Source organism: Pseudopipra pipra, chromosome 8 (assembly GCF_036250125.1).
Source record: "Pseudopipra pipra isolate bDixPip1 chromosome 8, bDixPip1.hap1, whole genome shotgun sequence".
NCBI classification, from domain to species: Eukaryota; Metazoa; Chordata; class Aves; order Passeriformes; family Pipridae; genus Pseudopipra; species Pseudopipra pipra.
This window is the reverse complement of record NC_087556.1, coordinates 18088034-18222840: the sequence shown is the minus strand read 5'-3', so window position 1 is coordinate 18222840 and position 134807 is coordinate 18088034. Positions and strand designations below refer to the sequence as shown.

Below are 134807 nucleotides of genomic sequence, written 5' to 3'. Positions count from 1 at the left end.
AAAGCCATAGTGTTTGTTCTGAGTGTCTTAACTGGGCCTAAAACCTAACAGCTAGTCAGGGTAGGTCTTGCATAATTTTAAAACCTAAATGGAAAGTAAAGTGTTTAATGTAATTAGCACTTCCTAATAGGATAAGCTTGTTTTCTCTAGACTGTGATCATCCGAGGGAAGCTCTGCTTCTGGAGACCGGCCTGCAGGAGCAGAGGCGAGCGCTGACCTTCAGGGAAGGTGCCCGAGAGCTGTTTCTGGCCCCTGCCGCGGCCGGGAACGCTCCTGTCCCGGCTGGGGACACCGGCGCAGCTGCGCGCACTGCGAGTCCTCCCGCCCGTGCCGGCCGGGCCGCGCGCTGCGCTGGGACACACCGGCACTCCCCGGGAGCCTCTCGGGCCGAGCGTAAGGTGTCCGTGCTGGCGTTGCCCCTCCAGCGCTCCGGCCGGGGCGAGCCGCCGGTGCCACCGCTCCTCGGCCTTACCCGGCCCCGCTGGACTCCTTGTTCCAGGAGACCCCGCGGCCGCCGCCGCTGTCACGGGCCCGCCGGTCGCGCTGCGGGCGTTGCACAGACTCACATGATGCTTTGGGTGGGAAGGGACCCGAAAGCCCGTCCCGTTCCACCCCCCGCCGTGGGCGGGGTTTCCCTGGAGCAGGGTGCCCGGAGCCCGGTCCAGCCCGGCCCGGAACACGCCGCCGCCGGGGAAGTGCATCCGGGTCCTTCCCCGCGCACGCGCGGCCGCCCCGCGTCTTAACGACCATAACAAGCGGCCCGGCGGCGCCCGCCCCTGAGGCGCCGTGAGCCCCGCCCCTCTGGGGCGCTGATTGGTCGAGCTGCGTGAGAGCGGGCGTCCCATTGGCCCGCGGGAGGGGCCGTCACGGGGGCGGGGCAGCGCGGGGGCTGCCGGGCGGTGGCGCCTCCCGGTCCTGCCCCCCCGGCGGCGGCGGCTCCGGCTGCGCTCCCGGTGCGCGCGTCCCGCCGGGCACGGCCGGTCCGGCGACCTGCAGCGGGCGGGGGGCAGGAGCCGTGTCTCCCCCGAGGTGGCCCGGCGGCGGCAGGTGAGGGGAGACCCCGCCCTCACCCGGCGGGCTCCGGGTCCTGGGGAGCGCGGCTCCCGCGGAGACCCTGCGGCGGGAGCGCCGAGCGCGACGGGGCAGAGGGGCTGTGCTCGACCCGCCCGGGTCCAGTCCCGCAGGCGCGGCGGTGTCCGTGCAGGGCAGGGAGGCCGGGGTCGTAGGCGGCGGGGCCCCGCGCCCTGCCCGGGGTGCGAGGCCGCCCCGAGGCGCGGGGGCGGCGGGAGGGGGCGGCTGCTCGCCCGCCTTTGTTCGCGGCCGCTCCGCTCGGCTGCCCGGGCTCGGCCCGCCGCCCCGGTGCGACGCTGGGCCGGACTGCCGCCTCCAACTCTGCCTTCCCTGAGCCCGGGCCAATCCCTGGTTTTGTGCCTTTTTGGAGTTTTTCCTCGATCTCTGACATCTCTGACACTGCCGAGGGCTCAGCCCCTCTCGGGAGGTGTTGGGTGTCCAGTTGTCATGTTGTTTGTGGAAACAGAAATAGCAAGGTTGCACCTGGAATGGTGACTGAAACCAGAGTCCTAAAACTACAACATCACTAATATATTTTGTGATTATCTTGCACTACCGATGTAGTAACTTACTGTTTCAGAATAAGAATTTTATTGTTCATCAAGAATAAATTGATATTCTCTTTAACAGTTATGTTCAGATGTTAGAACTGTATTTGTTTGCTTTATAGGTGAAAACTCCTAAAGATGAACAGCAATGCACCACACGTGTCTTCAAAGCTGACTTGGCTAGAAGTGGAATGTAGTTTCCTGACAGATCTTCTTACAAGGAAGTTGTAAATCCTTTCTAATGGCCAACAAGAAAGAGCCTCCTTTTTTCAATAAGGATAGTATGGGACCGTTTCACTACAAGCTTCCTTTCTATGAAACTATGGAGCTCTTCATTGAAACGCTCACAGGAACGTGCTTTGAACTGCGAGTTTCCCCCTTTGAAACAGTTATTTCTGTGAAAGCTAAAATTCAAAGACTGGAAGGTACTATTCTCTCTTATTTCAGTGTAAACTTTATCATTTTAGAGGAAGAGAGGAAGTCTTGTTTTAAAAATTATAATTGCTAAAATCAAACCAGGAAACTTTAATGTCATGTTTAGTAGTATATATATAAGCTAGGTGCTCAGTTTTTGTTTTAGATTTAATTGGAGTTGAGCTGTTTTTCTGTTCTTTCCTTTTCCTATAAGTTCATGGCTTAGGATTCACTGGAATTGCTGTGTTTGCTCTTCTGGTGGGTTGGTTGAGTTGTCGAGGTTATTTTATACACAATTATTAAGGTTAATCTTAAAAAGGTTATGGATTCTCTGACCTAAGTTGGTTGTTAACCAGCAGGGATATAATCTTGAGCCATGCAATATGTCTGTTGTAACTGAGCATACTTTAAACTTGCTGCTATGCTTGTTGCTTATTAGGTTAGTCAGTTTATGGTTTTTTTATGACACTGCAGTCACAAGAGCAACTGCAGTGCAGGCAAATCCCAAAGGCAGCTTTAAGTTACAGATTTGAATTTTCTTTAGGTGAGTGATCTTTTGCTGTTAGAGGTCTGGCTAGGCAATGCTTTGTCTTAAAGTGATGAAGTTGACACATCTTGCAAAGTGAAAAGCTCCTTTAAGTTATGGGGCCAATCCTGATGCTTATGCAAGAAGAAAAGGTGTAGGTTAGTCCTCTCTTACTCCTTTCCCTCTATGCTGAGAATGATCCTGCATGAAAGAATATGATTTGAAATATTTAGATATACATATTTCAACTACTTTCAAGCATTGCATTCTCTTTTTCACTTTGGAGGGGTTAAAGATCTATAGCTGCAGAAGCTGAGAGTGTCAGAGTTGCTAACTTTAAGAAAAGGAATCCTGTCTTTCCCTAGTATACCTGTGTTTTTCGTCCTTCTGTCTGTGTGAAACCCATTCTCTGAGAGATGTAATATGATGCTTTAGACTTGAATCTAAGATAACTGTTTTCCTCTTATGGAAGTCTGCTCTAAGGGATGGGGGAAAAAAAGGTAGCTGGCACAAGTCTTAAAACACAGAAGCATCACAACAATAGGGGTGAGTTTTTATTACTGAGATCCACATGGCAGAAGCTCCACCATGCAGGTAACTGTAGTTTACATCCATCTAGCTATAGTGGTGCAGCTGTGTGGATATGCTTTTGTTTCCTGTGGACAGGGCCATAATTAACCACAAGTCAGAGAATGTGTTAAGATGCTCCTGGAGGCTAGAGGTGAAACAAGAAAAGGAAAGGGTTTCTCTTCTCTCTGATTGAACGTAGGTGTAGGAGAGATGCACAGAATGCTAACTAAGGGTGAATTAAAAGGTAGCAGAGGCAGTAGAGCACAGGAGACGGCAGGTTATCTGGGCAGTATCTCTGAAGGAGTGAGCTTTAAAGGATACATGAAGAGATCAGTGGGAGATGTGAAGAAGAGGAATTTGTATTTCTTGTAGTCCAAAACATGAGACTGTGAATACATGTACTGAATTATACCTGTAACTTATTATTGTAGGCTGGATGTGCCTAGCTTATAAAAGTATCATCATTTTCTTACTAGAACAGCTCAGTAATGAAGTTACAATATTGCTTATTCAGAATTTTGTTCACATGTTGTAGTTCATAGGATGATAAGGTAATTATGACTTAGGTGCCTGCTGTATAGAATTAATTATTAGTGAGTAAATTTCATTAAACATGGAAGATGAGTTCACTGGTGATTATCATTGAATTGCTAAAAGTCAGCTGAAATACCTTGATACTCCATAACAGAGTTAAAATATCTGTAATGTGCTTATTAATACAATTTATGGGAGACAGAATGGAAACAAATTGATCCGCTGTGTGTGAAGGGAACAGATACACAATAACAAATTAATTTTATGTTGCATTTGTGGTTGCTATTGCATGTAAAATAATAAACAACTTTTCAGTGATGGAGTTCCTATTATAGTGCACAAATTCGAACAATAAATCACTCAGGTGGAGCAAAAATTTTAAATTTGTTGTGATTTAGCATGGGAAGGAGAAAGTTTACATCTGTTCCTGTTTCCGCTGCTGGTTTTCACTTTTTGTTATTGTATTGTATCAACTTTCATGGGGTGTGAATCTCTCTCATTTAAGCTGCAGTTGTGGCTGGAGAATGTTTCCTACGCTGCTGGAAGACTGTCTAGGGTCCCTAGTATGTGTATTGTCTCTGTAGACTCATTTGGGTGCTGAGGATGATAGTGCATAAGCATACAAAAAGACACGTTTGAAAAGACACTAATTTTGAAAAAATGAGCTGAGACTGGAAACCTCCAAGAAAAAAATCTAGAATTTTATCTGAAGTTAACAAATTTGGTCAAATATTGCCAGTACCTCTAATTGTAGGAGGCTAATAATGAAATTAAAACAACACAAATTGATCTTTGTCAACAACTGGAATCTCAATAGCTGTAGATTGTCTGCACTGTAATAAAAAAACATAATATGTATGGCATGTTAGGAATTTTGTATACTTCAGATACTGTTTGTCATTCTTGGTGCCTATTAGCAATCTGATATGGAAGGGCTTTGTTTACACAGCTGTAGTAGACATTGATACCTTACTAAGAAAGAACTCCATGTCTCCAGCTATCTGTTTTCAGTGGGTTATAGTCAGTGAAGAATATAGGTAAAAACTTACTAATGGGTTCTAATTCATCTGAAATTTCAGTGCAAGTCTGCTCATAAGTTGAAGATAAAGCATACTGGATGTGTGTTTGGGTCAGATCCAGGAATTTGTCCTCAAATATGTTCCATGCTAAGTAAGCACAAGATTTGTTATAGATGTTGACTTTGAAGCCCCTAGAGTAAATCACTTGTAGTCTCAGATTCACTGACTGAGCCTTTTAAAATGGTTCACTGTGGAAGAAATAGCCCCTTTGTATCTTCTGGTGGCATAAAAGCTGGAATACACACAGCCACGCACAGTGCTGCTGGCAGTGCTACCTACTCCATTGGTTTTACTTGGTTATTTGGTTTTGAAGGCAGGAGCATGTGTTGATGGACATGGATAGGATGGTATCCGAGTTTCAAGGTGGCGTGAAAGACTGAGCTTTAACATATGAACAGTACTTAAAAAAGCTGGATTTCACTGAAAGTGGAAGTAGTGGGGTTTTTTAAACTGAGATCTCTTTTTGCTTCCTCCATTGCAAAAGTTCTTGTAGCTGCTGGGCTGGACAAAGTTTAGTGTTCTTCATTCAAAAACACCAATTATTACACTGGATTTTATAGACAGAACATTCAGGTAGCATATTCCTAGTACTGGTTAATAATTTCATCTGTTAAAGAACCATAGATGATAACTGTAAACATGTTTGCTTGGTAGGGTAGGATTGAGTCTCAAGGGAGCGGGTGGGCTTTGGGATTTGGTGATGGTATTATTGTTACTGGCTTGTGGGAATTAATTTGCATTCTTCAGTATGGAGTGTTAAGGCATTCATTTACATAGCTAGCTTTAAAATAAGAAAAAAACAACTTGGTCATGATTTGTTCAGTGAGTACTTGCAACTAAATTTTATGGTCTGTGTATGTGGAAACATCTGCCATTTTAGATGAAAATTTAGGTGTTCTCTTGTTCTTGTATTATTGCAAAGGGGAAAAACACAACCTGCTTTCAGAATACATCTTAATTTTGAATGCTTGTGTTCAGCAGGGAGTGACAGATGCAACAACAATTTCGTTGTTGTGTGTGTGTGTACTTTCAATTCATCACCTGAGTTGTTATTTTTCTTTGGTCTTTTTGCTGTCGCTATTTTGCTGCCTATGTACAGCAGCTTCATCTTAAACAAAAGGAACTGGAAGAATGTCAAGCAAACTTCATGTGAATGTTGTAATTTCTTTCAGTATTCTGTGAATTCACAGTATGTCATAATGATATTTATTACTATTTGCATTAGAGAAAATAGCTGTGCTTCTGCCAGGACTGGAGAAGTGGATTACAAGAGTGTAATGAGTTTGTAGCAGAGTCAGTCTTGCTTTTCTTCTGTTTACTTCTTTTCCCCTATGTCTTCCATTTGATTTGTCATTTGCCTGTTTACTGTGCTGATAGATACTATGAGTTCATGAAGCATTTTTTAAGCTTGTGCCTTTTCTGAGCTGGGAAAAGACTCCTGTGAATGCAAGACTGCCCAGATCAGATGGCTGCCCAGGGCAGAATCTGGAAGGTGTAAAGTAAGGTCACCTTTGTCAGGAAATTTTGTGGATTTGTATTCAGTTACTGGAGATTTACTCTTGTTAGTTTCTTCGTTGTCAGTCCTTTGGATGAAGAGCAAGTCAGTGCTGACTGTCATTTACACTGCCATGGTTACTGTCACGTCGGTCAGAGATGGGGAGTTTGACAGTAGGAAAGCAGTCCTGCTGCTGTAAGTTATGAACCTTTGCACCTCTTACTAGTGTAGCTAGTTTCTTAGGGAGAGCAAGACTGTCAGCCCAGCCTCTCCTTAAGCAGAGGCTCCAGCAATTTCAACATTGAATGAAAGATAAGTACACTCTTTGAATTTTGACTGTGAAATGTTTGGGGTGTTTTTAAATATAGTAACCTTGTACCCACAACATAAAATAAAGTTTGTTCTGAAATCTACAGGGATTTTTTTTTTCTGGGTCAGACTTGACCACATCACCTGTGGTGAGCCTACTTAACATGCCAGAAAGAAGAGTACAGGAAGGAAGCTATGCTGATTCAGAGACAGCATAGAGTACCTGCTTCTCTCTTCTTCTTCCCTCATTTCGGTAGGTCAGATTGTCAGTGCATCTGCAGCTGTTTCAATAGATAGTCTGCAAACTCTTCTGTCTTCCTGTAGCATCACCTGCCTAGCTCACTTCCATTTGAGCACTGAGATGCAGCTTATTGCTGTACTTACCTCTCAGTACTGATTCAGAGCAGGCCAGTAATACTGTCATGTGCTGCTTAGGGGGAAGGGTAGTGGATGGGTATATCACAGTTCTCGTTATTGCTGGCAGTTTTACATGCTGATCCCATGTATAAATGTCTCCTCATGAAATCCTTACTATAATCCAGAAAAGAGACAGCTGATGCATGTTCTGCTGCCTGTGAAACTATAAAGCACATACCACTTCCTCCATGTATAAATACAGAATTCTAAGAAAGCAGCATGAAAGGGAATAAGTAATAAAGACGTGTCTGTTTCCAATTACAGCAGAGTATCATCTTTTCATCTGTTCATTTCATCAAAAATACATTGTCATTGTTGAATGAGCAAAAACATGTTTCACTCCAGTATTGCCAGCTGCAAGCCAGCCTTTTTAACAAATACTGTCTCAGTTTATCAAAGTAATTGGAAATTGCTCCTTGGAGGCTGCTGAAACCATAACAAGGGAAGACAGTAATGATTGTTTGTAATCAGAAGAGTGCAAAACAACACAGAAAACTTCACTGTAGACTCACTGGCTCTTGCCAGCTTTTTTTTTTTCTTACAAGGCAGACTTAAAACATAACCTATAACCAGCTATTAAATAGCTGGGAATGTAGTAGCAATTATGTTAGTCTACTGTATGAACATATTCTCCTTATAAATGTCTTGTGGACTTCAGAGGATATAAGATTCTTGTTAAATGCCCTCCAAGTGGAGTAAAGTTGTATTAATCATTCAAAAAAGGGAAGGTCTAGGTATGAGCTGTAGTGAGAAAAGGAAATTCCAATTTCTAAAGCTTAAAGAATAACAATTCCTCCAAAGTACACTCCTCCTTCTGTCCAGGAACATCTCCTTAGCGTGTTTATTCTTCTTGAACTCCTACATGCCTGTTTATTCTTCCTGAACTTTCACCAGAATCTGGTCTCCTTTTCTTCCTTGCTGCTGATGGGTGTTCATAGCTTTGTGCCTTTACCTAGGAAGGGGCTACTTAACTGACCTCTTGCCACAGCTTGCTGAGCATCCTTGCCAGCCTTCGGAAGCTGAGATGTTTCTGGAAACTCGCTGAAGGGCTCTCATCCTTGTGTTTACCTCTTGCTAGATGTATTTTGGGAAGTTCTACTGTGTGGCATTGCCACTTGCATTTCCCTTTAAGTATCTGAACATGCAATGAATAAAAATATAAGGTTATTTTAATGTAACCTTCAGGAAAATACATTTATAGCTTTTGTTTCTTAGTCTGAGGAGTAGTGTTTAGACCTTTTTGAAAAAGTAGGTCTTGACCTCTATAGATTTTCATTTTAATTAAAATTTGTCAGGAATGCGCAGTGAAATCTTAATTACTTGGGTTTCACTAGACAAATTGAACAACTTTTTTGATGCTGGAGGGATGATTTTTTTTTCCCCAAAGACAAAAAAAGACAGCTATTCATCTTCCATTAGCCTTAATTGTATTTTTTTTGATGGTCTGAGATGTCTCACCCTTTCATAATTGTCCTCATTTGTATTCTATCCAAAATTTGGAAAGTGGTAGCATCCTAGTAAAAATGTGTGAAGATCTCAGGTTGTACCAGCTTATGCTTGTTATCTTTAATGTGTATTATATTTGTATCTAGGTGAGTTGACTATGCAGGCAAAAACCAACAAAAGTTATTTGTGTAGAATATGGATTTTTAGTAAGGAACAAGTATTCAGTATGTGTACTTTCTTTTAACAAAAAATGGCCAAATTTTCCCAGAGCTTGAGTTGAAAATGAATATTACTGGATATTAATAAAATGTTCTTATGGCCTAAAGAGCACCCAGAACAAAAGTGTTTGTATGAAGAAGTTTAACTAACCTCTGTGGTACTAAATTATATGTGTGAATTATCAGGTTCCAAACCAAGCCAGGATAAAAACACATTTGCAGTTGTCACCACTGTAATAGAGCTGCCACCAATTACCTTAATATGACTGTCTGTACTGTGGATAATACAAAATATCAGTCTGTGGTTAAATTATTCAGCAGTTCTGTAGGTACAAGTTTTATCCTGTTTTTCCTGTCAGTTGACATAAAGTTCTGAGGTACAGAAAACAGGAAAAAACCTCCCTCATCTGATGACTGGAAAAAGAGGAAATATTCAATAAGCCTGAGCAGTTGAACACTTCTGCAGACCCCTTGTTGATGCAAAACATTTAACTTTGTGTGTGAGCTAAAACCTTCTGAAAATCTTAACTTTGTTTTTAATAACTGTTTGGAGGTTGGATATCATAACTGAAGGCTGCTCAAGTGCCTGTCCCTGTCCTGCTTCTTCTCTCCCGTCTCCTGTGATGCAGTTTCAATCCACCAGCCCCACACTCTTTAAAGAATTAAAACTCCCCAGAAGCCCTTCTACCAAGCTCCAATTTTTAGTCGTTTGTTTGTTTTGTTTAGGTATTCCTGTCTCTCAACAGCACTTAATTTGGAATAATACGGAACTGAAGGATGACTATTGTTTGAATGATTATAAGTAAGTATAGAATAAAATTATATTTCTAATTAATGTTTCTAAATGACTGTTAGCATAAACAACAGAAAATGCTGTAAAAATTTATTTATTGTTATTTGCAGCATTTCAGAAGGCTGCACTCTGAAGTTAGTTCTGGCTATGCGAGGTGGACCGGTTAACACCAGAAGAGGTAGGTGTTAACTAAGTTAAAATAGTGGTCTTTCAATGTCTTATAACTGTAAACAGCTTCTCTTAGCTAAGCATTTTAGACAATCAGACTTAATTTCAAATTAACTGGAAAAATACTCGACAAAAATGGAGGGATTTTTTTCCCCCATCCTTTCTTTCTTAGCATACCAAGTACACTTTGTTTACTCTTAGTTTATTTGTATGTATAGAATCATCAAGTCATAAAATCAGCAATTCTTCACTTGAAGAAAAAATGATACTGTAATGTCATTATACAAATAATTTTTAAAATATGGTTGGTAAGAATCAAGCATTGTTTCAGGCAGATGGTAAACCTGGTTATGTAGATCATCTGTATAGAAATGAAAATGGAGAAATACCCTTGGTGACTTTCACTTGGGAAAAAACTCAGCATATCTTGTAGGTTGGGAATTTCTGTTAGAAACCCAGGTGAGCTCTCAAAGTTGATCAAAACAACAATAATAATGTTTTGGTTCTGTTTTGGTTTTTTGTCTTTGTAGTTCCTGTGAAAGACCCTATCAGGGAAATGGCTGAATACATGGATCCTGCTAGAGACAAGACCTGGGAGAAAGGGCCATCCAACAAACAAGTTACCTTCTTAGTATATCGAGAAGGAGATAGGTTGAATTTCTTCCGTGTGGTTGACCGGGGCGATGGCACTTTAACACCATTATCTGAGTCTTTGAGGTAAAGTTGGTTTTAATCTTTATATTATTCTTCAAAAGTGGGTTGCTGTATAATTTTCAGTTTTATTTGTTGACTTTATCAAAAGAATATCTGGAATATGCAAGAATTATTCCCTAAGGTCTATTAAATTGCTGTAACTGGGTGGCCTAGCAGCACAGTAGTGCTTTGTGGTCAGTGGTCATGCTGATGGTTCTCTTAATCACTGTGTGCATTAATATAGGGAGATAAAGCTGACCTCATACTTAAGGCAAATCTCAACATTCCAACCCTTTCTGAAAAGCGGCATTTCACAGGAGAGTAATTTTGACCATATAAGATATTAAAACCTTCAGTTAAGCACTTTCTCTTCTATCTTAAGGCATTTGTTTAGTTTTGTAAACATTTCTCTGTTCAGGGCATAATTTTTTTCCCTATGGGTATGACTTGACCAAATGATTAGTCAGGAAGACAGTAGATTGGCAGTGCAAAATCCTGTGGGTTTTGTTTGTTGGAGTTTTTTTGTTTATTTTGGGGGAGTTTTTTGTTTGGTTGGGGGGGGAGGGGTGGCTTTCTTGTGTTTTTTTTTGGGTGGGGGTGTTGCTCTATTTTTTTTGTTTTGTTTTTTTAAAATGTACTAAAGTAATTACTGATAGAGCTAGCCTTTGGATGTAATTAGGACTCAGGTTAGCTATTGCTGACCTGTTTCAATCACTGTCAGAATCAAAGTGCTGTTATCATCAGAAGAGCAAGTATGGCACTTAACCTACTACATTGTAGTGAACAGTTTAGTAGTCTTTTTCTAAAGCTATCAAAATTGGTAATGTCTGTTAAAAATCATTACATTCTGTTTTTATCCTGCAGCTTTTGGGTAGGGTTTTTTTTTCCCCTCAAGGACTTCATAGTTGTACAACTGTGAGGAAAGTAGTCCCTATTCTGGAACTAGCTGCGTTTTCTCCAAGGCTAAGGCTTGTGCTGTTTTAAGTGACTATTCTTGTTTCTGTTTGCAAAGTGAAAGCAAGAGCTTTGTGCTGGGTTTATATTCAGTGATACTAATCGTATAAACTTCTATAAAAGATCTGTACTTAAAAAGTACTGACTGAATGAAATATCAAGGTTGAATTCCCACATTGTTATATAGAGTAGAAAGACCTAGTGTTTGATATACAATTACTAGAGAGAAGGAAAAGACACAAATATTTTTGATCTGTGATCTTTAGGCCCCTGCACTCTTTCACTAAATAGCCACATATGGTGTTGTGTGTAGGTTTGAAGTAGGTTAAACCAAGCATGATTGGTAAGAACTGACAACTTTGCTGCTGCTTTGGGCTAGATGCACTTCTGCAAAGAGCAATCCAGTGCAATTCTTGTTCTCACTGATACCCTGCCTATTACCACATCGTTCCTGTTTAACCTTTTGACTCCAACAAACATCCAAACCAATCCAAAGAGCTGGGACTGTGGATGCTGTACTGTGAGTTATTGCAAGGAGTTGTCATAAGGAACTCGAACTTTCATTTTTGAGTAGAATGGGCTCCCTGGTATCCACCTACATGTTCAAATCTTTGTGTGTATGTGCGTTGAAATGGAAAAAGTAGCAAAGGGAGGAGAGAATGGGAACAAATCAGACCTTTTCATGTGATCTTTATAGAGGAAGACTGTGAATCACTCTGAATACTAGTGTTTTCTACATTGACAGTTAAATGTGTTTCTCTGTGTGGGTTTACTGATGACTGAGCATTTTGAGGCACTTGTTTATCAGCTTTTCTCACTCTGTGTGTGTATGTGTGTGTGTGTATGTGTGTGGAGCAGGATTCAGTGACTGAAATTTAGAAATGAGACACTGGTTTCAGTGTTGTTTTATAGGTCTCCAGATAATTTTATTTTATCTGTGGTTGAGTTAATGGTTAAAACTTGACAAAATATAAATGCATACAATGATCATTGTCTCTGGATTAAAAGAAGAGTGTTGAAGTTCTAGTGGAGAATGGGCAGACACTGGTGCCAAAAGGGTTTCAGCAAGCTAATAATTTTTGAGACATGCATTTTAAAAGCAAGAGTTCAGGAATGTTGACATCTATGGACAAAGTAAATTTAAAATTTACTCATTGGAAAATAGGCTGAAAGTATCGTGAAGATCAAAATTCCCTGTCCAACTCTTATAATTTTACAATATATTAAAGCAAACAATCCTTGTGTTACTTCCTTTTTTTTTTTTAGTATTTTTGGCCCCTACTTAGTCAGAAAATTAAAAAGAAAAGGATAACTATTATTTTTGTATTTAAAAAAAGGCAACAAACAAACCAACCAAAAAACCAAACAAACATGAGACATGCCACTTTACTTCCTATCCTTACCTTGAAGGAAGGGAAGTTCAACAAATTATTTTGAGTTGGTGACTCAAATCTTTGAGAATTAAAATTTTGAAATTATTTTTTTTAGTGTTGGGTTTTTACCAGGAGAAGTATATAGTATGCATGCTGACTGTCCCCATATGGAACCATTCAGGTCTTGGTAAGAATTGACTGTCTATTTTGCTGACTCTTGCTTTGAATTTGCTGCCATCTTGCTCTTCATAATGTCTCCCAGCTGTGCTGCCTTTGGAATTTTGCTGCATCTTAGGGAAATGGATTTGGAGAGTCAGTGCAAAAAATACTGGCTCTGGACTAAGGGCAGCAGAATATTTCCAAGAATCAGGTAAGATGCCAGCTCTAATTAGTGATTTATTTTTTTTTTTGTACCGACTTTCTCGTGACCTTTAGTTCTTCCTTCATCTTTTTTGAGACTAGAAATTTGAGTTAAATCTACTAAGACATTTGTATGAACACAGGGGAATTGCCTGATTGTCATGATTTCTGGATGCTGACAGCCTAATGGAAGAACTAAAACACTCTTTAAAATGTACTACATACAATGTTTAAAATTTATCAATTTGTAATGAATTGAACACTCCTAATGGTTCTTTCATTTCACTGTCAAATGTTGAAATGTTAGTGATAATGCTTTATTGCTTCATAGGAAAAACAAGTTAGATGCTGATTTTAAAGCATTGAGGTTTTGCAGTCTTTTAGAATGCAGAATGGAAGAAGGAAATGTCGTGCTATAAACTTCCGGTGGCTACTGAGTTAAAATATTTTGTCTTGGGATTAGCAGTTCTAATCTATTTATTTTTTTCCAAATGTGAGACTCTTTGGAAACCTAAACTGATCTTTTTCTTTTTTTTTTTTCTTTTTTTTTATATTTTGAAAAGGAGAAATAGAATATCACATCCACACGGGTGACCCCTCCATTTCCATTTATGGTGAGAACACCCCTCAGGATGGATAGAAATTTGGACTTTTCCTTCCATGCCAGTGTCTGGTTAATTGGAAAACTGATCAGCTTGTTGTCTGAGTCACACACTTAACAGCTTTGGCATATCTTCAGGAGACATTTGTGGAACTGGATATCCCCTCTGTGGGGAAAATATATAGTGAGTGTGAACCAACTGTATATGATATAACAACTTCCCAGAAGCGTGGCGATGTTCAGATTTCGGCAACATCACTTTGCTCTTACAAGGGATGCTTATGTGGATAAATGGATTTGAAATGTCTTTGCATACAGTTTTACATAATGCTTTGTCAACAGATCAACTACGGATATGACTTCCTAGTTGTGAGAATACTCTACATTGAAAACATGATTAAATTACTTGATTAGATGGTGAATACAAACTTTCTTTTATTTTCAGCAGTGGTTCGGTTTATAATTTATATGCTGATGATGAAGATGAGACAGAGGCATCACCTTCTGGGCAACAGATTATTGAGAATTCAATTACTATGAATAAAATGAAACTGCTCAAGGCAAAGATGGAGAACATGAATCTGAGTAAAAAGGTGAAATTATGATTTCAGTTTTTCTGTCGTAAAATAGCTTGGGCTTTCCTTGTGCTGGCTTTTCTAAAAAGCAGATCAGATACTTTGCTGTCTTGGGAAGTGATCAAGGATTTCTCATCAGTTATGTAAATACTCTTATATAAACATTCTGCGAAGGGATGTTGGTTTTCCTTGGATCTATCTGTCCTAATTGAAAGAATTCACTACTGGTCCTGGATTTATTTGCATGGGTAGGCTTTTTGGGTGGGTGGGTTTTTGAGGTTTTGTTTGTTTGGGGTTTTTTTCTTCCAGTACTTCAAGTAAGCATTGTTTTGCAGTACTGCTCTGGTAAAAGTCAGTGTTTCTCCTAAATGAAACTTCACTAGAAATACTGTAACTTAAAAAGCCCATGATGTGAAATTCAAGAGTGAGATTACCTTGAAGATAAAACATCACACTGGTGTTCATGAGTGACTAGGTTACCTAGATTATACTTTCTTTCATTTTTTTGTTGCGTTTGAGGCCTGAAGTTCTTCTGGATAACTTTGATGGCATTCTGGCTTCCCTTTCCTATTTCTCTGACATAAGACCTATTTACTGAAAAGCATTCTCTGATTATAATCTTTTATTTTAATATTCAGATGTTGGGGTGAAGTCTTGATGGCTAGTAACCTATGACAGAGTAGAAAAAATGATTTGGTCCTTTCTGGCCTTACGCTGTCTAAATTCCTCGGAATATGTTCTCAGTCACGTCTTTGAATGCAATTGGAATTCAAATACTAATTGTTGTTCTATCTGTGTTTTTTTTGTTGTTGTGGTTGGTTTGGTTTTTAATAGCCTAAGAAAACTGTCAAGGTGAAACCTCGTCCTCCAATAACTCCTCGACCATCTAGTGGCTCAGTGGCTGCTGCTCGTCACCGCTTTCTACGAGTGCTCCCCCATATGGGACAGTCGTGCCTACCTCCTCCTGGGAATTTGCATCAGTCGGAGTCTTCCCAAAACGCACTTTCAGCATTGGCTACTTTGGCCACTGCTGGCAGAACAATGCCATCCACAGCTAATCACTTCCTTAAGGAAGATGACACTTGGCAGAGCAACTCTTGGTCTCAGCCAGTTGGTAGCATCAGGTTACCACCGAAAATATCTCGCGTCGAACTAGAAAATGCAAAACTACCTATAAATAGTGTTCTGACTCCTGTTTCATCCCTGCCTGTGAATTCAGAAAAAGCATCTGAAAATGTGACCTCAGCAAGTGAGGAGGATGCTCTTTTATTTCCAAATCTAACAAATGGAGAACTGTATGGAACAGAAGAAGAACACCTACCTGAATCCGATGCTTTTGCTTTTTTAACAGAAGGAAGCACCGCTGAACAGTGTAGTGAGATATATGATATGGGAAAAGTGAACCCAGAACTTGAGCTGCCTGATGGAGACAAAGAGTCTAAGGTTGTAGAGCAGCATAGAAAACCTATTGGCAAAGTGCTGAGCACTGCAGCAATGGAGACTGGTCTTCTCCGTACTCGTGAATTAAGTCCTCAGAAAAATCTGCTTTTGTCACCCCTTCGGTATTCAGCGCAAGCGGCGTGTCACAGTTCTCTGAAACCACAAGCACAACCCAGATGCTTCGAGGCTGGTAACTTGAGATCTGCAGCCTCCCCAAATGTGCTTCAATCGTTGGAAGTACGTAGCATAGCAGACTCCTCTTTTCCTAGGACTGCTAGATTTTGTAGTGTGAAAGTAGAGTCACTTGGAAAAAGACCTGATGTAATTTCTAAAGCAGAGGATAGGGACATTACAGATGTGGCTAGCAAGGCATCCAAAGAATCTGTGAGTTCTGTAAGTAACTTAGGATTTCTGGCTTCGCTGGCCCGAAGCACAAACAGGGAAAGTTTACAGAGTTCCTGTGGTACAGGCAGGTTTCGGACTTCTGGTATTTTACTACCTACAAACCTGCAACATTTTCAGGAAGAAAACTTTAGGAAAACTGCTCCTCCAAATGAACCTGCTGAATATATTCTAGTGAGTATTAATGCATCCAGAGAAATTGAAGTTTTCCTGTCTTTACAAAACTACTAAGTGTGTATGTATGTGTCTTGTCAGGAAAGGCAGATGGGGGGAGCGGGAGGTGTGTTTAAATCCCTGATTTGTCTTTAACTGTTTTCTGAATTTCTGTTGGTATCTTAACTGCCTTATCTAAACAGGTCCTAGAAGTAATTTTTCATAGATTAAAGTGTTTGTTCAGTTCACAACTGAAATTGTTAGTTATTGTAATGGTAGAATAATGAACGTCTGTGTTAGAAGTGTCATCTGACTTCTGCTGCTCACCGACTGTCATTGATTCCAAAGTGTGCCCTGTGACTGGCACCTTATGTGCCAAGCTTCAGCTCTAATGTGCTTTGTTGTTTTGAAGTATGGGGAGGTTTATTATATAGTCGTTTAGGGTAAAGCTTTATATTGCAGAATTTTAACTTAATCTGCAGAAGTTGTCTTGGACTCTTCGTAGGTACACTGATTGATAAAACATTGATATCAAATAAGCCGATACCACTGTCTAAGTTTTCATTTCATTTCCATCTGCTAGTAATTTCCTTGTGGAAATTTTTTTTTTTAGTCTGCGCATGGGCTTGGAATGAATGGAAGTATGGCAGCTGTAGGGAAAAGAGTAGGTAAGTAACTTACACAATAATTAAAGATGACTCTTTAATCTTTCCTGGTATATCACATATAGAGAGGACAAAAATAATTTATCTTTGTAAGGCATGTGGCTTTTAGAGTCCTTGTTGTTTTGCACGTCTATAGCATGACTAAACTTTTAATATTTTTAAGCAATTCTTTAAAATACAGATGGCATCCAGATCTTAAGTTGACATAACTGCTTTTTTTTGACATAAACTTTTTGAATATGTCATGAGTCCTGCATGTCGTCTGTAGATATTAACATGACTTTTCTGCGCTGAAGTTTCCAAATGATCAGTTCTGTGAATAATTCTGAGTCTACTAAAATTGGAGCCAAATTTATCAGTAGCATTGTCTTTAGCACTACAGTCTGAGCAAAAGAAAAGAGGGGAGGAAGCAATAAGGGCATGGATGCTGAAGAACATTGATATAGTGCAGATTTTTCACTATTTTTTGTACTGATCATCATTCTTTCCCTCCTAATCTTGGTAACTATGGAATGCTTAATGCTTGACATCTACTGAAAATGAATGTGTTATGCCTAGATATTAATTTCTTATGTGATTAATTCTCCTGGGAGGAAAGGAGTTGTCTAGATTAAAACTTTTAATTTTAAAACTGCTTTTACAACTCTTCAGACAGTGAGCTAAAGATTTTCAGCACATTTAATTTTTCTTCTTCACATCTTTGACTTGCAGCTTACAGGTTTTCTTTTCTTTCTGTATGACCTTAGGAAGAGGCAGGCATGTATTCCAGGATTTTAAGATCTAGATATAGAGAATGAGCTAGAAAATAGATGTTCAAATAGCAGCTGCAATAGGAAAAATTATGTAGTTGTAGTGTGGGAGAAAAAGCTGCTAAAGTAGCGGATTCTGCCTCTGTTTCACAACTGGGGTGCAGCTTTCACTTGTCAGACAATTAATAAACAGGTCTGTCCTTAACTACTCCTTGGTAACAGAGGTGATACCCTAAGAGCCATGTCTGCATGATGGGAAAGCCTACTAACATCAGCATCATTTTGGATAGAACTATGAAGAAGACACTCCTCTGGTGTATCTTATGTCAGATGAAAGTGTATTTTACAAAAGATACTAGACATGAGAAAGACCAAGTTGGTGTCATCATATCATGCAGGCTTTTGAGAGAGACATGTCTGTTGTGTAACTGACTGAGAGACAGAATCAGTTTTCAGTGTAGTTGCTGTAGGGACTGTAGAGGTGAGGGCAGGTGTGTTGTTTTTTACGGTCCACAGGGCCATCTGTCTTCAAACTGTCTCTTCCACAAACTGGGCTAACTGAAATAGTGTACTTTTAGATGATGAAGTTGTTAGCGTGGGCAAACACTACCTGGAAGATTTGATGCTAGGAAGCAGTGGAGTGGGAGAGGATGGGGTAGTGGTGACTGCAATGTGTAGCGACTGCCTGGTGCTGCTGTTGAATGTAGCCTGCTGTATCTCAGCTAAGAAGTGACTTATGTTGGGATTAAAAGTGTCCTGGACAAAAAAATACTTTTGAACTCATGAGATCACTTTTTGGGAACATCCTGACAATAAAATGGTACAAACACTGAAAGAATGTTTGAGAGGGATGCACTGCTCACTTTCACTGTCCCAGCATGTGGGAAATACGCATAAGCAAGTTGTGGACAAAGAGCTTACTCTTACAGAGGGAAGGAAGATGCCTGTTCTTTACATGCTCTCCAGTTAATAAAGCAACAGCCAAGAATTACAGGGCAAAAAGTAAAAGTAAAGTAAATTTTAAAGTATCGAAATTTTACAAATAATCTGCAAAGTGCCTAATGTAGCCATATAGCTAAATAGAGGCCTGTAGTCTAATACTATAGTTTGTTGCAATTACGGAGTACCAGCAAGATTTTAAAATGTTGCAGTACTTCTTTGGCAGACTACTACACTGAATATACTAGATGCTACTGGAATGCCCAGTTGATTCTTTGTAAAGCCATTGTGTGCAGTGGTTTTCCCAATCACACTACATATGTTCATTTTGCATTTGGGAAGACCATTATGAGACGTGTTTCTTAATTTCTTTTGTAACTTCCTGCTTATGTGAGCTTTTAACAGGTGTTAAAAATAACAGTTCTAGGTCCCACATTGTGATGCCTCTTCCAAAGGTGTTCATAGGCTTGAGGTGTGTTTTCTCTTTTGACTTTCAGGTTGTTTTTTTTTTTCCCCTCTCTGTTTAGGCTTTGGGGTTCCCACCTGAAGTATTCTAAAAAATGTAAAACGAATTTGGGTTTCAAAAGATAACATTTAACTAGTCTGTGAATAAGTTAAAATAAAATGTCTTTGATGTCTTTGTACTTTAAAGCAGGTGAAGCAACCCATCTTCCACCTGTGAATGGCTTAATTCAAGCAAAAAAGAAAATTACAAAGCACTGCTTTCTTTGTGGCAAGAAAACTGGATTGGCAACCAGCTATGAGTGCAGGTAGGCTGAGCATATAACCAGCTGTTACTCAAAATTGATAGCTGAGTTAACCAAAAAGTTTTCTTTGCTGCATGGTATTCCTTAAGCATGGAAGATTAAAAGGCAACCTTCAAAAAGGTTGGATTTCTCAGTTCAAGCAAAACTGCAGGAATCAAAACTCAGGAATGTTGTACCTGTTCTGCTTTTGAGGTGTATGTTCTTCCAGGAAGATCAAGAAATGAAAGGTATCAGAATGGAAGATGTCAGGAAATAAAACCACGATAATAAAAAAAGAACAATGACATTTTATACTGGTGTGAGTAGAACTTGCTAAAGGTACATGTTCTGCAAAGTTTCTTGACAATAATGATATGATTAACAACTTGAGGAAAAACTGGTTTTGTTAGAACTGGTTTTTCAGAAAATCTCAGATGTGATTCTATTGCAACACATTTTCACAGATTGTGAATTTATACACATTTGTATTCAAGAAATTTTTTATTTTATGTGTGTTCTGTTTCTTGCAAGACTTCAGTCACCTTTGAGCATGTAGAGCATTTCAAAAGCAGAACGTCAGAGTGCTGGTCCCCCAAATCATGACTTGCAAACAACACTGTGAGACCTGGTGCTTGGTGGTGATCATGAGGAACTTAAAAAAAACCAAACAAACAAAACAAAAACCAAACCCAAAACAAAAAATCCAAACAAAACCTGAACAAAAAACAAACAAATGAAAACACAAAACCCCCAAACAAGCAAATAAAACCCAAGAAAGCAAACCACCAAAAAAACACCTGCTTTTTCTGTTCATCTTGGTTATCCAAGAATTTTCTCCCACAAGATACTTTTTTCTCAGTATTGTTTCCCATGAGCTAATCAAGGCTGGAGGCTAATCAACTGTGGGGGTTGCATTTAGAGCTAATCTTGGTCCGTGCCAGTCAACAGCCAAATGAACAAGACTTCAACCACTGGAGAATTGTATAGGAGAGTTTAGGGTGAGGAATTGCTTCCCTACTGACTCTTCAATTTTTGATTTTGTAACAGTTTTGGACATTGCACGCTCCCTGCTGAATGAATAGCTGCAAGCTCTTCTAAAAGTAACTAAGCAGCTTGCTTAAGATAAAAAATAAAAGGGAGAAATTGCACATCTCCAAAAATAGTATTTGGTTTGCTTTCAGAAGGAGCAACCATATGACCTTTTACTAAAAAAGGAACATGAACCAAATAGAGAGTACATTCATATGAGAGAAGTGGTGATTATGGGACCAAGAACCAAAGAAAAGCAAATTTACTAGCAGACACACAAAAGCACTGGAACAATAGCTGAAGAGTTTATTATGAACTGAGATAAACAGATAAATAAATACAGGGTTACAGTCTAATAGTGAGACAGTAAGTTGGATGGGTAATGCTTAATCAATTTCAAGAGAATTATGATTTTGAATGATGTCATTCTTTTACTGTCAGAAAGCATTTTTATTGAATAATTAGGCTATCAGGACACTAATATCAGTCTCCACTTAAAGCACTTGTCCAGATCAGATACAATATCTTTTCTCCTGTTAGGGGTCTTAGCTTCTGAACTGTAAGTTTGAAGGCAAAAAACGTAATCTTAACTCATCGAAATTGCAGCTGATATTGGATAGATGAACCATTTTCCAGTCATATAGGAAGTTATGTTCCCTATAGTTAGTCTGTCTGATGTCTTTACAGCTGCATAAATCTGTATTTATTAATCTTAAATGACTAATCTGAGTTTATGCCAGGCAGAAGTTGTGCCGAACTAAACAACTCTTTTGATGGTGTGAATGCTGTGGTGGCTTTGAATTGAAATGCATTACATGGATTTCACCTGACGCCATTATTTTAGTTCCATGGTTTTGTCCTCTGAATTACACCTACTGATGTTATGTGATATCTTTAAAAAAGAAAGAAAGTAAAACAAAGCTCATAATTCTTAATTTATAAGTGTGTTTGATCCTTGCTAGGTGGTTTCAGGAGTACTGATCTTGCTTAGCTTACCAGTTGAAGAGACTGTTGGGTCAAAACTGCAACATTCAGTTATAAAAATGTTGTTTTGTTTTGTTTACCCCACCAGTTAGTGTTATCAGACAAGAATGTTAAGAATCCAAACAGCTATGTCAAATAACACATGATTAAGCAAAAGCTCTCCCAGCACGTCAGAGCATTAAAAGCTTCTAAAAGCTTCTTGTAACTTCTAATATTTCTTCAGATGTGGAAACAACTTCTGTGCAACGCACCGCTATGCAGAGACCCACACCTGCACCTACGACTATAAGAGTGCAGGGCGAAGGTATTTGCAGGAAACCAATCCCATCGTTAGTGCACCAAAGCTTCCCAAAATCTGACATGGTTGTGCTGCATGTGGCCATTCTGCTGTTGAAGAGTTGTATTGAATTGAGAGAAGCACTTGCTTTAAACTGCATAATTTTGCCATGCTCCGTATTTGAAGATTTGCCAAGTAACAAAAGCACATGAGGATGCATCCTGTCAAAGAATAATGTGAACACTACTGCAGTTAAGACTTTTCTTCTTGAGTGAATGAAAGGTTAAAAACTAGTTTCTAAAAATTTACACTATGATTAACTGTTACTGCACGTGTTGTGTTTTATATTTGGAAAAGCTATTTCACTAGACAAGTCTTTAAAGATGCACTTTACTAACTTTACTGTATAACCAGAGTTGAGGGGGTGTTGTAATGAGGGTGTCATGTAATGTCTTCTGTACTCTTGCGTTTTTGTCCATTAAATTATTTCACTAGAAAGATCCTCCTCCTTCCCCTTTCTTCAAACAGCCTGTTTTGAGCTTTTTAAGGGGATAGTGTGTTCAGCCCCTCTGTTTCATTCTGATTGGAATTCATACATTGTGTGTCCATTCTGAAAATTACATATCATCTTAATCACATTTTCTTAAAATAATACTGTTTATATGACAAGTTTGTTTTTAAATAGAAGGTTCCCTGTTTGTTGCCATTAAATATAAGAAACAACTTATTTTAACTTTTTTTGTAATCCTAGATTTTTTTAAGACTTCACAACTTGGTTTGTTAAGATGTTGAATGCTGTTACTGGAAGAAATTCTAATAAATATTAAATTTTATTTTGGTTTATGTGTTCTAAATGCACAAAATAACTTGTCTCATAAAGCATGTTCGTAAATTGAAAGTTGGGCTCTGTTGGGAGCATATATATATATTTAATTTTTTTTTCCACAAGCACTGGCTCATATCTGTTCATGCTGAAGAAGAATTCCCACCAGCTTCATTAGGAACAGTGTGACCAACACTGTGTGCTTTTAAATAAACCTCCTGAAGTCTTACTTTCCTGAAGTACTAGCAAAGGCAGAATGGATGTTCAATAAATGGTATATGTTCACCTTTCTCCCCTCCAGCTGATACTGTGTAAGGGCAGTTCAGTAAATGCATTAAACACCTCTAATGGTCATGCAGCTACTGCAGAAAGTGATGTTGGAAGAATATACCTACTAGAAAACTTTCCTAATTCGTTCCGTTAATGCTTCTGAAATATTTTTATATAAGTTGCATTCAGTGTTCCAGTATAAAGAGATTAATAAAAACCTACAACAAACCACTAATACAAAAGAAATCCCCCACATTGTATCGAATGTCCTGGTCCCTGTCTTATCAAAGTCCTCAGATACTTAGTTGGTTGTGGTATTAAAATGATCTATGCTGCACTCAAACAATAGCAGCTTATGAGAATGAAAATCAAAAGTTGGGCCAAAAAAGACACTCACTGAAAGAGGGAGAAGTAACTTGAAGAATCTCACCCTTGGAGGAAATCCATTTCATGTAGTCTACTTGAAACTTCTTAAACCTGAAGTTTTCATGGAGTGACGAACTTGGAAAAAATGTTTGCAATCATCCTTCTGGGCAGTGATAAGATAAAAATGTAGTTCTGTGTGTGTGACCTTCAGGCTTATTGTTACTGGAGAAGGTTGCATATGGTATGAAGAACATGTTACTGAGCTGTGCTAGGTACCATGAACATGCCTGTAGTTTTTATTTCCTCTCCAGCATGGGACAGTACTTGATGCTGAAGGAAAAGAATAAGGAGCATGACAAATGTGCTAGTGATTTCCCAACAATTACTTGCATGCAGCTCAGAAACTTTCTGAAGACAGAGGCATTGCTGGTTTTGAAGGTACAGTAGAGATCTGGTAAGAAGTAGAATTAAAAAATATCATCTGTCATCACTTAGTCTGATTTTGTATAATTATCAGGAAACTGTTTTGCAGTGTGTTAGAATGGCCACACTCAAATTTTAGTAACACTACGTAACATGTGTGGCAGGAAGTCTGAGTCACATCTCACTTGCCTCTCCCTTTCTGCATATATATAATGAAGTGCTTTTTCAGAAAATGCAATGCAGTAATAATTTAATTTCCCTGTGTGTAGCTTCTCATAATTTTTATTATAGCTCATTCTAATTATACTTAATACAGATGTTTCTTCTGCAGAACTCTCTACTGGTTTTATTTTCATACCAATACCATGTTACAGGCATCCATTTTCAACCAGTAGTACAGTCCTAAGAGCACTTTAATTGTATCCTTCCATCTGATAAGAGTTTCACTAAGAAGGTTGTGTGGTTAAAGAAAAAGTTATATTTGAAAGCCTTTCCAATTTTTCAAGAATCATGTCCCAAATTTTCTGTATATTTCTCTCTCTAAAGACTTTTTCCTCCAGAAGATTAAACCATGTCATCCAGCCACATGTGGATTTACTCCTTGAGCCAAGTTCTTTCCTGCAACTAATTCTTTGAATAAAAAACCCAGTTGTGTAACCATTATCTCTTGGGACCACTAGATGCATCTTATTAGAAAGAGCCAAAGACTGTTGTTTCAAAGCCATCAAACCTGTGAAAGGGAATGCACTATTTAATTAAACTTGAGAGTCCAACGTGTGTCTTGCCTTACTAATATGTGAGTCCCTATAGCTTAGGTTCTGCTTATTCCAGCTATTCCTTCTCCCTGCTGCACACACACACACACACAAAACCAGTGGCTGGGAGGGTTTGCATTTTTAACTCTTTTGTTTGTCAGTCTTGATCTCCATCTTTTTTATCAGTGAGTCCATGAATAAGCCACTGTGTTCAGGTTTCTTGTCAATGCAATTATGTAATTTTTGCTTTATGTTCTTTTATAGTGATTATGTGCATATTTCTTAGAAAGTGTTTTAGCCCAGATCATTGTTTTGCCTTTCCCATAAACTGTTCTTTAGACAATAGCAAAAAATGTGCATAACCAGCAATTTAATAGCATTAATTCAATAGCAGACAGCTATTCTCCAGCTGACTGTAAGTCTTCAGTGCAGTTTATTGGTACTCTGGCTAATTTGAAGCAGTTTCTGCTGGTGGTGGTCAGTGTATGAGAGATTTTGTTTGTTCTGCAGTATCTTACTTGAATGAGGCTTGCCTGGTAATCAGATCTTTTTCAGAAATTATGATAAGCATCAGTCTGCAAAAGAACTGCGTTTAGAAGTGTAATCCCCTCGTTTGTGCATAACACCTCTACACAGGGACTTCGTAGCAGAAAACTTGTGTTGGTGTTTCTCTAACTTTCTCTTGTGTTGCCTTTGTGGGTGAAGCTGCAGAGAAGCGACACCAGGGGGCAGCGGAGACATTTAAAAATGGCAAAAAGTTTTATTTGGTCCAAGAATGAAATTTACAAAGAAATCCTAAAAGAAAAGTGTGATTATTTGTTCATGACTCTTATTCAGCCAACTCTGAACAGATCTGAGGAGGTCAGAAATAGAGTGTGTTCCTTCTGTTTTCCTAATTCCAAAGTTTTTTTTTTAAATATGAATGGAAGAGTACCTCAAAAAGTATGTTTCCATGCTGGGTTTTATGAGGTTTTTATTTGTTGGGTAGTCTTAACATATTGTGGAGTAAACAACTCTCCTCTCTTCTTTTCCATTAGCCCTCCAAATATGAATTTCAAAGGTCTCTGCTTGCCAAACTATGCTGGGTGGTAGATTTGTGTGGTAGAAATACTACCTTGTCCCCATAATTTCTTTAGAATGACAAATGTTGCTGTCTCTTTCTTATGGATACAGGGTGAGGATATGAAAGGGTAAATTCAATGGGATGTGAGGAGTGTATGCCAGTAACTGCTAAAGTGACCGCTCCTTACTATTTGTCTTTTCTGGCCTTCCAATTCAAGCAGCTTTACAGGCCATCAGCGACATAAATTTATTTCTAAACCACACTTTAAGGATGTTTCAATCCTTTTTAATCCATTCTTCAGAAAGACTGATACTATGTACCATACATATAGTATGTGTATATGTAGCTACACAAGGATTATGTATTCTAATCATATCCGGTTGGTGAATTACTGCTGAAATTAGGTGTTCTGCCCAGCACCAGAAATTCAAAACAGTACCTAATCACAAAAATAGTATGATTTACATGGTTTGTGATTAAGAGGGTTAATGAGCTGGAAATAAAACCACTGAAGTTTTCTAAAAGGAAAAATCTGGGGTTTCAAAATACCCTGTCATCTTTCTCTGTGTGGCCTTTTTAGCAAATGCATATGTTTAAAAAAAAAAAAGGGGGGGGGGGGACAAAACTCTTTTTTTCTTTCCCTTCTATCCCTAAAGTCAATGTGCAGACAGTCATTTTATTTTACTTGAACTGATGTTATTTGAACGGTAGACTTGGATTTATTTTGCCTGAATCTAATTTGTACTTAATGTTAAGTACAAATTAACTGGAACTGTTGCCCATAATGGGCCCTATTTGGGATATGGTAGTGACTTGCTAAAAACCTACACTGGCTAGTGCAAAGTGGCAACATGGATATATGATGAAATACCTTTGTTTTTAAATGTGGTCTTGAGACTGAAAGTTGAATGACAGGATTTCTTCTTAGCAATCACCTGTCTTGGCAGTGATCATAGATAGTTCATTTTAGGGAACACATAGGACTCATCAAAATAGATTGGATTAGCTTCAGATCCATCCACTCCACCATCTATCTCTGGAAATAGAAGGTAACAGACACTTCAGAAGGTGCAAGAATTCTCTAACCAAGTATTCAGGAACAGGACACTGGATCTTACCTCCTGTGCTAATGACTAGTCTGAATTGTGAAGAACTTGCTATCTCAGTGTACAGTATGATATTAATTTGGAGGTCCAAAAAGATCTAAAACTATTTTTGAATCTTGATTGTTAGTTTTCCTCATTTATATTTATGGGTAATGTGAAAAGCATTTTCTTTCACTGTAGTTTTGAATTTCCTACCATCTTTAAATTGAAATTTGTTCGGTCTAGTGTAATGAGAAAGGAAGAACAGTGTCTCCTGAATATTCAGTATGTTCTGTCTTTGTATCGCATCTCCTCTTACTCATCTTTTTTATGGTAGTAATTCACTGTCTTTACAGATCCTTAATTATGCTTGCTGCCCTCCAAATCTCCTCTAATTTTGCAGTATACTTTTCAGTCTTACTCACTTCCCTGGTTCTCATTTTCCTGTACTGTATATTTAGCTATAAGGTACTGTTACAATGGAAGCCTCTAAAATTGTGATTAAAATAGTACCTGGTAAAATATGCCCAGGGTTCTTCCAAGGAGGTACTGTAGAAATGCTTAGTATTATTACCCTCTCTGTAGTCTGGACAGGATGAAACTAGCATTAGAGTATGAGGAGAAAATGTAGGAAAGTTCTGTAACGGGAACATGTGGCTGAGTTCAGCACAATAGCTGTGCTTATGAGGAAGATGATGCGTGTGGTTTGTTACCCAGAACCAGAATGCCTATTTTTATGCCTTCACCACATCTGCATGTTGGATGCATGCAATCTATTTATTGCAGTGGGTAGAGTCAAAGCTGAAATATTGGCTGCTAAAAGGTAGGCTCAGAAAATGTCATTCCTTCTCTGCGTATCTGGGTTTGGGATGAGCGAGTTACTTTCCACACACACCTCAATGGTCTAAGTAACAATGTGGAAGTGAAGAAAACCAACCAGATCCTTTTTCCAAGTTTTGATCAGTAGAAGAGGAAACTGTTTTTCTCTCCTTCTTCAAAGTAAGGGAAGGAAATGGTGAGCTGTAGTCCCAGCTGCAGTACCACCTGACTTCTGGAGAAGCATCACTTGCCCCTGAGCTTCACTTTTTTTCTAATCTTGTTCTTTTCTAGTCTTCTTAGTCAATGCCTTGAATAAGCATTAAATTCACTGAGGTACAAAGAAAGAACTGAAGTACTTTTTCCTTTCTTTCATTTGGATACTAAATGACTTGCAGTGCTATAAGCTTTAATCAAGTGTGACACCTTAAAATTGTTGATTGGATTTCTCTAGAGCCAGTTCACCCATACCTAGATAACTAGTTTTATTTAGAGAAATTACCTTAAAAAGTCAGTTTGTGGTATTTGCCAACATTTTCTTTAGTTTTGAGGTTCAGAAAAGAGAAAATACCTATGAATGCTTCTACACAGGATACTGTTTTGAGGCCTGGGTTAGGCTTTATTACTGCAAGAGCTTATCTGCTCTGGTACCGATTCAAAGCTGTATCCAATCTTGTCAGTCTTCAAAGGCACCCTCACATGACTGTTGCTGAAGAGTTGCTGAAGTCTGCTGGAGTCTGAAGTTATATGCCTGTTTGTCACACACCGTGCCAGATTAAACCTGCTGCATGTAGGGCTGGCTACAGCCATTGTCTGCTGAATCCACAAGAGTCTGACAGCACTGTACTGGGAGAAAGGTTACACTTTGGTTTGCAGGCAGGAATGCTCTTTTCACCTATTGCTTTCCTAGTGAGACTTTAATGGCCGATCCCACTCTGTTCTAGAGGTGGGTTTCAAATGATCTCATCCTAGTGATTTTCCAAGCCCAGGTTTTAGTAAAATGTATTTATTGCAGTGTTTATATCCTGCATCTGAGACTGAAGAAAGTTTGGTAAGTTTCAGGTACTTTGGAAAAAACATATGTTAAGATGTCACCAAATTACCTTCTTGGAGCTCTGGTGATGTTTTTATTAAAGGTGATACAAGCTTTGAAATCTGGTGCTTTTCTGATAAAAGCTGATTCTTTCATCAGACTTTGAACAGTGCATTCTGCTGGGTCAGTGCTTGCAAGTCACCAAAAATTGGATTCACAAAGATAAGTTATCTGAGAAAGAAAAATTGTTTATTTTGCAGTGACTGCAGCTCTTTAGATATGTTGCATGTACATATTTGATGAGTAGCCTCACTTCTAGAAATACTTCCTTCTCAACTCAGAAAGTGTCAGTGCTTCAACACTGTTTGGTGCTTGTTCAGTGTTATAACATTTTTTGGGTGCTTGCTGTGCAATTCTCATGTATCATCTAATTTCTTCCGAGTTCTAAGCTGTTGCCATTTACTCCAGCAGAGTTCAGTTTTCAGACAGTGAGCATCTTTGTCATCGTGTGTCTGAACATTGCCGGTAGTAACACGGATGATCTGGGCTGGCAAAGAAAGGGAATGGTAGTTGCTCCTTCTTATTCTCAAGAGAATCAGGAAGACCACTTAACTTTCTGTACTAATAATACAAACTTAGCAAATAGTTTTTTCTCCTAAAATTGGCAAGACAGATGCAGCTAGTTTTCTTGATGTTCCAAGGGAGAGAATGGCAAAAAGTGCTCCCATCTGTAGAGCACCTGTCCTGTACAGCAGACTTTGAAACAATGCCGTGTGAAGCACATTGATAACAGGTTATAAGGAATTCCAGATATTAGAGGTAAGCTGTTTTCTTTCCTTTTCCTTTCAGAACTTGAAATTGTCTTTGTATGAATGAAAAGCAGTCAAGAAGGACATAAACTTTATTTGTATTTCCTTTCATTTTTCTACTTGAATTCACATCAGTTCCTTTCACCTTTCCTAATACTCCTCTTTTTTTCTTCTCCTACCAGAATCTATTTTATTCACAAGCAGAAAACAGCAGAGCAACAGTGCAGGAAGGAATGAACCCTGGGCTCACCTTCAGTAAAACACAGGGTCATCAGAGAACTTTTGGAGGAATTTCCCTTTATTTTGGCCAGTAGTGTGCATACAAGAGAGTGAAAAGATGGGGAACCACACAGCTCAGGATATGCAGGTTGAAGGAAGTAAAGGAACTGAGCTGACTTGGAGAAAAACTAGCAAATAAAAAGCCTTAGGAGCACATCCTGGCCTGTCTGCATGCATGTCATGGTTGCATGCAAGCGTAGATATGCCTGTGTCTGGATTTAAAGCTTACTAGTCATGAGACTTAAATTATTTTTTTTAATAGTTGTTTTCCAGTCTAATAGATATGTCTCTACAATTTAAAATAATAGCCACAGATTCACATACATGCATGAGAAATGAATGAGCATGTAGGTACTTCAATACATGAAGCTCTTACATCTGCCTCCTCTTTGCAAAGGGTCTTTTGGAGATGTGGATTTTGGGAATTTACCATCTCCTATCACATAAGTGTGATCCCCTGCAAGACTGGGGTTACTTCCAGCCCTGAGTCCATAATGGCTATTCTGATTACAGATATACAAATGATATCATATTACATGGTTTTGTACGAAAAGCTGCAAGGAAGCGTTGCAGTTTCTTAAGGTGATAACATAGTACACTGCTGTGGCTCATTAAATATGCAGTAGCAGTAGTTTTAATTTATATTTGGAAGCATTTTCCCTCAACAATCTAAATAACTTTGGAGACCCAAACCACAATGGAATTCTAAAGTAATCCCTAAAGTATTGTGGAGTTGCTATGGAAACATGCAGGTGCTCAGACCGACATTGTAGACTAAAAAGATAATTTATAATTATCTGGAAAAAAAATGAATTATGCTTTTCCACATGACTACTGTATGTATTGTCACAACTAGAGATGAAAAAAGGGCACAGTTATACAACAGTTGTTACTCTTAGGGGTTTCTGCCCCACACCACTTTCCAGGTCCTTGTGGTAAAAGGAATAAAAATATTTTTAAAAAGCATAGGCTTAATAACCATATGCTAGATTTGTGCTACTTCTAGGGAGGATTAGAGTCTCCTGGGCACAGAGGTTCTTTTATTGTTTCTTTTGAAATAAATTCAATCAAATTGAATTTATTGTTGATGGCAAGTATTTAGAAAGGCCATATGTGTGCAGTCACAGTCCAGATCTTGTGTGCAGGGCATTGGGGCAGCTCTTTCTGCAGACCCGTCAGTATCTTAGCTAAGTGTGATATGCATTTCTAGGCACATATTCCCAAACTATGGTTTTTCCCTAAATCTGAGCCAGAGGTATCCAATTAGCAAAGTGGAGATGTTCTGTTCCATTCCCCTAATTTTTTAAAACCTTTTATCTCCTACTCAGGTTTTGAACAGCAACACTAGCTGGAAGAATTTAAGATTTCCATTTGACTAATGGCTTTTAGCTTAAATTTATTCTTTCTTCCCCATTTTTTAAATTAGCTGCAAATTTGAGGAGGGAACATTTGCAAAAGCTTAATTTTACATTTTTTACTGAGGGCTGTGAGGGATGCAGAGAGGACGTTCCACAGTAAAGTTTGCTCTTCAGCGTTGAGGCTTTAGTCCTAGCTCTGCAGTCCTGTGTTCAGGAGGTTATTGCTGAGATTTTAAGTGAAGAACAACGATGTGTTAAAACACTACACAAGCTTTCAGGGGAAACAGAGACCATGGAATAATAATTGCAAGACACAAGGAAGGCTTAGATCTGCAAAGTGGTTTATTGTGGCTTCATTCATTTCAAGCCTAATCCTTAGTTATTCTAGTTTGCCTGGAAAATCTTCCTTCTGTGTGACTGTTTTTCTGTATAATTTCTACTTCTATTCCAGTTGTGTCTACAGGCCCTTTTCCTCGTCTGGCACACAGCACTGAGTGGTGAGCTGTGCTGTTCCCAAAGTGGGATACAATCATGGCCTGAAAAATAATTTAAAAAAAAATCAAAAAGCCAAACCCAACACAACAAAATGGATTGAGAAGAAGAAGGGAAAAGTGAGCCTCCCTTGAGAAATCCCTGTGGCCCCAAGGTAAGCCAGCAGTACAGCTCATGATGGAAACTGATTCTCTTTACAAACTTATACTGCCTATTAAGAGGACAATGCGTATATTAAGAGGACATATGCATGTTTCCATACTTTATCTTATATGGAGATACAATCTAAGTTTGTTAACTTCAGTCTAGATAGGACTAAATTTGAGTTGTAAATACACTCTCCTCTTCCCAGGAAGACACAGTGGTTCACTGCATGAGTGTGTTGAGTCCTACCTCTGCGATGTAATGACAGTATTTCAGCCCAGCTTCTCTGTGCTCTGAAAACCTGTTGTAACATGTAATTTTTCTGTAGGAGGTGGTTGTGCTCTCCATGAAAAGGGGTTACCTTACTCATTTTATGCCTTTTGCATTGTTCTCTATTGGTAAATATAATCTCCCTGGAGTCCTGTAAATTATTGAAGTGAAAAAGTGCAGACTCAGAAGATGAAAATTTCAGCTAGGTTTAGTGAATAAATTTGCATGTTAAGTCAGGAGCTTTCCTTGTTTTCTGTTTTTTCTCTTAACAGTATCTTCTTTCTTGTCTATGCTGCAGTGACAGAAACTGTTTAGTGAGGCTGCTTGTTTTCCTGTCCTTTTTTGCTTATTTCCAAGTGGGATAAACACCCACCCAAAGGTGGGGCTTCACCTTTGCAATTCTCTATTTAAGGGGAAAACTCCTTTTACAGTGTAATATAAGAAAACTATATGAGAACTTTTCCATAACAAAAATGAAATGAGGAAAAATCAACCAATTACAATTCTATTGTTCTGATGTAACTACTAAAGATATCTGTACATCATGTCTAAACACAGGAAAATTCTCCCATTGCTTTTTCCCCCCCTGTAAAATTCACCTTGATGGTATAGTTTGCTTGTTCCAGCATATCTCAGGAGATGCCCCTTTGAGAAGAAAGGACTAAAGTATCCTACTTGCATAACTGAAGTGTAAAATAGCAACAGAGAGCGTGGCACCCCGATATAGGGGCGGAGCAAACTTTTAGTACTCGAACCTTTCTCGTTACATAATTTTTTGTTGATAAATCGATAGATGAGGTTGCACAACTAATACAAAACACCTTATGAAGGTGTCTATAAGCCATCTTCAGGCTTACAGCAAACATAAATTAAAAAAAAAGTTAAATGGCACTGTGTGAGGTTTAGATGTTTTCTTCTAACCTACTAAAGCGCGAGGCGTTTTACCCCGGGAGGTGACAATGGCATCGCTGCCCGTGACTGGGCGAGGCGAGGGCCACAGCCCAGCCCAGGACAGCCGGACACCGCTCGCTTGGCTGCTGGTTGTCGCCTCCCGCTCCCCGCTCAGTCACGGCCCCCGCCCGGCGCCCCCGCTCGCGCAGGATCCAGGAGCGCGTTCCCGGTGGGAGGTGCCGGAGCACGGGCGGGGGATGCAGCCCCGCTGTCCGATCCCGCCCGAGGGGAAGGTTCCAGCGGGAGGCGATCCGGCGCTCGGCAGCCGCCTCGCCTGCCCGTGCTGCTCCGGGCCATGGCGGCGGGGGCGGGCCGGGGCGGAGCGGAGCTCTGACGGGCAGCCCGGCCCGGGGAGCCGCGGTAAACAGGAGCCGGGTGAGAGCCGGGAGTGACCGGCCTCGCAGGAGCCTCCCAGCGCCGCGGCCAGCCGCCCCCCGGCCCCGGGCATGGGCAGCAGCAGCCGCCGCAGCCGGAGGAGGAGCCGCCGGCCCGGGCCCTGTGCGGGGCACCAAGGTAGGCTCGGCCGCCGCCCTGGCCGTGGGCAGCCGCCGCTTCCTCCGCGGCGGCCGAGCCGGGTCCGCCGCCCCTCCGGCGCGGGGAGGCCGGGCCCGGCGGGGCGCAGGGCAGGCGGGTGCGGGGGCGCTTGCCCCGGGGCCGCCGCTCGCCCCGGCCCCGCCGAGCCCGGCAGGTGAGGCGGCTCCTGGAGGCGGTGGGTGCCGGCGGCGAGCAACAGGCGGCGCGGCCCGGCCCGGCCCAGCCCGGCCCGGCTGCCCCCGGGACCCGCCGCCGTGTCGCGGGGTGTCGGCCGGGGCAGCGGGACCCCCGCGGGGTCACCGCCAGCCCGAGGGGCGGGGGTGCGGCGGAGCCTCCCGGCATTGACCGGGGCGGAGGCTCCGCTCGGAGAGTTCAGGGCTGTTCCTCTGTCGGAGCCGAGGAAGCGGCACCTAATTCCCTGGTAAGAGGCTTTCCCACCTCCGCCGTCTTTGTCTGCTCAGGCTCAGCGCGTCTGCTGCTGCTGGCACTGGGAGCATTAGCGTCGCTGGGGGGACAGGGGGAGCGGATCAGCTGTGGGAAAGGGACTGTGCTTGCACCAGGTGTCAGGTTTGGAGGAGGACGTGGGTTCGCATTCGGTTTGCGACGTGTAACAGAGATACGCCAGTGAGAAAACAGTACACAAGATGTGCTGGTCACAACGTGTTCTTAAGGAATCGTGAAGTTTCACGGCAGACCGAAAAATAGAATTCCTGGAACTAGTTGGCAAGCAGAGTAATGCTCGAGTTATTTCAAACTGTAACACTTTAACTTTTCCTTATTTTAGTATGCTAAAAGTGCAAGCAAGGCGAGAATTACAGTGTGCCAATGTGAGATCAGTTAGTCTCAAACTGCAGTGCAAGAGGGCACGCAGCTCGGGCTCTGCTGTTGGAAAACGATTGGTATACTTCTGAACGTAGCAAATTTGTGAAGTAACCCAGCACCATAGGTAGAGCTTGAGTGGAGATGGAAAGAGATCTTGGAAGGAAGATAGGAGTGGAAGAGGAGAGAGCTGTCTGACAGTAACTCTTCAGCTGGAGCAGCAGCAATCTTTATGAATTTGTGCTTCTGAAATTAGTTTGGAGTAGTATCAGCTGAGGCTGAGATTAATGCAGATTGATCCCTAGTCAAAATTTTTCAGAGAAAAGTTTTCTTTGAAAAGCATTTATTAGAACTAAGGTGTTTTATGTGAAACCTGTGAACACTGGTGAATTTCCACTGATGCAGAGTCTCTGGACCAGGGTTGCTGGAAACATCAATGTTTCTGTCTCAAGGCTGTGCCCCAGTACCCAGAATAATACCTGCTAAGGTATTATTGCTCGGCTGTAGCCCAAACCATTTGGTGCCAGACTCCTCTGAGCAACCCTGTAGCTGCTCAAAGAAAGTGAGACATTCCCCAGGATTTGATTCTGCTGAGGTTGCTGAAAATGGTAGGACAGCTGAAATCTAAACAACTGCCCTTTTGCTAGGAACTTTGTGTGACTTAGGTTACAGTCTAATGTGAACTTAAAAAATTACCGATTCTCTGAATATTTGTTGCTATGGTGTTGGGTTGGTTTTGGTTTTGTGGGTTTTTTTAACTTGGCTTTTAGCTAGCCCTAGCCAGCAGTTTTGCTTATAGAGGTAAACTAGTTGAAAAGAAGCTGTTTTCTGTTTTGGGGTGTCACATGGGATGAAAGGCTGCAGCCCTTTTTATGCCTCAGTGTGTGGATGTGTGGGCAGAATTGTGGAGGTGTCCAGATGAGGCAGTTATGATTCCAGTGCCAGAAAATACACCTGTTCCCTGGCTGCTTTTGTGCAGTCTGAAGTGTTGTAAGGCTAGATTAATCCAGCAGGCTGGATGAACTTTCTATATTTTCAAGATTAGAGGGTTTTTTTAAACTTTTGTTATTTTAGGTTTAACACTTTGGACGAGCAACTCTCCTGTGTTAAAGGGTGGAAGGATTCAGTCTTCCCAGCTGCAGAGGCTGTCACAGGTACTTTGGGCAACATAGCAAAGTGTCTTCTCTGCCAGTCTGATTTCCTTGCTGCTCTTCCAAACACTGACATTAGTGGGGAAGGCAGGCCACTGCAGGAGTGTGACAGCTTCCAGTAACAAGGCTCCTCAAGGAAGGAGTTGTAGATGGTTCTTACAAGCCCTGAAATGATCCTACTGCCTAAGAAAAAAGCAGTCTGCTGCTGTGGGTCTTTTCTGCCTTATACTTCTGTTAGTCCTGGTGTGACTGACTGGTACCTAGCTTCAGAAGTAGTGAATAACAAAATAATAGCGTGCATGGCTATCTGCTAGGAAAAAGGAAAACAGGAATGAAGTGTCTTTTTTTTTTTCTAATTTTTTTTATTCTGCCCTTCCTCCAAAAATATAAGGAACTCTTGATCCTGTAAAAGTGGCTAGCATTCTGTAAGAGCCTGTAGCAGGACTACAAAAAATGAACAGGCTTTGAAGGAAGGAGCTTGCAGGAACCCTGAGCAACCTTGTGCTTGGATTGTGTCTGCATGTGGCAGACAAATAGTGAATAGCAAAGCAGTAGAAGGCCATAAGGAATAGAAAACTTCAGGTCTGGGGAAAAACTTCACTTCTAGGCCATAGGTATTAGAGGAAAAATCTTCTTGGGGAACAAGTTATCCAGTTACTGACTGTTCCAGTTCTTTCTTTGGACCTTCTAGTGTTAGCTGCTGCAGGAACAGAGTGAACCGTGTAAACCACACATCTCATTCACTGTGTTAATTTCCACAGTGAGACAGAACTCGTGCAGGGTTTACTGGAACTTCTGTTTTGCTGACTTGTGGATTGACTGCAAAGATCTGGTGGCAGCTTGCTTTAGCATAGCAGAGCTGGCATTAAACTTGCTGGATGGGCTTTGTTCACTGTGGATTTTCACAGCTCCAGGTTGTTGAAATACTCATCACTGAGTTAGGGTCAGTTTTACTAATTCTGTTGTCTGGCTTTTACTGAAAACACCACTTGACAAAAGAAATCCTAATTTCTAAAATTATCTTTCACTACTTCCCACAATATTTTTGTGGGTCTTTTATGGAGGTATCCACAGTCATGTGAAGCATTGGAAAACCAAATAACTGATTAGGTTGTGTTTACTGATTCTGGGGTAGGTAAATGGACAAGAGCCCTTGGAAGCCTGGTCTTTTTGCAATTAAAGGTGTAGCTGTGTTATTCTTAAATTTAACTCCTCACTGGACAGACAGATAGTTCACAAACAGCAAGAGATATCTCAACCATCGGCAATTTCTAGTGCTTGCAATTTCTTTTCCCCAGGGACCCTGGAAGAAGGGTGGCCTTTATTATGTGCCCAGCTGGTTATCATGTTTGGGCTGGTCTAGATCAAAGGTATATGTAACTGACTGTTAAATTTCTCTGTCTTTAAAGTGAGTGCCTCTCTGGAGCTCAGATTGGGTACCTGCAGGCAAGTAGGGGAGCTTGGTAGCAAATCTTGACTTTAATCAGAGACCTGGCAGAATGTCACGGTGGATTGAAGTCGATTGAAAACAGTGTTGGAAATTTTTGAGGAAATACACATATATTACCTGTATGTGTAATAGGTGAAAAATACTAAAAGGTTCTAGAAATTGAGGCTGAGATTTTTCCAAAGTTAGATGAAATAAAGACAACTAGTAGATGAGTACTTTATCCCTGGAGACTCATTTAAAGATCCCAGTTGTAAACCTTGCAAAATATATAGCCAAAATTTACATAGAATATAAATATTGTATATTTTGGGGGTAGGTAAATCCTATATATTAGTTGGGTATGCTTTGATATCTGCCCCTTGAAGTTTTTGTGTGTCTTTCAGAAGATATCAGGACAGAATACATGTCACCAGTCCAATCTGCAGGTGAGGCTGGTTATTAACAACTGCACCAGAGTTTCTCCTTGGGAAAACAGGCTTTGGATTTAAGAATGTCATTCAACAGGTCACTGAAAACATTGAGGCTGAGTTTGTCTGCCAGTTTGGTCATGGCTTCAGTAAGATCACGTGTTTACACACCATCCAGGATAAGAGGTTCATTACAAGGAGTAAAAATGTTCTCAGCTGTTCTTCCCTGAGCAGGTACCTTGACCTCTGTCATGTCCTGGACACAGAATGAGAAACATTCTCTTTGAATCAAAGGGTCAGTTGGATGATGCAGAGGGGAAGGAAAGAAAGATAGAAGGATCTAGGGTGAAAAACCAAAAAAGAAGAAAAAAAGAATAGAGATCAAGGTTACACACAAAGTTGCTAATTTTTAAAAAAGTATACAATCGCTTTGTGCCTCCCTTCCTCTCAAATGTACTTTATTTTTAAAAAGCCTCTTGGTTCCTCTTTAGTGTGTGTACTGAGCCTGCAAGGAAGAGTATCTGTAGGAAAAAAAACCTCAATGTTTCTTAATGAACAGCTAGGCTTCCCCTGGGTCTGATCTGCTGATTCTAATGACCAGAATAATTTGTCACTCAGACTTACTTGCTGCTAATAACGCTGTGCCATTGTGCAGCTTGAGGAGGGGAGATGTGCCTCCAGTCTTGTTGCCAGAGTTGGGGTTTGAGTTCTGCTTTATTGTTACACAAGACTTTGCATGGGGACAGCAGTGAGGGTCCACACATTGCCATGACTCCTAGCACCAAAGGTTACTGCCTTCTAGACATGGTATTTGGGTGATTTTGCCTGTAGAGGATCATTTGAGTAGCTTTAACTGAAAAGGAAGCAACAGACTGGCTATGTACAACCTGCCCTAGAGCACCAGTTAAATACTGAGGAAGTATTCCGTCAAACCTTGCTACCATAAGCACTGCTCTTGGCAGCGAGGCTGAACCTGGCCTTTCCTGGGAGAGGGAAGGTGGTGTCATGGGGGTTATTAGTGGAAGCCCCTCCCCTCCCAATTACTGCAGGATTTACAAAAAGGGTGCCTTTGTTTAATGGCATTCGTAATGGTCTCTGAAAGCATTTCTTTGTGGAAGAGCCTCCTTCAAAACCATCGGGAGCTGTAGCAAGAAAAAGTCTTCTCTGCCTATTTATATTTGCTTTCACTGTCACTGGCTCCTCGTGTCATCCAGGACAGGGGATTAATCTCTCTGATCCCTCTATTTCTAGTTGTAAAAGCACAGTGTGCTATTGAGGGTGATTCACTACTGGGCCAATCCTTGTTATAATCTCTTGTAACTACGAAGGCATCAGTCAGAAGAGGAAGGCTCATGGAAAGATGTGGCATGTATCTGTGTATGTTTGGGATTTTTTCTGTTTATGGGAAGATGGGATTGGAGTACAAGAAGTGATGCAATACAGGGCTCTGCCGTTGTTTCATAACACGGACCATATTACGGCAAGAAATTCTTGCAAATGCCTCTGCTTGCCTTATCTGAGTGTAGTTTTGTCTCCTTCTTGCATGTTTCCCATGACCTCCTTCAGCAAACCACTCTTAAGGGACTTGCACTTATTAGTATGATGAATTCTGCTACAATAGAAAGTGAAAGCTGGCAGTGGCTTTTCAGTTCATCATAAGCCTGGTGAAGTCTGACGTACCAGAGGAATGTGAAGGGCATTAGGTAATAGTTTACCATAGGTGATGACAGAGAGGAAAACAGACATAGGAGCAGTCTGGCTCTTTCTAAAGTTAACAGTAGGCTTTGGTTTTTCCTTCCTTTCTGGTAAATGAAGTGAGTTCTCCTTGTAGTTCTGCATCCAAAATCTTGTCCTTTTCACTGTGATTATCGTTATGACTTTTAGAGTATTTTTCATCTTGAGCTTGCCTGCCAAATCTGAGCTGGAAGTGCCAGGACTAGGAAGGACAGTTGTTGTCAGTGTTTTTTCTCTAGCACAATCTGTGACCATTCATTTACATTGAAGCTGCTTCTGTAAATTGTGTCTATATGTGCATGAATATAATACGTAAAAAGCAGGTAGACCGAAGATTTGCAGAGGAGCTGCTACTCTTTGACATTGCAAGTGATTTCTAGATGAAAGGGGTTTTTTATACCAAACAGTATAAATGCATACTTAACTAAATGCTGTGTTGTGTCAAAGAGAAGAAAAAAAAAAATCTGCCTAGCTTCAAAAAGAAGAGGAAGTTCACTCGCAGCTAAAGGCTTTTTTGAGAGAGACAGGAAATCTGAGTCTTTTTCCTGCTTCTGGCCTCAATTTTCTGGCTTAAGCTACTTCACCTATGCATACCTTAGTTTCCTACAACTCAGTTGTCACCTGTATCAAGGTTTTTGTAAGGTTCTTGGATTTTTTTAAAAAATTTTTAGCCTTCTCTCTAAGGGGAAGTGGGCTTATGCAATCACACTGCCAGTAACTTCTGAATCTGTTGGCTAAATGTCATGTATTTGCTGGAACTTTTAATGTTGCAGGAAGAAGGGAATATAAATTGCAATATCACAACTGAGAGCTGCAGCCTTACCCTGTGCCAAAGCCCGTGGAGATAGCACTTTTTTAGACACAAGATAGGTCACGTGGATGAAACCTGCAACCACAGGATACCAAACTGTAAAATATCAGACTGTGCTAATCCTTCTGCTATGGAATGGCCTTCTTCCACTGCAAGGCCTTCTGAAAGCCTAGGAGAAAAGTTTTAAGTACTGCTACTAAATTAGACCTGGCATGATGCAGCAGACTCTTCACAAAATTAATGTTTGATAACTTAAGGGGGTGGAGGGAGGAGAGATATCATTGTAAAATTACAGGATTCTTGTCAGGATAGCTTGATCTTGGGAATTAGTCAAAAACAGCAGCAGGTTTGATTAAAATATTGAAAGGGAGTTTTAACTTTGCTCTTGGCATAATAAAGCAGAAGCCAATAAAATGAGATCAGATTTTAGCCTTCTAAATGCATTAGTGTTCTTATGCAGTGTTTTGCTACTGTAGCCTTGAAATATGTTTGTTGCTTTTGGGCATGAAAACTGTATATTGCCTTTTAGCAGTTCCTTTGTGTGAGGCGTATATGTTGTTTCTGTGATTCTTGTGACAGAGATGTTCTGCTATTTTGTACTCTTAATCTTAGGGTAAGACCTGACAGGGGAGGATAGATAACTTCTGGCTGAGACCGCTAGAGTTAAGTCTTTCTGATGTTGCAGAAATATTCACCAACTTCCTTTCATCACAAAATTCCAAGGCTTGAAAGGTCTCCATGTTGTTCTGTACGAGCTGCTACATGCTTTGGCAGGTGTGTGAAGAAGAGTCCTGCTGTAGTACACCTGTGGAACTCTGCAGCTCCCAAGGCCTTTTAGAGACGAGATTCTTTTTATGTGCCATCCTAGAAGTGTAAGAAAACTGCACTGTGGTGTTTTCCAGGCAAATCAGTGAGAACCCACAACTCTCTTGTGTTTTCCAAACCACACAAAGTTCAAAGTTATTCCTCTTTGACCCTACCTGATCCATCTGATCACTTAAATTATACGCGTGACTTTGTTTCTAGTGAGGCAACGTGCAAGTGATATATTAAAACCCCAACTTCAAAGCAGCAGGAGGTGGCCCTGCCAGAGCTCTGTGCCTCCTGCCAGGATTGCCTAAGTGCTTCTTGCATTTTGTCCCTACTCCATAAGGCTTCATTTGAGATGCTTGTAGAGAAGTGTGGAAGAGTCTCCTCTATATATGTACATGCCAGTTGCAGCAGGGTAGGTCTGACATATGCTTTACAGTCTTTTGGTAGTGTTTGTCTTTCCAGGATCTCCTGTGGTCGGTATTTGCTGTTTTGGGGACCCTGAGGCACTTGTATCTGCAGGAGGCCTACACTTTTATTTGCTAGTGGTGTTGATATCAACTTCTGCAACCACAAGGCAAGGATCCCAGCTCAGTTGCTGTTGAACACATGTGATTCAAGATAAGACTTCTCACTCACTTTCCTTTGTTAGCGATACCCTGGCAAGCATAGCATCGTGTGGTCCAGCTGCCTGAGAGCAAAGAAGCTCTGACTCAGGATCAGTTCCTTATATAGAAAGGGAATTAGATACATCATGCATTTTATTCTTGGCCGTGATCTTCCATTGTGTCTGTTAGACATTTGTTACGGTTGTTTGCTTTCTCTGTTTACTTGAGCTCTACTTGTCATCTGGGACACGTGTTCAGTCTGTCTCATCCATCTTTGATCACCTCCTGGGAAGTTTTTTAGTTGGCATGTTCACACTGAGCAGTACTACAGGTGCTTTGCACAGACTTGGTAGGGCTGTGATGCCCTGAAGGCATCCTGCTGGTTGGCTGTTTGTCAGCTGCCTTTTCAAGTCCTCCTTAGCTGCCTTATTAAGACTCTCTGGTCTCTGGGTTTGGCTTAGCCTGTCTTTACTGTCCATGCCTTGTGCAGGGCTTGTGGGAGGAAGCTGCAGGGATGGTTCTGCTTCAGGGTGGATGCTCTGCTCAAGGAAGGTATGTTTGGCAGTTGCATCTTGATGCTCTGGTATTCTCTCCCTTTCCACATGACACCACAAAACATATACTTATCCCTTGTCACACAGTTTGCATTGCTTCTTCTGTGAATAAGGGAGGAGAACTCGAGAGAACTGATGATCCAGCCTCTGACTGACCGCCTTTGAGCTGTATCCTATGCAGCTCATGGACAGCTCTCCTTAGTTGATATAATCTAACTAATGCATGTGAGAGACATCTGAGCCAGGAATAGGGAATTTAATAAGATGATGAAACTGTTGGGTTTCAAGTCTGAAAGTAATTCATGTCAGCAGGGGATGAGAGTGGAAAGCAGCTTGATTGTACACAGTGTATCCTACCAAGGCCAGTGACATGGACATGCTACAGCACAGGCCTGGTTTTCTGAAATGCTGTTTATCCTGTCTCCAGCATCCTCTCTGAGTCAAGGAAACCTGGCCAGTTTCTGAGCCAAGCCTTTCTTCTGTGGGTCTGTTTTTCTTCCTTTATCGTAATGTGCCAAAAAACCCAAGAAAATCACTAGCAGACTAAGTCATACTTAACCTGGTGAGCAATAAAACAGCACGTTACGCTGTCTTTGGACCTTCTACAACCCCTTCTATAAAAGGTGCCACTCCAACATGACAGCTGTCAGAGGATGGGTTACTTGAGCTTGTAAATGCCTTCACCACTGGTGTCTGAAGGCACTGTGCCTTTCCATATGTCTTCATCTCCTATTTCTGTTCTTACTAGGCTTTGAGCAGGAAACTTGAAAATGTTAAGTCCCTTCTTGGGTATATGATAGCTGCTTCCTCTTTGCTCTTTTCTCTGCAAAGATGATTGATAGATGATGGCTTTTGAAGAGATACTAAATATTGGAAATTGGTGTCTAAAATATAATCTTAGAAGAAGCAGCGACTAATTTAAAACTGACTGTAGCTCTGGCTCAATCAGACAATTGCTAAAAATAATCTACTTTGTAATACCACTGGTGATCTCTAATCAGAGAAGTATTCTAATTAATAACCTGCAGTTAGGACTGAACTGATATCTCTGCTTTGCCAGTGAGGAAAATGTGGACAGAATCAGTGTTTGGGTAGGGATTCAGGGGGAGACCAGGTGGTGGTACTGACTTTGCACTGGATTCATGCTGAGTCTTAACCCCAGCTAAATGCTGTAGGGTGCAGTTTTGCCAGCAATGTCTTCTTTTTCAGGCAGAAAACATGCCCTCCTTGGTGGGTATCTGCTTCCTGGACATTTTTTTTTCTTTAAAAAACCACACCCACCCCCAAAGACTCAATCCAAGAGCACAGAAGCGAACATTTATATGTGTGTTACATTGTTGTTTCCTGTTTGAAGCTATTAGGTGGCATTGGTTGAGCATTGCAGGACAGCTGCCTGGCTTTGCTGCAGAAGCAGCACAGCAAAGAAGAGGGAGCCTTTTCAGCTGAGGTATTTAATGTTTCTGAAGATAGGGATCTGAATACTTTTTAGCCTTTTGTTGGTTTTGTTTCTTAAGTTAGATGATTTCTGTCCTCTGTAATGAGGCAGAGAGAGATCAGGTGGCCTTGCTGAGATGTGAAACTTCTGTTAACTGTGAAAAATGTAGCTGATGTGAGATTGTACCAGATTATTTCTTTGAAAGATAATGGTAATGTTGCCAGCTAATACCACTCACTGAATATTATGTGTCCCTGTAAAACAAGAAGTGTAACTTGTCCAAGCCCAAGGCTTTATGCCTCATTCAGAAAGAGCACAGCTAATGGAGAAGGACCGTGTCAGGCACAAGGTCACTTGTGACGCAGAGGGGACCGTGCCTGTTCCTAAGCACAGTGCTGCACACATATTGGGAATGATTGGGTCCTACAAGACGAAACCAGCAGTGTTTTGGTTACTTTTGGGTTCCTGTGACTTCAAAACCAGAAGTTGTCTTTAGTCTTTAGATACATTATGACCATCTTGATGCTGCTGTACAGTCCATGTGTGGGAGCCTGTGCCAAAGATGGGACTGTCTGGAATTGAACCAGCCAACTGTTTTAAGTGAGCAGAAAACTGAGGAGATTTCTATCTTGACTTTCTAACATCTGTCGCATTTGGAATAGGGGGTAGTTTTCTTTTTTTCAGTTAAGAAAAAACCTCTCGCATTTGCTGTCTCTCCATTAGCCTAATTCAGTAGATGTTCAAATTATTTGTCTGTAGTAATTTTTCTTCTACTCTTTGGAAGAACAAATGTCCCTGAATATTATTGTAATTGTAACTACTTAGAGAAGGAGACTACGTAGTGAGTAGGTATCGGTCCTGGAAAATATGGAGGAGAGTAGGCTAAAGTTGTATAGGTTTCTTTCTCTGCAGCTCAGGATGCAATTGATGTAAAATTCTGATGGGACCTCAACAGTTTTGGTGCTTGCCTCTTTCTACAACAGTACATTTTTCTCCAGGACTGATGAAATTTTAGTTTGATAAATAAATAAATCAAGTTTTTCTTCTGCTTTCAGTTTCAGCAAACACCTGATAAAAACTACTATTTCTTCCAGGTTTTTTCTTCGTGAATGTTTCAGGTTTTACAGTAATGCTTGTGTGCGCCGGAGTTCCATGGGCTTTGTTTAGCACACTTGGCTCATCTCACTGGCTTCTGTCTAAACTAATTTAAAGCAAAGAGCATCTGTTTGGGGAAAAGACAAAAAAGCCACTTCTAGATGTGATTGGGTTAAAAAATGTGACATGTCAATTGGTGTCAGTGATGTGGCCATGATTCTGAATTCTATTTCCGTGTTTGGAGAACTTCATATAGCAACTTCTTTTACTTGCCCTGTAGATATGCAACAGCATCCCAGAATCCATTCCATTGTATTGCTCCAGCTATCACCAGCTTCCTTTGAAACCAGCTTTCGTGTCACAGCATGTTGCTGTCTAGTGTCCTGGGCCACCCCTCACCCCTACTAGACACTTGAAGATCGCTTTGAAGCATCTGCTGGAGGAAAAGCTGGTAGTCATTTAAGAGTAGGGCAACAGGGCACTGCAAGTCAGCCTCTTCTCCAGCAGCAAGAAACAGACCTGTGCAATTCTCAATATTTCTCATTAGTAAGTACATTTTTTCTGTATCTGGATACTTCTCTCTGTCTTAGTAGCCTTCTGTAGCTGGCTGTGTTTTACTGGCACTGAGCAGCTCATGGGTGACAGCTAGACTTCAGAAATACTGCTGTAGTTCTGGTGATAGAAAGCTGTCCCTGGGTGTGATTAAATAGATTCTATATAGGTCTTGCAAGTGCATAGGAGTCAATTGGTGGAGTTTTGTGCTGTTTCTCTAAATTTCTTATAAAATCTCTAAACTTGTAAATACTTTTAGAAATGAAGGGACTAATACTGGATGGGACAGAAAGGCTCAACACTTGATTGCTGAATTGAGAACAAGGACAATGGGTGAGGATGCAACTGCTGGACACTGGTTTCTTGTCCATGTAAGAAGGCAGTGATTTGAAGGAATCCACAATCATGTATTCATCTCGTGATTGCATCCAGTGGCTATTTTAGGTACAGTGGGGATGACTGGCCCTTTATAGACTGTGGTAAGGAATGCCTTGTCTGTGGGTTTCAGTAATGCCAGTCTCTTCTTTTTGGGTGGCACAGAGCATTGTTGTGGGGGAAAGATGGGCAGAACCAACATACACGTGCCAGCACGCTCGTGTGAAATAACACCCTAATGAAGGGAAACTGTGCTGATGCTTTTCCACTGCCAGTGCATGTCAGTGTCAGCACTGGTGTGGGGAGCGGGGGTGAGGGAATCAGTGCTGTTGTTCAGCCTTCTGAAATCAGTTGCCTGGCCTTTAAACTACAGCAGGGACACTTACAATAAGACAGGCACATGCAGCCTTTTTAACCACCCAGCATATGCCACGATAAGGTTGCAGCTGGAAGCAGCTCTCTTATTCTGGCACCGGAGCAGAATCAGTCTGTTCACAGTCCTGGACTCTGTCTATAGGTTTTATACAGGTTTACTACTTAATGATAATACTGTGACACAGAGGTTCTTAAACTCTTCATAGCATAATTTTCATGTTGAAGTTGATGATAAATACCATGTTTGTCTGACTAGCAACTGTCTCAAATCAAGATCTGGCAATTTTTGGTGACGATGCAGGTGTGAATCTGAAGGAGTGACTCAGATGTGTACTGCTGTTATTGCTTATATTACTGTAGCACTTCAGTCTGTGCTCTTGGTTGTGCCAGGTACTGTGCTTTGCCATGGTAAGGAACAATACCACCCCCACAGAAGCTGTCTGTCAAGCAGCCCAGAGGTGGGAAGTGGAAGTACTGTTATCCTTCCATTGCACAGAAGTGACTAAACTGAAGAACTCAAATGATTTGCCTTCCTGAACCACAGCCAGTGAGCACAACTCTGTATTGGTGATACTTGAAATAAAGATGGGCAGTGATGTCAGTGGGGCTGTGGACTCCCCCAGGATTTAATTCTGCCTGGAGAACAAGTACTCGTGCAGCTCACAGTACTGGTACTTCCCACATTGCCCTCTGGACAGGGGATTCTTGTTGGATGTTAGCAAATGTATAGAGAAGGTATCAACATGGAAAAAGATGGAAACATACTATGCCTGAGTATACTTCCCAATAAAAAGTTCTCACCAAAGCCTATTATACTTTAATGAGTCATGGTATTTCCCTGTATTTAAAATGTATTTCAAAGTTTTAAATTTGGGTGATAGCAAATGACTTCTGGTAGTGAGTTTTGCATCATAAATTCGGGTTACCTTAAAATGTGGGAAATTATAGTTGAAAAGAAACTCACTGGTGCATTGCTCTTTTTACTCTACATTTGAACTTTTGAAGACACTGGTTTTAAGCTCTCCAGTTGCATCATGCAAGTCCTAAAGAATGTGGTTTGTAGCTATTTCCTCAGAGTTTAAAGGTTTTTCATAAAGATCCAGAAAATAAACCTAGATTTTTACTAAGACTTCCACAGCTAAGACATGTTGTAACTTAAACCTGTAAATAAAGCTATATCTGACATTTAACTTGTAAATCATGCAAAAGAAATACATTCTTATGTGCTCTGCTTTGGAAATTTCTTATTCACCCAAAGACAGAGGAGGAATGATTTCATATTTCTTCAAAACACAGAACCATTTAGTCAATAGTATATTCTTTTTACTCTGCCTTAAGAGGAATGTTTTGCCTGGTAGCAGTTCAACAATAGCGAAGAATGTTGCTTAGGCACCTGTTGTTCGTAAATGGCTTTTAAAACTGTTAGCCTCTAATGTAATGGAAAATAAGTGATAAAGCACAGAATTTTCCTAAAAATGCATCATTGTTATTTCTGTACAATACAGAATGTGAGCAATGTCCTCACTGAACAATGGTGAGATTGTTCTGTTTCATCACTATCTTGCATTGTAAATATTTACAGTGTTTGAGAAACCAAGGCTTTCATTGTCTTCAATGTAAATTTATGCATTTTTAATAGCCATTATTAATTTTGAAGATAAAAATACAGACCCATTTTTCATTGGATTTCAGAACTGATTTAGAGTTTTGTGAGCCCTGAAAGGACTATAACGGAGAATGGGAAGTGATCATAAATTATCCATAGGTGTTACATTATATCATGTGGACTTGTATACTAGACTAGAAATTTGCCTGCAAATATATGTTGGTGCAAATTTCTCTTCCTAGTCTATACATGTATTAATATGTCTCTTTTTCCATTTGATTATAATCTTCACTTAACATTTTCTTCTAAAAAACATCAATTGTCATATGGAGCACTTTGCCAAATTGTAATGATCATGTGCGCATTTTTCCAGTAGATTTGCTGTTATTCTGGAGGTCTGGGGTTTTACCTTTTCCTTGACATCACTTGCTGTCTTTCCCTGGCATGTCATAGTTTTGTGGGGTTTGACTTTTGCCCATGACTAGGGGTGAGGGGAGTGTTTTTTGTATCCAGTAGTGTACTATGGACCCTTTTTTGTTGATTGTACAGTGATCTGCAATTGCAGTCGACCAGCTGCAACAATCTTAGCGGGCCGTTCCCAAACCTGTGTTCACAATAATATGACCTTGTTTCTTTTCTGTTAGTTTAAGAGTTTTGGGTTGTATGAAACTTCACCACTACTCTCTCAAACTGTTTCTCTGGGTTAGTAAGGAAAAGATGTGCTCACCATTGCATCACTGTGATGGAATCCATGTAGGTTACTGCTGTGCATTGCTTTTGGACAGCCAACGAAGGAGGAAAGACAGCTCTTCTCAGAAACTGTAGCAATTGGCATGGTACTGTGGTCTGTTCCCTGACCATGAGTATTATGAAGAAACAAGTCATCATCCATGTCTTTAAGAAAAGTTTGGAATTGTGTGATTAAGACAACCTAATTTTTGCTTTGCGGGATGGCTTTGGTGCCAAATTGGAGGGAAGAATACCTCTTCTGGAGAGGGGCATTAATTTCTCGGGAAGCCAGTCTCTACTCATTCTGGGAGCTGATAGGATCATGACTAAGAGTGATAAGGCAAGTCCCAAACATGCTCTGATATTACATCCTGCTTGCAGCAAAGCTGTAAAGACTCTCAGCTTGCACTGTGATTCACACACCTGCTCAGTTTGGAAGCACGTTGGGACAGGAAGATGTGTTTAATGTGAAGGGGTGAGGTGAAATGGTGTTTATCAACTCAAAAGAACAAATGGCACCCCCTTATGCAAATGGGTTTGGGAATTCAGTGGAGCAGGTAGAGCAACTTGCTGGTTGAGAAAACACCAACCCTGGCTGTTGACTTCTCCCAGGCCTCCACCGTTAGGGCTTCCCAATGCAGAGGATGAAACTCCTGCTTTACCTCTCTTTCTTTTTGCTTGTTATAGAGACTGTCCCAGGGATTAATCCTAATGTTATTATGAACTGTTCATCAACAAATATACAAGGGGAGTTACTTAAAAATGTATTTTACCCAGCAGACCACTGATGTAGCTAAAGAATTTTTGCCTCTGTAGCAGGAGTTTACTGCCCAGGTGTGTGTGAAACATCTGGTGCTTTGTTCTTTCCACAGGACATTAGAAATGATCATTGATGCTTTTGATGCAGGTAAGTTGCTATTAATAGCAGAAGCAGACAGAAGTAATTTCTTTGTTTCTCAGGGGACTGTAAATACTGTATTATTGTGTTGTTGAAACAGAGGGAAGTGACATTTATTTTCCTGAATGCTAAGCTAGTTCACAATTGCATTTATCAGCTCATTTGATTTGAAGGGGTCAGTTTTTAAGGAACCTGTTTTTTAGAGATGCAGATCCTCCTTAGCTTCCATTGAAATCAAGGAAAGGGGATGCTAAGAGCTCTAGGACCATTATTTATTGATAATGTAGTTTAACAGCTTGCTTGTCTAGTTGTATTATATTTGTAGAAGTAATCATATTCTCATTTTGAGAGGAGTCAGCTAGAGCTGGCAGATACTTCTGTTTTTCTATGTGTTGTGCATAGTCTACACCTGTATATTCCTGTATATTGAGAAGCTTTCAAATGGAACACAGGTAATTTGCAGAAGAATCTCTTGTCCGCTTTCTTAGCCTTTCTTTTGATTTCAGCTACTCAATAACATGATTTAAAAAAAATTAGAAGAAAAATGTTTTTAAGGCTTGAAGCTGATTATTTTTAGGACACTAGCAGGTGGAGGAAAGGAGGAACTGAGATAATAAAGGGAGAAGTTACAGCTGAGCTAGTAAACAGTGCAAGATATATGGGCAGATGCATAGCTGTAAATAGCAATAATCCAGAATTATATCTGCCTGGTCTGAATAAAAGGTTTCTTTTCAGGGTTAGTACAACATTAGAAGTGAAATGTGAAAGGTACTGCAGAGAAGGAAGTGTTAGTTCCTCTCCCTTAGGCTTTCTTAATTACATTTGTTTGTCAAGTTAACAAATGCATGTGAAGTGCATGAGGCTTGATAACATCTCTTAAATAATGCTGTTAACAAAGTACTGATTAAGCCACAGTAAACCAAAATGAAACGCAGATGCAGGATCCTCTTTTTGAAAATGCACATCTGTCATCTCTAGAAGAGGATTATGTAAGCTACATTAGTAGGGGAAGAGTCCGAACAAGCTCAAAATGAAATAATAAAAGCTTCAAACTGGAGCCAACACAAGCTAATAGGATTGGAAATATTTGCAAATATGGAAAATGTAGTGTACAGAAAGTAGACATAAGCTATATCCATCTGAAATGTCAGAGTACTAGGGAAAGTTAAGATGCACATAGGAATTTGCCACAGTCAGTGAACTGTTACCTTCAGAACAACAGCAATAAAAACCCAAAACCAAAGGATTTTCTTTTTAATGAGGCTTTGAGATTTCACATCAAGACCTCCAACAGAAAAACAGATTCCAAATCTGCATTAATAATTATTTCAAGTCTTACTAGGAAAAAGTAAGCCATCTGATGAACATGTTACACCATCTAGCAGCAGTCAGAGGTTTCTTCAGAGGGTTTCCATTCCTGTTTGGATCTGGTTTTGTGCTGTGCAGAGGGGAAGTTTCAGAAGGCTGGATTGCACGGCAGTGATCCACAAAGACTCAGAACAGCACTTTTCATCCTGCATCTGGAAGGTCCCCTGAAGTCTTCAGGCTGATCTAGTCCATTGCAGGATTGTCACAGCCATGAATGGTACTTCAGTGTCTGGATTATCTGGACATCAGCGATCTGTTGTTTTATTTTTGATCTGCCCACCCTGCAACAGATTATCAGACCAATGACCTACGTGATGCAGCTCACTGTCGTTACTGGGGACTAGGGTAGTTGAAGAAAAATGGAAGAAACTTTGGGGCAGACCAGAACAACTGATAGGTAGAATTCCTTCCAATTCCCTTCTGTTAGTGACTACCATCTTCCTTCTGCCACAGTTTTCAGGGCACATCTTTCACGTGCATAAAGACAGATTCTTTTATAATCCAGAATATCTGTTGTACTTTAAATAGGAAAACAATTGACCTATTTGACTGCTATAATACAAAGCATATGTACACACCTTCATGCATCCTTAGTATGCATTTCTTTTGGTAAGGCCTGTGTACATCAGCAGCCAAGTGCCACTACAGCTCCAGAGCTTCTGCTGAAGTTCTCCAGCATATGCCATGTAGCAAGGGAGTATGGTGGACTTTCTAAAGTGTAAGTGACCTAATCTGCTGTTCATACTGTATGCTTTTAGATTCTGGTAGATATGAAGCCGTAGACAGAAGATCATGTGTTGTGCTTACTTGCGTCAGTCTAGCTGGGAATCTTTGGCAAAGAGCAGTTTAGCCTTTATTTTTGAATGTGTAATGGGCAGAGAAACTGCAGTAGGTGGCAGATGAGGGAGAACTTCCACCTGGGTTCTTCCAGTGACACTTCTCAGTGTAACAGTCCAACAATTCACGGACCGTTCAGTTCACCTGTAGTCTGATTTATGTTCTTCTTGTCACTTAGGAAACAGATCCTGATGGGGTGGATGATGGAAATGGGATTTCAAGTGGTTTCCCACCTACTTCTCTTACAGTGAGGTTACCTTTTGTTGTTAGTTGTCCCTTCTCATAGTTGAGGAATACATCTGGTACAGGTAGCTCCCTTTACAAGCTGCAGATTGAGCTCTGGGTGGGATCCTGACAAGAGGCCACAAACTGCCAACCTTTTGGATAACAAAGGGCACAAAGATGGGTGGCACCAACCAGGTGAATGGACACTTGGAGAAACAGCAGGGGTGGAGGACTCAGGAGGAAGAGTGACACTTTCATGTGGGTAGACTGTGAGGGTGTAAAAGCCCAGGGGGTCCTTTATTAAGGGTCCTCCTTGGAAGCATCATGGGCTGTTTCTGTGTTACTGCACTATGAATAAATTGCTTTGTGGAACAAGATATCTGAAATTCTGCCATGGGAAACCTGAGGTCGAGCCAGTAAGGAAACCTGGTCTGACTGTGTGAGTGGGGAGTCAAGTGCAGCTCCTATTGGGTCATTGGAGCCGCTTGCTATGAAGGAGCTTTAGTCCCAGCAGTGAAAGTCTCTGGCATTGGGAGTGTGACTGCCAGAGAGTCTAGTGAATGGTCAGATTGGGAAGTTTCCTTAACATCATGTACTTAATGCTGGTAACCCAGAAGAATCTAATTTTCTGCTTATGTTGCTGTCAGATATACTGCTCAGGGGAAGGCCACAGCCACCAGTCCCCAGTCATGTGCATGCTTTTCCTTCCTTTTGTGCTGCTCAACTGCCTTCAGAGACTGTCTCATTTCCTCTGAATCCGACTGTTCTTGCTGCAGCTTCGTGGTTCTGGCAATGTAATGAAGACCCAGCTGATGTGGTTCCAGGTGGCATTTTTAGTTACTCTTTGTCTGCCCTGCAGAAAGCAAAACTGGACTACCTGGGTGGGTGAAATCTTAGCTTCACTAGGTTAAGATCTCCTCTGGGCTCTGTGGCTCTTTTTTGTCTTTCGGAGTCGTATTCGTTTGCGAAGGCTCTCTGCAATGGCACTATGGCTGGAATCTGTTTTTGGCTGGAACCAGTGTGGCTATAGATAGGGGGAACAGTTGAGCTTCAAGCTGTCCTCTCTCTTGGCATTCCTGTGTGCCGCAGCCAGTTTTGCAGGAAGTCTCTCTGGACAAGAGCAGTCGTTTGAATTGTGGCTTATTGGCTGTTGGCAGCATGAGTAAAGAAATCTCTTACAGAGTCCAGCTATGAAAAAAGGCTTAACCTTTATTATAATTTGCTGAATTCCCAAATTCCTAAGACAGGTTTTCTTTAAGTATTTTACCCCAGTGAATGATACGTTAACAACCATGGGGACAGAAGGAGAATAAGATCCCTTTGCAGGCAGATGGCTGCCCTGCCTATGGGACCTAGTAGGTGTATGTACCCTCTTTATCCCTTTCCTGGCACCCTATGATTGCTTCAGCTTTCCAGGCAAAAAGAATCTGAAAAGTCTTTCCTTTGTGAATACAACATCATCTACAGCAGTGGTCATGGGACTTCCTTACGTGTGTGGTTTATGAACCAAATAAAACACAATGAAGGAGAAAGCTGAGCCCTTTGCCACCTCCTGGGGGCAAGTGTACTCTGCTGTTGGATGCAGGTGCTGTAGTAATGAGAAAGTCTCGTTACTGCAGTAGGAGTAGGAGCAGTCCCCTTGCCTTAGCATTTCTTCATTTTTGGCAGGCTCCCAGTTTGATGTGATTGAAATTTGGATCCCAATTGGCAGCTGCCCACCTCCTCACCTCTGAATCAGGTAGCATGTGGAATTAATTTAGCTGTGGAATATGTCCTGTGGAGCTTGTCACAACTTGCTTTGTACTGAGTGGCATTGCTTTCCTGGCATCCTTGTCTGTTTGTACTCGGTGCTGCAGATGGTCTGTTCATTCACGTAACTTTATCCTTTAATTAGTGCTGTGGAGTTAATGTGCTTTAGGTTGATACAGTGCGTGCATTATTAGGGACCTTGCAGGTTGGGGATGCTACAGTGGGGCATCTGGGTTTAGTTTACAGCTTTCTCGAAGCCACCCTTGAACAAAGGCAGGCTTTATTAGAACATCTACCAGGCTTCTTTACCAGAGGAGAGCTGTTTCACATCATCTTTGAATATCCAGTTGGATTATATCTGCTGCTTGAGCTCTTTCAAAGAATTCTAACACATGCTGTCCTCGAAGTACCTGCAGAAAAACTGGTTTTACTTGTTTGCCATAATCACAGGGGGTAAACTGTGTTTTCTAATAATTTTCCTTGTTCTCTTTACAGTCATGGCAACATGTCCTTGCCTGCAAGGCCAGAACCCTTTTTGAGGGGGGACACAGAGCTCAGTTATTGCTGGCAATAGCACAGAACATATTAGCTGGCATATTTTCATTGAAGCTTAACGTTCTCTGGATTTCATTTCCCTATGTTTTCTTGGGAAAATACCTTCCCTTCCTGCCTTGTTTATTGTGGTTTGATATTCTCATCTCAGCCCACGTTTATATCCTCTCTGGTTTGGCTGCTTTAGAGGATGTAACTAAGCAGGTGTGTGGAGGACCTGAGGAGGTTCTGTTTTCTTTTTATGCTGAGATTCAATAATGCTGGTAACTCCCATGTTTCCCTTTGTCCTCCAGTAAGGAAGTCTCCTTGTTGTTGCTTGCTTATGCATACTGATATATTTTATTTTTAAAATAAGTGATGCCTGAAAGTTACGGAGGCATTACCTTCAGAGCTTTCATGCATGCTTTATGAGGTACTGTCTTGGCCTCTATAGAAGTAATATAAATCCTGACCACGAGTCAGTAAAGCGTTTGAATTTGGCTGAGCATCATCCAGCAAATACAGTGTGTGATTGGGATGCAGCAGGCATTGCTCGCATTTCTGGTTTTGCTCATGACTTGCTCTATGACCTGTGATAACTCATTCCCCCACAGTGCAAAGAGGATAGTGAACTATCATTCTCTGTATAAAGTGCTTGGAATATGTAATTTTTTTTCTGTTGTTTCATCAAAAGCAGTCAAAATATTCGATCCTGTTTTCATTTTACACAGCTCCTATGGAGTCTAATGCAAATAGAACCAGACCAGTGTCTTTTGCAGAATCAAAAACCTAGAAAGCTTGGCCTCTCTTTAAAACTTCCAATTAAATATTCAATAAAAAATGTGGGCAACATAAGTTTAGGGTATGCACTAAGTGCTAAGCTACACTACTTCCAAATTGTTAAGCAACATAATATATAGGGCATCTATCTCGTCTCTGTTTTCTGCTTTCACAGATTCAAAACTAACCAACCAAAAAGTTGATATGTTATGGAAAACAGAAAAACAGTCCATCATTCAGTTGCCCTGTTTAATATGGTCCCTGCTGTGTTAATTCCCCTGTAATCCTTTCTTTAAACACAGTTGTGTCTCATTTGCGGCAAGTTATGTTCCAAATAAACACTCCATGATCCTACGTGTTTTAAAAAGCTTCTTATTTAAGGTAACTTCACTAATCTAATAAAAGGTATGGTTAATTATGCCTGCCTTTCAGATTAGCATTGCCAATTTTGGCTAATTTATGTCTATCACTATCTTTCCTATGTGTGATGCTTCCCTGTTGTATTAGTAAGAGAAAGATGAAGTGTGTGTAGTTCAGTGAATTCACAATCCCTAGTGAGGGATTTTGTTTATATTAATCTCTAATAGTCTTTAAGAAAGGAACAGCTCACATGACATGTCTTTCTATTGCCAGCTGGTACATAAATGACAAGAGCTAAATGCAGGATATTTCCTGTTTTTAGCCAAAACTACAGCATTCAGTGTGATTCAGGACGATTCTTGAGGCAGTTTGATCCAGTATGATGGGACTGGCAGTTTAGGAAACTACCTTCACGACCTTTGCTCTTTGCATCTTCAGGTATCAGGCTCCCACTGCTTATCTGGGAGAGCTGCTCTTCCTCCTTCTCCCTATCCAAGCAGACTCAGGCATGATCCCTGCCCTCTAGCTCTGCTCTCAGAACACTTTCAGAACTGACTGATAATTTATTTATTCGTTTTGCATAAATTGTGCTCTGACCTGTCTAGTTAAAGTTCTTGAAAACTTCTGTGTCTTTCCACACTCACTCAGTGCACCAAACTCTCTCCTGTTTAGAATGTGGAGAGAAAATAAGAGATGCGTCTTGATCCAGTGAATTACTTAGCTTTGGTTTAGAAATAATTGCATTTCAAGCTACTTTAACATCATCTAATATTTTTATTTTTTAGTTGCAAGGCCTGACAATGGCACGGAATGAGCACTGCCTTCAAGCCTCCTTCCTGTAAATATTAGGACCAAACAAGGCGGTGTGATGAACATGCCACTGCATCAAATCTCTGTCATTCCAGCTCAGGATGTTACCTCTTCCAGAGTCTCCAGGAGCAAGACCAAAGAAAAGGAGGAACAGGTACTGCCAGATATGCTTGATTTTCCAGAGGAAGTTACTCAAGTATAAAACAATAGGGTTTGTCAAATCAGACCCAATTCTGTTCTAAAGCCCCAACTCCTTGCACGACTCCTGTTTTTAGTGAGGATGAATGCTACCAAATTATCTCGTTATTCTCATGTGTGCTATTTTAAAAGCAGCTGGCTGCAAAGTCCTAGAGGTTGTTGTTGAGTAACTTGTGTAAAATGCAAGCTACAACCTTCTACTTTGCATAAAAATTTAAGGCAGATAGGAATTTGGATGATGGCTCTAGTACCATTGTCATGGAACCTGTTACAAGAGTAAAGAAAAATTGTGTGGGGTTTGAACACCTATATGTAGCCATATATCCTGTTTTGCTTTGCTCTTGGTAGCATGTAGTAGGTGTGTTGTGTTTCATAGTGACTGCAGTATCACAAGGAAAGATATATACGCCCATGCGTGTACGTAGTGTGCTGTTTTATGGAATGTGATCTGTATTCTTAATTTGGTAGCATGTGTGTGAATGGAATCCTTTTGAGGTCTTGTTGTGGTGCTAATGAGGACTGGAATGCAAAAATATCTGAAGTATATATCTGATTATAAGTCCAATAGAATCCAATTAATATGCTACTTAACAGTTTTTATAGCATGCTGTGTCTAGTCTTCACATGTCAACCTTATTTATCCCTGAACTGTGTCTCTGGTCAGGCCAAAGACCTCAACGTGCATTGTGCTTTAGTGTACAACTGTACTGCACTGAATCTTATATTATCTGTCGGTTCCACAGAAACCTCTTTGTGTTTTTTTAGCTTTGCCCTGACATAAAATTAGATCAAGAAGACATTCACTTTATGGTAGAACTTCAGGGCTTGCTTTGTGGACTGCTCAGCAGTGGTTAATTCTGAGGAGACCTAGAGTGATGCTGATTAGAGATAGGGCATAGCTTACATGTAAGGGACTAAAAAGACACTATCATGTTACAGAAAGGAATTTACTAAGACTAACTTTGAGTAGGGTAAAACAGTTGTTTCTGATGTGTTGATATCATTTTCCCTAACTACCTGTCTCACCTGTCGGCTCTCCAGATTGCACCTACCAAAGTCACCAGTGAGTTAGTAGAAATAAATTGTCCCATTGGGGGATATTTTTTGAATCTTCTCTTTAGTAACATCTTAAAAGGATTCTAGCCTTTCAGATTCCTAAACCAGTAATTAATAAGGCTGGCACACTGCTGCTTTTGGTTGCCAGGCCTAGGCAGGAAGTTATCTTCACAGAGGAGGTGCTCTAAATCCGTGAAGCACCTTGTCTCAGGAGTCTGCTGGTATCTCTCACTTCCCACCTGTTACACATAATCACTGTCTGGGCAGCTCTCTAGATAAGAGGGATTTTCTGTTTCTTCTCTTTGGTACCCTCCTATATAGAAACGGTATGTGCTGAGAGGGTGAAAAAGCTCCTTTGCCAAATGCAGGTCAGTGCTACAAATTTACTACCCTGCCCTGCGTAATGGAGATTTGGAGGCAGATCAAAACAACTTGTGGTATGTCTAACCATGCAGTGAGCCTAGAAGTGGGAATTCCAACTCTCCTTCTAACCACATTTTTCATTTCCAACAGAGCAACTTCAGTGTTAACAAATCTCCCCTGTGTTTCCTTCATGATAACTGGTTCAAATGCTGATTATTGTTCCCCTTGCCAGGTTGCTGTTATATTTTCATGCCTTTGGATGTTAGAAACAGAGCAGAATACTTGTTTAAATATGTGCAGTGTTGAAGGGGAAGTGGGACCATACAAGCAGTAGATTAGGCTAACCTGGAAACATTTCATGTTTCCCAAGTCTTATCCTTCCTGTCGCCATCAGCATATTCATTCATCCCCAAGTGTCCTGCATTCTGGCAAAACTACAGCTGGAACAGCTGAAGCTCTGGGTGAACTGGCTGCTGTTCTTGATGCACAGCTGTACTGACACTGTGGCTGCTCCTTTGCACATGAGCCGCAGCCCGGCTCTTGTATGCTCTTCCCTGCTCTTGTAAACGGCATTGCTTCTGGTATTAACCTTTAATTCTGCATCTAACAAATGAGCTGGACAGCAGTCAAGTTATTAATGTGCTGACTTTGACCAATCCGGTAAAATTTTCATTTTCCATCAGTTAGGATGTTCAAGGCTACTTTATAGTCAGAGTCCCTGTCAACTCTTGGGTGCAATCAAGACCCAAATAGTAAATTCCTTACCTTTTCTGTGCAGGAACAATAAGCAACTCAAACAAATGTGTACACTGGAGTCTTAAAATGTTTTGAGTTGTACAAAGCCACTTGCCAATCTGAACAAAATCAAGCAAACCACAAACCACAATCAAAACCAATAGTGCTACTTCAAAGATAAATATGTAGGTTTGCTTTGTAATACCAAGCTTCTTAGACCAAGTGCATTGCCAGGTGTGCATTTTGTAGGTTGAGCAGACTCATGTACATTTCTCCCCTTTATTAACAAGCTCTGGCAAAAGCCAAGGTGAATAGATTGTCATCTAGCAGATGAGATTTTGTATGGCTTTCATTCTTGCTATTTCAAACTAGACCTTTGACTTGTCTGTGCCTACATCCTGCATTGTAATAAGTCCTTCGGAGGAAAGGCTCAAGAACAAACACAGCAGCAGAAACTGAAGGACCAATGTGCCTAGAGAGAGAACTTCCACCAGTCTCTGAGAAATTAGTGTTTTTCCTATTCCCCAGAACATGCTTTATGTTCTGTTCTGTTCTGTTTTGTGATTATGATTATCCACATTTGTAGTAAAGGTGCAGAGGGAAAATTCTCAGTCTGAACAGTACATGTCTCTTACTATTTCTTCTCTTCCATGTTTCTGGTCAAGATGTAATTTATGTATTTCAGATTAAGGCTTGGTTTTATTAAGCATTTCCTTGTTACAAGAGCAAGTTTTCTGGACTAGTGATATGTGACTAACAGTGAAGAAACAGCAAGAAATCCTTACCACCTTTATCATTATAATCCAGTTTCTCAAATTGGGTGATCTATAGTGTCTAGGCATGCCTCATGGCAGATTAACATGTACATTCGATATCTGTGGAAGTCTGTGGCAAAAATCCTATTGAATTTGGAGAAGTGTTAAGAGGAAGAGCTGCTGCCTACCATTTCTGGTCCAGGTCCTCAGTGATATGTATACATAACAGAGCCTGGTAGATTCTGATTCAGGTTAGTGTAATCTTCAATATTTAGAATAGTTGAAATCTGAGGTTAACAGCAGTATTTCATAAAACTTTGTCCATTTCCCCAGTAAAAATGAGGAAGGTCGTAAAGGGATTATTACTGCTGCATTTAACTCAGATGAACTGATAGCTTTAAGGGCTATTAATAAGCATCATTAGCTTCTTACTTATCCTTCACTAGGAATAGCTTCATACTTACCTGATTTAAGGGAGAGTCACTGTATTATTTTTGAGGAACTACAACCCCTGCTTGCTCCTCTTTAGTGGGCAGTATGCTGGCTGCAGTGTTTCCTAATGTATGCAAAAGCTAACAGCTCTCAGGATTTAGACAGGAAATGAGGAACCGATGCTGGCATGTGGTTGAGGTGTTCTGGGTTTGTTTTGTTATAGCATTGTCTTTTTCAGGGCTTTGTGCCTTTCTCACTGAGGTGGACTGATGTCTACCACACCTCGTTAGTAATTATTGATTAATTACTTCAGTGAGTGAAACTCCCTGAGCAATAGCTTTTCACTGCTCTTCTAAAAACGTGTGTCAACTGTAACCTCTTGTGCTGTGACCTCTGCAGATCTCCTAAGTGGATCAGGGATGGGTGGGATCAGTGTGTAAATGAGAGATCATGAGATGTTGGTCCAAGTCATTTTGGTGCACAGTACTCTTTCTTCTCAATGGCCTGAAACTGGGAATCAATACTGACTTGTCATCAAAGATCACACAGCATTTATCACAGAATGCTCTAGTTAGATTTAAACTTGCCAATTCCACTTGATCAACTGAAACTCACTTCTGCTCACTCCTCTTGTCTACTAAGTGTTGTGTAGTATTGCTGGCTGCTCTGGGCTCAGCAGAGATGCTACGATCATCTCTGACATCTCCAGGTACTTCTCAAAGCTGTCATCTTGAAGATACTGACTACCTATTTTTTCTGAATGAAATTATGCTGAGAGAAGTACATGGTGATGCATCTTCATAAATTTCTTCTGCCTTCTTAACGATCTCTTGCATCCTGTAACAGGAAAGGCACTGTGGCCTATTGATTCAAATAAGCCACATCTTACTGGAAAAGCAGGAGTTACTTGAAGGAAAAAAAAACCAATAGATGCATTTGCAAGAGTTTATAGTCACGGATCAGTACCTCAAGGTAAAGGCACATGTTTTATGTTGTTGAATTCAGAGTGACAGTTAGAGAGCTATTATGGGTTTTTTTAAGGTACGGAAGCACTCTATGATCTTTTCCATTCACTTTTTGGACTTTGAGCTCTGAATGAGATCTCTGAGTAGCTGAACTCAGTCCAAATACTCAGGCATTTGTAAGGCTCTGTGTGTGTGTTTGGTTTTGCTTGCCCATTGAACCAAATAATTCATTAAGCAGCCAGGCTACAAATCCTTTGAGAATTTTACCCCTTATTATTTTTATACTGCAATTTGTGTGTTTATGAGTAACTATGTCATATATTAACACTGGGCCTGGCATTTTTCCTTTATTAAATTCGCTTTGTATAGAAACTGGCTAACTATGGAAGAATTTTTGTCTGAGTATCCCTTAACTCTCCTGTGAGAACTAGAATGTGTCTCTTGCTGTACTGCTTACAGACCTAGGCTCAAAGTGGGAATTGCAAAGTCCATTCCTAACAATGGCTTGGCTTTTACTTGATGTTTTTCAATGGATCATAAAGTGTTCCTCAGAAAAAGTTGTCATACTTTCCACTTCCTGAAACATAGCAATCAGGCAATTTTTTGACAGAGCAGACAACCTGTGACAGAAGCACCTCTGAAGAGCTGCAGTGAAAGTGCTTCCGTTTCTGCAGTCTAGGAGCAGGTAGGAAGGTTTCCTATGCCTAGTCCTTTGAGAATATGCCAGATGACTGAGACGGTTTTAACAGCATCCTTCCACATGGAATCCCTGTGCTGGGAGTGTGGTATTTCCATGACTGATTTCTATGCTAAAACAGACATTTTAGTACACGTCTGTGTTGGAGCAGGTGCCTGAGCACACTCACTCTGATTACCTTTAGCACACAAACAGTCCAGTGAGGAGCACTAAGTAAATAGGAAAATTGCTTGAAAAAACTGCTTCACACCAAATGCCTATCTTTCTCCATGGGAATGTTTGTATTCACCACCCTGCTTGTGATCTCTCCTTTTTGTTATCAGGAGAGTTGTTCTTGTGCTCTTCAAGACAGTTTAATTGCTTGCATCAAACCCTTCCTGGGCACAGCACTTTGCAGTTGCTGTCAGGTGTCTCTGCGAATATCCTCTCTCAGGGCATTGCCTATTTCTTTACTCCTGTAAACATCTTGGCACCTGACACTGGTGTGAGTGCCTGAGGTGGTCCTTCTGCCCTTGCCTGCCTGCCTTTCTCCCCATGGGCAGTTGCCTCTGTTCTGTCCTTTGCCAGTTTAAGGGCTTTCTTCTTCTCTCCCACATGTTCCTGGCAAGAGCACCGCTAACCTCCTCTTCGATGTGGTACCTGGAGAACTCAAGAAGCACATGGAGTGCAGCCAGGCCTGAATAAACAGTGGTCTGTAATTTGGGATTTGTGTTTCTCTTCCTGCCCTGCTAGATGGTGTTGGGCAAATCCCTTGGATTCCTCTGCTATCCTTCCTCCTATCTGTGAAGGAGGGCTAGCACTGCTAATAAGCCTTGTAGAGGACTTCAGGGGTTTAGATAAAAGCTGATCAGCAGGAAGTGTTTGTCACTAGATGTCTGCTTTGCCAGAGTCCCAGTCTGCAGACAATTCTGCTGAGCTGGCCCAAAGATCTGCTGCAGAACATGGTGGGCATGGGATATATGGAGAGTAGACTGGCCTTTCTCCTGAAGGTGGGCATTGCTTAATCTCAGTTGTGGTAAACGTGCAAAATGTTGTGACTTTCCTGAATCTGTTCTGCTCTTACTGTGCTTGAGTGCAGGATGAGGAGCTGGTCCTCTCGAACCCTGTTCTTGGAAGCTAGCACATGCTGCTTCCCAGCAAACCCTGGTGAAGGGGGAAGAGGGGAGGCAGGAAACGGGAGGGAGGGGACGGGATGGGAGGGAGCTGCTCCCACTTGAACAGTCCTAACAAAAAAGTCAGATCACGCCATTTGATTCTACATTGTGTTTGTTTTGGAGTGCATACAGAATGTGTGTGTGAGGAAAGGAGCAGATGGCTTCTGAGTGGAGAGGAATTACAAAAGGCAAACTGTGGGAAGTGGTATCTGAAAGGGTTTTGAGGGAAAAGAGGAGAAAACTCTTTCTTTTAAAAATTCAGTAAACAGTAGAAAAACTAACAGCAGTTGATACAGCAGCAGAATTTTAGGTAGTGATCCTTCCGAGAAGAAACTTTGGAAGTTTCAGGTTTTACTGTTTGTTTATAATCACTCATTTATATACAATCTCTGTTTTGACTTTGCTTATTGCATATGAACTCCTTGCTTTGATGTCTTAAGACCAGAAACAACTTAATTATTACTACCTGTAGCTGTTGGATTAACCTGAATTTTAAACCACCTCTCTCATATTAACACAATCTCTGTCTGGCTCTCATTAGCAGATCACTTGAACAAGCTGAGAGTCATTCTTTGAAAAATATGATTTTCTAAAAGAAGTGCTGATGCTATTTAATTATGTGATAGCCAAGTATGTTTTGGTGGTGATGTTTTGCAGGTCTGCTAATGTTTCTCATATATGTTAACATGCAACAGCGTTTCATAAAGGGAGCCCTGGATCTGAGCTCGTGACTTTAGAGTTTATATTTTTTCTTCCCTGGCAAAAGCATGCTTGTTTGTTTGCCTTCTAATGAGAAGTGTGTGTCAGTCATGATGCCACAGTGAACTGTATGTGGGTATTAATATCTGTGTTGGTGCAGAGTGCTGCTGAAATCATCACAGCTCCACAAAGACATCAGTCAATACTTCATCGTACTTTGCAGTGATTTTCATCATCCAGTGGCTATAGTGTTTCTTTAAAGTGATGCTGTCAGGTTCCTGCAAACTCATTTTTAAAGTTCTGTGTTTATTGAATGTAATTTCTGTAAGTAAAACGCCCCAGAAGTACAGGGCTTTTTCCTCCTGTAGGATGTTTTGCCTCTTGCATTGATGCATAATGAATGACTTCATTGATTTGCTCTTTCACACAGATGTGTTTCTTTACCTGTTGAAGTAAAGAGTGTTGGGATTTGAGTTGTTTTTTAGGGTGGGTGTTCTGTTTTTTGTTTTTTTGAGAGAAGAACTATGACTAACAGTTCTGCCAGGGATGCATGCTGTGGTGTGATACCCTTAAAGTAGTTGAACTTCAGTGGGTTTAAAACTTTATCTAGCTTTAAGTTGCTGATTATCTCTTAAACCCTTCATCTCAGTGGTTTAAAGGTAAAACTTTTATGAAGTTATATATAGGCTTAGATCTGCACTTTGAACTTAGGTAATTCTACTTGGCCTTTATGCCATTTATGAAGAATTCTTGATGGGGGTGGGGGCAAGTTATTCTTTTGAAATTGCTCCTCCCTGCTTTGCTGAAATCTAAGGTCTTAAGAGTACAGCCTTCTGAGTCAGTAATTCTCACAGCTAGAAAAAAAATCCACCTTTGGGATTCATTTAGTTTCTCTTGGTCCCAGAAGTGATGATCTCTCATATGCTATTAAACATGTTTCTGTTTGGCAGTGGACATAGCTCTGGTTTTAGGGAATTTCTTATGGAGAGTTTTTTGTGACAGCTACAAGTCGAAGCACACTTTTATTACTGAGCAAGCCCAAATGTGTATTCCATGAGGTCAGTGGCTGAAATTCAGAATTTCATTTTTTAGGAGTTAAGAACTGAATTTTGACATCTTCAGATACAAAGGGAAGAGCGGAATCACCTATGTTTGAAGGTTTAAGTTAATTTACAGCCCAATTCTCTCTTCCTGTAAGTAAGTGCTACTTGTTGATGAAAATGAGTAAAAGTGACCCTTTTATGATTTTTTTATTTGCTTGAATGTGGACTGCATCTGATTCCTTGTGGACCTTAACTACAGGTGGCAGTTTGTATCAGGGAGACTTCACCCCTGTGCTAAGTGAATGCTGCATGTTTCCACTGTGTTCCTTAAGGGTGAAGCATCTGTGGTGTTCCTGAAGGCAAGAATCTGGGACCATGTCACTGCTTTGCACACACATTATGCATTTGTCAGCATAACTGAAAGGGGGTGTATTTAGCACAGATATTCATATGCTCAGATTCTATGTGTGGAAACAATTTTTTGTTTATTTTTAACATAATGTTTTCAGTAATAAGCTTGCGTCTTACACTTAGGTTTTTCAGACATCTTAAAGTAATAAAATGGAACGTACATCTAAATTTTTATGTAACCTACTGAGGTCTGTATCAGAGCTGGATTTGGAGTCACAGATTTCCACTGTGCCTTACTGCCTTGAAGGATAATTGTCTTTCCTACTCTTAATTACTTACACCTTGGAAAATCACTGCTGTAGGTTTCACAGACATAGAAGTATTTATGGCTCTTTTTATCTAAAAAGTCGAATTTTTTTCACCACTTTAACTACTTCACGCTTCAGTTCCTTTGTGTACACAGTTGTATCAGTTGTTCTCTTTAACTAGTATGTGTAACGGGCTCGAGATTCACAGATAAACCTACAGAGAGCCCTGGGTGACATTGGTAAGAACAGATGAGGTGGAAGAAGTCCTTGAGGTGCCATCTTAGTTCAGGTGCACTTTTAAATGTATAGTCTCACGGTTACAGTGGTGAACTTGAAGATGTTGAGGGCTCAGTTGTGAATGATGCACATCTGTGACGGTGCTTCAAGAGAGAGGTGACCTCAACCAGCAAGGACAGTCTAGCAGCCATTTCAGCAACAGATGTAGGAGGCTTGAGGGTACAGGGAAGTGAGAACATGGAATAATTAAAAGCAACACCCCAGCACACCTGAAGTCACAGTTGCTGAGGGTGTTGATTAGTTGGCTGTAATTCTCTAAGTGTGATTAAAGCAGACCTGATTCATGAGGCTGGTGAAGAAATGAGGGCAGAAAGGAGCAGGATGTGTGTGGTAGAAGCATCTACACTGATAGTCAGGCATGGATTTTATTCCTTGAACTGATGTTAGTCATGGAAATCTTTTGCAACAAAGTAGATCATCATTCTTCTGCTAGTGGAGTTTTATATTAGCCATTTAATTAATTGATTAGTTTCTAGAGAGCAGTGAAAAGTGGACATTAAAAGGTGGCCCGTGTTATATTGCACATATGTGCAGAAGGCAGGTTATTCTTTGAATCAGGATTTTCTTCTTTACTTTGTCATGAGGAGGACAATAAATGAGTTAGAAGAATGGCATCCCGTGGTGTCTGTTCTTATTTTCATGCTGTTTCAGGATAGCTTTTCAGGCAGTACCAGGATTCATCTCAGAGGTGGCTATCAAGTTTGAGTTATTGTGAAGCGTCTCCTATGCTGTATTTGTGCTTTCCTGTGTGTGGCATGTTAACCTCTCTTTCTTGTAATGGAAAGTTGTAGTTCCGTAGTTCAATACTGTCCTTCCAGAGTAGATAAAAGCAGGCATGTCTGTAAGTCCTCTGCAGCCCTCCAGGGATACACGTCACACTAGAGCAGTTGTGTCCTGTCACCTCTGCAGTGTATGTTGATGCCGAACTTTACAGTACAGCCCATTAAAGGCACAAGTATACAATTCTTTTTTTTTTTCTTCTTATCTTTTCTTTTCCTATACTATATTTAAATCCCACTACAATATGTGGATCAGAATTGTGGATTGGCATCAAATTCTTAAAAGAAGAATGAGATTATTCTTTTCCTAGGATTTAGAGAGAGGAGCCTTAAAAAGATGGTTTGAAGTTGTAGAGGCTGCTCTTGGCTAATATCAACTAATCAATTGACTTATTTTTCCTGTAAAGTGGTCAAGGAACAGCCTTGTAATGCATATCAGCAGCTTTTCCTGAATGGAAAGTTGCAGAACAGGAAATGTTTGTGAGCTCTGACTAGATGCACGAAGCCCACGTCAGTTGTAAAGTTTTTCCTGGCTATCATCTGCCTGCCTCTTTCTAGTAACTCTTCCCAAGCAGTAAATGCAAGAAGAGGTGATTTCTGGATTGTTCAGGTTGAAATGATGTGCCTTTGCCTCAGCAAGTGGCTTGTGTTGTACCTTTTTGCTTCAGTTCTTATGCATAACAACAGTGAAAACATTTGATTGATCCCAGGGAATAGGAAAGAGTTGTTTGAGCTTTTTTTGCCCTGCAGTCCTCTTTAAATATGTTTACTGCTATTCAGATGGCTGAAGGCACATCATTTGAGTAAAAATAATGCTTTTTATTTCTTGTATGCAATGAAATGAAACATTTGCTAATTTTTGCATCCTAATTTCTCTGAGCTGGTTAATGTAACAACAATTAAGCAGCTTCATTCCGCATGAAATACTGGAGTGTGACTTCCTCTTTGGCTTCTGACAAGCATCAGGTGCTCCAGAGACACTGGAGTTACTGAAAAATCCACAGGCAGAAATGTGGAAGTGACCTCTAAATAGGACGTTGCTCTTTTCAGACACCAAGGTTGGGATATTTGGGAAAAGGGAAGCACAGCTACTGCTTACCTGTAAACTTTAAACCATAACTATTTTAAGCAGTGAAAAGGGAAGCTCTAGGGTACTTAAGGGAAACATTAGCAAATTAGGGCCACTGGGTACTGCCAGTGTTAATTTGTGCTTAATATCATATGAGATACCCTCTCCCCTTACAGCTGGGAATAGAACTGAACTGGTTCTTTTCTGTCATCAGTGAGAAAACCTTCACTACTGGACACAATTGCTTCAAATTGCCAAGCAAAAAAATCGGTATCACTGTACAATGATGAGGTTCGGGCAGAAACAGGACAGGCATGTTGGAATACAGATTGAAGTTTTAGAAAAAGCAGCTATTTGGTATGTTTTTAATATGCAAAGCAGAACGTATCTATCTATCTATCTATCTATCTAAAAGTACTTCTAGACACTGGTAATAAGGGGCCAATTGTCTTGATTCCTAACTGAAGTCAGCAGTTAAAAAAGTAGCACCTCCCCAAAACCCTTTCCTATCAGTCTGGTTGAAAATGCCTTGTTTAATTTTAGTGACTCCTTTGAAGTTTGTGATGCTGAAGGCCAGCAGGGATTGCCACATCTGACTTGTAATGACCTGTGTTACCTTGTATGTGCATTGAACCCGTAACTCATGGTATTTGGAAAAGACACTTCAGCTTCCAGCCTTGACTTAAAGGTGAAGAGTAAAGCTTCTGTTTTACTTGATAATTTGTTTACATGCCAGCCACCATCACAGTGCATGGAAAACCACATGCAACTTTGTTTTTTGTTTTTTTTTGAAATTTGATTTTTTTTTTCTGGCTTGAGCTGATAGTTGCTGGTGACCCTTGATTAATTGAAACAGGCTCTTAAATTGTGCTTTTGGACCTATCAGTGTGTTACAAACAAGCAAGGTCATTCACTTTTTAAATAAACTTACAGATAAAATTCTGGAATCTCTCCCAATAGGGTGTTTCCTTCAGCCTTGAAAATGCAGGAGGATGGAACAAGGGATGGAAAAGACATCCTTTTCAGGCCTCTCTCATCCTATTTGAATTGAAAGGTTGGGACACTGGAGGTGCAAATGTCTTAATTACAAAGCAAGCTGTGCTTCTCTTACTGGCAGGGTCTGGGTGGGTTTCCAGCTGTTGTCCTTCCTCAGTTCTCCAGCAGTACCTTGGCAGTTCAGAGAGAAAACTGAAAACTGTTTGCTGTAATGTAGCATTGATCCTGTCCTCAATCCCCATTCAGGTTCTCACCTCCAATTGTCACTTCACTGCTGTGAAAGTTCTAAATCTAATCCTTTACTGTACTCCTGCTTTATAAGCTGAAACCTGTGTAACTTGCAGTTACAGCCCGTGTCACTTTGGTGAAAATAAAACACAGCTTTAGGATTGGGATTTTTTTTTTCCCCAGGTCAATTTCAGATGCTCAGTATCTGTGAAGTGTCTGTGAGCCTGGTCAGCCTACTAAGCTCTGTGTCACCTCTAAATGTAACTGTCAGAGGCTTTCCTATGTGTTTTAAATTAATTTCCAGATTATTATTGAAAATATTGACTAATGCCTGGCTTAGCACTGATCTTGTGAAACGAGCAGTAACATCTTCTTTTATTCGATGTTGACAAGGCCAACATCAGATCTGTCAGGAGTCAGATCTTCACCATGGAATGTGTTTTATATTGCTATCATTTGTTCCATTTTTAGATAGAAATGTTTGGGAAAAGAAATAAAAGGAAACACTCCACTATATCAGACATAGTAAAGGTGGGAGTTTTAGTGAGCTAGAACAGACTACCAGGGAAATGTTAACAGGAGACAATAGACTGGCAAAAAAGCCCCACCTAAAAAATGGGGTGAGCATGATTGCAGCAAGACACCACTTTTTCCCAGTCAAATCCAGAGCACAGCTGCTGTGAGGGGTGTTTCTTCTGCAAGAGTTAGTAGGGAGAATTTCAGGAGTGGGTAGAACACCCTGGTATGAGGGCTCACATTTACAGTGTTTGTTCTGTGTGTTTTGGAGCCTGAATAAATAATGCCGTTCTGAAAGATGCTTTTTAAAAATGATTACTAGAACGAACTGACTGAAGTACAGCAGCTTGCAGTTTCCGTGGGAAACTCAGCCTTTTCCATGAATGCAGCTAGGGAGAGAGAGACAACCTGTGTGGCTGAGCTGTGTTGTCCCCTCAGAGCTTCAGTTCCAGTTGTATTGTGTTCACTACGTGCTGTTTCGTTCTGTTCTTTTTTCTCCCTTATCATCTATAAACCTCTGTTTCTTTTTGAATGTAGATAAAACAGAGAGCACTGCTGTTGTTCCTAGATTTATGAGCATTTTGAACTCCCCCCAGTTCACCCAATCTCATGCTGAGTACGACTGGTGGCAGCTATCTGTCTCCTGAAAGCATTCCTAGTTTAAGCCTCTGCTCAGTCCTGCTGCTCTGTATCGAAACTGCCACAGTGCCTCCAGGAGAGACTGAGGACAGGTATAGATTGTGCTAGACATCATCTCCAGATCCAAATATTCACTTTCAGGACTTCTGATATCTGGTCTAAATGTTTTAGCAGCTTGGTTAGTTTCAGTCAGACCTTTGCAACAGAGGCCCACCTGTAAAGCATCTTGCAGAGCCCAGCAATTCCTTAAAAGCTTCTCTTTGACCTTTCTTTACTCCTGGTGCTACAGCTACTCATTTAAGGGAACTGCCTTAAAAGTGCTGTCCCCCAGCACCTCATTCAGTAAAACCCAGGTGTCTTTTCTATGGTGCCTTCTGACATGTACCCCCATGGTTTATCCTCTTCAAGAAAATGTCCTCTGTGGTCTCACTGCTCACACATCCACCACTGGCAACTCGGTGGCAGGCTCTGGTGCTCCCATGCCATCTGTTCACAGGAACGATGTGGGGGTACCCAACTGGAACACAAGAAGTAGATTGTTAAAGGTCTTCTTTAACACTGACTTCTCTCTGGCTCCCTGTAGTAAACCTAACTGAGGCACACCCAAGGCTCTGGACTGCAGAGTGAAGGAAGGCAGATGAGATCAACCCATTTTTATAGCCCTGCTGTTTTTCAGTGCAGCCATTAGGACAGAAATAACTAAATTTGAGGTTCTGGTTTATAACCAGAATTTTGGGTGTGTTTAATGCACCCCCCTGACTCTATGCCATTGCATCCCTTCTGGTGAATTCTTCTTGCACAGTATTTAGGTGGGTTTTAGCTGCTTTAAGTTTTGAATCTGATGTGTTGCTTTTTGGTTTTTTGGGGGTTGGGGTTTTTTTCTTTATTTGGTTGGTTGTTTGGGTTTTTTTTTTTTTTGGATAGACTTCTGAGGAAGCTCTTACAGTTCCTCTTTATAACAAAGTTCTGTTTTTTGGTTTTTTTCTCTTAGGTTTCTCAAATGTTTGTGAAAGTGTCTTAACTAGTTTCTGCCTGTGCAATTTTCTTTGGGGAAAACTAGTATGCAATCCGCTATTCTGAACTCAGCTCTACTTTCTGAGGCCAGAAAGCAAAACAAAGAGCCAAAAATGTAGAAGTGAGGGGAAATAAAAACATTACAAAGCTCCATATGCCCCTTAGTTGCATGGCCATTTCGTTTCTTGTTCAGTCACCCAATTTTCAACAGTCTGAATTGGTTTCTGTGGATTTGGGTTGTTGATGGGTTTTGGTTTTTTCTGCAGTCATTCTTTTAATGATTTTTGGAAAAATTCTTCAGGCCGTATAGTTATACCCCACTCTTGTTTTATAGGTGCATTAGTGACTTGGGTAAGCACCTTTTTATTGCATTGCATCATTGTGGATTGACTGTTCCATGACAAGTATTTGAATTAGACACAGGCATCAACTATGTGAACTCCTACCCACAGGTGCTGCTTTTTGCCTGTTCTCTAAAGCATGGGTTGTGTGGTGTTTGTTAACACTTGGTACAGAATTTGGATACTGGTGCTAATTTCATTAAAAATAGATATAAAATCTTCTCTTTTCTACTGTGAAATTCACTTAGGCTCAGAGAAACATCTGCTGGATCAAAGTCTGTTAGCTCATTCAGTGTGTTCCTGATTGCTGAAACTCCCTCCAGCCTTGTTTGTTTGGAAAAAGTCTATTGTGTCATTGGATCTGCACAGCCTGCAGTGTTTCACAAGCCAGAGAAGAACAGTTCAGCGCTTGCACAAGCCTGATTATGTGAATTCACAGACAGGAAACACTGCTTGGTATTTAACATCTCCTTATGCCATCTTTCCCCATTACACTTTTGCTATTCAAATTGGTTCTTCTTTCCCTCAGCCTTCCTGTCTATCAGCTGTTCCCAGGCCATACCAACTGAGATGGTCGCAAACAAGATGCTTGGACATGCAGAAACTTCAAAGAGAATAACAATCTAAATATGTGAAGTAAATTGTCCCTGGCTTGTGACCATCCCGTGACCAGGGAAGGACCTTTAAGTGCTCATCCCACTGAGAGTGTATCTGTCGCTTGAGATGCACTGCAGAGAAATGAGCCACGTTGCTGTTGTTATTTTACTGATCAGGGGTTAACTAATCTTTTTGTACTGCAGGTTTTAGTTCAGAATAGTTGGGGTTTTGTTCACCCAGACATCAAAGAAGTTCTGAGTGGCAGCTCAGAAATTTGCGTAAGGTCTGAAAGGAGGATTTATAGGAAACGAGCAGATGGTCTACTAGAGAATTTCCCCAGGAGGTTGCAGTTATTTAGAAATGGGAGAAACTAAATAGACTGTACAAAATTTGACTGTAAAATTAACTGGCCAGCCAGTAGCTAAATACTTAACCAAAATGATTCAGCTTGGCCCCTAGCAGAAGCATGTAATGAAATGATGTGTCTATGAATTGACTCCACACACACTATTTCAGTTTTCACCTAGTAAGTGGACATGAATGAAAGATGGTTTTACTAAGCACCATTCCTGCCATGTTGAACCCTCTCCTGCATCTCTTCCTTTCACAGTGGCCACAGGATTGTTCAGGCATGCAGGAGAATGCTACGAAATGCTGCTCATTTTAAATGAAATATAAAACTATTCAACTGAATGTCTTTAATTTTTAAACTGCTCCTTTTAGCTTCACAAACATAAGACGTAATAGATTGGTTAAATTGCAGTATTTTATTAAATACTCAAATATTCAATATTTGAGGGGAAAAACACCCAAGCAGCAAATTGCTTTATTTTGGGGAAGCAAGACTGAAGAGTATGTTAACTCTGAAATAGTCAAATGTCACATATCTCTTTAAAACATCTGTGAACTCAAGTCACTTCAGAGTTGTTTGCCTTGTTTTTCATATCCACATTTCCAATGTGGGGTGTTTTTCTGATGCTATGATACACAGAAATTGGAGGATCTATATATGAGTAGGTGTTTTTAAGTGGACAAGCAGTTTTTTATTGCAAATCCCATTATTTCAAATGAATGGATGGATTCAAAAATCAATTGAGCTCATTATTCTTTAAAAAGTTAGGAAAACACTAATTTTTTTTTTAGTTAAATCCCTGTGAAACACCCATTTTAGAAGGCAGATAGGCTTTAATTCTCTCTTATTATGTTTTAAGTTGAATATGCAATGGAGAGAATGGTCTGAGAAACAGTCTGAAATAATAAAATGTGTTTAATTATTGTCATGCTCATCTGTTTGTTTTCTGGTTTGCTTCTCCCAGAAACTTACTCATAACACCTGGTGTCACGGGGGTAGTACCCTGGGCCACGTGCACACATAGTTCTGCTGAGAGTTCATTGGCCTACACTGATGCAGAGTGTAATTAAACTGGATTTCTCTTCCAGCTTGCAGTGTTTGCATAATTCTTTGTAATGGCAGTAATACGCCCATTGAATTTAGAAACCAACCTTCATAACCTTTAACTCAGCCTCCTGAAGTACTAAGAGGAAGGGGGTAAATATCCAAAGGGCTATGTGAAATTTTTAACTGAGCTTAGATAACATACTTCCCTGTATAAAAAACCTTAGAAATGTTTGTCTGTGGCATATTATTTCCCTCCCCTCCAGCAATTCATCTCCATTAGCCTCAGAGTTAGAGTCTCTGGAAAGAAAAAAATCCCAGAATTCAGCACTATCTTCCAGATATAAAGGAAACCATCTGAGGAGTCCATGGCAGCCCAGGTTGAGCTAAGGCAGAAATTTTGTTTGCAAAGTGCTTGTTTGCAGTAGCCCAGTATGGATGAAAACCCTGCACCACTCTGAGGGTGCACAAGAGCTGGCAAGGGTGACGAGAGGGAGTATTCTGTTGTTTAACTGAAGCTCATCTGGTATGAAAACACTAATATGAATTTTGAACCCTACCATTAAGAGAGCTAATCTTGCCACTTATTATTTACTGTTTCCTGGGGTTTCTGAAGTAAGGTCAGTTGTATAGAAATGAACATACCCTGTTTCAAAACTGTTACGTGTTGCACTCCAATTTCAGATGTTTAATCTGCTCCTGTTTGTTCCTACTGCAAAATCTGAGTATGCCCTATGAGTATGCATCCTCTAACAAGGTTCAGTTGTTTTGGCTTCCTTTGCAGAAACAGAAGCTCTCCCTGTAAAGTAGTTCTCCCGCATCTGTCATGTTCAGCCTGATTGCTTACCTTGGAGTTCATGGTGTACAAGGCTGAATTTATGCAGAGCCCCTGCCTTCTCACTGTGGGCAGCCCTGCTAATTTTCTGGAAGCTTCTTGGTTCCCATTTTTAAAATCAGGATGGAGGTGCCTGAAGGAAGACATTAAGGCCCAATTTTTTAAATGTTAAGGACCTTCACCTCCTTGAGGTTTATTCACAGGATATTGATAAGTGAAGTATTTCTGTAGGCTTTGTTATGGGTCTGATAATGCTTGTGTGAATTTGATTTTGCATTGGAGTTTTTCTTTTTTAAAAGGAGTATTCGGTGGGTGAGGGAGAAACACTGAGTTATTCAGAGTACACAGGATATGGTACCAGCTGTGTTGGATGAGACCAGAAGTCTGTGTAGCTCAGGTTATTGTCCTTGACCTTGAGTGAGAGGGAGAATATGAGAAACACAGTAAGTACAGAGTGATTCTTGCCACCAGATTCGTACCATGTAACTTTGTGGTAAAGCTGAATTTTGACTGGGGTGCAGTTTTATGAAAATCTCAGTTTCAAAGTGGATGTGACAAGGAACTGATGAGGGTGAAAAGATGGAGTTGGTCTGGAAAGGGTGCAGTTGATGTGAAAGGAAATCCTGTTCTCTGCTTTGTGTTGTGTGTATCACATTCCCAAGGTCAAAGGGTATCACAGGGAAAGCATGACAATAAATGCAACTGTCTGGATAATTTTATCTAATTATCCTAATTTATCCTAAGGTTAGCTTTGATCCTTGCAGGAGGAACACCCTTTAGCAAACGTGAAGGAGAAGTCCTTCCAAAGTAGCAACCAGTCATAACCGAGCATTAGATACATGCTAATACAGTATGTTTAATATCTCTTTCTCTTTCATCTCTCTGTTATCTTCACCTTTTATCTCTCATCTTCTGTATGAATCAGAGATAGAAAGCAGGAACTGTTTCTTGAGTTTTGATGTGACCTGAGAAATGTGATCTCAGAGATGTCTAGAGAGTTATGTCAAACTGAAGAGTCACAGTTCAGGATTTGGGAAGCTGCATGATCTCTCACACTGTAAATCATAGAACCATTTAGGTTGGAAAAGACCTTAGTATCATGGGTCTAGCCATTCACCTAACCCTGCCTAGTCTACCAATAAACCGTAAGCACCAAACTGCATCTTTTAAATACCTCCAGGGATGGTAACTCAATCACTTCCCTGGGCAGCCTTTTCCAACCTTGACAACCCTTTTTGGTGAAGAAATTTTTCCTAATAGCCAATCTAAACCTTCTCCAGTGCAATTTGAGGCCATTTCCTCTGATCCTAACTCTTATTGCTCGGGAGATGAGACCGACAAGCCACATTTCCTTTACAGGAAACTAATGGCTTTTGAGAGCCTTGTCAGTTGTGCTTGGATGGCAGTGTCAGTTGGATTGCAGCAGGTAACTGATACAGAGATGCCAAGTAACTTGATGTATATCTAACAACAAAATCAAAGCAAAACAATTCTGAGAAATAGACCTGAATCAGTGAGTGACATGTATTGACATTTGCCTATTGCAGTAATTGCACCTGAAAATAAATTACTTGCAAATTAGTCCCGCGTTCGTTCACTCTTTGGAAGAATACCTGAAAGTAAGTGATTTTTATAGTTAGCTTGAAAAGTTGTACTGACACAGCAGAATTTATTGCTTAAGAGAAGCAGCATGTGAATTTATCCCCTGTAATGATCCACCCACTAAGTTCTCCTGAACAATATTTTTCTCTGTAAGCAGTCAACTGAACTTGCCAGCTGCAGTAAGCATTTTTTTCCACCTTCTTTATGCTGTATTATTTTCTGGTCTGTCACATTCTTTCTGTGTCTTCAGTGTTCATCTTTATACAGCTTCTCTTGCATCACAGCCCTTAAGAATAAGAACAATTAATTGTTAAGCAACTGAATTTACTAGTGTTGTGTAGTCCCAGAGATATGGTTCTATGCTTATCAAGCTTTCTTTGACTTCTAACTGCATACATTTTTATTTAAAAAAAAAAAAAAAGGAGAGAGAAAGAAAATCACTAGCTCTATTGGTTTGACTAATAAGGAAAGAAAATGGATCTGGGAGTGTCATCTTCCTTGTTCTTTGGACATTCGGAGAATTTTTATGCTTCATAGCACAAAAATTGCTAGGGATTGCTTTCAGGAAGCGGGGAGAGGTGGACATCAGCTGCCGCAAGGAATGGAGCATGTTCATAGGAACTCTCATGCATTATTCATCACAAGCTCTTTTCACTGGAATCAGCTGGAGGAAGTAGTTAGTCTAGTTTGAGCTACACTAGTATTTATATTTAGGGGACTTAAACAAGCCCAGGCAAGTACCGCACCAACTCTTTCTCTTCATCTGCAGCCAAATGTAGGACAGGCAGCAGCTCTGCTCACACACAGCTCTGTCTCTTTAGTCTGGATAACAGGAGTCATGCAACCAAGGAAAGCCACACTGAGGAAACACACATGCATTCATGCTGGAAAATGAAGCTTCAGGTAAGAGAATGTCTTGTCAGCAGAGGGATGCTGTTGAGCCCTGCAAAATAAATATGTGTCAGGGCAGCCTGTCAAGAGAGGATGCTATAGAGGCTCCTCATTAGAGGAAGATTCCCTTTTACTGTGTTACTTTGCTCAGTTCTAATCGTGAAGATGCCTTTTTTTTTTCTTTTAGCATGTTTCCTTCATTCATGCTGACATTCTTCTAAAGCAGGGAGACAACTTGCTGGTTTTTGGAGATTTTTTGACTTGTTTTTATTTAAGCTGGCTTTTTAATTGTATTGGTGTTAGCACTTTTATTTTGGGGGGAGGTAACCATAAGAGATTCTGTTAAAACACAGATGGGTGTGATAAGTCTTAAGCTCCAATTGTGTCTTTTCAGAGTGTCTGCATTTGAATGGCTGCGATATTTCCTCCTTTTTTTAATTTGCTGAATAAAGATGCTTGCAAACTGGGGCTTCTGTTCTCAAAAGCATGTCTGTATTTTCTAATGTTAGCAGTTGCTCTAAAAGAAATCTATATTCTGTTTCTGCAAGTTTTGTGTGTTTAGATCATCAGGGCTCCAGCAATACTATTAATTCAGTTTTAGACAAAGAAGGGGATTTTACAAAACCTTATGGAACAGTAACAAAGGATCTTTGTTCTGTTCTGTGAGCAATATTTGCTGTGTAATGTGTGGGTTTGTGCGTGTGTGAGAGGGAGGTACACAAAAACGTGATCTCATTTGGCAAGAATGTTCAAATGTTATTTGCTTTGTGTATCTGAAGTGTGTGTGTGTGTGTGCCAGTTCTGGCTGCGGATGTGGGTTCATGTGCGTGTCCTGCCTGCCCCGGTGGGGTCTTGTTGCGGTTTGGAGCAGACGGCGTTTGGTTATTTATTTATTTATTTATTTATTTGTTTGGGCTGCTAAAACCCCCGAAGTGCAAAAACCAAGAGTCCCTGCTAGACAATCAGGACAGAACAGTGCTTTGCTGTGCAGACAAGTAGTTTTCTTTTTCAAAAGGATAGCTCGAAGTGCAGTCCAGGGTTTAGTAAATAAGCATTGCTGGGGGAAGCAGAAATTGTCAGCTTTATGTGAAATCCTCCAGGAGGATATTAATGCTCTTATGATTTTCGTGGAGCTTAAATGTATGATGCCTGCCAATATGTTGTCTTCCAAGATGACTTGATCACCCAAATAGAATTTGCATGTACACACGAATATGATATTTAATGATGTTTCTTTTTTGCCTTTTGTTAACAGTTGTGAGTGATAAGATTTTGTTCCACACATTATCAGTCTGTGGTTTTGGAGGGAGGACACAGGAATACTTTTGGTAGTCCTAAATAACTTGAAATGTTGACTTTAAAACTTTAAAAGCCCCTTTTGACTTTACGTATTAAAGTTCTTGAAATTTGTATGCCGTGCGTTGAGAATTGATCTTCTGTTTGAATTTTGCAGATACTTCAATATTTGTCATGAGATAGAGAGCTGACAATCTAATATTCTCTTAGAACTGAATGTATGACCTTTCAATGCATAAGATCCTTTTTTCATGGAAACTCACTAGCAGGATTCTTTATCTGATTTTACTAGACTTGAGAGGTCCTGTGCATTCAGTTACTTGATTGAAGTCAGTGGAATTAAGAGACGTATTTGGGATTATGTGATTTAAACTTTAAGGTTTTCTTTTTTAAACATTAAAATGTATTTTACTGCTGTACTACTGTTACAGATGGAATCCAGAGTTGTGTTATCTAGTCATCGGGGTATAGGGAAGGAAGAGTTATTTCTCTCACTTGCATGTTTAATGTACTGAGTAGATGTGTTGATAGTTTGAAATGAAGTTTTCTAAAAGCATCTCCATGTTTTTCTTTTTCAACTATCTACATTCAGATTTTGTCTGTACTCAGCCCCCCACAACCCACTCAGCTGATTTTATTAGTTTTTTTAATTAGTTAAATACAATTTAATAGTATCACTGTAGCAGAAAACAGCAGTTACAACCTTATTTGCATAAAGAGGATTCAAACATGTTCACCCTCAGCTTAAACCAGTTTGGGCCCAGATAAGAGTGTCATATTTGATGTATCATATGAAAGTGCTCGGATTTATGCCCAGGCTTCAGAAATTCCTCAAAATCCTCAAGCAGCTGAAGCTTGAGGGACCTGGATGGACTATGACACTGTTGATCATAAAATCTCTCCTCTTGGAGAGAGGAGTTTTATTCTGATTTTTACAATTTTTTTGAAATTCAGACATTGTTATGATGATGATGAACTTTCACGTCTGGGAAATGTGCTGGATTAAAATATCTACAAAAGTTGCCAAAGATTTGCTCCATCAGCTAAGAGTGAGAAAAATATTTGGACTGAACAGAACACCTGAGGCATTACTTACTGATCCAGGAAGGTGAGAGCTTATGCTGAACATAAAAAAAACAGCTAACGGATAAGGAAGAAAAGGGCAGAAATCCAATTTTTTTGTTATTTTTCTGTAAATCACTGTGAAGAGCTGGAATCAAACCAGAAAAGGAAACGTACTCTGTGTTCAGATTGTGGTGGGGAGCAGGACTGGGACTCCTTACCAGTTTTATCTCCTATTTCAGTGGCCCTTTGTAATGGAATATAAAGGTTTCCAATGGCAGAGTCAGAAATGCATTAAAATATTGCCTATTTAGTAGCAACAAGAAATGTCACAAACTGAAGAGTATGCTTATATTAATATTAAAGAAGTGATTGGAAGAGGAGTTATTAACTAGTTCTGTGATATAAAGGCAGCATATTGCAACAACATTTAAGTAGTTGCATCTGTGATATCTGTGGGAAAAGTAGTAAAAAACAGGGAAGACTAAGCATAGTGGCCTCTTTGTAGGACCTGTCAAGCAGTGGAGAAACTTTGGAGCTTTTTGTTTCTCAGTTAACAAGGAATTCTAAAGGTGGGTCCATGGTGAGAACAGATTTAAGTTTGCATTTGTGGGTTTTTGGTTTGTTGTTTTTTTTTTAAATAGCCGAGGAATAAATTTTGATTGAAAATCAATTTCTCAGTAGTGCAGAACAAACATATTTTCGCCCTGTGGCCTTCTGCCACTGGGCTGCTTCCCAGGAAGTAAAACTGTGGGCAGTGTTCTGGTGCCATGGTGGGGCTGCAATCAAATTGCTTGTGATGACAAATGATGTACAATTGATTTGGAGCATATATTGCTGTGCATTCATGACATCAGTTTTGTAGCCTGCCGTTTGGCCAGTTAGCCTTTTCTCAGTATCAGCCAGCTTCCTTATGGTTTTGCCGCTGTTTCTTTCCCCTGGGACTGGTGACCCTCTGCCTCCCTCCTTTGCCAGCAGAAGGGAAGGACAGTGACTTGCCTTCCTCCCATGGATGTGGCTGGGAGGAGAAACAATAGTGGGGCTGCAGGAGGGAGGATCCTCTGCACCTCCTTGAGGAAGGGCAGCATTCCAGGCTGGAGACCTCTGCACCTGGGTCTGGTGGAGGAGGGCAAAGGGGTGCCATCATCTCCTTGTGCTTCAGCCTCAACACTGTGATGGATTTGACTACATCATCATGAGCATGTTTTGGCCTCTGGTGACAAGTGAGGAGGGGGGAGAGAGGCTGTTTCCCCCAACCACACCTCCCCATACCTCGGTGTCTCATTGTCCAAAAGGCACAGGATACGCTGGCATCTGAGCAGAAATGACTGAAATGGTGTTGGTCGTTGTTTCCTCCCTCCTGGGAATGACTGCATGACAGGCAGAAATACAAAGCTTCCAGTAGGGATGTGACCCTGTGTAAGATTTGGTGGAGACAGAGAGATATTAGGCACCCATGTGCATCTCCATGATTTGACTGCAGCTCAAGTGAGTCAGGACAAGGCCAGTCCAAAAGCTGCGTGAGCACATTAGTGCAGAGATGTGCCAATGTGCACACTGCTTCTCTCTGAGCAACTCTTGGGCAAAGGGCTCAGGGATGTTCTGTCCTTGGCTATACAGCTCAGGTCTGGTCTGGTTTATTTGTGCATTCATATTGAAGTAACAGCAAATGAACAGATTGGAGGTAAAGTATCATTTTGATGTTTTGCAAGGTTTTGTGTACAATAAATGATAGGCATTGCAGGTGTGCTTTGGAGCTCACTATTTGTGTATTTGCCTTTCAGCAATGTTTAGAGAACAATCTTGAAGTGAGATGATTGCAGACACACACAACATCCGAGCTTAAAGCTAACAGAGAGACATTGCAACACAGTTTGTAAATGTTGGCATACAGATGTTTGTGACCTTGGGCTGAGATACAAAATCAAGAATACGGATACGCCAATTAGGCCTCTCCTGAGTCAGACCACCTGTATGTATGTTGGACTCTGCTCAGAGCTTTAGCCATTGTCTTTCCTGTGCTTCTGGAGGAGTTTGTGTAAGGGTAGTGAAGGCTGGCAGCTTAAAAGCATTGAGAAAATGGAGGTCAGGAAAGAACCGACAGCAACAATTGCAGCCTGGGATTTGGGGAATTCGTTTTTGTTTTGTCATCTTTATAGTGTCATCCTAGGGTACTTTTGTGTGACTGCATCTCTGCACTAGAGGTATTTGTGGCACTAATGACATCTTTTTTTTTTTTTATTCTCCCTTCCTGTCATGTATTGTTTTTCTGATTTACATATTTTTTTTATTATGGTCTAAATTCAATTTTTGGAGCAAATCATCTCCTCTAAAGGAGTAGGAAACAATGGTTTCTTGAACCTTTCAGCACTAAATGCATATCTCGTGAATGCTGATTATTCCAGAGAACTGACGCAAAGACCCAAAAAGCCCCTCGTGCTCATGCTAACAGGAATGCTGAAGTTGTCAATGAAGTCGAGAGCATTGATGGAATTGAGAACATAAGAACTGCTGTACCAAGATGGACCAAAGCACTTTGTGGCAGTGTGCAGCAGGAGATGCTTAGGGACTAGTGAAAAAACAGGCATGTAATTATGTAATATGTCAAAAGTAGCACGTCATCAACCACATAGTGGTGCCTCCCCAAAAAGCTTTCCCAGTCTTCACTGATTTATAGCTCAAGGACTCTTCTGTGTCTGTATTTAATAGTTCTCAATAGATTCCTTTTCCACTAATCTCTCCAATAGTTTTCTCTGAATCCAGACAAAACTTTGAGCATCCCAAACCACCTGAAGCAGAGAATCCCACCATGACTCTGGAGTGTTCAAAAAATAGTGCCTTTTTTGTTCTGAAATGCTTCTTTCATTGAATGTTTCGTGTTTCTTTTACTGGAGAGGTGGGATATTGTTTCCTAGTTACTTTTTTTGTGACCACTGTGATTTTGTGATCTCTTCCCAAGTTGAAGAGCCTCAGCCTCTTTAGTCACTTCTTGTATGGAAACTGCTCGTTCATTCAGTCACCCCATTACCCTTTCTTGTATCTTTTTCAGTCTTACTAACTTTTGTTTGATTTCTATGTGATGAGAACTGCACATAGTATTTCAAATAGCATTTCTGGGTTTGTAGAAGATAATGGTTTGCTGGTTTGTTTTCTGTCCTTTCTTTAATAATTGCAAACACTTGATATTCCACTATCAGGCACTGAATTGATGTTTCTGTAAAATTGTAATCTGAAGACTGTACGCTTAAGTACCTGGACCCCAGCTTTGAATATGTAAAATTGAGACTGTTGCCTGCATATGTCATCTGCTATTTTACTTTTTTTTTTTTTTTTTTTTTTTACTATTTTACTGCTGATACAGGTAGGTAGTTCTGCACCTTGCCTTGGCTAATAACAGGAAGCTGTACTGGAAGTAGACTCTGTTACCTTGTTATTAAGCTTGCTTTTCGGGCTGTTTTGTATTAACTCTCTCCCTGTGACACCCCAATGGTGTCAGACTTCCTTCTGCTGTGAAAACTGGTTTTATTTAAATACTTAAACAAAAATGAAACACCCCAAACCTTCCTCTCCTAGTCATGAATCAGATAGCCTTTCCTTCTCTTAATGTATGGTAGCTTGGGAAACAGAACCAGTCACCCTACAGAAAGAATTTGACAAAATCCTATCCAAAAATATCTTAGAGTCTGTGCTCTTTTTGATGCTTTCAAGTGAAGAGGAGAAAAAAATCCCAAACTCTTTAATTTGCGAAATAGCTTTCCTTTACAAAAGCTGCAATATAAAGATTTATTCACTAGTCTGTTAATGAATGATTCGTTAAACTTGCCCAGCATAGAGGCTGGCATTCCAACTATGTAGTTTCCTTAATATTTCCTGGCACCTTTGCTAGAAACTGCTGTTTCATTACTCACCTTCCAGCCCCCTGTTACTAAAGCAGCTCTAAGCAAGAGGTGATGCTCCATGTGATTAACTGAACTATATTCCATCAATCCTTATCTTTGTGACCAGACTACTTTCAGAATGTAATAGAATTTAGGATTTCAAAACCAGATACTATTGATTTTAGAAATATCTTCTTGACCAGACATCCATGTGAAGATAGATATAACAATGTTAGTATTCACTTAAGGCTAAAATTATATGTCTGACAGTTATTTTAGAATTAGTTCACTTGTCTTCAAAAAGGAGAATAGAAAATCTCCCTAATGTGATTGTGGTAAATTTTTGGTGTGCTGGTGCAAATAGATAAACTTTTGTAGTAAGAGTGATTTGATATCTTTTGTATTTGTTAGTAAAGCTTTGCATGCCACATGGACTCCTTCACTCTGAGCCATGTCAAAGGACTACAAGGGTTTTGGAGGGGCAGGAGTCCTGTCATCTGCAATAGCAATGAGTCAGCCTCAGTGGGGAAACCCTGCCCCTGCACAACCAGGTTAGAAGAGCATTTGGAGAAGGGTAGAAACAGGCAACTGTCGATAGACGATTCAGTCAAACCTGTAAAGCAGAGCTAAACTGTGCTAAGTTACTATTGCATTGACTTTGCAATCTTTTCTATCTGCATCTTTTAACATTCATAAATCTGTAAAGAACAGAGAGAATTTCACATTATACTGTTCTTCCCACCTCCTCTGCTTTTTGATGTCTTTTTGTGACTTGATCTCCTTTCCTTTCATGTCTCTTCTTGATGTGTTTTCGACATTGGGATTTAATTTTTGTTAAACATCACTTCATCTGGGTATGTTGTTTTTGCTTACAGATTCTTTTCACTTGTTGCTAAAGCTATGTGTTTCTTATGGTTGCATTTCCTAAAAATACTCTTTTGTAATGTGTCTTGGAATCCATGTTTCTTTGTTAGTAATGCTTCTTTCCCATGTAAGGCTACAGGCTTGGGGAGGAGTGCCTTGAGAGCTGTTTGGCAGAAAGGGACTTGGGGTGCTGGTTGACAGCTGGCTCAGTATGAGCCAGCAGTGGGCCCACGTGGCCAAGAAGGCCAGTGACTTCTCGGCCTGTATCAAGACTAGTGTGGCCAGCAGGACTAGGGAAGTGATCATCCCCCTGTACTCAGCCCTGGGGAGGCCACACCTCGAGTGCTGCATTCAGTTCTGGGCCCTCACTTTGAAAAGGACATTGAGCTGCTGGAGCATGTCCAGCAAAGAGCAACAAGGCTCCTGAAAGGACTAGAAAACATGTCTTGTGATGAATGGCTGAGGGAGCCGGGTTTGTTTAGTCTCAAGAAGAGGAAGCTCAGCGGGGACGTCATCACTCTACAACTACCTGAAAGGAGGTTGTAGTGAGGTGGGGACTGATCTCTTCTACCGTGCCTGCAGTGAAAGGATTAGAGAAAATGGCCTAAAGCTGAGACAGGGGAGATTCCAATCAGATATTAGAAAATTTTTTCACTGTTAGGGTGGTCAGGCACTGGAATAGGTTGCCAAGGGAGGAAGTGGAGTCACCATCCCTGGAGGTGTTCAAGAGGAGTCTGGATCTGGCGCTGAGTGGTGTGATTTAGTGGTTTAGGAGTTACAGTGGAAGTGCTGGGTGGATGGTTGAACTGGATGATCTTCCAACCTTGATGATTCTATAATTCTAAGATGTGTCTGTCATATGTGGATGAGAGACAAAGGCAATGATTAGGGGCTTTCCTGGTGCTTCTCTATTATCTTGACTTCAAGCTCACCAAGTAACTAGCACTGCTAAAGTATTTGCTTGGTGGCTGTTACAAGGTGTGTGGGAACCTTCTGCAGCTTAAACCAAGACGATCAAGAACACTCAAGCAATCAGTGCCTCTGCCAGTCATCTCAGAAACTAGGCTTTAACGAGTCAGGCTGGCTGAAGAAAAGTAGGTCTCTGAAGACCTATGTTTTAAAGTTCCTGTGTCTTTCTTAGGAGCAAAACCTGTGAGGTTCATGTTACCTTTTACACTCACTGAAGTGATTTAGCTTCTCACAAGAGTAGTTCCACAATGGGTTTGAAGGAAGTAACAGTTGTCTCTGCTGATATCACTTCACAGGCTTTGTAAAGTCTGATTGGGAGCTGCCCTTCTTGAAGTGAATTAAAATACCCTTGCCCTGAACTTTGTCTCATGCTTGGCAGGAATTTTTCATTTGTTTGAGTGCTTTCTTTATGAGACTGTGAGGACATCAGAAGGGCTCAACTCAAGCCTTTCATCGTATGGCTGGACAAAGTTTATCCACCGCTGATGTTTCTTCCAAGTTCTCCTATTTTAAGGTTATCTGCAGACACCAGAAGGATACTGTAAAGGTGTCCAGAAGTGCCTAAAGACATAGGATGTGCTCCAAAGAGCTTATTGGCTTGAGGAAGGTGAGGTAATGTAGAAGAGCATTGCAAGAAGGTGATTTTCCCATTTCTTCAGTTAAGCAGTTCAGGGCTGAATGACTAGGTAGATTATTTCCCCCCCCCCCTTTCCCCTTGTCTCATTCCTTGTTTATCTATTTTGCCTTCTGGCAAAGGACACAATGACTTCAAACTATTGGCTTGGTGATAACCTCAGACAGCCTTGCCTCTGTGAATGGCAAACTTAAATTTCAGTCACAGTAAAGAAAAAAACTAAAAAAAACCCAAAACCAAACAAAAAAAACCCAACAACAACAAAACAAAACAAACAAACAAACAAAAACCACAAAAAACACCCCCACAGAACAAAACAAAAAACACAAAACAAAACAAGCAAACAGAAAAAAACCCTCACACCAAAATCATTGTCCCCACCCTCCAGCTAAAAAAAGCCCAAAAAACATGCTCTTCATTCTTTCTGAGATGAAACACTTTCAAAAGCAAAATGTAAACAGCAATACTGAAATAGTGAGATGAGTATGTTAAAAGAAATGGTAATTTTGTGATCTCTGGATTGAGTGTGGAAGCAAAATACCCATGTATCTGTCCTGCACATAACTGAGAGGTTCTGAAGATAGAAGTTCCTTGTATTTTTAATCTTATTCATTTTTTTTAAAGTAATGCTTGAAACATGTATTTTTAAGATTTGCTTCCTCTCTTTTGCAGTTACCAGGCAGTGTTGCTGACTTATTTTTATCATGTGTATTTTGGTGTACTCAGCCTCTGTGACTGAGGATGTGTGCACTTGTTTTATGAATTTTAAGCTATTTTCATGATTTTGAAACTTGAATCATGGGGGGTTTTGTGTATTAGAGATAGATGAAATTGAATTGTAGTTGTTTAAAAGATGGTGAACAGTTTGGGTTCTGAATATTAGAGCCAGTAATGCTTCAGTGGCAATTTAATTTGGTGACTTGAATTGGCACTTTTCTAGACTGTCCTTATACAAGGTCCTAGCAATGGTGGAGATGCATGAACCTTTTTTTTTTTTTTTTGGTTGTTGTTGAAAGGGAATCTGAATTCTTCCAGAGACTGGTTTCTGCACCTTCTGATGGGCAGCTGAATTACTGTCAGTATGGCTGTTTGTGTTTCTCTTATCTGGGGATCTTTTTTTCCTTTTTTCTAATTTAATGTCAAGTTCCCAGCTTAGCCCAGTGTAACAGGAAGCAATCTCAAAACCAGTCATTTTATGCTCCCTTATGTTGACCGTGATGGTTGGTTGGTCTCTATATTGAGACATTTTGTGGTTACTACAACACACTGTTATTTCTTTCTCTTGATATTAAAGTTAATAGTTGAACAGTTTTTACCATTCCATCTGGTTTCTGTTAACAGCTAATTTTTTTGTTGTTACTTGTCATCAGTTTCTCTCTTGCTGTTTAATGGAGAATTAGTGTTTTATGACTCGTTGGGGTGCTTATTTTATCTCAATTGACAGTCAGTGGTTAACATTAGGACTTTGAAATGTAACAACACTCTTCCCCAAGGAAGTATTTGTCTGTCTCAGAGGGGTCAGATTAGTTTAAAGAACCAGATGTAATACCTTAGGCTATTTGAGGCACCAGCTCTGCTTTCAAATCCAGGCTGGGCCATCCTGGTTAGAGTAATAATCCATGTGTTTTCTGTCTGCATTATTCAGGAACTATGCTTCTGCTATTTTATTTTTTTTTTTTTTAATACTTTCCTCTCCCATAATTGTGGGCCTGCACCCCTCTGGTCTTCATGAGAGCACTGACTGTGTGTTGTTCTTCCTAAAAATATCCCTTGTTTCAAGTCGAGTTAGTCTCCTGACTTCTGTTCCCTTCCCATTTCCCAGGTTACAAGCGAGGATCAGAGTAGGAGTTGACTTAAGTGATCATCTGTGCTCTAGTCTGTTATAGTTATTACAGTCAGACAGAAGCTCTTAAATTAAGAAATGGTGAGCTTGACTGCAGTCAGCATGAAATGGATTTGTGTATGGGAGAGCTTGGGAGCTGCTGGTTTCTGAGGGGCAATGGTTTATAGCTGTCTCTGTTGTTTTTCATCAACCCTAAAGTTAATGAACTTCGGTGACAAGCTGTTGTGACTATACTTCATCATTGCCACATCAGCATTTCAACTGAATGGCATGCCCCCACTTGACCAGCTGTTTCAGGCTGCCTGTGTATTTAACTGAAGGCATTTTCACACTGAAAAGATATTTTCTCACTTTTTTTCTTAATGACTGCAAGGGTAGGAGAGGTAAAACCCTGAGCTGTAGTTCGAAGGCTCACAATTTACCACAATACTTGTACTCAAATGGCAAATACACTGTAGACAGGCAAAAGAAAAAATAAAAAAGATCTGTCCATAAAGCTTATTTTGGTTGGTAAACTAGCACTGGCTGTGCAAGGCAGGGAGTTTTCTGTGGGTGTGGGTTGCTTTTGCACCATGGTTTTTCACAACATACCTGTGACATTTAAAAAAATTACAACCCTATCCAAGCTACTGAGTTAAATGTAAAAGGAAGTTGAAGAATGGTGCCAGGACCAGGCCAATTTCTAAGTAAAGTCTCCTTAATCCACACAGTGTGGTTTAAAAATAAGAGGACATCACTTCTCCTAATAAACTGTAAGCACTGGTGTTATGGATGAGAAATGTAGCTCAGTACATGCAGAATAAACCATTTCTATAAACCTTTCTTTTTCTTCTCTATTTCCCTCAGCTATACTAGAGCAAAGCCCTTTTAGAGATAAGGTTGAGACTATCTCCAGGTTACCTAGTGTACAGTGTCACTAGCTGTCCAGTGGGGAGAGGAACATAGAGCAATGTATGTGATAATTCAAGAAAGGTAGCCTTTTTAAAAAACAAACAGAACAAAGGCCAAATTCATATAACACCATTGAAAAGCTGGGTAAATGCTGGTGTAATCTGACCCAAAAGCAGATTTTTGGCTCTTATTTTAGTCTTTTGATCAAGAAACTGTGTATTCTACAAATCCTCTGTAATATTGTGGCAGATGACAACTGGAAGACACTAGTGGGAGCTGAGGTTTTTTGTGAAAGGATTTCTGAGGTGCAACAGTTGTAGGATGGATGTTTAAAGTATCATTTCTGCAGCTCATTATCTTGTAATTGGGTAAGGTACATCAGAGTCAAGGACATTCCTTGGGTAGATACAGTTGGAAAGTGGAATTCTGCATTCTCCTTTGCCATTAGTTTTCCCCTAGCCCATGAAGAAGCATGTGGATCAGGCTCTTCAGTCTACTTTTTCTTGACACTTCAAACCATTAATGTTTTCTGCAAATTGTCTCTCATCAGAAGACCAATATTTCTCATCCCAAATTCAACAAAGAAATGTAAGAGTTGTCCTGCCATTAAAAAAAAAACAACAAAGCAAAACAATTTTTTTTTCCAAGAGTAGAGGAGGATTATTTGTTTTTCTCTTCCTCAGTTGTATTGCAGATTATATTGCTTACTACTTGATCTATCCTCCTTTCCCCTTTTTGCTCTTCTGCTTTTTATTTAAAAGAGTTTTCACTTCTGTTGTGCTATGCCATGTAGCAGCTGCATTTGATTTGTAGAAGCACAAGTAGAAGCCTTGTCACATGTCTGACTCCAGGGAAGATGTTAACATGCTTTTCACTGAAAGGAAAAGAAGGGTGTACACAGATATATTTGAAATGAAGACAGGACATCTGCAATAACAAGAAGTGTAAATTTAACAAGGAGGAAACATGAGCTCCTGATCAGCAGTGGGAAGACAATCTGAGTATGCTCATTGTAATGCGAGCGTTTTTGCAAGTTGTCTTCTTCTTTACCATTTATAGATGTGAACCAGTTTTACCTGTCAGTGCTTTTCAGAGGTGATCTCTGACTTTCTGTCCCATTCTTTTCAATTGAGCTTTGCAAAGGTTTAGTGTCTAAGACCATAAAGGTCTGACTACAGGAAGTGCACTTTGTAGTTCTCCAGCCCTTGCTCAGTGGTCATCCTCACCTTTGTTTTTCTTCTTTGCTATTGTCTGTGATACTAATGAAATAACTACCTTGTCGTTAAAACTGAGGTGACACTTGCAGGATTTCTCTATTGAGAGAGTTTCTTTGTCTTAGTCTACTGTAGCCTTTGATTTGGCCCTGTCTGGTGCAGAGTCTTGCTATTAAATGAAAGCAAAATGTAGTTTTTAAGGGTTTATATATATATATATATATATATATATATATATATATATATATATGTATTTTAATACATTTGACATAAATAGGACCGGCAGCTTTTTACTCCAGTAAAAATTCCAGTGTTTACACCAGTATCCATCCCTCCTAGTGTCTGTTTTTATGTTGCTCTAGTCATCTTTAAATTTTCTTGAATTGGGTTATAAGATTTCTGAATCAATTCCAGCCTTTTGCCACATGTTGTAATGCTTAGCATACAGAGTCTGGCTCCTGAATTCTCTTCTTTCTTGAAAGCATCCATTGAGTTTGGCACAGTTTTCTGATTTCTGAGTTACATCCAGACAGGATGTTCCAGTCATGCTAGGCCCTTCAGCATTTGTAATTCTTGTATAGTGAGTTTAACTCAATACCTTTCAGGGAATAAAACCACCATTTCTATAAGTATTTGTTAGAAGGGTATATTGAGCTAGAAGCCAAAAGTAATGCTCCACCTTTGAGGAGTGTTAGCTAGCAGAGAAATAAAATCCTTTTGGATTGAAAAATTATTGCAATCCTTTTTTCTAAAGCTTACAGGAGTTCCCCTTTGTATCCAGGATTATATCTTATGAAGATGGCTATATTTCTATCCAATCTAACTTCTTCATATGAAAGTCACCCTCCTTTGTATAGCATCCCAAATTCCATTTCTTGTGTTGAATTAAAAAGTATTTTCAAATTGTTGCCTTGATGGGGAAGGACACAAAGAAAGACAATATAGATACCAGGAGAAAAGGGCTGGTTCATGTGGGAAGAGCAGCATCTAAGAAGAATCAAGGGTGACAAAAGGTAGAAGGAGACAGAAAAATGCAGATGTGATATGAGCTAAGATGGTGCTGGGGACAGTGGCAGTGACTGAAGATGTAATTAATGTCGTCACTGGCTCATTTCCTGTTCTGCTCACTGTATCTCTCTGCTGCTGAAGGATACGAAGCACTGTTTATGTGTGGGCTTTGCTGGCTTTCACCCTGTCTCTCTGGGAAGCAGCTCCTATCTTTTAATCCCCATAAGCCTCTAGTCTTGCACCAAAACATGCCCCTCCTGAAATGTAATCCTCTTACTTCAGTTACACTGCTATGCTCCAGTTATGCCCATGTGCTTGGGAGCACAGGCAGCAGGGTTTCTGGGTGTGCCAAAGGTTGGAAAAATTTAAATATCCAAGTACCTAGATAAGGAGTCCCTACACAACTGTTGTCCAGAGTACTGTTTCTTAATCTTGCATCCCCAAATCCCAACACCTCCCAAAATCCCAAATCCTAACTTCTTGGAAAAGCCTGTGGATTCCTTATGCTGTGGTGTCTCACTTGTAACAAAAAAACCCCAAAAACCAAAAAAAAAACCCCAAACCAACCAAACAAAAAATGAGGCATCTTTGAACATTAATCAGTTGTTTCTGTTGCTCTCTGTTTGCTTGCCTACATGCACAGGAATGAGGACATTGTGGAGTGTGTTGTGAATGCTAATGGACCACCATGCTCAGAGAACTAAAGGTCATTATCCAGCCAAGAAAGTGCAAGGACAATTTGGGATCACATTTACAATGGTGGTGACAAATAGAACAGTTTCAGGCGTGGAGTGAATTAGATTGTTCTCCTGACTTGGAGGAAGCAGTTCCTAAGGAGTGGTTAGTGCCTTGCCAGGCGGTGGGCTCCGTCAGGCAGCTCTTAAACCAGATATCAAAGTCTGATAGTCTATGTGAAAATCAATGCCCTGACAAGATCCAGGTTGTAGATTTACGTTCTGCAATGAAGAAGAACGGAAGGGAGAGCTCTCAGTCATGTTCTCCTGGCTTTGACATGGCTTTGCTGTACATGAAGCTCATTCTGTGCAAGCACTGTTCAGCTGCGTTTCTGTAACAAGACACAGCTGCTGGCTGTGACACAAAACAACACTGCATACAAGAGTAGTACAAGCAGGGGTGAATTTCACTCAGGGAAGCTTAATTTCCACATGCCTCAGGTTTCTCCTCTGCCAAGTGACAGCCACATTTGCCTGCTTTAGAACACTGATGTCAAACTCCGAGTGTGTATTTTGCAAACTGGCCTCATCGTGTCTCTTTTACAGGTATCATCTTGTTCAGCTCTTATTTTGAGCTGCTCCTAGTGCTGTTCAGCACTGAACAACTTCAGTTATTTCCCTTTGGAAAGGGAATACTGTTTTGGAGGAAAGGTGCTACACAAGAAGCACACGAATTGTGCACCAAAGTTTCAATCCTGTAGTATGACCTAATTTTCAGTGACAATTTGGGTGTTACCTAAATGCATGTTTGTATTAAGAGAGCTTCTTCCAATTTTACGTCCTTCTTTTGATGTCATCCATTCTGTCCTTTTGGGTACGAGCAGCAGACAGTATTAAGGAACCTCTAGAGAAAGGTGTTAGGTTTTTCTCAGTGTGTGCATAGAGAATTGGCCACTTGTCTCTTTGAACTCTTGCTTTTGTTATTTACCTCTCTGCTGTGCTACTTTGTTCTTAGCTGCAGGTTAAGACTGCCGGTTTCACTACTTTGAGGTTCTAGAGCTTTATGTGACTGGAAGAGGTTTGTCCAGCTGTTTTTCAGTAGAAATTAGATGTTTTCTTCGCTTCCACACATTGAACAACAGTTTTCAAGGGAAGCCTGCAGGGATTATGTCTGAGGATACACAGATTTGATATTTAAATCTCCCAATCTCCCTATTTTGAGGATTATTAAAAATTGACCTGTAAGATGGAAGAAGGAAGCTGCCATAGCTACAGAGTGAACTGTATCTTTTAATCAGTTACAAGTGCTTACCCTTTCCAAGCACCAGTTCTTCATGCATTTTTCTCTGGGTCGATTCCCATTGTTCATGATGCTTGTTTTGTTGCAGGAATCCCTGCTCACCAGCCTCAGGTCTTGCCTGACCTAAGAAATTATTTAATCCCATCAATGAATTTCCTTCTGGATGCCTGTGGAAACACAGTGACATTTGTGACTTCCTCAAAGCAAAGTACTTATGTATGGAATAGTGACAGGGAATTAAAGGGTTAAAATTCAAAAGACATGTAAACTATATCTAAACCTTAGATTTTCCTGGCAAATTTGCATCTATCTCTCTCATCTTTGGTAAATGTCTGTATTGAAACCCAAAAATATGAATCTCTGAATGTGGACCATGACGTTCTGGTTTGAGTCTTCATGCTTTTAAGTCTTTGTTTCAGAGCACAGTCCAGTTGTTCATGCAGGTTGCATCCTTATCCCATGGTACTATTTGACCAGTCCCACTGCCTGCACTGCAAGATGCAGTTCGGCAGCATCTAATCCTTCCCCCTGTACTCCCGCCTTTCCCCAGAGTGCTTATCGTGCCAAATCATCTGTTTCATCTTTTAGAGAATGCTTTGCACATTATCTGGGGTTTTTGTTTGTTTGTTTGTTTGTTTGTTTGTTTGTTTTTCTGGATACCTTCTAAAGAGCCCCTTTAAAACTAAAATCTCAGGCAGAATTTTGACATTTTGTAATGTTCAGATAAGCAATATTGCTTACCTGGGGTTTGGCTTTTAAGGAAAATGGATTTCCAAAGCAGCAGTTATTTTTCTTCAATCTCTAGGAAAAAACTTCGGTGGTCATTTCAAACGGGAAGTGCGGTACTTACGTTTAGGGATAATTTTGTCTTTTGTATTTTCAAAACTAAGAGGAATCAGAAATAGATTTGGAGGAGGGAATGTGTGGACTGGGAAGTTTCAGTTCTGGATCCAGAACCATGTTGTAAAGGGATCAGCAAGCATATGGTCAGTGTGATGCTCCAGGTGGAAATGCTTGCAAACTGAGGATCCTACCCCCTAAGTGAATCTTCTCTACTGGGTTCTAGACCTGGTAGTGAAGCCCTTCTTTTATTTCTTCAGTTTTTCACTCAATTACAGGTGTATACCTTAAGAGAAAACAATCTCCCTAGAGGTCTGACTGTATATATTTTCAGGAGGTATGCAGAAATGCCTTTAATTATTTAGTGGTTCTTTGTGGTGTTTTAAAAGTTACTTAAAAACCACACAATTATGTATTTTAATAATATCTATTATCTTCTAAAACAGCTGCAGGTTTTACAGATATCCAGTCTGATTTCTGCAGATAATGAGAGTGCAGAGCAGCGAGCATAGAAAAGATTGAAACCGAGCTTTTAAAATCTATCTTTGGTGGGGGTCAGTTTAAAGGCAATTTGACAGAAGTCAAATTGTATAAGCTAATATACTTTTCCTGAAAACTTTGATGCAATTTCCTATGACAAAAAAAACACCCTCACTCAAAGCTTTAGGGAATGAAGGGCAGGAGATTTACTGTGAATATGAGACTTATTTATAACCCTTTCCCCTTGCGAAATAAACTTTACAAAATGCTATGTCAGCGCGAATGCAGGAATGCAGCACTGTCCCTAGTAGGTCAGCCAGCACGCTTCACAGCTGCACTTCACTTTCATAGGAATAAAAGAGTGAGGCAGAGGAACCCAGAGAAGTGAATTGCTTAATACTACTTGCATAATATCAGTACTTTTGAGCAGATGCGTGTGTGTTTCCATAAAATAATTCAGAGACCAAGCAGGATTTTACTGGAACTGGAGCATGAGAGTTGCAGAAAGAGAATGAGTAAATGTCTTCAGTTAAGTGGAAAAGCTTCTATTCCAATAGGCTAATGGCCCAGAGATTTTATTTTAGCAGAAAATGCAGGCGTTCCTGGGACTGTGGTGGTAAATTTAGTTCTTACGCAGCTGCTGGCATTCAGCTCATTCAGACACACAAAAACCTCGACCCTCCTCATTAGACAGTGTGCATGCTGAAGTTTCCCATCTAGGTGAAGAGCAGAAGGTGACGCCTTCTGGAAGGCTTCTTCTCTTCACCTGGTAGGTTTTGTTAAGTCTCTCATCTGATTGCCTCAGACAATCTTCCACTGTCTTTTAGGTTTTTGGGTTTTCAGTGATGGGAAATGAGTCTGCCTACACGGAGCATCCCCTTTTCAGCAACTGATGTCCTGACCAGGACTGGTAGTTAGGGGTGCTCTGAGCACCATATTCTCTATTTACACTACCTGCTCAAAAAAACATTTATTTTTATTTTTTTCTTTTACTGTATGTTGGCCTTCAGGTTGATTGCCCTGCTGTGCTGGGTCATCCCTGCTTAATTTAGCCAGCACAACTTCGTTGGCTTCGGTGTTGCTCAGTATAAGCACTGCACAAAGTTCTTGAAGATGTGCTCCTGCTTCTCCCAGCTGAACGTAAAGTATATGTGGATTTCCATGTGCAAAGGCAAGCACGTGTTTTCCTAGCTGACTCCTGGTGCAATTTTTTCATCTTTGCTTCTCGTGCTGCTTTAAGGTAATTCAGTATTTTTAAAACTACATTAAGTCATTAGATCTGCTAAAGTATACCTACTACCAGTTGTAGTTACTGAAATACTTTTTTCAGATCAGGATGTTGATAGTGGCTCAGTCAGGGTCTTTGAGCCAGCAGTGTGCCCAGGTGGCCAAGAAGGCCAATGCCATCCTGATGTGTATCAGGAATAGTGTGGCCAGCAGGACCAGGGTAGTGATTCTTCCCCTGTATTCAGCACTGGTGAGGCTGCACCTCGAGTTCTGTGTTTGGTTTTGGGCCCCTTTGCTTTAAAAAAGACATTGAAGTGCTGGAGGGTGTCCAGAGAAGAGCAGCGAAGCCGGTGAAAGGTCTGGAGCACGAGTCCTAGGCAGAGGGGCTGAGGGAGCTGGGAGTGTTTAGCCTGGAGAAGAGGAGCCTCACGGGTGACGTCATCACTCTCTACAACTACCTGAAAGGAGGCTGTAGCTGTGTAGGGATCAGTCTCTTCTCACAGGCAACCAGCAATAGGACAAGAGGACATATTCTTAAGCTGCGCCAAAGGAAGTTTGGTTGGACATTAGAAAGACATTTTTCACAGAAAGGACAATTGAGTATTGGAATGAACTGTCCAGGGAGGTGGTGGAGTCACCGTCCCAGGAGGTCTGCAAGGAAAGACTGGACCTGGCACTTAGTGCAGTGGTCTAGTTGACATGGTGGTGTTCGGTCACAGGTTGGACTCGATCTCAGAGGTCTTTTCCAACCTAATTGCTTCTGTGATTCCTGAGACCACAGGCTTTTCTTCTTGGTTTTGGTGGGACCACTATGTTCTCATGGAGTGCTGTTTTTTTGCTTCCTCCAGGAAATAATTCATCTAATTGTATGTGTCTTAGCCTGCAAGAGCTGGTTTGAGTCACCTGCTTCCTGGTATTCTGAAGGTGTGGGGGACAACTGTGAAGTCTTGATATTTAGCTGTGTGTCTTTTTTTTCATCTTATTTACTTTCTGTTTTAATAATTCGTTGCTTCAGGTGCATTCATATAAAGACCATTCTATGGCTTGTCTTATTGTTGATCACCCCATCTGTCTGCTTCTGAGCTGTTTGCATTTCTGCAGGCATGGATTTAGGTGGTGGTAACTGCCTTGCAGATAGACGCTGAATTCTTATCCTACTCATGTATCAGGGACCAATTAATGAGTGATATACAGGAAAGACTAATGGAGCACATTAAAATTCTGCTTCTGTCCTTCACTTTACCTGCATTTTCATTTTTCTTCCCTTGATATCTGTGATGTAGGGTGCTTTGCTTTACTTTCTCTATTCCTGGTGTATGGTTGGAAGGTAACCAGAACCAGCAGGATTTTCTCCTATGAGTAACAGATTCTAAACATCCTCTGAGAGAGGGCCAGAGTATCTGCTTATGACTGAAAAATGTGGTATTTCTCAGCATACACTTTGTGTGCTGGTTTCTGAAACTTGTTTGTCTGTGGCTCTTGGGAACCTGCACCCTAAGTTCCTTTACCATTACTGAATACGTTGACATTTCAAGTGCAGCACCCCAAATGTGGAAATGAAGTTAATGACTACAGGGTTTTAGGCTAAAGAAAGAAGTACATTTAGAATGTGTTAAATCCTGTGTGTTTAAGAGAAGAGGCTTTTGCAGTTTCTAGCACTGTGCAAATCATGGAATTTCTTGGTCAGTGAGAATTGGCCATCTTGAATCACTATTGTTAACACAGAACTGTGAGCAAATGGCAAACTGTGAGCATGACAGACAGATGTGTGAAAGCAGGAGACATGATACTTTGGCTTCTTGGGCTCTGCATTTTGCAGGAAGCCCTGAAATATGCAATTGCAAAAACTGTCCTGGCTGGGCCACGCTGCAGGAGGGGGTGGTTAGCAATGGCATAGGAGGCTGGGGATGTAGCCAGGTGTTTCAAATCACTGCCTTACCAGGTTCTTGCCATGCACTGGTACTGTAATAGTGTAATGACTCTAAATGTTCACATCACCAAACAGTGCAGAACAAGGATAGCACCAGTGGGTGCCCATGAATGATGTTGTGCCCAGCAGCGGTCTTCTGCCTTGTCCCATGTAGCCCTCTCTGGACTCAGACTAGTTGGCTGCATCCCACAGCATCAAGTGAGGCCCCATGTGAGACCAGCTGTGCTTTTCAGACGAAATGGTATAAAATATTCTTGGGTCACTGGCTAGAGCAGCCTGCTACATCTAAAGAGGTTTTTGCCTTTGTTTCTGGTATTAGGGTTTGAGTTTTGGGAAAAGAGAGCATAGTTGGCTGTGTATGTGCTTTCTGTAGTTTTAGGGGGGGTGGTTTTGTGTGGGGGGGCAGGGTTTTATTTAAAAACATAAAGAATGTAAATGTTGGCATTGACAAAGGCATATTCTTTAAATAATTTGGGCGACAGTCAGTCGACACCTGAATTTCCTAGATAATTAGTCAGGAACTCTGAACAGTCATTTAATATAATTTTTTATTAACACATTTAACCTTTAAAAGATTCTCATTCTGCAGTTTAAATTCACTACCTTTTAAAAGAACGGTACCTTTTCTTTTAGCTGTGAATCATCTTTTTTCCAAGAGCAGTGTTTTCTTTAAGGATAGCTGAATGTGTTGTTTTTCATAGACACTGTTCTTTGTGAGTTCCCTGACCTTACCAACAAATGCTGTTAGAAATGTAACATGCTTACAGCTCTCTGGAACACCACAGGTTAGATTCTCACAAGGATCTCACTCCAGCCAGTATTTGGCTCAGTAACTTTAATGGCATCTGTAGGCCCCAGTTCATCATTTACCTAAATTTCTGTGATCCCTTAACACTGAGTTTGGAATGCTGCAGGGCAGAATATTTTGCAAACTGTACTGATAAAAATGTGAAGATAAAATTTCAGGCAAAAGCAAGCTGCTCTGTATTAACTAGGTATTGCTAAACAGGTCTGATATCTAAAAGTGCTCTTTCAAGAGTTCTTTTGTCATGTGCTTTTGGCCATATCATGTTAAATATTTACAAAATTATTCTGAACACTTTCCTAGCATCATCTGGGAGGTGAGTTCTCAGTTTTCTATAGGGAACATTGTTTGCCCTTATGGTCCATGCAGTCAGAAATAGGTTAATAAGCCTTCATATCTTAAAATGTAAAAGGAGAAAAAGAAGTCAAATCCTTGAGCAAAATAGAAGCTACTTGAAGCATCAAGGTGGCTTTGGGAAATACCCAGTTTTCTAGTATTGTTCTGAATGTGGTTTTAGATTCAGGAGAGCTTTGTAACTCGGCTAGGAGATGAGTTGGTAATTCACTCTTTTAGCAGTATAATTTGATAGTATGAGTTGAAAATGAGAGCGGCTTTGTGGGCCACCTTGGATGAGCAGAGACAGTGATCCAGGCACATGTGTCGTGTCCGAGTTGCGCACGATGTGCAAACCGCACAGCAGCCACCACCCTGCCCCAGGAACAGGTACTGGAACATGCCCTGCTCCTGCAGCAAGTGACTGCACTTGCAAAGTCCTGCAGACACTGGGAAAGGCCAGCTCTTCACAGAAGTCCTCTAGGCTGCAGACTTCCTGTGTCTGCTGACAGCTGGAGAAATTCCATATTGCCAGTTGCCTAGAGGCTTTTTAATCTGTGAATGTTTAAAATAGTCAATCGCTTTGGCATATTGATATGTTTAGTGTGCCATGAGAATTCCAGCAGTTGCATTAAATGCAATTACTTCACAAAGGATAGAATGTTATTCCTTTAAATGTGTTTATAATTGCAGTCTTCCTCAGCATTTGTCTCTCTATTTCTGCTCTTAAATACACAAAATTGTTTGAAATGGCATTTTCACTGTAAACTTAATGCCTACTGCTTCCATTATCAAGAAAGGTGTATATTTTTGGATCATGTCTTTTGTAGTTCATATAATTTGTTCCCTGAGGGAAGGATTAATTTTTATGTGTTGCATCACATGAAGATGTGCATCCATTTTAGGCAGGTTGTCTGGCAACAGCAAGATAAGAACATCCGTAAAACATGTTGAGTGCCAAACTTTGCAGTCTACTTTCTTTGTTAGAAACTGGGCACATGGCATGTGAATGTAGGAAGTGTGCAAATAAATATAATTTTAGTGAAGTGTACCAGACTTGGTACATAAATAAAAATTTGCTCTTTAAGGTGAGGCAGCCTTAGGTCATCAAGAGGAAAGCTTTTATATCATCTTCTAGCTCATAAAGTTAAAGAAGGAAGATGGAGATCAGATGTCCATTTCGAAATGGCAGGTGGGGATGTAGATTGTCCGTGATCAGATGCACTTTGTGCAGTCTTTGGAAGTAAAGCAAAGTAGTGCAAAAAACCAGCAAAATGGTTGAATAAAGTGTGGAGAACAAAGCCATGGAGAAAAGGGCCTTCTTGAAGAGAATGCACTCCTTACCTTATGCAGTGTATGGCTGGATTCAAGAAAGGATCCAAGCATTGTATCTCATGTAGTCCTAGGACTAAACAGGCAAGGCTGAGCACAGAGCAATGCACAGTGAGTACAGACCTGTACACGGGTGGACCAAATCTGGAACATGTAGTGCCTGTCAAATTTGTGCAGTATCGGACACATCCATGTGAGTTTTAAGAGCTGTTCACAGGGCAGATGAGATGTTCTGCGTTGTGTTTCTGACCACACTGTGGTGCAGACTTCAGCAAGAGAATCTTGTTTAACTTCAGCATTCTGCTGTGTTGTTTGCCTTCGCCTTTGAATTTCCTCTCAGTTATATTTCTTGTTTGTGATCTGTTAGCCTCCTTGACTTGCCTTCCCAAGTCCCCAAGGGCCTGGCCTGTTCTTTGAATTCCTAAGTTCTTGAGCCTTGCCATTGAAGCCATTTGGTCTTGTTGTCTTTTCCTTTTGTTGATCAGTCTTTTCTGTCAAAGCCATATGATCTCATTATTTTATGTCTGTTGCTGATGTTTTCAGGCACAGCTGTAAGTTCAGCACCTGGAATAAAACTTGTTAATTCTCCTGTTTTACTGTCAGCCTTATTTTTGCCTTCAGGTTGTTTTTATGAGTTTGCCTCCCACTATGTGTGAAGTGGCTTGATATGACCGTGAATAAACAAGTTAGAGAGCTGTGTGAGAAATCCACAGTGAACTTCCTATACATTTTCCACTGTGATAGATCTGAAATCTTATATTGGCTTTCTGCACTTATTCATGGATTGCTGGTCCCAGAGAATCAAGAGGAATTATCCAAAAATAGAAGATAGTAGACTAGATGAAAGGGGCATGGTTTGGGTTCCTATTTCAGTATTTATACTGTGTCTTCAGAAAGGCAAAAAAGGAAATAGTAGTGTGATTTCCATCACCCTGCTTGGTTTCAAGTGTCCAGGAATAAATACCGCACAAGAGCAGAGATGCAAAGCACAGATGACATTAATGCCATTAATTAATTTGATTAGATAGCATTATTCTTCCTTTCATTGCTCTTCTAGCTGCATGCAAAAATCATTGATGAACCTTGATGATATTTATTGCTCTTCCACAATGACCTGGTGACTGCCAATGAAATAAAGGCCACATTCAGTTGATACGATGCAAAATACTGATTCCTACCAAAGTAATTAAATGTCGAGTTCTGTCAGTTACAAGATCTAGTGCTGACAAAGCTTTTGTAATTCAACAATGCATAGGTTTTGACAAATGAAAGAAATAATTACAAAGCATTCTCCCATTTCTTTCCTTTCATTCTGTCCACTTCAGTCAATTAAGTGCACTTGTCAATATTTTCAGCAATGACTCCTCTCCCCAGACTAGAAGTGTACATTCTTTTTAATATCTACTGTTCAGGTATAGGGTTGCAGTGCAAGATTTGCAGGAATTCTGGGAAGAAGTTGTTAGGAAGTGTGACACAGTGATGAAACCTGAAACAACACCTGGGTGTGTACGACTGTGTGTTTGTAGAACAACAATGCATTTGTGCTCAGGTCATAGCACTAGATGGAAGAACTGTTTCACTTCTGACTTGCTGCTTTGCCATGCAAGGATTGTTCAGCTACTCAGTTCTTTAGCACCTCATCATTTCAAGCAATTACATTCTGTGTCCCATTCTGTAATTTTCATCAGATCTAAGAATGAGAATTGCTATGAATGGAAGCATTTATTACTATTCATTCTCTCCTACAAAGTTTTTTATTAAGGAAAGCAGTTGTTTATCTAGAAGACTGTTGAAGTAGTGCCCATGACACTCACTGATAAGTGATTTTGCTGGATACCGATCTTGTGCATAATCTGTCATTGTAAAATGCAATTGTAATGCACAAAATGAGATTAAAATGCCTTGCAGGGTCCACCTAGAAAACCACAAGTTGGCAGTGCTCTAGCCAGTCAGACCTGGCTTGTTTAACTGTGTCTCCTATTGGGCTGAGACATTGGTACTTGCCTTGTAGGGATCTGTGTCTGGGGCACTGCAATAACACCATCCTCAAAACAAGGTCTCTGCTCTTTGTTACTGAGATTTTAGTTGGAGAATGCCTATCATTAGATGAGGCTCTTAACCCATGCTTTCATGTAATATAGCATAATATAGAAGTTGTATTGCAAAATGCCCTATCAGGTCACTGGTGTATTAAATAACTAAGACTTCAGGAAGCAAGCATATGCTGGGTTCACACATAGCCACTGGTGTCTTGACTGCAGAGGAGGACCCTCCTCTGATGTCCTCTGTCCTCCTTTCCCAGAGGAAAAAGAGTAAAAGCCATCTTGCTAACGCATTGGCTTCTGGCTTGCAGTTTGTTCCTCAGGTCTATGAGGATGTCAGGGATGTAGCAAGAAGAAGGCTGCACAAGCTATGAAACTGCTTCCACTGTCGTCCTTTATTTGCCTGCCTTAATGACTGGAAACCAAAGTGCTGGAAACACAAAACCAAATTATTTCACTGATACATTTTTTACCTTCCATCCTGACAAGGACATCTAAGTTGTATTTCTTTAGGGTGCCCCCTTGCTGAGGCTGCATTAAGTCTACAGCTAAGTTTGGAGAAAGGTCAGCAGGTTACATTGGTATTGTAAGTGCACAAGAGCAGCTGTGGCTGCTCTGGCTCAGGTGGTAGGAACTGGTGTGCTGGCACTCACAAGGCTTCTGGGTTTGGCTGTGTGAGTTATGTAGCTGATATTGTTAGTGGAAAGTGAGTATGTTATGGTAGGGAAGCAAGGGTAAAATAACTTGAAGTGCTGAATATATGGAAGACTGAGGTAAAAGGAAGGACAGAAGGGGAGTTATCAGCTTCTAGATCTCTGAACTGAAAAGGGAGAGGTGTCATGAAAGAGTAACCAAGGAATGGTGGCAGAAGGGAAAATGAGCCAGCAAGATGGAGAAGGCAAGGTGAAGAGCCCTGCAGGAAAGCAGAGGTGAGCTGAAACAACTGCTGAAGGAAGGAAGCAGCTCTGTCACTCACAGTCTGGAGCAAATTCAAGGGGAAGATAGAAAAAGAAAGGAAAGTTGGGAGGGGGATTCTGGCAATCACAAGCAAGTGCATTAAGAGTGCATGTTGGAGTATCACGTCACTGTAGGAATGGGTAGCAATTTTTCTGGATTTCAGTCATTTCCCTAGAGCCGGGTTCTGATGGTGACCTCATAGCAGTAACTGGCAGTCAATGGCTTGGGAGAAGTGACAAGTTGCACTGGTAATTTTTTCCTATCGAGGTGGTTTTTTTATTGTTTTGTGTTTGGGGTTTTTTAATGCCTGCGAGGTGGTTCTGGTTGAGTAGGATGATTTTGAAAGGCAGGATTCCCATTATGCCATACAGAAAGACTGAACTGCCCAAGTAGAGTGACATTTGCTTTAATTGGTCATAATTATATGGTCCATGCTGGCAGAGGTTGCATTTATCTTGACCTTTCATTCAAGTGCAGAGACTAATGCTTTTGCAAGAGGGAAGGAGAGCTTGTTTGGAGCTGTAATTACCAGACCAGAATATGTCTTACTGTGCAGTGGGAACATACTAGAAATAGAAGATTTTTATTCGTTGGACAGTGACAGTACCATAATAGAAGCTTAGCCTTGCCACTCCCATGTCAGTGTTAGTTTGTGAGTAATTGGTAAAAGATCCCAGGATGAATGTACTGGTATAAGATATAGTGTGAAAAGTGGGCTTTTGTTTGTTTGCCTCTAAAATAATTTTTACCTTTTTAACGTTTCTGTTCCTCACTTAGTAGTTGTGCCTGCTATTAAAATCTACCTGTTCCAGGAACTCCTTCCATGGCTTTACAGCTCTTTTCTATCTTAATGACTGGAAAACATATGATATATTAATGTATCACAGCGTGGGGAACACCAGCAAGTTCTGGCTCTCTTTAATGGCTTCCACAGTGCTTTGTCCTGAAGGGTAGATGTTTATTATTTTATTTCTAGAAGAGAATTAAACAGCACAGCTATACTTCATCAACTGTATTACTTAGAGGTGTTTCTGTTGCTGTTTAATGATTTTAAAAAAATAAAAATAAATGGTTTTAGTCCTTTGTAGAAGCTGGCAAGAAAGCACAACACGTTCCTTCCGCAGGAGTGCTACTTGAGTGGTCACAGTGAACTGGAAATTGCTGTTGCACAGCAAACTCAGTTGTTTATCTCAGTTTTTCAGCCCAACACATTTTAAAGTCTGTGTGTATGTAAACTATGAGACATTTCAAAAACTATGCCTGATTAGATGACAGGCTAAGGCAGGGTCAGTTGGTGTCCAAAGGCTGATGCAGTTTTATCTGGGTGATGGGGCTGCTTGGTAGTTGACAGGTCAACCAGACTGAAAAATGTGCATATTATTTGCAAGTCTGTGTCGAATCTGGTAGTGGCTATTGGAGCAGTTGTCACTCCTCAAAAATACAGCTGAGTTGGTGCTTTTCCTCCCATGTCAGGATAAGTAGCTCTTACTGAGTACAGGTTTTGGCCAGCCCGGGCTAAGACCATAGTGAATTTCCTGTTGGTGTTATGTGGATGTACCAGCTTTGTGTGGTAAAGAAACAGAGATGTTAAAAATCACTTAGGTGCCTAGGAGTCCATTAGGGATATCACAGATACTTAATATATGTGTGCAGGCACTCTGTAGCCCCTAAGGGAATATTTTTCAACACTGCTTTTTTGTTTTAAAATGATCACTCTTTCAATAGAAAAAACAACTGTTTGCAGTCATCTACTGACTGAAACCTCTGATAGGTGTGCTTCCGACAGTAGATGAATAAAGATAGTATGCACATCTGGCTCTTAGAGGCTCCTGGCGTCTGTCACATAAAATCAGTTCTGGGCGCAGAGGTAGAAAGACTAGTTTTTGTGGCAATGGCTAAAAGTCTGTTGGTTTTGCATCATCTACCATGTTGTGCAGATACAGGTCTTGTCCTCCTCCTTGTTCGTGCTTATTGAATTTTAGTACATCCTTTTCAACACAGGTGCCTGTGTAAGTTCAGTCACAGTCCCTTGCAGGCATCTTCTTCAGCTAGAGAGCAGTATTTGGGAGCCATTGAGTTAATGTGAAGAAACCTCTGCTCAGTTTAATTTTGTCCTTAGGAAATTCACCCAGAAGTCTTTGACACCTAGGGTTGGATTTGAGACTGTCACCGATGTGCAGCTGTATGTGTTGCTTCAGGGAGACTTCTTGCCCATGAATCCTGCTCTTTGCTATAATTTTCTCTTGTCCCACGTAGCCATGCTCTGTTTACCTCCCACACATCCCTAGAAGGCCGCCAAGCACAGCCTGCTTCCCCCACACCTTGCACAAATGCAGTGACAAGTATTTGTGTTTGCCAGCTTGTGTAAGTCTCTTTTCATCATAGCTCGAGAACATGTTCCTGCCCCCTTTTTTCTTTCTCCTGTCTTCTGTAGCTTGAATGAACTTTTTTTTTTCTGTTTCTATAGTTACACTGTCTGATGAAATCAGCCAAGTCTTTCCCTTATGATTGGAGGCAATTCTTAGCTGTACGGGTTCTGGGAGTAGTCCCGTCCAACATTAGTCTTCACATAAGCATTATGTCCATGTTTTTGGGAGTCTTTATGTGTTTGTTTCTGTTCCAGGAATACTGTTATCTATGTAACAGAAATTCATAGTCATCTTGAAAAGGAAACTCAGCCTTGCAGTATACAAATCTGGCATTCGAATTTGGGCCAAAACTATTCCAGACCTTAAACTGATCCTTGCGGTTTTTATTTTGGCCATCAGTCAGATCCGGCATGTGGTGTTCCCTGGTCACTTTCCCTCTGTTCTTTTGAAACATTGTTTTACTGTCTTCTGGACACTTGGACATACAGAGGATTTCAGAACACTGTATTTGCTTACTCATGTTTCTAAGGAAGGAAATGCAACTCTTATCTGTCAACTGATGCAGTGCCCAGGGCTGTGTTGAGAGGCAACTGGTGCTGTAAGGAAGGGGCACCCTACTTTTGTAAGCATATGCTGGTGTTTTATGCCTTGTCTTCTCTTTTCTCGTCACAAAGTTTTGAATTTGCTCTGTGGATGTGCTGTAGGAAGAAGTATCTGGGAGCACAGGGATCTCAAAGTATGAGTCTGAGCATCTGAGTGCCCAGCCAGCCAGGCTGACTTCATATGGGCTTTAATCACTGAAGGGTCACTTGAATTGTAGCAAACCATAGGCATGAGGTCTGAGACTAGTATGCTATACCCCAGCTGATCTAGGAATAACAGCAATTGATTGTTTGGTGGGGAATTTTTTATGACTCTGTTTGTTATATAGGCAGGACTTCTGGTCTCAATCTCTGTCTGATCTGTCAGTGCCAAGAAGAACTGGAAGAGAGTGCTCTCAATCAAAGTGTCTCTGTTAGGTTAAATTATCTTCAGGAATAAAGGTGAAAGAGTTTGTTTCTTAAAATCCCAGACAAAAAGATGCACTCCTAGAAACTCTTACCTAGCACAGAGCCCATAGGAGAAAGTAGTAAATTCACTCTTTTTTCAGAGAGTTTAAATCTCAAACCAGTTGCATCCCAGCTTCACAGACTTAGAGGAACATAGGTACTGATCTGTAACCAAATGTTATGACTTGCCCTGTTTGTAGTATTTGTTTAGGCAAAAAGTATTTTTTATTGGATTTTATTCAGAAAAGATTTTTTAGAGCAATTTCTAGGCTCTTCCCAGTGGAGCAATTTTGTCCAGTTACACTGAATTGATGTCCAGAAACTGGGTATCCTTAAAAGATGAAATACCTTGGTGAAGTCTACAGTTTATTTTCATAGGAGATAAGGTTGTCATGCGTATCAGTCAGGGTCTGCACGCTGAAAAGTGAGTAACAGATACAGTCATCACTGATTTTAGTTTTTAGAATTGCAACTTCTGTGTTTCCATCTTGTATGATATTTCCAGTTTAATTCTGAGTTCCGTAGTAGATAGGAAGTTCCTCAATAATTCTGTTTTGTCTCCTGCAGTGACATGCATATGTTTATTCACAATTGTTTCCAGTCAACACTGTGATACTCTTGTTTTTCTTTAAGCAAGAGCTTTCAGTTTAAGTGGTTGGATGTTTGCCTTTAAATGTAGATGAAGCAGGTCTTCTTGATACTGAGAAGTATTCTTTCCAAAATAGATGCCATCTGAGTAAAGAGCTTTACAGCATTCACAAAGAGAAGAAATAATTCTTTTACTATTTCTCATGTTTGTATTTGTCTTTCCTGTGTGATTTTCTGCAAAGTAATATCTTGTTAGCAAACAAAGCAATTTAGTGATTATCATAAGTCAGGCTGATGTCAATAGAAGGAACATCCTTAAAAGCCACAGATGTAAGACTTTCTTCATGGAGTTTGGTTTCTAATGGCAGCTTTAAAATATTTTCATAACTGTGACTTGTTACTGCAATGATCCTGTTCTTCTTTCAGAATGAGAAGGCTTTGGGGCATTCCGTGAGCCGCTCTAGTAACATCTCAAAGGTATGTTCCTCGATATAACTCAGTCTTTGCTAAACTTGGGAATACTGGGATTTCTTTCATTTCAAACTGGGGTGATGTATGTGACATCAAACTGGGGTGATGTATATGACCAGTAGAAAATGCTTTTTATGCCTGTCTGTCATTGATAGTCACTCCTGGAACATTAGAACTCTGGTGTTTTGCAGACTATCTTTACAGGTCAAATGAAATGGAAGCTACAGTAGGTTTTCTCTTTCACACTGTCAGCCTCCTTAGCTTGGTAGGAGCAAGATAAATGACAGATGCCTGAGATCTTATCTTGGAGGGAAAATGGCTCCAAAAACATCGCTCAAGTATGTTGTTTTATGAGATAAAGTTGCATAAGGTATGTATAGCTGTGCATCCCATAATATGAATAGGATATGTGATTAAACATTATTTCATTGTTACTTCCACACTGAATTATTTTCAGTGCCATGACATTGTTATCAGGGCATGACTGTGTAAGTATTTTAAAATGTTTGCTTTTACAGACCTTGATCATATAAAAGAAGATGCTCCCCCCTTTCTAGTCACACTCCACTATAGCCAATGGGCACATCAAACCCACAATTGTTTTATTATGCCATTAGGAAAAAAGTATCTTCTGTCCAAGATAATGATTGCAAGATGTACCCTACTCCTACTTCTGCACTGCAGATAAGGCTTCTAATTATCTGTAAGCCTGACAACTTATTGCTTAAACAAGTACAATTGCTTAAAGCCTTCACGCAAACAAGGCTGTGCTGGTTGACCAGTATTTTTCATGGTGTGCATAAGCTTCAACTCTTCATTGCCACAGTTTATGTCACTGATGGTAGTGACTTTTAATGAAAGAATGAGTCATCATGGCTGTGACAAGCTCAAGTGCCTTTTTTCTATTCTGGGTGCTTCTGGATCTAGTGAGCTATTCACAACTATCTCCAGCAGAGGAAACAGTGTCTGCATTTATTTACGGTTTATATGGGCACAAACAACTTTAACTTTTGAGCCGAAAGACAGAATTACTGGATGTCCTAAATAATGAGCAGGGCAGCTGTCCAGTGCGCAAGGTATTGACCAAGCTGAATGTGTTGTTATTATGGATTGATGCGGGATTGTGTTTTTCATTTGGCATTAGAAAATGTCCATTCACATAAAGGGTTCTGCAATAAATACTGTGTGACTATAACTTCTCATCTGAGCTTTTCTAAAATGGGACTATGCCTGTTCCTTCTTACCCTGGCTCTTATCTTCTTAGGGATCCTTAATTGGATTGTCAGGTTTTATTCAGCAGAGGTAGTAGTTTTGCCATTAAGTGTTGTCGTACTTTTCCCAGTGTGTCTGAAATCAGCACAAGCCATTTGGCACCAGCAGTTTGGTATCCATACAAATCTGCCCAGTTCATTCTTAATTCATCAAAGACTGGTAGTGTGGCAGTGCAGTGGAAAGGACCTTGCACTCTGGCAAAGCTCTCCCTGGGAGTGCTGGCAAGTGAGACATCAGTATTTACATTTATCTTGAAGCACTGAAACATTCAACATGATTGCTATGTGTTGCAAAAGCTAAAGTTCTCAAGGGGATCAAAAGTCAGCTTTGCCAGTGTAATGGGGGAGAGTTTTTGATTGTAAAATGAGCTTCCCAGAGGTGTCGATGTTCTTACTGCTCCTCTATCACCTCTGTGTCTGATCCATTCAGTGCACCTGCTCCACTCTGGAGAGGAGTTTGAACAAGGGCAGAGGGTAGAAGTCCTGCTCTCTGATTTGCCTTCTACGTCTGAACGCTGCCTTCTGCATCCAGACAGTTCAGCGCTAAGCTGCAACAATTATTTTGTGGTCTACAGGTGGTTTGGCTGTTGCAAGCAATTTATACTACAAATCAGGCAAGAATATAGTAGTGGGATGCTGCATAGAAGGTTAAGTACATGAAAAATTTTTCTTCAGTTCTGAGGTTTAATAGGAAAGTGCTTTTTTTTTTATTGTTTATAATAGCAACCTGGCCAATAAGGCAGACTGAATACATGTAAAGGAATAAGTATGGAAATGCTTGGCTACCTGTATAGCCCTTTCTGAAATCCCCAGAACTTGTTGATACTATACCATTTTAAGAGGAGCTTTTTAAGCAAAATTGAGTTAAATCATTTACACGCTGCAATTCCAGATACGTTGATGTGCGTGTGTGCGTACAGAAATAATCGTGCTTCCTGCGGATGACTGTTTCAGCCATTGTTTTGCCACCCAAATCTAGCTTACAGCACAGCAACCTAGCAAATCTGCTACAAATGCTTGGCACTGACACTTGATTCAAAGCTTTTCTGGTGCTGATATGTCATTACAAACCTGCTGTGATTATTACTGTGTATCTTTCCACTGCTCTCACTTGCACAGTGTAATTTGAGTGGAAAAGATTGAGTCAGAATTCAGCCTTTAGCCAAGAAAGGATGCTGTGTTGCTTGATGTGACCAAGGAAAGCAATGCCCTAGGGCTAAACGTGATCAAGGAGTGAGGCAGACAGATGGTGCCACTGAAAATGAAATCAGCTGGTAGAGGTAGCAGGACCTCTCTGAATATAGACCCCCAGTATCGGGCCAGGTGGAGCTGTCCCTCAGGAGAAAGGGGCAAAAAGGCAGTTCTCCAAGAGGCAGATGCTAGGAGAGGCAGAAGAGATGCTAGTACATGTGGCCAGGCCAAGAAAAAGTGATCACCTGGATACTTGGCTAGGGATGGAGGCCAGAAACAGCAGAAAAAGGAGCAGGGAATAAGATGTAGGAGGATCTTCATATGGTGCCATTAGGTTTTGTGCAGTATGTTGCACACTGGGGGATGTGGCATTCCTCCAGGCCCTTCTTTGCTTTTTTTGGTACATATATTTCAAACACTCCTTTTAAATCTGCTCCACGTGAAATGTTTGAATTTCTGGGATCTTTTATGTTTGTTTTGAAATTAAAAAAAATGTTGTTGAAGGAAGCTTGAATTTATTTAGTCAGGGGACTTAAACACAGCCGGATTCCCCACTAGCCCTGTTCAAGCACAGTGATGCTGATTGAAATGGCCCCAATTGACACAGGGAAATACAGCCCAGATTCACATCTCTCCTGTTTCCCTAAGCCAGCATTTTTGCCAAGAAGCCACTGATTGCTGCAAAGTGCCTTCATCATACAAGCCACACAGAGAAATAATTAAACTTTATAGAAGCTTTGTCCTCTAAATGTAGAAGAAATTGATGCTAAAACACAGCTAGTCACTGGGAGCAGCTAAAAAAGGGATTTTCACAGTGGTGGTAATTCATGCCCTCTGCTTATAGAGAAAGGAATTGTGCTTACAAGCAGATGAAATGAGGTCACTAAAAAAGCTGGTCTGTAAAGAGTTACCCTCAAATTAGTGGTATTGTTTAGTGTCAAAGTGTCTGATATATCCTGGAATTGATAACATGATGTATGGAAATATCTTCAGGTCATCTGTGTGCTGTTCCTGTCATCTGGTTGCTCTGGAGGGCTGATTTTACTGTAATGGGGAAGCACTTTGTAGGCTTATTTTCATGGCCCTTTAAGGGGTAAACTTTGAAAATGCTAATACTCGGATCACAGCAAAGGAATCAAAAGTGCAGTCCTTAAAAAATGTAAATGCTTTGTCTTTTCTGAAGGCCTGTGTAGTTTTATCTTTTGAGCAGAAGCACACTGTAAAGTATTAGATTATTCTTAGGCTGAATAGCAGCGAGTGCAGACACAAAGTGGTAGCCTAAGCTTGCTATGAAATTTAAAATCCATTTAGGCTGTTCATCAGCTTGGAACAGATTTAGAAAAGCATATGAATACACACGTCCACTGTTGCCTGAAGCTTTGATGGATTCAGTGAGCATTTGTCTGTAGAAAACCAGTCTAGGGTTTTCAGTCAGAGCTTCACTATCCTGTAGTCTATCAGATGACCAAGGCTTACTGAAAAGAACTACTGCTCAGAGGTGTTCTGTTCAGGTATGTGAGCCTGGGGGTAGGGAAAGAGAAGTTGCTTAAAAAAATTTTTTCTTAAATCCTTCCACTGAACTATTGGGGACAGGAAGACAGGAAAAATTGTTTACTGTGGAGATGAAGGTATACTCTTTTCCCCAAGCATAAGAGCAAGTAATATTATGCTGGGGCACAGTGCAGTCATGTTCATAAGGAGTGTGATAGCCTCCCTGTGCTGTGATAAATCCCCTCTCCTGGGGCTGGATTCTTACTTCATATATGTATAAAAGCCCTCCATGAAGGAGGAACCCACAGGAGTTTCCTTTCCTCCTTTGTTCCCTCAGTCCATTCAAAGTATTTTGAGGAAGATTTTAAAGACAAAGGTTATATATGCTTTTTATTTCTTCTTCTCCCTGCATAACCTGTGCAGTTGTTACTGGTTTTAGTCAACATTAATCCTGAGCTATAGCCAGGTTGTATTACACTTGTGGAGATTTTGAAGGGATAGATAGCCTTTTTTCTCTAGTTTCTTTAGCCCAGAATCTCTAGAGAAAGTTCCTGCCAGAATCCTCCCTCAGATTTCTTTAGGAACAACAAAGGAAAGCTGACTTCAGCTTTCCTCCTAGCTGCTAGACATAATTTTAATTACAGTCATATATGAAATATGGAAGTTCTCCCAATAGCTGACTCCTGGTTCCTATCAACTTGTTGCCAAAATGGTAGAGTTGATCATCCTGAAATTTCCAGATGCCTCTTTACAGTATCTCTCCCCCTGGCTCCCTCCCTCCCCCTGATTTTTTAACTACTTTCCATTCTAATAATTCATCTTATCCCACTTAAAGACATTTGATTTTAATATGCACTGGAAGTCAAAATGGCATGAATGTGGTAGGGAGCACTTACTGGAGAAGATCAGAAGTTGCTGATGTTGATGCTTGATACTGCCACGTTGGTATTTAGTAAAAGCTTTCAAAACCAACCTGTCAGCAGGGCTGTCTGCCTGTCACAACATCCACTCTGTCCATAGGTGCCTGTTCTGCCTCTCAAGTGTCAGGTTAATACAGTTGGCTTTGATGTGGATGAGACAGCGTTGGAGCTGCCTTTGCCAAAGGGAGGGGAGGTGAATGGGGGCAGTGGTAGCATAGACAGAGTCAGATTCCCTGGGTCTCTTCATAGATGATCTTGGTTTCTCTAAGTGTAAACTAAGAGAGGAGCAGAGCCTGGGGCTTTTGCTGCCTCTGGAGATGTCACATGCAAGATAAGTGCCATCCATGTCCAGCAGCAGCTTTGCTTTCTTACTACGTGTTTGAGTAGGGTCTACATGATAAACAGAAAATAACTCTGTCAGGAGAGTGTAGAATAAAGGCAAGCCCATAATCAAAATGCCAGACTGAAATTTGGGTTGCAGAATGTTTGGCTCCTTACTCTATTGCTAAATTTATATCTGCCTGAAGCTCCTTGTGCTGCAGTTCCTCCTGAGTAAAAGACTTAAATTGTGCTTCTTTTTTCCAACTCTTTATCTGTGTGCTCTGTTATTAAACGTGCATAGTTCTTACAATGTTAGTTCCAGATCCTTAGCTGAGACTTCTAGATGTTTTTGTAGCACAAATAGTAGGGTCACAGTATTGGTCCTATTCATGTGGCACCTAGAAATGACAAATTGCAGGTGTGGGGGGAAGCCTTTCTTTGCTTCCTTTAGAATTCCAGTCACTTGAGGAATTCTACTAGAGTTGTTTCTAATTTTTTACCTTTTTACCTTTTTTAGAATGTGACAGGCCCTGTTCTTTAAAATGAGATATAACTGCTAGTACTGAAGTTCAGCCCAGAGTGGGACAACAGCAACAGTACCACCTCAGATAAGCAGGTTATCTTGAAATATTCCCAAGCTGTTGGCATATTCACTATGGCTCACTGCACAGATTACTTTATTTTCTTAGGCGGGGGGGGGTTTGATTTTTGTTGTGCAGTCTGTAATCACAAGTAGGTAATCTTGGCTGAGTTCTCTCACCAACAGATAACACTGTTCATGAAATGGGGGCAGAGTGAGAACAACCAGCTATGGCAGCACACACATTATACGTGTATGTATTGTATATATGCATGCACACACATGTATATGTATATAAAAAAATGTATATGTTCCTGCTGGCAACCTTCCAGAGAGCTATAGGCTTCCAGGAATTGTTACCTTCAGAATTGCTGTGATTGTTCAAACAGCAGTGCAGAAGGCCATGCTGTGACCTCACTGAATTGCATTAGATGGGAATGTCAATATACACAATTAACTAACTATTGACCTTTAGTCCTGAGCTATTTTAGGCAACCAGTTGGTCTGTGTGGAGTAACTCACTAGTACATAGGTCATCGTTGGAGGTGATATTCCACCATGTGAAGAATGTGGAAGTCCACAGAGATTCAGCAAGCAATTATGGGGTTAGAAGGGTCAAATTCAGGCTCTCAAGGCTTAAGCTACCTGACACATATGAGCATGGCAGAAACCTCCTATGAGAAGGAGTGCTTTAAAACCTGTTGCTGCTGTCATCATCACAGGTAGCCGGTTCAGACAAAGGCGTTGCTACTTGGGTGGATGCTGCTGGGACAGTAAGGGTGGTGTGTGTGCCAGAAACTACAGAGTGGAGAGGGCTTTGACTGCTTGTTTTCCCAGCCTCTTCAGAGCTGAGCCCTATGTGGGAGCAACATCAGAGCTCCAGGCTAGCTGGATCCACCTCACTGTTTCATTCGTCCATCACTGCCTCCTCTTTGCCCATGCTTTGTCTTTTCTGTGGCACCTGCGTCTGAGTTAGTAAACCCAGGTGAGCTGAGTGGACTGACCAACATCAGCTGCATGTAGCCCTGCTTCTAGAACTGGCAGAACTTCTACTTAGGCTTTTGGCAGCAGCTTGCATTTTACTATGCTCTTGTCAGGGAGTTGTTCCTCGCCGTTACTTGGTGCTCTCACTGACTGATGTTCCTCTGGCAGCTGTAGCTAAGGAAGTGACTGGCATTAAAACAATTAGTTTTACCTCACCTCGCTATCCTACTCTGAGTTACAGTGCAGCTGTGTAAATAGTTTTATGAGCAAAAAACATGGGATGAAAGGAGGACAGACTGACTGGAGGCTTGTTGAACCATGGCTTTTGCTGGCGGCCACAGCTTGCATTAGCTTACACCAAGGGTGGGGCATAACTTCCTCCAATGTTTTGTTGTTCTTCTTTGTGGTGCCTATCCAAGTGTGTTAATTTCTGTTCATATTTTGGTTGCATTTTCATTTTGTATGAAAATTGAGAAAAAGACCTTTTGTTCTGAAGCAGAAAGGTAGAGGGGAAAGGAAATGTGCCTAAGATGGGGGGGGGGGGGTTTGCAAGCCATCCTGAACAGTGCTGGCATCTAGAATAATAAGCTTGAAATGCAAATGAAATTCCACAATTTCTTGTTTGTCCCAGCCTTTTGATTTCCCAAGTGGTGAGACTTTGACACTGTCTTGGTACCAGACAACTGGATGACAAAACCAGTAAACATCATTTTGGAAGGGAAATTTTGGATCTATGAATCTAATAATCTGCCTTAAACTGTTACATCATATATTCTGCTGTCTTTTTTTGGAAAACAAGTTGAGAGACTGGATTCATTCTAAGCAGGTTACCATCTGTGATTTGATCATAACATAAAACCTGAGACTGATTTATTAATTGATTTGTGACTTCATTTCCAACAATATATGGCTCTGTTTCCATGGTAGAATGCAACATGCTGTTTTACTGGTTTAATGTTTTGTTTTTAGAAGATTGTTAAATACGTCTTTTTAACTAATCTGTTATTTAAGTTTTGTTAATTTTCATTTGCATAATGAAACAGATTATAGTGTCACATCTTTCACTACATTGTCAGACTTGCAGTTGAACAAAAGTAATTACTGCACAAACACTTTTTAAAAGATAGGGTTTGAAGTCAGAGATGTACCTGCTTTTAGGAGAGGTTAAGCATCAAATGGAGACCAAATTTCCAAGTAATACCTGAATTCACTTCACAGTGCATGTATGTGTAAGTAGTGTAAAATGTAAAGAATCATAGTTTCCAGGATGAAGCCAATAATTGATATTTGTCTTTAATTTGTTTTGTCACAGTCGTAACATAGTTCAATTGGCTTTCTTGCCCAAGGTTATTCTCTTAGGTTTTATTCTATACATGAACCTAGCTGGGTAAGATGGGAAATAAGTTACAGCATCTTACTAAGGGTCAGGAGGTGTGTGTTTGAGGCTTGGTTGAGTCTTGCCTTCAATTCCTGCAGACCCAACTCTAAATGGATATCTGTTTTTTCAGTCTCGGTGCACCTGAGGCATCCCAGTGTGAGGGCAGGTACATTGCTGTCTGTAGTACTGTTGGCTAGAGAAATAAAACCCCAACAGATGAGTTCTGTGACATGGAAGATCACGGTTGTATCTGTATTTATAAACTAGCATGTGTATCCTTGTATCTTCTCTCGCAAAGAAAGAACAGTATAATGTGTGACGAGGAACCTTGCTTTTGCTGCAAGGGTGTAAAAGCCTGCAGCAGCCTTGTTTAAATATACAGTAAGGGCTTTTAATAAATTAAGTGTAAAATTGAAGAGTTCTGAGACAGATACAGTGTGTGTGTGTTTCACTATGACCAGAGCTCATTGATGGCTGAGCTAACCTGGTGTCTGAAGCTGAAGCACAGGGCTGGGCCCAGTGTGCTTCTGTGGCAACACAGGTTTTGCCACCTGAGGTCTCCTGTGGTCTGGCTTAGTGCACTTGCTTGGCCCAGGTCTCTGCTGTCTGTGCTGGTTTCTCTGAAGCCCAGCAGAGTGATGACACTTCTGTTTTTCTCCTGATTGCATTGTTCCTTCCTGGGTCTTAGGCTTTGCTTTGCTGATCAAAAGAACTGTAAACCTTTGTTTGAATTTGAAATGCAAGCAATGTTTTGCAGTGGTGGGTGAGCAGCACAGCCTGTCTAGCAGCTGTGAAACATGGGAGAACCAGGTTTAAAGATTTTCTATTACAAAGTTATTAACCCAGGTCTCCTCCTCACCAAAACCTGTTGGAAGAGTTGAGAAGTTTGTTGAAGTGACTCACAGAACACAGTGGCAGAAAAGGTCTTTAATAATAGCCCATGGAGTCCCAGCTCTGAGACAATGCTTATTCTTACCATATTGATTTTAGAGGCTTGTCTATTAAGTGTTAAATATGCCAAGACCTTAGCTTTAGTTTTTTGAGTTAGTTCAGCAAATTCTGAATTCTTCAGTTACTCTATTCTCACTGTGCTCATGTTTATCTCTTATAAACATGACTGCTGCCACACCTCCAGGTAGATGGAAGACCCTGTTCTAGTTAGAGCAGGATGAAAGGCCTCACAAAGTACAAAAAGTACTTCAGGGAATGGTCTGGGTTGGCAGATGGTGCTTGTGTGCATATGCTAGTATGGAATATAAGTCCCCAAGTAGTGTTTGAGATACTGAACTACTGACAATTCTGTCTTGTGAGGAAAACCCCAAGCCTCTAATCTCTTGTCATCATTATAAGAGGAAGGATTAGCTATTACATGGTAGCTAAATTCCAACTAGTCTATACACACACTTTCATCTAATTATTCTAATTACTATAGCATTGCTCATTTCCTGAGCTATTGTCCTGTGCAACGTTTGACAGCTGGCAGGTTCCACTCCAGAGATGTCTGCGTTTGACTTTGGGGTAAAACATTTCTGTTATGATCCTACTTCTCCAAGGATGAAGCTCTGTGACCTCTCCTTCTCACATTCAACAATGAAGCTACTTTCTTGCAACTAGCCCTTGAATATCTGATGTAGAGGATATCTGACTCCATATGCTGTGTTTCACCCTGAAGGTGATTGCTGTGCATACTGACTTGTGACTTGGGGTTTTTTTGTTTGTTTGTTTGTTTGTTTTAATTTCACTGCAGGCTGGAAGTCCAACGTCTATCTCTGCCCCTCATAGCTTCTCTCGGACTTCTGTTACACCATCCAACCAGGACATCTGCAGGTAAAGTGTGTTGTTTGCGTGGCTACAGTGAGGCTCATGAAAGGTTCAAATTAAGGAAAAACAAAACTGAAAAAGCACGTTTACAGGGAAGTAAGCAATGTGGGGTTCTCACACGAAGCATCCCATTTGTTTGAGTTGACTGCTGTCTAACACTGCTTCGTTGAATCTTACTGACTGTTTGGCCCTGCTATGTTTACCATTGCCACACTAGCCGTAATTCTCATTTCTTCACTTTTAATTATATGTGTTCTCTTTTGTAATTGTTTTTTACTTTCTGTGCTTTTATTCCACTGTTCTGCATGCAGTTCCAGTGCAGTGTTTTCTGAGTGTTGTCATCACAGTCCAGTGCAGTCTGCTGTTGTCTTGAAAAATCCGCACTGCCAGAGCCCTCTGACACAAGGGGTCACTGTGACAGTAATCTGTCAGGACAAGTTACATGCAGCAAAGAGAAACTCCCGTGGGCAGGATCGGGGCCAGGCACTCAGATCTGCTAAGAATGTAAAGCCCACCCGCACTCTGAAATTCTCCAAGTCCCTCAATGATGTGGACCAGAAGGCACAGAGCACCAGTGAGTGCTTTGACTATGTGGAGCGAACACGGTCAGAAGGCAAATTGACCCCAACTCAAGAGCAGTGTTTAAGGATTAACAAATTTCATCTTAAAGAGAGGAAACCACTGAATCTCAGGCCTCTTTCTTTTAGCAATTCTAAGCACTCCTATATCCCTTCCCTTTCCAACTACTCGAGTGCATCGGGAGGAACAGAGAACCACAGCGCTGTACATATCCCCTTGCTGGAGGACAAAGTGGACCATGACACCTCGAGGAGCAAAAAACTGTTGCGTTACCTTTTTTCCTTCTCCCACACGTCCAGCATCAGCAGCCTGCATAAATTTCATGAACTGGAGAGCTATTCCAGTCACTTCCAAGCAGAGAAATCCTCCAGCATGCTGGTGGAAAGCACGGACTTCTGCTCAGACGATATGGGAGACGATGACGTCTTTGAAGACAGCACCTCAGTGAAACTGAAAACAAAAGAGCAGCGGGCACCACTCTGTTCAGTTGAGAAGGACAGTGACCTTGACTGCCCTTCCCCCCTCTCAGAAAAGTTCCCCCCTCTCTCCCCTGTGTCCACATCGGGGGATACCTGCAGGTTGGTTTACCAGAGAACCACCTACCTTTGAACCCTCCCATGTGCGGTGGTGACCGTTCTGCTTTCCCCTGCCTTTGTGCTGTTTCTGTCTCTTCACCCTGTCACCTTGCTATAATATGTGTGATTTGAAGCATGCAGCCTTCTATCTGCTGTCTTGCACTCCTCTGATGCACTTAACAAGACTACTAAGCAAAATAATTTCTTTTGGAGTCAAATAAATTCTCTTACAATTTGTTTCAGGTTTGGGGTTCTGAGATGGTATTCTTCTCTTATCAGTTCCCAAGCTGGGAATATTATGAGAGACTCAACTATGCATAATAAAGGCCAAGCTGAACATGTCTTAGGTTTTAATGAGCAATGTGTTTTCCTGACAGCACTGCTGGGTTAGTCAGAGGGTGGGAGTTGGAAGGAAAAGACTGCTTGAAAATTGCTTCTGAGATCAGGTCAATATAGCTTAATTTTTTTTCCCTTCAGTTTCTATCCCACAATACTTTTTTATTTGTAAAGGGCTTTCTGTGGATGCCTTGGTCAAAAGGGGCATCTGAGTGCTGGCTGTTAGTGGTAGGCCTGTGTGATGTCCACAATGCGAGGTCCAAAAAAAGGATGGATGTCCTTGTTCCAACCGCAGAGGATTAACCATGTGCACAGGTGCTGGGAACAGCAAGATCAGGACTGTCTTCATAGTGACTTGTCTACAGGTCTGCCCCATATCACCTCCAAAATGTGGCTGAGAAGCAGGAGTCATCAAGTACAGGAGCAAATATCCAATCCCTCTACCTGACATTTTACTATCCTAGTCTTTTTCCTCCCTGACAGCACTTTCTAAAGCTGGCTTTGTTAGTACTTGCCAATATTATCTGATTTTCCCCCTCATTACCACCAAAATCTAGTTCCATACTGGCTTGTCATCAACAAGATGCTGTTGTAATCCACTCACTGCTTCATTTCTGCTTGCCAGCTATCAGCAAGGTTGCAAGAGGCAAGATGCTACACATCAGTAAGAGATTTCAGTAATGAGACAGGGATGGCAGTATGCCAGGATGTACTTCACATATGCTTAGTAACTTGTATTCGGTCCCTGAGCTCCCCACCATTCCCCTCTCAATTCATGACCTCTTCCATGTAGTTAGAAGGACTTCACAATGCTTGATGCAACCCAAGGGTTGTGTATAAATTGAATGTGGAAATCAAATGTCAGCAGCTGGCAGTAACACTATATTGGGACATCCTTGCTGTTTCTGCAGTTAGGCTGTGAGGAAAGTGGGGAATTTGCAAAGCTGATGTTTCTTTAGCAGCTCTTGCAAAGTTAGAATTGGAGAAGCAAAACCATTAGTCCATTTAGAGTAGGTGTGTTTTGAGGTTCAGATTCAGTGCTGCAGTTCAGCAGTGTTAATCCGTCTCTTAGCAAATTTGCACTTGTGCAAAATCCGGGCTAAATTAACTGTTGATGATACTGGGGTGGGCTGTTTCAATATTGGTTTGGATATTTTGCTTTATCTTCTGTTTTGGACCATAATATATGCATAGCTGTACCTCTCTGTGCATATTTTGTCTTGAGAAGTGCTATCTGATCTGTTTAAATGCTATTTTCAGTTAAGCGCTATTGGTCTGGATGAAATGCTGTCATTTCTTGTTTTTTTCTTTTTGATGCTGCATTTCTGTCAGGCTCTGTGTGTCTGCCTCATCTGTTAGAAAGCAGCTGTCTAGTTAGCCGTGTTTGTGCTCAATTATTTTGTGCCTGTGTATGCGCTTGCGCAGCAATGGAGTTCTTTAGTTTTAGCTCCTTTATGGAACACATTCCTTTGATATATATGTCTCAGGATCCTCAGTGAACAACCATGTGTGATCACAGATATTACATGCCCCTTCCACATCCTTTCTGCTTTCTCTTCTCCTTAATAAGCAGCTTTGCTTCTGATTCAGGATATGTCACTGTGAAGGAGACGATGAGAGCCCTTTGATTACCCCCTGTCACTGTACGGGAAGTCTTCATTTTGTGCACCAAGCCTGCCTGCAGCAATGGATCAAGAGCTCAGATACACGATGCTGTGAACTGTGCAAGTACGAGTTCATCATGGAGACAAAACTGAAGCCTTTGCGAAAGGTAGGCACAAGACCAAGGATATGCTTTATTAAACACACATCCACTCTGGAAGGAGACTGACCTTGCCCATAAGCCTGCAGTACTCCCTACATGTTAATTAGTTTTTGTGGCTCTTTAGTAAGACTGGTCAGCTGTATTGGTACAAAAGGATTTAAATTAACCCTCAGCCTGGCAAACTCGACATCAGTGGAATCCAGCTCTGATAGTTAGCTATTATAGCCCAGCATCTCTCTGTAAATGTGCGTACATACACACACATATGTATGCATGCAGCAACCTGGTTTTTTTCTTTACAGTCAGATTTTAGAGCACAAAAGTATTTACAGTTATCCACATTTTTTTTAATATGGAGTTTACCTGCTTTAGTTTGCAGCTCCGAGATCCACATGGCTTTATGTTCTCTTGAAGATATGAGTATTTCACATTAAACTTACTTTAAATCACACTTTCTGAGTGTAATTTAGTTAAAATTTGTAGCTTTTTTTTTTCTTTTTAAAGGATCAAACTTATTTAGTGAAAATATTAATTGTAAGTAGAAGAGGGTTCCCTGGTGAATGTGTTGTCATTTTAACCTTTTCTTAGGCTGTGAATAACCACGTTTTAGTACTTCAGATTGCTAGAACCTGTATTTTTGTTTTATAGAAAAGTACCTTTCATAAATCTGGTGACTTAAAGTAGAGGTACTTAAATGTCCTTTTATTATAAAGCTGGTTTTGTGCTTGTATCCTCTTTTGGTTCTCCCACATCCTCTGAGCTTTCAATTTCAGTTGTCCTTACCATCAGGATTCTGAGATGGAAGTCACTGCTATTCTTAGCACAGAGAAATCTTGCTGTATCTACCAAAGTGGAAGAGGTTAATAACAATAACCTCAGTCTGGAACTAGAATAAATGAGAAACATTAAATTCAGTTATGATGGGCCTAAATCATATAGAGTGGAAATTCTGGACTGCAGCCATCTAAAAACTGTTACGAAAACTTGTCCAATTCCTAAAAGTGACTCCTAACAGAAAATAGAGCAGATTTCAAACACCTCTTATTTTTTTAGAGAGATGTACAGTCTGCAAAGCTTAGCATGTCTGACCAATAGGATATCCTCTGCTTATGCCTGTGGTGTGGATCATTGCCTTCTAAAAACCACACTTTTTTCCATCATAGGCTCTGTTGTCTGTGCAGACAATGCTTTGCACAGTCCAACCCTAGGACAGTAAAGAAATTATTCTAGAGAATCCAAAGTAAGAGGAGTTGCTATAGTTCTCAGTTGACTGCTGTTTTTTCTGTGCTCACTCTGCCTGAAGTGGATAGGAAACATTTACTGAATATTAGTGCCCTGTGAGAAAAAAAATGTGAGGCACTTTCAGAAATGAGTCACTCAACATCATTAGTTATATCTGAACAGGTCATCTGTGGGAAACAGACAAGATGCCAGAAGGTAGGGACAGAGCCATAAACAGGAGTTCACCTCTCAAATACATCTAAAGAGCCCTTTTAGAGGTTCAGCTGCAGCAAGAAGATAAGGTGCCTCTGTAGCTTCTACTCAGCCTTTATGGTGTTCTTTCAGTCAGGAGCAAACAATCTGGAACTGGTGATTATGTTTAAACACTAAGTTACTAAGGGAAGAGAATGAGAAACAAAATGTGTCATGTCTCAAATGAAGATGAGGGCAGACAAAAGAGAGATGCACCATTTTAAAATTTCAAAGACATTAAATCTAAATTTTCTGCTGAATTTTTTGTTTTCACAACACTTCAAAAATCCAGAACTGCTGACTAAGTAGAAAATGCCACGTGCTGTGTCATCAGAATAATGCAGCCGTGACCTACAGATGTGAGTTTCCTCTCTGGACTAGTGTGTGGTTTGCAGAATACCTTCTCTTTTGCTTTGCAGTCATTTCTCTTGAAGAGGTGAGGCAGTGCAAGTTGTTTTGGTGGCTCTAAAGCCAGAGTTCACAGGAGGTATTGTCCAGCAGAGGAGCTCAAGCTGTGGAACAGCAAAATTATTCAAAACACAGGTCCTCAGGACTCTGTAAAAGCATTTGCAAATAGATTTAACATGGTTACTTTTTGGCAAAATAATTTAATTAATGTATACTTTCTATCAAAAGTCAACACCTTCATTTAGATGCAAAAGCATGTTTGTCCAATCTTTTTCTAAGAAGATTGAAAGAATATAGGTTTCTAGTATGACATGAGTCTAGCATGTCACTGCTGGAAGTATTCAATTCTTGTGCCACGATGAGGTTTGGATGCCCCGACAACTGGAAATGTGTCTCAGACTGGCCAAAGAGATTGTTTGTTGGCAACACAGAGAGGATCACAAAGTCTCTGTCTCATCGTTCAACCATTCTTGTATTTGTAGCAGTGGAAACAATAATTCAGCATAATGGGTGATTTCAATCATACCATTCAGGTCATCCTCACCCTCTTCCACATTATTCCTACTCTTCAAAGTCCTCTTTTTTTTTGCAAATTATTTTTGGAGACATCAAATGCACATCTCTGTGCACGAGAAGTTTATGTGCCCCAGCATATATTTTGTGAAAGTGTGAGAAAAGCCCATCATAACAATCTGTTCCAAGCAGATATGCAGAGGGATGTGTATCCCACATACAAAAACTTTCATCATATACATAGGGGAAATTGAAAAAAAAAAATTTAAAAACACAGCTTCTGGGTGTCTTGGGTCTATGTCTTGAATATTAGAAGCATCTGTAATAGTTGTCAACTTTCTTTCCATCTTTCCTAAATGACACTGACCTGATTTTGTGGTTTTGTTCTGGGCTATATAAGCATTATTGATAGAGGCAGGTCTGGGGATTTAAATTCCTGAGTCGTCTCACTTCTAAAGCTGTCATCCCAGTTCTACTGTATATTCTTAGGGCATATGTATTTAGTGCACTTGAAACAGTGAAAATAAACTACGAGAGCATCACTGCTGTTAAGTGGTGTTAAATATACGTGAAGATTGAATGAAACCCCCTGAGGCAGGAGGTGAGAGCTAAACAGCCTTGAGTGGAGAACAGAGGAAGGAGCAGCATTGCTTGTGCTGTGCAAGGCCTCACGTGAGGGTCCCCGTGTGCTGCAGCTGCCCCTTGTGGGTCAGCACAGAGTGATAACATTGTGCTGAGGCTCCAGATGGGAGCTGAGTGCTGTAGGTCTCCTCCAACACCAGGATGGCTCCCGTCGCAGCAGGTTAAGCTGCCAGCCATCACACCAGTGCTGGGGCCAGAGCAATAATGCCATCTGACTTTTAAAATCCTTGTTAGGAGGAAACTGGTCTGCCTGGTTTTCATTCTTATCAATGTTCTCTTTTCATACTCTCTAGTAACTACAATAAACACCTAATTTCTTGCTCTGGTTCTGGGTTTCTTGCCAGTGGGAGAAGCTGCAGATGACAGCCAGCGAGAGGAGGAAGATCATGTGCTCTGTAACATTCCATATCATTGCCATCACCTGCGTCGTGTGGTCTCTCTACGTCCTGATAGACAGGACCGCTGAAGAGATTAAACAGGGACAAACTACTGGTATGTTACTTCCTTATCTTCCCACTTACTCTTCTGGAATAATTATTTATCCTGAATGCAGAGAAGATGCAGAACATAAGTGTGCCAGTAATGTTTATACTTGTCAGCTTTACCCTGAGGTTGGGTTAGTTTAAAAGCACAGTTCTAAAGTGATTTGATTTAATCAGTGTAAATTAATCTGTGGATGCTTTTTAAATCCATTTCAGATAATTTAGTTTGCACTTGTGAAATGCACAGATATGACAGCTAATCCAGTGTAGCCAGATACAAAGTTGCCCTGCCTCAGTAAATTTAGGCTTAAATTGGAACACTTACTGTGTAGATAAGGACGTAAGCATTTGTTTGCTGCTATGGCTACCTTTAAACTGGGCAAAACCAGAACAGTTTTAAAAAATAGAAGAAGTAAGAGGAATCTAAATCCAAATCTTTGAGGTAAATCAACAGGGTTTTCTTTCTATTCAATCATCTGTGAGGTGGGTTAGCACAAGTTTCCAATGAAAGCCATGTTAGACTGGAGAAATTTTTATGAGTGATAAAAACTTCTTCTGAAGCAGAAGAAATTCAGGTCAATTCTTAAGACTCCAGTTCACTCAACTGAGAGGAGGTGCACTGCAGTTCCTGTAGTGGCTGCCACCCCATTGCATGGACGTCTTAACTTCTTGCATAGTAGGTTTTCTTTAACATGTCAGCAGTAAACTTACCAAACTGAAATGTGTTTACCTGGGTATGCTGGGGTGCGGATTTGAAGCTGCCACAGAACTGTTTCTCAAGGCAACTGAGCTGTGCCTGAGGGTTAATGCAGAAGGAACAGGTTACCTACCAAGGTTGGGAGCTATTAGAAGGCAAGCTGTCCTTGCTTACAGAGCACTGCATGCCAACTGGACGTGGAGGTGGAAAATATTTTGCTGGTGATTGAACAGGGTCATTTGAGGAGGTAACTGAGCATTAATAAACCTGAAGATCCATGGAGCTGTTACAGAGCAGAATCGCTTGAAATTAAAAAGTTTTCCTCTCATTTCTCATTTTGGCTATAGTTTAATTGTTCATTACTTCAGTCAGGAAGGTGTTTTGAATGAAACCTCTTAGTATCCGTTCCATCCAACCCCATCTCTTTCATGTAAAGTGAAAATTATTGGCCTTTCATTGCAAGGTTTCCATATGGTAATGAAAAGGATAATATGCTTTCAAAGATTTATTATCTCCAGGTTATTTTAACTAGTAAATATATTAGATGAACATGAATAGGAGGAATATTGTGAATATTTAGAATGTTATAGTGCCTTCTTTCCTCCCTTCATTTGGATTCTAAATCTGGGGAGTGCTGTACTGAGCAGCGTATGTGGATCTATGTCCACACAGGGCCAAGCATATACTGTCACTGCCTACAGATGGCATCAGATCACCAGCAAATCAGAGGCTCAGGTATTAATCATGGGTGGGATTTCATCAGTAATAAGGCTGAAGTGCCCTTCGTATTTTGGGACTAAAATATTTTCATTCTTCCCACACTACTATGCATTTCCAAAACAACACTGGCCTGTATCTTGCTTAAAACTTTAAAGAGTTGGTAGGACATGATTTTACTCTCTGAAAAACCTGACAGTGGGTGATTCAGCATGGTTTCATATCCATAAGCACCATGTGATGGTGCTTATCTTTAAAGAGGAAAGAGACTGGATGAATACAGGACCTATGTAAGCAGAATATGTATAAAATTAATAAATAGTCTTTCATTTAAAAGTAGTTGATAGAAATATCTAAAAGATCAAGATAGACAAATTTAGGAAAAGCAATGGTGGTAGTTTTTATGACAGAGAGTAAGCTTGGAATGCTTCAGCATCTCCAACACTTTCAGTTTTGTATCAGAAGAGATGCTGTAGTTCAGATACAAGTTACTGGGTCTGATGCAGATAAAATTGCCTGGTCTGCATAAAAAACATGTCAAGCTATATGGTTACAATCATTCCCTTATGTCTCCATATACCATGTGATCACAGAGTGGGACAGACTTGTTGGGTCACTGAGTTGAGTCTCCTGCTATAAAGAGGAAGCCATGCCATAGAATCCCTTTCAGAATTTGATCCAGTTTTTGTTTAAAAACAGGTGTAAAAGGACCTAAATGTATTCCTGGTGGTTGCCTTGATTCTGTGATTGTGTTGCACACTTGCTGACACAGAAAAGGAATTGTTTTGTTTTTCGCTGGTGGGGGAGAATAAATGTGATATGTGAAGTAGAAGTCTGTGGGTGTTTGACTTGAAGGGGAATTAAAAAAAAGCCCAAACAAGAAAAATGGCAACACAAGAATAGTTTGCATGACCCAAAGTCTGACAGTTTCATTACAGGACATTTTTGAGACATCCAATGTAGTCCAACTAATATTGACTAGGTCCTGTTTTTAATTCTTTGTTTTTATTTTCTTTCTTCCAGGGATTCTAGAGTGGCCATTTTGGACTAAACTGGTAGTTGTGGCCATTGGTTTCACTGGAGGACTTCTGTTCATGTATGTACAATGCAAGGTGTACGTACAGCTGTGGAAGAGACTTAAAGCTTATAACCGAGTAATATATGTACAAAACTGCCCAGAAACTAGCAAAAAGAATATTTTTGAAAAACCTGCACTAATGGAGCCAAACTTTGAAAGTAAAGAAATGTTTGGGGTTCACCATTCAGACACAAACTCTTCACATTACACAGAGCCAGAAGACTGTGCTGCAGAAATTCTTCATGTCTGATTGCTGGGTAGGAGGGGTGTTTCTGTATGTCCTTGAAGATCTGAATATCACTGTTTACTGCAAACTGCTCTACCTTTTTAAAATCAGCTAATAGCTGAGGGCTGGCGGATGAATTTTTTTACATTTTTTTTTTGTTGGAATTTTTTAAAATCCCTTAGGCATATCTGTCAATGTCATCTTGGTTGCATACCTCTCAACATTTTGTGTCTTGTACTGGCTGATCAGAGAGTCACAGGATATTGGGTAGAATGAGCCTTGGGTTTGGTATCAAGCAAGCCGCCTAGTGAGCTGTCATAAACTTCATGGAGTCTGTTACTTTAAAGATGACTTATTCTGGAGTATGTGTAGAGTGGGTTTGGTTGATTGGTTTGTCTGTTCTTTATGCACGATGAAGGAGGTTGTCCCAGACACTGAGGGAAATGAGAGCGCTAGAGTCTAATCTACCACTAACACTGCCACTAACATTTTGTCGTAGGCAGCAGGTGTAAAATTTTGCTTTACATATTGTGATGAGACTTACAAAGCATATAGCACTTTTAAAAATCTTTATTTTGTAATATGTATGTCAAATGAGAATGAAACTTGAAAGAATGTGTCATTTTTGAAACATTTCTTTGTTCTTTACCCCATCTATTTTTCTGGAACATAAACCTCTTGCCTTATAAAAAAAAATTTAAAAAATTCCAGCCTGTGATTTCCAACACATGCCCACATTATCTTACTAAACATAACACTAAAAAACATTGCCTGTTTGGGTTTCCTTTGAGGAGCAATTTTCTTCAAAGGATATTGCACTTGTGACTTGTGTATGGGGAATAGTAGATGTGTACAGTGTTCATTTTCAATACATAATGGTTTCAGTGCTCTGTTTTCAGGATTGGTTTTGCTTTTTTTTTTCCCCCAACAGGTCAGACCATAAACACACCTGCACACATATACCTGGTTGACTTTCATTCCAAACCATTAGCAAAGGCTTTGTTGCTATATTGATAAAAATGTGAGCTGTTATGGTAAAAAAGGAAGCTTTGTCAATACAGCTGAAACTGGTTTTGCTTCTTTAGTGTTGTGTCACGTGTGAACTACCCAAGAATTTGATGTTGTCAGAAGAGATGCTGAGATTAAAGTTTAGGAAGTAAATATCATATTAAGTGGATGAGTTTAAAAGTACCTGCCTGGTTTTAGTCCTGATGTGATGCACTATGTGATCCGAGAATAGTTTTGTCTGTGTTTTTGAATTTGAGGCTGGCTTTTTAATCAGTCAGCTTTCATGCAAGGAGAGGAACGGCTTTAAAATCTGTTTGCCTGGCTTTAGACAGAGGTGCCCAAAGCCTGGGGTATCTGCTGTTGATTCATTTGCTTCACTGCACCACTGTCCAGCTCTAAGGCCTCATTTAACCAAAGTCTCAGTGTGACTGGAGCAGAAACGAAGCCCCGCGAAAAGTCAGCACACAAAGTCTCTGCATTTGAAAGCTGACCTTCCCGACCTGAGCACTCTCTGAATCTCTGTAAAGTCAATGATAATAATCTGGTTGGTTTTAGTAGGAGTTGCCTGGACTTCTCAGGTAAAAGTTTTTGTTTACTTGTTGAGATACTGAACTAAATTCCGAGCTTGTTCAAGTTTCACTTAGTATTTTTCAAGTGCAACTTTGAGTACTTCTTTTCATAGTAAAAGTAGTTATTTTAAGACTTCTCAAACAATAACAGTAAGATACCAGTGATTTTTTTTGCTTAAAATCTAATATTACTTCATTTCTGAATCAATATTTTAATGGAATGCAGAAGGGACTATGGTAAGAGAACACATACCATTGATTTCTAAGAGCTGTTAGAGGGAAAGTATTGTGTGTGCACATGTGCCTCTGTCACTTCAGGCTTGAAGCTTACTGTCTGTGATCTTGAACAACACAGTACCTTGTTCTTGAGATGTGTTAAAACATCCAGACCTCTGGGCAATCTTAGTAAAGCTGCACTGGCGTGGGTCTGTGTACTGTACTAGGTGTCAGGATGTCCTGTGCTTAAGTGATACAGGCAGACAAACCCTGCATACCCTGGTAGTATCGGGGCAGCAGTCTTCATGACCATACACATGTAAAGTTTGTTGCCTGTGCCTGCCATAATTTAAAGTGCAATTACTCAGGCCCTTTCCTGAACTCTGCTGTGGGTGATCCTCTTCTGTTATGGGAACCCAGATAATACACTGTCTTGTTCTGTTTTCTATTTCGTTCTGTGAAAGATTCACTAAATAAACTCAGGTGGGTTAAATATCAGGTCTTGCACACCTTCATCAAGTTCTTCTGAAATGCCCAAGTGCACAAGGCTTACCCGTCTGTGAGACACTCACGTTACAGCTGCAAGATGCACGGAATCAGCTGTCAACCAATGCTCAGCGCATCTCGTCCGATCTGTGACCAGTAGGTGAAATGAAGATGGACAAGTTCTGGTATGAAACCTGGTTGTTCTCCAACTCACATCCGAGAGGCACTGGTGTGAGAGTGATGTTCTGACAAGTGCTGATATCAGAGTGTAACTCGCTGGTCCTGTTGCTGTCACTGTCATAGATGATTTTTGGTGAAATGTTGTGAAATCTCATTTGGTGTTTTGGAAGCTCCATGTGGAACATGCCAGGTAGTGTTCAGTGTATTCAGGGTACTGAAGATTTTTGCTGTGCCCCTGGGCATCTTAACTTGGAATGAAAAATCATCTCCGGCAAAATCATCTAGGGAAAAATATTTGCAAATTAAAGTGTTTTAGCCAGTGTTGCTGCTAAACATTCCCTCTCCCAGCAGGTCTTTTCTGAGTGAAAATTAAGGCCTAATATTTAAACTCTTTATATTGCTTAGCAATGCTCATACCAGGAAAGGCTGCAGAAGAGATCCATCTCTCAGGGGGGTTCGTTTATGCTGTTCATATTTCTTATGCTGATTCTTGCTTGGTGTTAATGGTGGGCTTCTGAAGCTGCAGTTCTCTGCTTCTGCATGGTGCCATCAAATGTTTGAGAAGGCTGAATGGTGCTTTTTTCTTCTTTCTCCTCAAGAAGATACTGTTGACTTTTTTTCAGCTTCCAGCTGTGAGGCACTGATGCTAGCTCAGGTGAGCACTGTCCTTCCTGCCCAGGTGTTAGTAAGGGGAACAACCAACCCCTGTCAGATCAGGCTTTCCAGTACTTCCTTCTGGTAGCTTTTGAAATGACTGAAATAGAAGTCTGGTCCTTGCACCTTGGCCAAAGTTCATGTGGGTTACCTTGGGACTTTTCTGAGCCCAGAATTTAAGTAGAAGGGAAAATAGGCTTAATACCATCTACCACAATCCCTTCCCTAGATTGCCAGAGCCTTTGGTGATATGTCCAGTGCCCTAAACATCTGACCAGACTCCCATTCTATTGGTGTAACTCCTATCCAAAAAAGCACCATCTGGGCCGAGTAAATTTCCCACTGTGTCACATTTGATCCATCTGCCAGGTTATGAACATGCATTATATTAGAAATATAGATGTGTGCTGCAGAAGGTTGATCCCATTTAAGAGATCATGAGATGTTAAAATCCTATGAATTCTCAGGACTTTCTTTAACTGTAAGCCTGTGTTTAGAGAGCGGTTGTTTAAAATGTTCCCATGTTCTGAAAAGATGGCCAGACCTGGGGATGACTTCCTCTGGTTAAATGTCATTGAGATTGGCTTTGCTTCAGCAGGAGGCATTCAGTGAAGGTTGAACGAGCCTGCAAGGGGTTAGGGAAATACTGAGTGTCTGTACTGTACCTGGGAAATCCTAAGAAACAATAGTAATTCTCTGTCCAAGCCCACCTCTGCCAAACCCCCCTGTACTGATCAGAACAGTACCACTTGGGGTGCTGTAAGGAGGGGGCTGCTCGGTGTGCCACGCATCAGAAACCCCTGAAGTGGTCCATGGATGTGGCCATGCACAGGAGCTGGTTGCTTCTGCCCTTTGGGAGGCAGGGTAAATATCTATTGCAAAGTGGGACCCAGGTCCAAATTTCTTCTGAAGCTGAAGTATGTTAAGATACAGATTTCTGGGGTAGTCAGCTGTGGAGATTGTGGCCAGTAATGAAAAGGAGGTCGGTGACCCTGGGTTGGGTCTCTCTCAAATATGGGTGAAACTGGGCAAATAAAAAAGCAAGGATATTACTGGTTGGATTTCCATAGCATTATATTAGATATGCAAAGAAAACTTCTAAGCAGGACCTTTTATTTTGTGATTATTTTTTAGTTTTGAGATATTGCAGTGTCTGTATGTTCCAATGAAGTACTGAAAGCACTTGTCTTTGTATAGAAGATAACTGTTTTAAAATTGCAGCTGATCTTGTATTTAGGTAAAACATTTGTAGATAGGTAATTGTATAATGTTGAACAACTTTACACTGGCATGTGTTGTATAGTTTATACAAGACACTTCACACTTCTGCAGAATTTTTTAGTTAGTAAATTTCTAGTAACTTAAATGTATAGTTTTGTACCCTTTCATGTATGTTTGTTTTCTCAGTATTGCCACTTGCAGAGTTATTTTTAGTTTCTTAAACTGTAATTGGTTATTGGTGTGTGATACACAGGGTTATTGACTGCAGCAATAAAGTGTTTCTATAAAAACCAGAACAAAACAAAACCATTATAGTATCCATTTTGTTTGAAAAAGCATATAGAGAAAAATTGAGTTCTGCAGTAGTAGATAATCAAAGTGAGTTCTTTCACTGGAGTAAACATGGAACTTGGTGACTCTTCAGAGTAGCAGACCAACACAGACTAACATGCCATGAAAACTTGATGTTAAATGATTCATAATGGTAAAGGCGTAGTAACCATAAGAATAACTGGGCAACTCCTTCAATGCAGGTGCTTTGGCCTCAAATGCAGGAATCATGGGGAGAATTTTCTGGCTTCTGCCATGAAGGAGGTGAGGAGAGAAGATTGCCATGGGCCTTAAAATCTAGACCTTCTGGAATCAACACTGAGTGATGCTACAAATGCTTCATGTCTGAAAAGAAGAAGAAAAATAGTTTTGTATACAGAACAGGAAATCCTCAGCAGTTTCTCTAGAATACATTTCTACCCCCAGTAGGTCGAGAAACTGCTGTCTGCACTGCTGTGAGAGAGCTCATAACAAAGGCATACATGCCAAAGACCAAAGAAGATCTGGAGCATTGTGTCTGTAACAGACACAAGGGGGCTCAAAGAAAAGCTTTTCATTTCTGTTTCTTTTTAACTAATAATTAGTTTTTCATTTTCTTTTAGGTAACAAAGGAAATCTTAGATCTGCAACCCTAGAGAGGTGTCTCCCATGCAAAACAAAAGTCTCTGTCCTATATTCCCTTGGTAAAGGAAGTCTGGCTCTAGTAAATGAAGCTACTTATATAAAGTTTGGAACCCAATAAGACCTCTATACAAAAATACCTTTCTGGAGAGATGGCAGGATAATTTCCAGGGCCTACTGTTTGACTGGCAGTCTCTGAGATTAAAAGCTGATAAATGGTTTAAGGAACAGAGCCTGTAAAACCGTCTGGCTACTGGTTAAAAAATGTTCCTTGTCTTGGGTTCAGGCATCTCAAGTTAATTATAAAATAACTTATTTCCTCTTGCAAACCGTATTTCATCTGAAAGAGCATTGCTGTCACTGTGTGAAGTGTGTCCCTCTGAGGCAAAGCAGAGCATTGGCTCAGCAGCACATGGCACGGCTGCAGCTCCAAGAACAGGATTTTTCAGCTGGTGCCCAGGAACGAACTGTCTGGTGAGTAGTTACTGGTATCTGGCTGGCAGGACCAGCATGACTGGCCTCTCAGAGCAGGACAGAAGGAGGCAGTTGGGAATCAGAAGGGTGGCAGCTGGGAAGATCCATGAGTGCCCTGTGGAGGCTATGGAGGTGTCAAAAGATGCAACTGCAGCTGCTGACTCTGAAAACCAAGCCCTCTCTCAAGAGCCATGCTTGTGCCTGCAGTGCTGCTCAGCCTCCTGCACTGCTGCAGGGACTGTTCATCCTCCTCCAGTTCCACTTTCACAGCCACCCTATCAAGCCCTCTCCTGTCACCCACCCCTCCGTTTCAGATTTCACTGTCCCCAGCCTGTTTACCCATATCATGGTGTGCCTGTCCTTTTCCTTTCAGTCTACTCATCCAACCCAAATTTCCTTCCTCTTCCCCCTTCCTCAGTCTTTCAACTTGCCTCTGGACAAGAGGGTTGTGCTAGGATGAAGCAATCGTGGAATGACCATGGGAGCACCCAAAAGTGACACTGTCCAAATTAAGGGTGAATGTCCACCTGTGATCCCGTTTTTCCTGTAAATCCTCTAGGTTCTGGTCTCTGATGTATGGGATGCTCTCTGACATTTTGGCGTTGTATTGTGTTTCCACAATACAGACAGAAGAGGATGTTTTTTCACAGTCTTGAGATGGATGTATGATGTGAGAAAATCAGGCAAGAATATCTCATTATAGAAAAAGATCTTGGCTAAATGGAGAGAGGAGGCAGGGGAGGTGTTTTTTAAAACAAACAAACAAACCCAAAACAAAACAAAACCCCAGAAATTATAAGAGCCCTGGACAAAGGAAATGGGGAGCAAGTTCAGTGCATTACACAATACTCTTTTAAAGTGTATTCTAGGAAAAAGTGTCAGAGGAACTGAAATCTGAAAATAGAGAGTAGACCTTGCTTGAAAGTGAGGGAGATAAATGAAGTTGTCTCAAAGGCTTTAACATCAGAGGAGGGTTTGGAATAACTGAATAAAACACCAGAAGGCTGCACAGAGCAGAGGAGGTGGAGATCACCATTCAGGGTGTGCTCATTAAATCCTGAAACTTCACAGAATCAGGCTTGCAATTCCTAACATTTTAAGACTTCGCTAAAATTAACCCCAGGAATTTTTGCTGGGAGTGCCTTGCTGTGCTGGTTTGTTCTGATACTGTTTCAAAGGCCACCTGCAAACAAGCAGCCAAGCAGCTTAGGAGAATTCATCACTATTAGAGCTGTAGGGTCTGATGCTGGGACAGCAGCTTCCTTTGTCACAGGAAGCAGTTATCCTTGTGGTTGGGAGAGAATAGGAAATGTGTCAGGCTGATTACTTGATCCCAGCTGAGAGAGCACAGCTGTCTTGGAGAGTGTATGTAGTACTTCATATCTGCTTTACCCCTAAGCATCCCAAAATGACTCAACAAGTACCATTGTTCCCTTCCTGTGGATAAACCCAGGTCTCCAAATCCTGGCTTGCCAGTTATCTTGCTCTCATGTTTACCTTCTTGCTTTTCAAAGTGCTGTGTTAAAACAGAAATGATTCTGATAATGGGATTAGCTAAACCAGTGTTTCTCATGCCAGCAAGATGGTGGTTTATTTTAAGGACCATATTACATTCTTGGTCACATGTAAGCAGTTGATACACACCAGAGAAATCAGATGTAAATTAAACCAAACTATTCCATTGAGCAAATTAAGCTGTGGTAGAAGTTAGAGGTATTATTTCAGGGATGAATTTGGACCTGCCTGATGTTGCACAAGCCTCTGTCAGGACTCTCCCTTTGCTGCTGGGGTTTAGGCCTTCTGCAGCAATCTTCAGTCTCCCACTGCTATTCTAGTTTTGCAGTTGTCAAATGTGTGCAGAACCAAATGATACCAAAAGAGTAGCCACTAATGCAGCTGTATTCCTTGTGCTTGCTTTGTTTGTGGCTTACGTGTCCCATGCCTCTGCTCTCCCCTCCTCCCTAGCAGCCTCCCAGCAATGATTTGGGGAGGGGAAGCCTGAAAGCACGCTGCTTTCTCTCTATTTCCCTCCTCCCCTTAAGTGCCAGAGTAGCACTGCTACACCTCTGGAGGCAGTGAGAGGATCTGCACGTTTACGGGGAAGTGATGAGGTCAGGCAATCCCGGATCCTATGGTCCTCTGGGCTGAGGAAGATGTCCTAACATCACGTTAAATGCGATGAAGGATCCCAGGAACACCATCTCAGAAAGAGGGGATAGAGAGACTCTCAGCGCCTTGTGATCTGGATGGTCCCTTGAACACAAGGTATAAAGATACTGTAGTAAGTGTTTATATAACCCTGTGAAACCCTGTGAGAGATTCAGCTGATGTCAGAATTGCCGCTGCCTGGATGGCAGAGCAAGGACCCTCTAAGTACATTTCTGGACACTGAGATGGGACAGAGGCAATTCTATGAACATTGAGGGGTTTTTGTCCCCGTTCTGGTGGAGCAATATGCAATTAGCACCCATGTGTTCTCAGCTATTACCCCATGCCCCTTAGATGATTTATGTAGATTGGAAATTTCTGTAGGCTCTGCTGCTCTCCTCTGTCATTTGTTAATTACTATGTTGTATCATTCCTCCCTGCTCCCATATTAGCATATTTCAGGAGGGCCATCTGCCCACCCAAAATGCCTGCAGCCTCAGGAGGGCTGTAAGATATGTGACATCTTCACAAAACAACCTTGTTTTTCACTGGCATTGCACAAAGATAAAAAAGCAGCTGGCTATTGCTGTGAGTTTCCAGTCTGAGGGATGCTCAGGTGAAGGGGAGCTGTGAGTAACAAGCAGCAAAATCCATGGCAGAGTAAGTGTTGCCCCTGGCAGAGAGCTGTCCTAGCCACCCCCCCCCCAACACTCGGCCAGATCAGGAATAGCAGCCGCTCATGTTTTCAGAGCTCGGTTTCCTTGCTCCCTGCATGTGAGTGCACAGATCCCACCGCTGCCCAGTGAAACCATCTTCACGAGAGGAGCGAGGTGGGTGAGATGCACGGGGGCTGGAGTGCACAGTGTGATGTAGGAACGGTTCCTGCCTCCCCAGGAAAGGGACCTGGGGAGGAGTAAGCCGGGGTTGGGTGCCGGTCCCGGGCTGATGACGGGCGGGGCTGTCGGGTCGTGCGAGCGGGAGCCCGGGGCCGGCGCTGCCGCTGTGCAGCCGCACACAGGGGCACTGCCCGGTCCGCCGCGGGGACCGAGGGCCATGACAGAGCGATTGCTCTGACGCCTTCGCCTCTGCTCACGCTGGCAGAGCAGGTGCTACCGCCCCCCAACAACAGCAGCCCCAGCTTAAAACAGTAAGAATGTATCTATTTTTATTCTATTCTCGCACTGGCAAAGGCGGTAACTTTGCACTCTACCTAAGATCATCCCCGACCCCGTGGCAGAGCCGCGCAGCCACGCCTGCGTTCCCTGTTTCTGGATGTTTTCCTCCCGCGCTGCGGGACCGGGGTGTCCTGGCACGGCACTCACAGACCCTGTGCAGGCTCCGGCGCGACGGGGTTTTGAGCTGGACGGGGGTAAGAGGGAACTGCAGGTACCGGGTCACTCCCGCGCTGGCCCGAAGCCCCCAGGGGTGGCAGTGGTGACCGAGCCCCTGGCCCGTGCCCAGGCTCGTGTCCTCAGTGTCCGGAGCGGGGTATGGGCTGGAACCTTGGCTAGGAAGACCCCTGGGTTCTGTGCCCTCACCAACAGGCTCCATAGTATGCTTTAAAATGCACCAACTGGAAGAACAGCCAGAAGTGGTGAGGATGGTCACTGGCCTGAAGTGGGCTGGCAGTGTCAAAAAGGAAACTGGAAACCCGGGGTCAGGATCCGCCTTGGCTCGAGCAGTTCAAGCGCCCCCTCTCCGTCCCTTGGAGATGTGACACGTGCAGGGTGCGGCACGATCTTCTCCCTGCATCTCAGCCACTGTGCCAAGAGGGATCCAGGGTGATGTTGGGAGAGTAGGGGAAGCCCTGCAATGCAAGTCTGTGTCTGATCCCGTAGACTAATCTTTAGGACACATGCCTCAGATCCAGCTATGGGATCCAACTGCCATTTCCAAGAGTGGTTTCCTTGTTGGACATCAAGGAGCCATCAGATATAACAAGGAAGAGAACAGTGCCGGAGTCTCATAGAGTGTGGGTATCCTCAGTGGTGAAGTAATGTACTGGCTGGATAAAATGGTTGGGTTTGGTTTTTGCATATCCTGCCATTTCGTCTGACAGGATTTTCATGAAGCATTAGAAATTGTACCAAAAGTAAATGTCAATGAACTTTTGAAGGTGGACCTCGTGGTAAAAGCAAGAGGTACTAAAAGACTAAAAAGAGACATAGCTGTGAAAAGGCTGGCGAGAGGTAACAAATGAATCCCTACAAATTTCATGTACAGGACTGAGTTCATCTAGTATTTTTTAATGAGTTTGTAAAAGGAGTTATAACACTATAGGGAGACTCCCAGTCATATCTTTGTACAGAAGAGACCCAAACTGCATGAAAACAGAACTCATGACTCAGGGAAATGGAACTGGGTTCAAATGC

General features: G+C 41.0%; 2 protein-coding genes across 12 annotated transcripts; both read left to right on the top strand.

The window, feature by feature from the left end:
* The first annotated feature begins 958 nt into the window (after window positions 1-958).
* Window positions 959-21854, top strand: ZFAND4 (zinc finger AN1-type containing 4). 5 transcript variants are annotated; one of them, XM_064662775.1, is made up of 10 exons: window positions 959-1047; window positions 1742-2044; window positions 9354-9429; window positions 9531-9598; window positions 10119-10305; window positions 14018-14162; window positions 14979-16160; window positions 16753-16807; window positions 19145-19262; window positions 21475-21854. In XM_064662775.1, exons 2-10 carry the CDS (start codon window positions 1861-1863, stop codon window positions 21608-21610), a joined length of 2151 nt encoding a protein of 716 aa, XP_064518845.1. In that variant the 5' UTR covers window positions 959-1047; window positions 1742-1860; the 3' UTR covers window positions 21611-21854. The 5 variants fall into 5 exon arrangements, with proteins under 5 accessions (XP_064518845.1, XP_064518849.1, XP_064518848.1 ...); XM_064662779.1 differs by having other exon boundaries at window positions 14015-14162; window positions 14979-15821; window positions 19148-19262; XM_064662778.1 differs by having other exon boundaries at window positions 14015-14162; window positions 14979-15821.
* A 10984-nt stretch (window positions 21855-32838) lies between these two features.
* On the top strand, window positions 32839-126819 carry MARCHF8 (membrane associated ring-CH-type finger 8). Of its 7 annotated transcripts, none has more exons than XM_064662763.1 (8): window positions 32839-32978; window positions 55044-55222; window positions 105036-105086; window positions 114964-115043; window positions 115349-116194; window positions 118118-118298; window positions 121673-121820; window positions 124248-126819. In XM_064662763.1, the coding sequence occupies exons 2-8, from the start codon at window positions 55127-55129 to the stop codon at window positions 124550-124552; spliced, it is 1707 nt and encodes a 568-aa protein (XP_064518833.1). In that variant the 5' UTR covers window positions 32839-32978; window positions 55044-55126; the 3' UTR covers window positions 124553-126819. The 7 variants fall into 7 exon arrangements, with proteins under 7 accessions (XP_064518833.1, XP_064518837.1, XP_064518839.1 ...); XM_064662764.1 differs by lacking the exon at window positions 32839-32978 and adding an exon at window positions 33319-33420; XM_064662766.1 differs by lacking the exon at window positions 32839-32978 and adding an exon at window positions 34893-34972.
* The last annotated feature ends 7988 nt before the right edge of the window (window positions 126820-134807 follow it).

Excerpts from the sequence above, each read along its gene's own strand:
- ZFAND4 (XM_064662774.1), top strand. The coding sequence starts at position 1,861 with ATGGCCAACAAGAAAGAGCCTCCTTTTTTCAATAAGGATAGTATGGGA. Across the intron at positions 9,430-9,530 it reads TATTGTTTGAATGATTATAA|CATTTCAGAAGGCTGCACTC; the intron begins GTAAGTATAGAA and ends TGTTATTTGCAG. Across the intron at positions 9,599-10,118 it reads ACCGGTTAACACCAGAAGAG|TTCCTGTGAAAGACCCTATC; the intron begins GTAGGTGTTAAC and ends TTGTCTTTGTAG.
- MARCHF8 (XM_064662763.1), top strand. The coding sequence starts at position 55,127 with ATGAACATGCCACTGCATCAAATCTCTGTCATTCCAGCTCAGGATGTT. Across the intron at positions 55,223-105,035 it reads CCAAAGAAAAGGAGGAACAG|AATGAGAAGGCTTTGGGGCA; the intron begins GTACTGCCAGAT and ends TTCTTCTTTCAG. Across the intron at positions 121,821-124,247 it reads TAAACAGGGACAAACTACTG|GGATTCTAGAGTGGCCATTT; the intron begins GTATGTTACTTC and ends TCTTTCTTCCAG.